This window comes from Sarcophilus harrisii, chromosome 5 (assembly GCF_902635505.1).
Source record: "Sarcophilus harrisii chromosome 5, mSarHar1.11, whole genome shotgun sequence".
NCBI lineage: Eukaryota > Metazoa > Chordata > Mammalia > Dasyuromorphia > Dasyuridae > Sarcophilus > Sarcophilus harrisii.
In genome coordinates this window covers 95,818,375-95,934,113 of record NC_045430.1, presented here as the reverse complement: position 1 = coordinate 95,934,113, position 115,739 = coordinate 95,818,375, and the positions used below count along the sequence as shown (strand labels likewise).

The following is a 115,739-nucleotide window of genomic DNA, read 5'->3' as shown; positions in this document are numbered from 1 at the left end:
GGCAGAGAGAAGAGAAGCAGAATTGAAGTAGCTCAAAAAAATGTAAGATACATGAAATTTAGAGACATGTCCACTCCAAATGTTCATATGGACTATTTTCCAAGCTTGTCACACTGTATCTTGACAGTGATGTCATTTTGGTCCTCTTCAAGAACAAAGGACAACCACCAACCAACCAGCTTCAACCCTATCAATGGAGTCCTTGTCCATGGATTTTTCACTCTCTACTACCCCTTGTTTAATGAGAGAATCAAGTAATTTGCCCAAGTAATGCCAATTGAAATGGGCTAAGTTCTAAAAGGATTTTAAAACCAGGAGAAAGAAGATAGAACAGAGCTTCATGTTACTTATTTACTAATTTTATGGCTTACAGGTAGCTTTGAGGAATGATCTATACATTGTTGTCTCAGGAATTTAGTTATCATTGCCTAGCAGATTATCTATCTGACAACAATATTTGTAGGACTATCCTTTTTTTTTTATTATTTAATAGCCTTTTATTTACAGGTTATATGCATGGGTAATTTTACAGCATTAACAATTGCCAAACCTCTTGTTCCAATTTTTCACCTCTTACCCCCATCCGCTCCCCCAGATGGCAGGATGACCAGTAGATGTTAAATATATTAAAATATAAATTAGATACACAATAAGTATACATGACCAAATCATTATTTTGCTGTACAAAAAGAATCAGACTCTGAAATATTGTACAATTGTTAGCTTGTGAAGGAAATCAAAAATGCAGGTGTGCATAAATATAGGGATTGGGAATTCAATGTAATGGTTCTTAGTCATCTCCCAGAGTTCTTTCTCTGGGCATAGCTGGTTCAGTTCATTACTGCTCCATTGGAAATGATTTGGTTGATCTCGTTGCTGAGGATGGCCAGGTCCATCAGAACTGGTCATCATATAATATTGTTGTTGAAGTATATAATGATCTCCTGGTCCTGCTCGTTTCACTTGGCATCAGTTCGTGTAAGTCTCTCCAGGCCTTTCTGAAATCATCCTGTTGGTCATTTCTTACAGAACAATAATATTCCATAATATTCATATACCACAATTTATTCAGCCATTCTCCAACTGATGGGCATCCACTCAGTTTCCAGGTTCTGGCCACTACAAAGAGGGCTGCCACAAACATTCGTGCACATACAGGTCCCTTTCCCTTCTTTATGATCTCTTTGGGATATAAGCCCAGTAGTAACATTGCTGGATCAAAGAGTATGCACAGTTTGATAACTTTTTGAGCATAGTTCCAAACTACTCTCCAGAATGGTTGGATTCGTTCACAACTCCACCAACAATGCATCAAGGTCCCAGTTTTCGCATCCCTCAACAATCATCATTTTTTTCCTGTCATCTTAGCCAATCGACAGGTGTGTAGTATATCTTAGAGTTGTCTTAATTTGCATTTCTCTGATTAATAATGACTTGGAGCATCTTTTCATATGACTAGAAATAGTTTCAATTTCTTCATCCAAAAATTGTGTTTATATCCTTTGACCATTTACCAACTGGAGAATGGCTTGATTTCTTATAAATTAGAGTCAATTCTTTATATATTTTGGAAATGAGGCCTTTATCAGAACCTTTGACTGTAAAAATATTTTCCTAGTTTATTGCTTCCCTTCTAATCTTGTCTGCATTAGTTTTGTTTGTACAAAAACTTTTCAGTTTGGTATAATTGAAATTTTCTATTTTGTGATGAGTAATGATCTCTAGTTCTTCTTTGGTCATAAAGTCCTTCCCCTTCCACAGGTCTGAGAGGTAAACTATCCTGTTTCTCTAATTTATTAACAATTTCATTCTTTATGCCTAGGTCATGAACCCATTTTGACCTTATCTTGGTGTACGGTGTTAAGTGTGAAGCAATGCCTAGTTTCTGCCATATTAGTTTCCAATTTTCCCAGCAATTTTTATCAAACAGTAAGTTCTTATCCCAAAAGCTGGGGTCTTTGGGTTTGTCAAAGACTAGGTTGCTATATTTGTTGACTATTTTATCCCTTGAACCTAACCTATTCCACTGATCAACTAATCTATTCCTTAGCCAATACCAAATGGTTTTGGTAACTGCTGCTCTATAATATAATTTTAGATGTGGCACAGCTAAGCCACCTTCATTTGATTTTTTTTTTTCATTAATTCACTTGAAATTCTTGACCTTTTGTTTTTCCATATGAATTTTGTTGTTATTTTTTCTAGGTCATTAAAATAGTTTTTTGGGAGTCTGATTGGTATAGCGCTAAATAAATAGATTAATTTAGGTAATATTGTCATCTTTATTATATTTGCTACCTATCCAAGAGCATTTAATATTTTTCAATTAGTTAGATCAGACTTAATTTGTGTGAAAAGTGGTCTGTAATTTTGCTCATAAAGTTTCTGATTTTCCCTTGGCAGATAGATTCCTAAATATTTTATATTATCAGTAGTTACTTTAAATGGAATTTCTCTTTGTAACTCTGATCTGTTGGATTTTGTTAGTGATATATAAGAATGCTGATATTATGTGGGTTTATTTTATAACCACAACTTTGCTAAAATTGTGGATTATTTCTAATAACTTTTTAGTAGAATCTCTGGGGTTCTCTAAGTATACCATCATATCATCGCAAAGAGGATAATTTGGTTTCCTCATTGCTATTCTTATTCCTTTAATCTCTTTCTCAGCTCTTATTGCCAAAGCTAGCGTTTCTAATACAATATTAAATAGTAACGGTGAGTGGGCAACCTTGTTTCACTCAGATCTTATTGGGAATGGTTGCAGTTTGTCTCCATTACATATGATGCTTACTGATGGTTTTAAATAGATGCTGCTGATTATTTTAAGGAAAAGTCCATTTATTCCTATACTCTCAAGTGTTTTTAATAGGAATGGATGTTGGATTTTGTCAAATGTTTTTTCTGCATCTATTGAGATGATCATATGGTTTTTGTTAATTTGGTTATTAACATGGCCAATTATATTGATAGTTTTCCTAATATTGAACCAGCCTCTAGGACTATCCTAAGGCGTGAAGACTGCACAATTGTGTTGGACAGAATCGACCATAAAAACAATCAGAGACTCTCAAGAGTAAGAAAAAGCAAAAAGGGGTTTATTACAATCTCCCATATGACAAAGTGTTTGTCAGTAAAAGGAGTGCAAGTAAAAACTGCAAAACAAAATTAAATAGCCTGAATGCAGAAGCCCCACAAACCCCCACCCCTTCAGCCTGGCCTTTTCTCCCATTGTTTGGGAGACTCAAGCTTACATTCTAATCATGGAAATCTAACCCAGAAATAGAGAATTTTAAAAAGAGGTATTTAAATGCTAATTAAAAGATGGTAGAAAACAGGAGGGAATAAACACCTGAAACTTTTTAAGCTATAGCTCTATTATTATAAAGTCTCAAATCATAATTAATGTATAGCTTAAAGCTATATTCCCATGACAGTGTGTGTCTTCACTCAGTTAATTCCACACAGAATCATTGATAGGCAGGTTATCAAACAATAGTGATGTGATCTATGTTGTGAGGTTTGTCACCAAATGATGGCAGGCATCAAAATTTGGGTTCAGTCATGTGAAGAATTCACAATGGCCATTCTCTTTGGCAAAAAGTAGATTTATTTAGGGGAATAAGTTACAGACAAAATGAAGGGATACAATAGATACCAGGAATGGTAAATATGAAATAGAGTAGAAGAGTGTATGAAAGACAAGTTCCTCATGCCCTTAGCTAGCAAGTTAAATCCTGAAAGGGACTTAGCACCCTTAAAAGAGTTAGCTAGCTGTAAGGAGAAGTGGGGTTGAGAAACATCATGGAGTTAGGGGAGATATTGCATGGCATGGGGGGAAAGGATAAGGAGAAAGACAACATGAGGCAGAGTACCTTGGTGGGCTGGCTCAAAGGAAGGTAGTAGCCATGGGATGATCTACAAGTAGGTTTTATAGGGAAAACTTACCCTCAGGGACATGACTGGAATTTCTACAGAGGGTGAATCTCAGGAGTTTGATTTCTGATTGGACCATCATCCCCAAAGGTGGGACCATGGAGCTAAACTGATCTCTATCAGAGCTCTCAGCCTGCTTGCCTCAAGGATCAATTTTTATCAATTCCTCTGCTAACCAACCACATTTAACATGCTACCACCTACAAGTCATGTCCCCCCTCCTTAGTCTGGACTCCACTAGGTAGGGACAGCTCTATGCCCCTTATCAACCTCAAGCAATTCCAGAAGATGTGAGCCTCATTCCTTTGTCCCAAATGAATTTAGAGTTTAAACTGCTTGAGAGCGGAATGAAGAGGGTACAGCTTCTAAGGGAAATATTAAGGTCCTCTGACCTTAGAGTACTATTGTTCTAACAATCTGTCTGTCAATGATTCTAAAGTCTTCTGGCCTTAGGATAGTCCTACAAACATTGCTAACAATCAGATAGATAATCTGCTGGTCAGTAATAACCAAGTTCCTAAGAAAATAGTGAATATACTACTCCTCAGTTCTACTTCTGGGCTATAAAATTAGCATATCGATGACATGAAGAATTGGCTCTTTGTCTTTTCATATAAATTTGTCTTCTTGCTCTTGGTTCTTTGCTAAATCCTTTTGGAACTTAGCCCATTTCAGTTGATGTTACAATAAACTTTGCTCCTTGGCTTGGAGATGGGTTCAAGCCTGCAAATTCTTTTGAGATATCTCATGACACCAGTCTGTGACCCCAACCTTTTGGGGTCTCCTTTCTGAAACTCCACACATATATGTATGCATACACACACTCACAAAGCAAACTATATACATGATAAATAGGAGACAAGAGAAGGGAAAAATGGGAATTAAGAAGAGTTGGAGAAGGCTTCCTATAGAAAATGGGATTTATGTTGTGACTTAAACCCAAAGTTTGGTTACTATTTGGAGTTAGGAAAGCATTTCAGGCATAATTAACAACCAGAGAGAATGCCCAGAATTAGGAGGAGTATCTTGATTATGGAATAGCCAGGAGGCCAGTGTCATTGGATTAAAAAGTATGTCAGACACTAATTTTTTTGTTTGTTTTTTGGCAGGGAGTAAGTGTATAAAAAGACTGGAAATGTAAGTGGCGGCTTTGAAAGATTTTGAATGGCAAAAAGATTTTGTATTTGATACTGAAGCAATGGGTAGTCACTGGAATTATTGAGTAAGAGAATGACATGGTCAGACCTGAGCTTTAGGAAAATCATTTTTGTGACAGAATGGAGGATAATCAATTCACAAGATGATGAGGGCCTGTACTAGAGAGGTGAAAATGTTAAAGGAGTGATGTGCACAGAAGATGTTGTAAAGGTAAAATCATCAAACCAAAAGGGCTGAAAGGGAGGTTGAGAAATAGTGAGGAATCCAGGATGAGAGCTGGGGAGGATAGTGTTGCCTTCTATAGTGATAAAGAAGGTAGGAGAGGGAGGAAGGTTTAGAGGAAAGGATAATAAATTCTGTTTTGGAGACTGGGTTTTAAGATTATCTGCTGGATATCCAGTTTGAGATGTCTGAAAAAGGCAGTTAGAGATTGGAGATTAGAGGTGAGTAAAGAGTTTGGAGCAGGGTTGGTGAATTTGTGAACCATAGCATAGAGATGGCAGTTAAATCCAAGGAAGCTGAAAGATCACCAAGTGAAATTGGATAAGGCTAGAAGATAAGAAGGCTCAGGATAGAACCCTATGGGAATTACCATTAAAGGGAATGATCTGAGAAAAGATCCAGCAAAGGAGATAGAAAAGGAGAAGCCAAATAGGTAAGAGTAGTAGGAGAGAGAGTAGTGTTCTTGAAAATCTAGAAGAAGATTATCAAGAGTGATCCAGCAGTGTCAAAGCCTGCATGCAGTAAGGTTAAGGAGGCTGAGACAAGCCATTAGATTTTGCATCTAAAATTCTCTATGCAATCAAATCTTGACATAATTTTCCATAAGTCTTGGCCAGATCTACAAATTATCGCATACAGTTCTCTGTTCAGCTCCAGGTATTACTCCTGGAGCTGTCAGGCAGGAAATACCATTTCAACTATTCCTCTGCCCCTTCTGAAGCCACACTGGCTCTCAGGGAGATGACCTTCCTCCAGGTGTTCAATCAGCCTATTAAGGAGGAATCTGGCCTCATTGTTATATACCTATGAAACCTGGACAATGTACCATTGTCATGCCCAGAAACTTAATCACTTCCATTTGAATTGTCTTAGGAAGATTCTGAAGATCATCTGGTAGGATAAGATACCAGATACTAAGGTCCTTTCTCAAACTAATATGCCAAGCATTTGATCTTTACTGCAAGTAGCACAATTCCATTGGCTGGCCACTTTGTTTGAATGCCAAATATATGCTAGCCAAAAAGGCTATTTATTTTATGAAGAACTCATTCAGGGCAAGTATTCACAAGATGGTCAGAAAACAGGAACACAAGGACACTTTCAAGGCTTTTTAAAAGAACTTTAGAATTTATTGTATGACATGGGGAACACTGGCACAGTATCGTCCAGCTTGGTGTGCCCTCATCAGAGAAGATGCTGTGCTCTATGAGCAAAGCAGATTTGAATTAGTTCAAAAGAAGCATGAGTTTCTTTTTCTTCTTGTACAACAAAGTTAGACAAACACCCCAAATGTTCATAGGGACTGTTTGTTTCCCACCTGTGGCAGAGCATTACAAGCTTGTGAATGCCCTTGTTAACTCAGCATTCACTACTGTCAGTCTCTCCTAATTCCCAGGCCCTTAGAGAAATCTCCAGTCACTGTCTTTTGCAGTGCTTAAAGCAATTTTGCCAATATTACCTCTGTTGGAGGTCTTCAGAAATCTCTGGCCACCATTTCATGGAATGGTGTTTTAAAAGAATGATAGAGCACTTGAGAGCATTAGGATGCAAGCTCAAGATCTTTTATTGCACATGTTCACATCCTGCCCCTCTGACCTTCTGCACACTCTTAGTTACTCCTAGCAGGGCTCCCGGTTTAAAAAAAAAGAGGCCTATTTCCTCAGCCCCACAGTTTAAATAGGGTCTATGAGGTCAAATGCACAGCCAATCAGAGAAGGAGATGCCTTCCGTTATGAGGCAGATCTCAATGCCACCAGAGCTCCCATCCACGAGGCGGTCCTTGCTGGTTTACAGAAAACTGTACATGACTCTTCCCTGACCTTTACAATTCCCCTCTCTTTTAAAACGGGACCGCTCATCACATCAGTTGATGCTAACTTTAGCATCAACAATAGCTCACTTGATCAATGAGATTACAGAGTGTATATAACAGAACAAAGGCAAACAAAAGGATGACAGTGAGAACCAGGCCCAATAGTGGCCATAACCAAGCATGGATAACATGGTGTTCAACCCATTCAATAAAGTCATGCTCAAGGAAGTAGGATGCCATGTCTGTAGTTCCAGTTATATACACCTTTTCCTAAAGAAGGGGACAGAGGAAGGTGTATACAAGAAAAATGCCTCAGTAACTGTGGCAGGCGGGCGTGTTGGTTTTTCACCCACTAATTTAGAGGCATTGTCTATACATGGAAAACAGAAAGAAGCCTCTTTCCAGTCTTCATATGACTATATGAATAGTGGGTAGCCGTGGGAGAAGCGCACAAGCCCATTGTCCAGTTATCAGTCTGTAGGTATTGCACATCTCCCAAGACAGTCCAATTCAGCTGCTACACTGGTACTGTGTCTGCTCCTCTTGTGTCACAGTCAGGAGGGACATGGCTGCCATCAGCGTCTGGAGGACTGCTGATGTCCGGCCGATCTTTCTGGGCTGTCATCTGGTCCTTTTTTTGGTTCCCCAGGTCACAGATGTTTCTGGTTGGGGTCCACTCCTCTGCTGTTGGGTCTGCATCTGGAATGACAAGAGCATATCTGGGACCCCAAACCTTGACCCAACCTGGGCTCTTTTAGATGCCATCTAAGCCCTTCCATATCACTGTGGAGAAAGAGTTCTTGTCCTTGCTGGCGTGTTAGTCACGCTTTCTGCATGTGCCAGAAGTGCATTGCTGGGGTGAGATCCAAGTAATGTGAAAATTATTAGTAATTATATGTATATATTACCACATCTAAGAGGGTCTGCGTGAGTCAGATGGAGGGTCTTGTAAACCCCAATACCCCTTTTTTCTTGCTTAGACAAGAGCATCTTGAGAGTACAATTAGCCTGTTCAACAATGGCTTGTCCTGTAGGATTATATGGGATACTAATGGAATGAGCAATGACAAATTCAGTGCAGAAGGACCTAAAGGCAGAAGATGTATAAGCTGGTTCATTATCTGTCTTAAGTGCACATGTGTAGACAGCTGAAACTCTGAATCAGACAAGAGAGCACTTATGGCTACCTATTTGATGTGAGACAATGGCTCTATTAGCATATATTTGGATGATGGCTCTTCTCACCATTGGTGCTTGCTGAATGTTTGGTAGTAAGATAATCATAGGCAAGGACTGGAGGGCAGAGAGAGAGAAGTGAGAGTCACTTGGTGGCAGGACAAGGAGAGAGGTTGGAGACTCTGGATTCCATAATCCAGGATATATCTTTGGCAAGACGCGTGGCAGCTTACCTGCCTCCTTCACTTCTCCTCCTAAAGACCAAGGACTTTGATTTATCCCAACTCTGGCTGACCCTGAGGCCCTCCAGGAGCTAGCCTGTACTTTATACACATGGAACTCCTGCAATGGAAAAACAATGCTAACGATGGCTGATCACATGCCTAACTGCTTCTCCTGATTGGAGTAAAGCCATGAGGAGAGGGTGTATCCATAGTTACACGGATGCACTGCCTTTTAACATGAGTAACATCCATTTGCCGTAGGGCATTAAGTGACTTACCACGAGAATTTGTTGCAGCATTTCATGAAGCAGGACAAAAAGGAGCACAAGTAGTACAGTGGCGAACAATAGCTACAGCTTCTGCTTTAGAGATGCCATATACAGCCTCCGCAATGAGCGGGCAGATAAATGAACCAAAGCATGTGCCTTATGGGTAGGGGAATCATAGTAGAGACCCTATAAAGGATAAAGGTGGGCATCAGCTACCCTATTACCCTCAAATATGGGACCACTATTTAGTATAAGACCTAACATGCATGCTGAAAAGAGGTGCAGCTCTGTTGTTCAATGCTTCTTGAGCCTGATGAAAATGATCAGTGATGGTGGAATGCCTGTCATCTATATATGCATGTGGTAGCTGTTGGACGGCTTGACAGGCATAAAGACTGTCCGTGATGATGTTAATAGCCTCTTTATATCATTGCATGACATGTATGATGGCATACAACTAATTTTTTCTGTGTGGAATCATAAGGGGTATCAAGGACGTATGTCTCTTGAGTGTCCTTCCTATATATTGCAGCTCTATGATCTTTGGTAGCATCAGTAAAAACATTAGAGCCTTGTACTGGCTCTGAAGAAAGAGATCCAGTGGCGATTCTTACTTTTAATCTTTTGTACAATTGCTTAAGTGGCTGAGAAGTATGGAAAGGCGCCAAGGGACAAAGCTGTAAGAGGATGGCACACATTAAGTTATCCTGAGCAATAGCAAGCACTTGCTGTGATGGTATACCAAGAGCCAATTGAGGAGGCCGTCCCGAGATAAATCCGGCCCCTTGGCAACATTGTCACAAAAAGGAACCAAGTATTTCAATATTATTGGTCAGAATGCGTGAAAGTCTAGTGAGGGACAGCCACCCTATGGGGTGCTCACCTTGGTGCAGAGTGGCGAAAAAGGGCTTGTCAACAAATGCTGACAGCATCAGGGGTATGAAGGATCAATTCTAGAGGTAGTGATAAGGTCTACATATGGGGTACCTAAATGAAATTAGGGTTTAATTGAGATCTAGTGGCAGGTTTGGGGTACCAGGAGTAAAATAGAGTTCCCCTGCAACCCCTTTGGATTCAGTGCAAGAATATGGAGTTAAATGAAGTCTAATGGAAGCGCAAAGAGTCCCCAAAAAAGGAATTTATTGGTCCGAAAAGCTAGATTGATAAAAGAGGCTTATTATGGGGTTTGGAAGTAAGGTTAAAGTATAGTTAAGGAAATAGATGAAGATAGAGATAAGAAGACACTGGAAACAGAATTCCAGTGACAGAGATCCCTGGCATGCCAGGTGTAAGACTGGCATGTTTGGAACCTCTGCCAAAAGAAGGTTCCAGCTTAACTCTTTTATAAGGAGAGATTTAGCTGGAGGGGTCTGTGGGTGGAGTCCCAAGTTGGCTCAGAAATGGGTAGGGCTGGGACAGGTCAGGATCTTCTATTGGAATTCAAAGGGACCAGGATTTGTGAATCAAAAGGTCCCAATTGATCAACTAGGAGGGGTTGGGAATGAGAACGAAAGGAATAATCAATTCTTAAAGGGACCACACCCGCATCAGTAGGACAAGCACACAGCAAAGAAATAGATTGTAATGCTTCATGAGCCTCTGCAGACCACAATTGTGGTGATGTCAGAGTAGAAGGGCCTTTTAAAATATCAAAAAAGTGGTGCATAACAGGAGGAATCGGATGAGTGGACCTCAACCATTGTAATATTCCCACAAACTGTTGAAAGTCATGAAGAGTTTGATATTTACCCTCATTTACCTTAGGGGATACCGTAGACACAGTAAGATCTTGAAGAATGTACCCAAGATAGAGAAATGGAGGCTTAGTCTGTAGCTTGTGTGCTGCCATTACAAGGTTCTGCTGAGCTAATATTTGAATAATGTGCTGTACAATGCTTTGCAACTGTGACTCTTCCTTAGTGGCCACCAGTATATCATCCATGTAATAGAGTATATAAATATTTGGGTATAAACTTCTGACTGAAGCAGAATCTTGTCTATGTATCATTGACAAAGAGTGGGACTGTTAGCCATCCCTTGTGGTAATACTTTCCATTGCCATCTAGTGGCAGGAGCTTGTAAATTAACAGCTGGAACAGAAAAGGCAAACTTCTCCCTGTCAATAGGATGTAAAGGAATAGAATAAAAGCAAAAAACCGCCGTATGATATCCTTTAGGAACCATCATTAGGAGATGAGAGGCCTGGTTGTAGGGCTCCCATGGATTGCATGGTGACATTCACAGCTCTCAAATCAATTAACATGTGCCATGCTTTGTTCTTTTTCCTAATTACAAAGACAGGTGAGTTTTAAAAACTAAAGGAAGTCTCAATATGACCCAATTTCTTTTGTTCAATAATGATGGATCTCAAGGCAATGAGTTTTTCATTTGGGAGGGACTACTGATCCACCCATATAGGATGATCATGTTTCCATCTTAAAGGTGGTACTGCCAGGACCTTCTCAGTGGTCCCCATTAGTTTCCCTCAATGTGTAATGTTGTCTGAAGGGCTTTCAAGTAAACCTCTTTCCCACAAGGAGGTTCTGAGCCCAGCGATGACAAGAAGCCTAATGACACTCTTCTGATTTTCAAATTCCCAATGAAGTTTCCTACTAGACTGGGAAGCATGTTGCATGCCGCTCACTCCATTAACTGTTACTGTTTGAGTTTGAAGCAGCCATTCAGTAGACTAATCAAAGTTTGTTATAATGGATATATCAGCCCCTGTATCAATCATTCCTTGAAATGGCCTATTTTCTATATAAATAGTACACATGGGGTTTTTCTTGCTCAATCATTTGAGTAAAATTCACCTCACCAAAGGAATTGTAATGGGAATGCTTTGGCAATTGGATGATCTCCCTTTAAGTTCACAGGATATGGGTGAGGATTGGTAACCAAGATAAATGGTTCTTTATGTTTTAATATCATAGTATGTACAATTACAGGTGCATAGTCTGAGAGTCCAATCAGTAATCTCCAGCCGTGGGTTGTACCTCAACATGTGCAGTGGTCCATGGATTATCAAAACCCTCAACTGAATTCACCAAGTATTGCTGAATGCTTGGTAGTAAGATAAGCTTTAATTCCTCATCAGGGCTTGATAATTCTCTTTGAACCTTGTAGCTCCGTTCTGGATAGGCTCCTGATTTATCTGGTATGCATTTGGCACCCCTTTTTCCGTTTCCTTGAACTGCAGATTTCTCATCCTAGTCCTACAAAATTTAGCAATGTAGCCTATCTTGCCACAAGCAAAGCAAAAAGATTTTCCACTCCCTATTGGCTGCTCATGGCATTGGGCTTGGAAATGTCCTTTTCTGCCAGTTATAATATTTCTTTTTCTATTCTTTCTTGTTCATTCCCAGTTTATTCCTTGGGCTATAGATGAAGCCATTGCACTTGCATTAACAGCCTTATAATCTGCTTCATAACATTTATCTATAATTTCAGAAATAGGAACTTCTTTAGAAAGTCCAGCCATTATATGGCTGTACATTTTATTTATTCCCTCTTTTAACAGTTGCCTGAAAAGGTCAGAAGCACCACCTTTCCCTATAACTCTGTCAACTGCTGTTCTTAATCGGGACACATAGTCTTGAATAGGTTCTCAAGGGCCCTGTTTTATTGAAGTGAGATGTTGCTGTACTAACTCCTCCTTATCTATTCTCTCCCAAGCCTGTATAGCACACTGTGCCACAGGTACAAATACAGTTACATCATATAAAATCTGAGCCTGGGTTGTGGAATAATAGCCAGTGCCAGTAATTACATGCACGGATTTTTCTATGTCCTGATGATCATTGCCCACAGCATGCTTTTGATTTAGTAAATTCTAATAGCCATACTACTGATTGTCCAGGAGTAAAACAAGCAGATGCCATACATTTCCAATCATTTAGGGTAAGGGCATACCTATTTTATATCAGCTGTAACATTTGGTATATGGAGCATTTGGGCCATAATTAACACAAGCTTGTTTCACTTCAACATTTTAAATGGGATTGGGACATGTGTCCAGCTTTTGACCTTGTTCTCCTATACTGGATAGGTCTGGAGGCCCCATTTGGAATCTCATGGCATTACATCCTCCCCCTCAGCAGCTACCCTTATTAAAGCTTCCTATAAAGCTATGTGGGAATGGCTCTTCCTGTGCTCAATAGGAAAAGCAACTTATCTTTAAAGTAATCTTTTGTCTCTTCTCCAGCTCAGTGTGTAGGCAGAGGTCTTGCTTTCCTTGTTCTCTCTGCCCTAAAATAATCCTTTGTCTGTTCTCTGCTTCAGCCTTTAGCAGGAGCTATTGCACTTCTTGTTCTAATTGTTGCAAGCTAATCTTTGGTCTGTCCTGATTCCGCTTGCAGGTGAATTTCCTGCACCTTTTGTTCTATATGCTTAATCTCTTCACCCATCCCTTCTTGCTGAGCTGTACTTAAGGGGTGTGGGAGGTAGTTTTCTTTGCTGTCTTGGTCATCTAAAGGCATGGAAATGTACTAATGAAGGGCATATATGCCTCAGGGTTGGGAGCAATCCTCCTGCTTTTCATTGGGCATGTTTTTGTTAAAGGATTGCCAATTTGATTTTCTAAGTCATAGGCTTGACCTGCATGTACAACTGTATCCTCTGGTTTGGTCATAGCTAGATCCATAATGCTTTTCTGCCGCCTTCCCTCCCAGGTGGGGAATTATCGTACCTTCCTTATTATGGGGTCTGGTAATTTACAGCACTGCCCCCATGATTGGGCTGCCACTTGTGAATGCTCTTGTTTACTCAGCATTCACTACTGTCAGTCTCTTCTAATTCCCTGGCCCTCAGAGAAATCTCTAGTCATTGTCTTTCGCAGTGCTTAAACCACTTTTACCAATCTTTCTGTCAGAGGTCTTCAGAGATCTCTGGCCACCATTTCATGGAACAGTGGTTTGATACGGTATGACAGAGCACTTGAGAGAAGTTGTATGCAAACTCAATATCTTTTATTCCTCATGTTCACATCCTGCCCCTCTGACCTCTTGCACACTTTTAGCTATTCCTAGGCAGGGTTCCTGATAAAAAAGGCCTACTTCCTTGTCTCCACAGCTTAAATAGGGTCTATGAAATCATACGCACTGCCAATCAGAAAAGGAGACATCTCCCTTTAATGATGCGTATCTCATTGCGACCAGAACTCCAACCTATGAAGCAGTCCTTGCTGGTTCACAGAAAACCACTTTTGGGGGTCTCAAGCTTCAAAACCTCTTTACTTCCTGTTATACTGTATGTGATTCTTCCCGACCCTCACACAAGCTTGTATTGGTCTAATCAGTCACAGCTGGCACACTGTAACTCAACTCTAACATAGGGATGTCATTTTGGTCATCTTCAAAAATGAAAGACAATAACCGCCTTCTCAGATCATATTCCTTCTTTACAACTCTGTTGCCTTCATTTATTAATTTCCTCTTTCCTTGATATCCATTTGGCTTTCATTTTTTTCTTTTCTAATGACATCATCTTAAGGACTTTCAACATTATTTTGACCAATAAATATACTGAACTGTCATCTGGATTCTGATCTTATTCATGTTAATCACTCAACATGTGCTCTACATCTAAAATATCTTAAGTCAGAGCTTCCCCTGATGATGACCATCTATTCTGTCATAATTCTCTAATCTGTTTGTCTCAGTCCTCAATGAGGGCGAGTTGGAATAGGAATTGGGAAAATTTAAAAAGATGCTTAAATACTCATCTCTATTTTATGTAGAAAAATAATGGAAATGAAAGAGATAGAAACAGAGAGAAAAGGAAGGAGATAGAAATTACTTGATTTTCTACCTAACTTTTCTTAAACACCCTCAACTCTTTTGACCTTCTACTATATTTGTTGTGCCAATTCCCAGCTCTTAAGCATCCTTGCCACTATTTTTCTATTCCTATCCCCAGATTAGTGACTATTGCTACTGAGTTATAAAAATGTACTTGAAATTGCATGTTTAACAAAGGGTAGGGGAAAAAAAATTGGAACACAAGGTTTTCTAAGGGTGAATGTTGAAAATTATCTATGCATATGTTTTGAAAATAAAAAGTGTTAATAAAAAAAAAAGCGTACTTGGCCTCAGACACTTAACACCACCTAGCTGTGTGACTCTGGGCAAGTCGCTTAATCCCAATTGCCTCAGTAAAGACTTTGGTGGCAAGAATTTTCTTTTCTTTTTTTTTTCCAAGTCTTTAGAATTAGATTTTGAGGAGGAAACAACTATATTATCTGCAGGGGCAGTTGCAAGGGCACATTTCTGCAAAGACAACACATGAACAGTGAAATTTGGGGTTAAAGGGCTGGTACTCTGAACAGTTTATTCTGGGGACTCAGATTCAGTTTTGGGGTTTCTTCACCAGCATCTTAGCAGAGGCCACCAGCTATTTCTTCCTCAGGGTGACAATTTCAATAAAAGAACTTAACTACAAATGTTTAAAGTCCCAATTATTTCCAAACCATATCAATAATGTGAATGTTTTGTGTGTTTAGTCAAAAACAAAGTGAACATGTTAAACTTTAAAAGAACACTAGCAGCTACTCAACTATCATGTAAAAAACTTTTAGAATCGTTTTGATTCAGATCATAAAGCTTTTAGTAGATTAACTTTTCTGAGTCTCAATTTCTTATCTAAGGAATAGTAATGATAATTATACAATCTACTTCACCCAAAAGATGATATAAATCACCTTGCAAATGTTAAAGCAATCTGCAAAGTCAGCCATTACCATTATTATTAGATAATTGTTAAATTTATTATTACCATGAGTATACTAACTTGTGAATATTTTAATTTTACTTACACCTTGTACAGAAAATATAGAAAAGGATTCATATTCCTGGTAGTTAGGTAAGCTGGGATCCCTTCCAAAATAGTATAAATTGTGGGGAAAAAAAATAAAAACACTACAATTAACATCGAAGTAAATTAAATTCTTATTATCAGTTATTAGAAAATGGGTATACATACAGTACATGTAAATATGAATGCAGGGCGATAAGATGTATGTATATAGCCACATTAGTCCTACAGTTTATTCTAGGGTCTAGAACCATATTGTCCTAAATTTAGGTATGTGACCATGGTAATTTTTCCCCCAGCCTATTTCCTCATCTGTACTGCATTTAAGTGTTTAGCAAACACTTCTACTACTAAATAAATACTATTTTCAATTGATTCCTGGACAACACTGTCCAGATATTCCACATCAAATATACCCCAAATGGAATTTACCATCTTTACTGTTGAGTTACCTTTGCATTCATGGCATTGCCCATCATTCTAGTTTGGGAAGTTATCTTCAAGTCAATCCTCTTTCTCATCTTCACATCCAATTTGCTGTCTAGGGATTCCACATTTATACTTTATTTTCTTTAAACAGTTTAAATTTTTTTCCCTATCATTAAACTTTTCTTTTTCTTTTCTTTCCTCAATGCAAATACAACATCACAATTCCTTATAAAAATATATAGACAGGGTAGCTACAAAGCACAGTGGACAGAGTATCAGCCCTGGAGTCAGGAGATCTGAGTTCAAATCTGACCTGAGATATTTAACAGCTACTGTGTGACCTTAGACAAGTCACTTAATTCCAATTATTGCTTCCACCCTTCAACAAATAAATTAAAAATATTCAGGCAAAAGAAACAAATTCTCACCCTGATAGTATCCAAAATATGTCTTCTTCTCAATCTTGACTCTATCATCTCTTTCAGAAGGTGACTAGCAAGCTTCTTCATTAATTAGTGACATTTAAATGAAATAATTTATGTAAAGCACTTAAAAACCCATGATAAGAAAATCAAATGTCATTATCAGCAAACATCGCCTTAGGATTCAACTCTAAACATTCCCTTTGATAATTATCCTTGGCCATATGTCAGGAGTTGGTTTTAAGTCTCTGTCTCATTATAGATCTTACAATTTATTATATTTATTCCTCAAACTATCTCCCATTCCAAGCACTTGAAACTCTTTATAGATCTGAATTGAAGTTCAGTCTTCAAAGACATAAATGAATGAGCTAAGTATTAGTTTTGATTTTTCCAACATTCTTGGGAATTCCACAGTATTCTATTTTTAATCTTTACTGAATGCCCAATGTACAGCAGAGAACACCCCTGCTCTATATATATGGCTTACAATCTAAGAATATTTACAGATTGTTTTTCTTGGTCATAAGACATTCAACTGGTAGAGTGGATGAGAAAAAGAGGGGGAAAATACAATGAAAACCATTATTTTGTCTATTTAAGGTCTTTTAAAATAAATTTACTGTAAAATAAACACTGTAAGGCAACTCAGTGATTCTTGATGGGCCTGAATCATATGCTACAAGACTCTGGACAAATTATATTTCAGTTCATTCCTTTATCGTGTTGCAAAAAATTAAAATTTTGATACAGAACTATTTTAAAGCTAGTATGTTAATGGAGAAAATACAAGGAAGTAAAAGAGAAACGCTGTAGGTGGAGAAGGTAGGCAATTTATTTCTATAACAAAACACTGATTTGCTTCAAGTATTTATATTTTATTTTCACAAAAAGATTTATAAATAATACATTTCTAAGTACATCACAGTAGTGCACACTATCCTATTCAATTGACCAGCATATCTAAAGAATGTTTTCTTTTATATAACTTCATAGCCTTCAGAAGCAGACCCATATAATACTTTGTCTTCAGTAGAAAAAAAGAAAATTTTACTCATGAAAACAAAAGGGCAATAATTTCATAAAAATAATCAACTACTGTATCTTTTCTTGAGTTCTTCAAGAGAATTATCCTTCAATCCCGAATTTTCCATGTGACTAAATAATGCACATGTAACTAGAAGAAAAAAAAAAAATTAAATGTTATTTAAAATTTTTACTTTAATTAATCCCTTTTAAAAATTTGATACTTTGGTGCATGATTGATTGGTATCCTTCCAATAATGCTTATTAACCTCATCTCACAATGCCTTCTCATTCTGTGCAATTTTCATCTTGGCCTTTCCAGAATTTCTAAAAGGAAATTTTTCTTTGTCTTCTCAGAGCATATATCTCAGACTTTCCTAATCTAAGAGTTGTCAAAAGAGGTGACATCTATCCACCTCTGGCAATTCACAAGGTACAAATGACACCACCAGAAAGAAACTAGGAAACCTTGCCAAAAATTACCAAGTCTTAGATGAGGAATTAAAGATCATAGTGGTAATAGTTGGTTTTTTTCCATCATGCCTACTGAAGATAAGAGATGCAGAAAAGAAATATTTGGGATGAATAACAAGGTAAAAAGTTACTAAGTATGGATTTCCAGACAGTTTAAAATATAGAAATGTCAGGGTCTTGGCCAATAATGGGATGTATTTTAATGAGAAATGGTAAATATCATTTCCTTAGAATTGCTGATATAATAAAAAAGGTTTTAAACTGAAAAGGAACAGGAAGAAAACTGCCAGTATATATTTGTCAAGCCAGATAGATGCCAGAAAGCAGTTATAATGTAAAAATAGCAGTTATGACACCAGAAATTCAAAGAGGAAAAACATCCGAGAGAGAAGGCAAGTAGCAGACTCATGGCTTCAAACACCTAAGGCAAATTTGGGTTCCTATTTGCAAAACAAAAACAAAAACAAAACTGCAAATTATAACCATATGAAATACTGCTGTAACTCATGATGAAAAGAAATGTAAATGAAAATTCTGAGATCCCAATACACATCTAGCAAACTGAGAAAGAAAAGCGACTGGCTACAGAAAGTCAAACACACTAATATATTATGAGTGGTGGTATGAATTGGTCCAATAATCCTATAAAATTTAGAGAGTAACTAAAAAGCTATTAATTAGTGACTCAAATCTCATTGAAAGCATATATATGTAGGAGGATTGATGTTCATGGTAAGCAGGATGATGATATTTAATAACAAAATGAAGAAAAGCTGTTCTATGAAGGAAAATAACCTTTGGAAAAATGGCAAAACAGTACTGCCACCAAAAATAAAACATATAGGGAAATTAACACCTAGCAGCCTTTTAAAGTTAAAATTATCAGGCCTAGAAGATTTGTGTACCCCTGTGTATCATGAAAAAAATGGCAGGTATGAGACACTGTTCATGGGATGCAGTGGATGTAGTTTTACCAAAGTACATTGCTCTCTAATGTTATTCTCATAAAAAAAGATGGAGGTGTGCTAGATGATATTCTGGATAGGTTTGAACCTGACTGAATGGCTAGTCAAAAAAAAATCACTAATTATTGCATTTAAACTTAGGAGTTGTATCAGAGATTTGTGTTTAGTTGGTCTTGCTTTTTTCCCTATCATTTCACAGTGATCTAGATAAGAGTATAGATGGAATGCTTATTAAATTTGTAGATGACACAAAACTTGGGTAGGATCATTAACACAGTAGATGAAAGAGAAAGAATCCCAAGGGTCTTGACACACTAAAATATAGTATTCAATCAAATAAGGATAAAAGTAAAACTTTACACCCAAGTTCACAAAACCAGTTTCATAAGCACAAGATGATCAGAGAGAATTTTTTGAAAAAAATTTGAAGGTTTTGATGGATTATAAACTCAAAGAACCAAGGGTACCACTTATAAAATGTGCACAATGTGCAGGAATGTGGTGGTCTTGCTGTATTGTCCCTGATAAAACCACATCTGGAATACGTTCAGTTTTGGTACATTTTAGGAAGGACATTCATAAGAGGAGAATACAGAGAACAGCAACTAGAATGATAGAAAGGTATTTAGTTTGAGGACCAGTTGGAGAAACATGAGATGATTAGTTTAGAAAAGGGAATATTCATTACTCATGGGTGACATGTTATCTTCCAGTATTGGAAGGGTTTTTATATGGAAGAGATATTTTATTTGCTTTATTGGTTCCTATAGGTCAGAAATAGGAGCAATAGGCAGAAATTACAAAGGGGTAATTTAAAACTTTCTGACAAGAAAACCTTCCCACTGTTAAAAGGTATGTAAAAATAGAATTGGCTGCCTTAAAAGGCAGTGGCATCTTCAAGTAAAGACTACGCGAACATTTGCTGAATATGTTGTGTAAGAGTTAAAAAGCCTTTGGGAGCAAGGAATGTGGCTCAAGGCATGTGGGAGGACCTGAAGGATGAGAGGTTCTGAGGCGCAGGCGAGTCCTATGTGGAGGTGGGGCTTAGCCCCAGGAGGCGGTAACTGACCCCAGGTGCCATGTCTCCCTCCTTAGTGCTCTCAAAGCCTAGCACGCCTCCCTCCTTCTTTTCAGGCCAATCCCATTTTGCCAGGTTCCTAGAGGACCTCCCCTTCCCCCAGATCTCAAGGGAGGGTATAAATATGTGCTATCTAAGAATAAAGTTCTCTTTCACTTCACCCCTACCTCCCTCCTGGTGGTCTGTCTCTATGGGATCCGGATTGGTGCCCGAAGGCGGGTAAGCGTGGCCTAGCCGTGCCGTTGACAAACGGGCATAGCTAGTTCAGTTCATTACTGCTCCATTAGAATGGAGCAGTAATGAACTGAACTAGCTATGCCCAGAAAAAGAACTCTGGGAGATGACTAAAAACCATTACATTGAATTCCCAATCCCTATATTTATGCCCACCTGCATTTTTTGATTTCCTTCACAAGCTAATTGTACAATATTTCAGAGTCTGATTCTTTTTGTACAGCAAAATAACGTTTTGGTCATGTATACTTATTGTGTATCTAATTTATATTTTAATATATTTAACATCTACTGGTCATCCTGCCATCTAGGGGAGGGGGGGGGGGGGGTAAGAGGTGAAAAATTGGAACAAGAGGTTTGGCAATTGTTAATGCTGTAAAGTTACCCATGTATATATCCTGTAAATAAAAGGCTATTAAAAAAAAAAAAAAAAAAAAAAAAGAATTTGGTCCATAATGAAGACATTACCTGACATTAGTAATAATAGCAATTTAGAAAAAAATTTTGATGGGCTTTTAGGACTAAATTAATTTTCTGCTTAATTGAAAATAAGGTACAATTTTTTTTTTTTGCTTAATTGTTCATTGTTGAAAATATTTTAAAACCATACAAATCTGTTTTCTTATTTAAATATATATATAGCATAAGGAACATGGTCTCTCTCTGATTATTCAAAATCCTATGGTAGTCAACCATGGTGGAACATTGACTCTCCCTGCTCCAGGGACCACTGTGATAGGCTGTCAAAGGAGGAACCTGATCAGGTTAAAGTTTCCATGATTTTTAATACTGAAAATGGGGTCATGAATGGCTCTTGCACTTTCAATCCAGGCAAAATAGGAAGACCCAGTCTCCAAGGAAAAACACTTCAGTGTCATCCGAAAAAATCAATGATCATTCATCATAATGTCAAGTAGATGAAAATGAGGAGAATGAATGCTGGAAGAGTCCTTAAAGTGCATTTAATTCGACTGCCTCATTTTAAAGATGAGGACCTTGTCCAAATAGCTTTACAAGTATTAAATATAAGGTTTATACTTAAAAAACATAGCAGAAATTTCCAAGAACGGAAAAATTTCCCTCCACATTACTTACCCTTTTTTTCTGATTCAGACATAAACATTACTGCCATATCAAATCTTTTTACTTCAGATAATCTTTGTAAAATTTCAAGGATAAGTGATGGTTTTTCTTTACTGAAATGATACAGATAAGAAAACAAATATAAATAAATTTTTTAACTTCTTTTTAAAAATCTGTAATTAACTTTAAGGACTAGATTTTTTTTTTCTTTCAGCTCTTCATTTTTCATATATTCTATTTTAAAGCAGAATTTTCATAACATTGTTCTAATTTCTCAGAGACTTAGGACTTTTTCCATCTGAAAAAATTAGATCTTTAATTTTTCAGAGGTCTAAGAATTGCAAAGAATGATAAAATATCCATTTCTGGATACCTGGAAATGATAAATTAGTTTACTTAGACTATCTTCTCTCTCCTCTCCATCCCTTCCCCAGAGGTTAGCAAATGCATTTTCTCCTTCCTTTTTGCCATTTTGCTTTCTAATTTCAATATTTAATATTTCTTTCAAGTTTTTCTAATCATAAAATACATAAATGTAAATGAAAAACATTTCAATTACATTTACTAAAATAAGTAAAAAGCAATGAATTTCCTATATTACACAGTAAAAGTAAAGTTTGGTAACATTAATATAATTAAGAAACTCAACTTACTCAATGTAAAAATCATGCAGAATTTTCAAAATTTGGTTGAATACATCTGGCTCTAAGGATTTTTGAAACAGCTTAGGATATAGTGAAGGCTCAATTTGCTTGGAGAAAAAAAGAATAATTATAAAAGTTACTGAGCTAAATATATAGGCTTATAAAAATCAATCACAAATCCCCTTTTTTCATCAGCCATTTTGAACACTTTGAGATGAGGAATTACTGCTATATGTACAATTAGCCATGTATTAAAATGGACTTGAGAATCTCCACTGAATTCAAAGATACAATACAATGTAGTATTAAAAAAAAAAAAAAAAAAAAAAAGGAAATTATAGCCTATTGAAAATACAAGGCAATTGGTAATCTTGGTAGCTTATTCAGACCCAGAAAAGCAGAGTCCAAAAAAAAAAAAAAAAAAAGCACAAGAGATTCACCTTATATACAAATGAGTTCTCATGAAAACAAAAATGACTTTTTTAGTTTCGCCCTTTGATTAAAAATTTAGATTCATTAAATTTGGAAAGGGGAAAATTTAATAAGTGGATAATTTTCTTCAACCAAATGAAAGCCTAACAGTCAGAAGACAATTCCCGGAATAAAGATTTTTTTTTACTATTTTGAAGAACTCAACTAGAAAAACAGATTAAAGTTTCAATATATGTAATTCTCATTAATATAATTTATATAATAAATAACAGGATACAATGTTAAAGAAAACAAACTTTTTCCACATATTCCAGTTTAGTCAGAACATGTCCAAACCAGAACATTTTTTGTATGTGTATGTGTGTGTATGTATGTGTGTGCATGCGTGTTTAAAATAATAACAAATATAAACAACACCTATAAAAGTTTCTTACCACTAAACGCCCCTACCCCCCTTACTAAATTTTATCCCTTCCATCAAACCCCAAAACCGGATGATAGGCCTTTAGTATGGTAATTGAATACCTCGGAGAAATAGGTTTTAAAATACATGTAAGTAACAACTAGGCCTAACTAAGACCAATATACCGCTACTTACTGTTAAACTTCTACTGCTATAGAACACTACAACAAATACCCCAATATTCTATTAATCAAACACACAACCGCTTTCCAACCCAAACTCAAAATTTTTATGGAAAAAAAAAACAAAAAAAAATTAAAATAAAATTTAATACTGACATAGTATACAAACAAAATTTTCAAAATTTTTGATAAATTTTGAAATTCATAATATACTGTTTGTGTAGCTTAACGCAAAGCAAAGCACTGAAAATGCTTAGATGGACTTTAATCAGTTCCACAAGCACAGAGGTTTGGTCCTGGCCTTACTGTTAATTTTTATTAGACCTACACATGCAAGTTTCCGCAACCCAGTGAGTATTGCCCTTTTAACTTCATTAGAGTATAAAGGAGCTGGTATCAGGCACACTTAAACAAGCAGCCCATGACACCTTGTTCAACCACACCCCCACGGGTTACAGCAGTGACTAACATTGAGCTATAAATGAAAGTTTGACTAAATCATAATAAACAAGGGTTGGTAAATCTCGTGCCAGCCACCACGGTCATACGATTAACCCAAATTAACAGAAAAACGGCGTAAAGGGTGTTTAAGCATATAACCAAACAAATAAAGTTAAAACTCAACTATGCTGTAATACACCCTAGTTGATAGGGCATATTCTCCAAATTCTTTCCTTTTCCAAATTTCCCTATTACTGTGAGGCCCTATACCAACTCGCCTTTTACTGTCCTCATTGCTTAGCCATAGTAAGCACTTATTAAATGATATTATGAGTCTGTGTTGAGATCAGGTGATGAATAAAGATTTAACTTTTCTTTTAAAAATTTAAGATATTATGGATACTTTTTGTTTTTTATATCACCATTTCTAGATATACAATTGAGCTTTTCCCGTGTGAAGAAAACAAATAAAAAACAACTAAGCAATACCAATCAATATAGCATCTATGTTTGACAATATATGCAACATTCTGCATCCAAAATCCACCATCTCTCTGAGAGAAAGAAATAAATAAATTTTCTCTTCTGTTCTTCAGGGCTCAGGGTTGATTATGATAATTAAAGGCAATCAGTTTTATTTTAAATAGAACTGCTAACACATTGCTTACCTTTAGGTACTGATATAACATATCTGGAGAATTTTTCAGCTTTCTGAAATCAGATTCAAGCTGAAATGAGTTTGCAGGTGTTGGTGGAAGAATCGTTGTAATAAATGGAGCAGCTATTTTTTTTACTTCAGTGCAATTTTTCCTGCTGAAAGACTGATGTGCAGTTGATGACGCCACTTTTATATTGGCATGAGGTCTGAAATATATAGAATACCTTATATAGTGCTATATATTATATGGTTTTATTTGACTCAAACAAGCTTTTAAGGGTGGTACTAGAGATATATTTATTTTATATGAACAAACTGAAGCTCAGGAAGGTTAGAGGGCTTTGCCCATGGTCACTTAAACCGAGATGTCAAGCAAGAATTGAATCATAAATAAAAAACTGAATTAGACCACATATTCTCTCTAGAGACCATTTAGTTCTATGTTGTAATTTTCCTCACCTTAGAACTAAAAAAAGACTCGGAGAAAAGAGGATAGATATAATTGAATACCTTGTACTTATCAAATATTGAAAAAAAATTTGGTTCCAGTCTTAATAAAAAGCAAAAGCTTTTAAAAAGTTGTGTCAGCAAAACTCTGAATAAAATTAAAAATAGAGGAAAAATGTTTCCCTTTAGTTTAACTTTTTTATGAAGTAATCGCTTTTATTAAAAGTTTATGAAATTTAAGCTGAAATAAAATTTTGCTTAATTTAGCTTATATACATGTGTTAATATTACCACATATTTTTCCACCACCAGGGGAAAACTTAATTATTTTTAAAAATGTAAAGTCAAATATGTGAAACATATAAAAATATTTTCAATGCTACAATTGAAGCTATTACCATCTTTTGAATATTTTTAAATTATCAAGTTTAAGCAAAGTTTATTGCCAAATTTTAAGAGATTAAAAACATATATATATATATATATATATATTCTCACAACAATATCATTAATAATCTATAACCAAACTATCATTAACATCAAATTCTCTAACATCATTCAGCTGAGTAATAAAGAAGCAAACTGGATTGATGATGATGACCTGAAGTAGTGACTATTTCAGTCATTATAATGTTCATTTTCATGTACATAAAAAGTAATCACTATTTGTAAAGACAATAACTAATGCTATGTTTCCACAATGTTGGACAGTGTGCCCCCAAAATTATTTTTTGGTAGTAAACAAAATTTCAGATATTATACTTTAAAAAAAAAAAAAAACCACTGGTGAAAATTTAATTATATGATTCTACTCAAGTCAAAACTGCACAGATGTTTTTGCTTTTGATAGTAGTAAAGGTCAGAATAATTAAAAGAAATAAATTTTTCCATGGAATCATGTCTCCAATAGAACGCTGGCAAAAGTACACATTTGTACTTACTGTAGGACTGAAGTGTCTGTGATTTCTTCTATTTTTGATACTTTTGCTTTTGGAGTATCACTTGTGGGCAAAAGATCACCTTGGTTTGCATTCTTTTTAGTTGTAAGAGTTGAAGCCTTCATAACATTTGTTGTATCAACACAATTGGTCTCTAACACGGAAATGGCATTTGTTGCAGGCAAATCAATATTTTGTACCAAGTCATGGATTTCTTCAATGATGATTGTCTTCAGTGGTTTCTAAATTGGATGGTGAAGTCAGTTCTTTTATATATATATACACACACACACACGGTTTAATATTACCCTCAATATCACAAACATTTGGATAAATTCAAGGGACACTATGCTTTTTTGGCCAACTTTCTTCAGACATATTCAAAGCTTGGTGGATCCCTTTAGAACCAGGTTATTTTCAAAACATAAAGACCACGCTCTGAAAGATCTAGAATTAATTCCAGTCACCAGTTCACCTATTGCTTTGACTTTCTGAGTTCTAAGTCCAAGGTTCTCTGCCAAACCTGCAGAAGCCCCTCACCATAATATTACAAAGAACCACAATCTCAACTACTGAAGTCCTCCACAAAGTTCCTATTGTAATAACTTTTCATCTGGCAAGAGTGAAGAGAAGACAAAAAACCAGCAAGTCTTGGGTTCCATCCCTAACTGCTCCAGCCCTGAATTTCCAGAAAGGTACACAAAAAATGTGTACCCTTCCAATGGACCTCATGTCAAGACAGCTTTGGCTCAGAAGTAACTCACAGGTACTGGTATCTCCCCAGCAGTGCTACAGTGCTTCTTCCCAGAGCTGGGAACCTGGGATAGAGATAGAGTAGAGGTTGCAGAGAATGTGGCCTACCTTAAGTTAACTATGAAGGTATGTCCCCACTAGGGGCTGACCCTTTCTCAGCCCTTATCTCACAGGACAAGTGAGGACATTGGGTACATAAAAGACTGAGGAATTGGTGGAGAAGATACTTAAGAGTAGTGGTGGAGATTAGGAACTGCTCATGCTTTCTGAGACCCTGGACATATTGTCCTAGCTTCCTTGGGTATGATGGAAGTAGTGCACAGTGTAGTGGCTTCTAAATGAAGCTCACTATTCACCCTTCACCTCCACTTTCTCTAGGAAAAAGATAACCCTCTGGAGCAAAAGAAAGAAAAGGAAACTGAAAAAGGGAAATGTTGGAAGGAGTAAAAAATAGAAACTAGAGGAAATGAATATAAGCAATAAAAGGGGAAAGAAGCAGCAAAGATTTACAGAAAGCTAAGTGGTTAAAGAATCAAGGTACTTGGGAGCAAGGAAAGGGAGGAATGGGGGGAAAGGGAGGTGACAATATTATGGGTGAGTTAGAAGAAAAAAGTGGAAAAATGTAGAGAAGAATCAGGGGAAAGAACCAAGCGAGGAGACTGAAGGTTGAAATATATGATGTTTAGGAAAACTCTAAGGGTATAGGGTAGAAAGACAGAGTGGAGAGTAGTGGTTAGCAGGGAAACAGGTAGAGGGTAGGATATCAAAAGGGGTAGTGGAAAGAGTAAAAAAGAAAGAGAGGAAGAGAGGACTGTTAAGCAGACTTTTTAGTCAGAAAAGAGTCCTTAATAAACCTTAACTTTACCCTACCTCCTGAGTAACTAAACCCTTCACAAAATCCATGTGTGATTCCCCATCACCTGTCACACCAGCTCTGGGTCCCAATATTTTCTTCTATTCCTTCTTCTTCATCTTAATCTCCCTTCAACCATATCTTTGTTCTTGGAATGCAGAAGTTGCTATCCCTAGACACCTGTACTCTATATCTCACAGATACACTATCTACATAAAGAAAATTGTCCAAGAAGAGAGGAAGGGTAGAGACAGGAGATGATATCACAGAGTATCTTCTTAACCAACCCTGAATCTTTCTCCCTCCCAACTTATATAAGGCAAGTCCCTGAGGGATAGAGTTAAAAAGAGAGGGGTCTGTAAGAAAACAAGGAGAAAATTACTCCTTTTCCCCTCAGGAATAAATTTAAACAACCTAAAATTGAAAACTTGCAGGAACTAGGAACTACAATCTAACACCTCAGCTCTATTTCATATTTCCCTCTATATATTTTATGTTCCAGCTGTGTTCTTTTTTTTATTCTCATCTTAATAAGGCTAACAGATATACTACCACAATTGCTCAAAGTAGAGCTTTCCATATTTGCCTTTCAAACATCTTTGATTTCTCAAATTTATAAATACAAATAAAATTTCAGTATTTATTGATATAATACTAATATTAAAGAGAAAAGAAAATTCCTGGAAAAAAGTTGTACTTACATCTGATCTAAGATGAAATGGTTTATCAATGGATTTTACCAAGTTTCGCCTTTCAGTTGATTTATCAAACACATCAGCCCACAGCCCTTTCAAAATCAGTTCCTTAAAAATGAATGTGAAATGATTATCTGATATTCTCAAGTGAAATATAAAACAAATTCAAAAAATTTATGCTTTAAAACTTTAAAGTTAACAAGAATACATACTTTTTTAATCCTGGAAAGTTCACTTATCGCTTGCTTATTCCCTGGTTCAAGACTTAAAACCATTGTGAAGTCTGAAAAGGGGGAGAAAAACACAATAGACAAAGTATTTAATGAGTTCAGGAAATTATATGTTCAGATATTAATTCTATGTCTTTCTATCAAGATCACAATTAAATGTATTAGAAAACAGAGCAAGTCATTCAGGGGGAAAACTGCATTTGGCAATAATTGAAATGAGGATCACGAGTAGGTTCTATTTTTCTGTATTTGCTATATTTTCTATATTTGAATAGGGTAAATCAGTCTTAGTTTTTTCCCTTGAATACATCAACATTTCAATTTAGATCAATATATATTTATAAAAAGTCTATTAGGTTCAAAGCACCATGCTAGGAACTGGGGAATATAAAGATGTTATAAAAGTCCCTTTACATTCTATTAGAGAGATATAATATGTACACAGATAAATTGAAAAAAGTAATTCAGGGAGGGAAAGAACATTAACAAGTTAACTCGAAGCAGGTTCCGGGTTAAAAAGATTTTGGGAAACAAGAGAAAGCTTGTACAAATGAAAAAAAGACAGATGAAATGCTGAATTCAGGAAACAGCTGGCAGTAAACATTTTGGCTAGAGGTAGAGAGAATGAAGGGAAATAATATGAAATAAGGAAAGATAAAGAATACCACTGAAAGCTTTTTAGGAGGCAAATGGCATGACCCAATTTGTGGAAGACAGATCTTAGACAAGAGATGACTAGGTTTTATATTCCAAGTCCTTGAATAAGACCTGTCAAATTTATATTTATACTCTATTGGAATAGACTTTGAGAATTCCAGATCACTTCTACACTATAAGAAATGACTCTTATTTGCTATTATTAAGAGAATGATGACTAAAATCTGAGCTGCTTTAATCAAATGAAAATAAAAAAAACTACAGAATAGTCCCAGCCTTGCAAAAAAGTTCTATCTTTTGAAAGTCAAGCTCCCTATTATTATTCTGGGGGCTAGTTCATAGTTTTGTACTCCTAAGTTCTCCTTACATAAGGACGTTTTTTGCAAGGCTGGGACTACAATCTAGATATTTGTATAGGTAAAGGAACCAGTGAAGACCTTTTTTCTACCAATGCTGACAAGTAGTAGAGTTATCTAGGGGCACTGAGAGGTTAAAGTGATTTTCTCAATGTCAGATAGTATATGCCAAAGAAAGGACTTAAATTCATGTCTCCATGGTGACTCTCTGCTATAACAAATTGTAGTGCAGAGGAAGAAAACAAAAAAGGAAAGTCCTATTTATTTATAAGTTTATTTAAAAAATAGAAAAATAAAACTTAAAAATGTAGCAACTAAGCACCTGCTTTTTGCAGGGTTTTGGGAGGGATACACGTATGAATAAGTCATGATCCAAACCTTCAGAAAACATAAATTTTTTAATAGGTTAAGACATGTATACAAATAACCTTAATACAAAGGGAAATGAAGTAAGGATAATTAAAAGTCACCCACAAAGAACTATGAAGACTGGGAGAAAGGAAATCACTACCAGGTTAGGGTGATCAATGAAGACTTCACTGAAAAGCCCTACTTTCCTTCCTTCCCCCATGATCTTCGAACACCTGGATCAAATAAGTGGGACAGAAAATAGGTGACATCTTTTTAAGAGTTTTCTAATATGTGTCTAATTGTTATTTGGTGCAACTTCCAATAGAAAATTATCTTTAAAAAAATCACTTGTTGATCAATGTTAATAGCTAAAAAAAAATCACTTGTTTATCTAATAACATTGATCAACTAAAAACAGGTTTCTTCATCTTTCCTCCCCTTCTCCCCCAATCCAGAATTATCCTTAAAAAAAAAAAAAAAAAAAAAAAGTCAAACACTTGAACTTCTGGCTGGTTTTGCAGAACTGTTTGTTTTCTTCCAAATCTTTGTTATTAAGGTTGTCTTACTGGGGAGGGTGAGAGATAAGCCTGGAAACAAAATTGATACAAAGCAAGAAATAAAAATAAAAATAAATGATAAGGAAGCTTGTCCATCAAGGAAAAGCAGTTTGGGATCATTAAATGTACTATACAATTTCTGAATTGCAATCCAGTGACTTCCTTTCACATATTCAATTCAGGAGCCAGCTCACTTGTAGTCTATCCAAAGTTTAATACTGAAGAAATGCTTCATTTAAAGCTATCTATATAACTACATCAGAATCTAGACAGTTCCTGGCATACAGCAGGTCCTTAATAAACTGTTAACTGCTTGTCCCCCAAGAAAGTAGACATTCTTCATTCATTTTTTTCCCCTTATTATTAAGCTCTGTTCTTTTGAGTGATCATCAACCAAAATAAGAGAGGGCCTATTGTAGCATTCTGATTTTAATGTAATCAGCTCTCTGACATCTTCAAAGGAATATTTAGAAGATCTCACTATCTATATGGAATTACTCTTTCATCTAAATTCAAACAATGTATTCTTCATATCATACTTGGTCTATTACCAAATGAATGCTAAATATTTCTCACCATACTCCTTCCTGCATAATTCAGATTCCACTATACTTTGAAATCATTCAGTATCTCAAATCATCTTTTACTATAAATAAGAGTAGACAAAAATCTTGTTTTCAAATGAGCTGGCCTTAACTGATCAAAAACAAATAAAAGACTTGACACTCAGTGGATCAAGTTATATAGTCTGGCTTTTGAGATAGGCCAAAATGGTAAGCTAGCATATAAAACTACAGTTAATAACCAAATAAGCCCAGAAAACGAGTTTCTTGCTAAGTGGATTCCCCACTTTAAAAAAGCATCAAATTCTACTGGGCATTTTTTGACTGCCTACTCTGGTCTAAATATAAAGTCATCTAATCCACGGAATCACAGAATTTCAAGCTGGGAGGGATTTCAGTCACTCTTAGTTCAAATGTAAACCTAAAAAATATAATTCTCTCAATTACATCTGGCTTGATGTAACTTGGCTTCAAGGATTTCAATGAAATTGAAACTCACAATTTCCTCAGGCAACACATTCTGTATGACTCTCTTTATACATGTAATGTATATGTGCCATTTAGCAACGATATAACTCTATATGTATATATATATATTTTATATAGTTGTATTCTTGACATGTTATGTTTATATAAATGTAAATATATATATGTAGTTATATCATTGCTGTATGACATTAAAAACGTACTCATCTTTCCTTGAAGATATAAAGATTATGGGGGAAAAAATGTTATCTTCACTGTCAGAGTAGATTGCTTGATCAACTGGGTTTCTGCTTAACTGTTTTTCTGTTACAAGGAGAGAAGGCTCAAAAGGTCAAGAGAAGAAAAAGTAGTGAAGAAAATATATTCAGAAACAATTTTAATATTTAAAATTGTTTCAACAAAATGTTTCTTTCTTAAAGAACACCATCCCAGTTGAGAAATTACTTACTAGCTAAAGGAAACAAGAGCCTTATTTACACTTAATATATTTAGTCTTTCTAGGATAATATGAGTTACCTCTGCTCTATCAGCGCCTATGAACAATTTCTAAGTTCAGAAAATTCAGCAATCTAACAAGAAAAAAGTTAAAAAGCATGCCATGAAGATGATTATTACATTACTATGTGTAAAGCACTGTCCTAAGGATACAAATTCTAATGGGGAAGACAACACATATGGAAGACTTCAGCTGCAAATTAAATGGAAAGGTCCCATCTTCCTTAGATTACAATAGTAAAGCAAATGGTAATGGCTCTTCTTCAATGTCACTTTTACTGATAAAAATCCTATCAATTTCTGATGCTAAATTATTTGATGGTGCCAATGACTTTGGTGACAAGAATTTTCTTTTCTGGGTCTTCAATTGATATGGATGTAGCTCCTGTAGAAGCAGGTGCTAGCCTACAACTTCCATAAGAACTGATTCCAAGCATGATGACTAAGGGCACTATGTTGAAAGCATTAAAGCTTCTTAAGACTCTTAGGTTCAGGATACTGGGCTGTCATCCAGTAGGATCTGAGCAGGGTAAAAATGTTAGTGGTGGCCTGACCTACCTAGTACATGGTACCTCCTGTGACTTCTCCAGGGAATTATATTGCTTCAGCTAAGCTGCCTGTGCAGTGTATGGCAGCTGGAGTCTGGATAGCCTCAACTGTATCCTAGAAACATGTGCACCTTAGAAGTGTACTCTAGCTCTGGACTTGAAATACTGGAAGTACCTTCTGCAGCCTCTCTCTCTGATTGGATGGTACATTTCAGATCCTCCCATGCCAACTATGCCTCTCTTTTCTCCCTCTAAGATGGCTTTTATACCCTTGGGATTTTTGCCTTCTTTCCTATTACTTTTTGACTTCTTTTTATATGCCTGTTTTGCATTCTGCGTATATTTGTATTCTTAGCACTTAGCATAATGCATAGCACATAGTAAATACTTAATAAAGACTTGCTGAATTGGGATGGTGATCTTCTCCACCAACGCCTCTCCAAATGGTGGCTGATCTGGAAGCTGGGGGAGGGGAAGGGCTGTCACTCCTATGCTTCTCTGTTGGTTGGTGACATAATCAATGGTTAATTGTTGGAGAATTAACAAGGATGAATTACTTTGGGAAGAATTTTTGAACAAGAAATATGCTGGGGAAAATGCAAAGCAATTTAAAAATTAGGTTTAGACCAATATCTTATACTATATCATAATAAATTCAAAATGGATAGAAGAAAAGGTCAAAAAGGAAAGGTCAAACAATTAAAAAATTAAAAAGAGGAGGAATAAACACCTTGAACATTTATGGTCCTCCTGATACAAAGATTGTAAAAGACAAAATATATTATAATATTAATTATGTGATACTGAAAAGCTTCTGCCTGCAAAAAAAAAATCCAATACAACTTAGATAAGAATGAACACTGTTGATTGGGAAAATAATCTTTCCATCAAGTAGTTCTGATAAAGGTTTGTCTAATAAGAATCTTATATCCAAATTTTAGAAAATTAATATAGATGCATACAATTAAGTCATTATTTTCCAATGAATAAGTGGTCAAAGAATATCAACAAACATTTCTCAAAAGACTTGCAAATCATTAACAACCATAATAAAAATTACTCCACATCACTAATCATGGGAAAAATGCAAAACCAAACCAAACCCTGGAGCAAACTGGCAAAAGACAGAACATAATCAGTGGTGAAGTACTTTTTGAGTTGGTCTAATAATTATGGGAAGATATTTGGAATTGTAAGAAAGTGTAGACTAAAATGTTCATATCAAAAGACCTTGAGATCCTTAGTAGAAACACTTTCCCGAAACTCACCCCTACCCCAGTGCTATGACTCTTAAAGTGGCCAAATGCAAAAAGAATAATCCATATCCCATACATGTAAATATTCAGAGCAACACCTTTTGTGGAAGCAAAAAACTGGAAATTAAGTAGATGTTCATCTGGGAAAACACCTAAACAAATTGTAGTGTATATAATGTTACTGTACCAAAGTAATATGAAAAATTCAGAGAAGCTTGGAAAGACATGAACTGATAAATAACAAAATAAGCAAAACAAAATACAATGGTACTACAATGTGTAGACACTTCAAAAATTAATAATTAATACTGTAAAAGTGTCCCTGGTTTCTCTTGATATTCTGACTGCAGCAGAATTTGGGAATATCCTTAATGTTTGGAGAAGTTAGAATCTCTCAACAAGATTTTCTAAGGGGATATTCAATATTGTCTATAGGGTAAATATTACAAAACTGAAATTGAAAACTTTTGACTTTTTTCATTACTATAGAATTTCTTCATATTTTGCTTTAAGATTAAACTATAATTTAAATTAGAAATTGCTTGAGTCAGCATCTGTTCTCTAACAAAGTCAACTATTGACCACTATTTTTCCTCCAAAGAAACTGTTTACAAAATAATAAAGGCATCTGAGACATTAGCTAAAATCTAGAGTAAAATTTGATTTTTCCACAAAATAAATGGAAAGAACAATAATTTTAAAAATAAATGAAACTGACAGTCTGCCCTGAAGTTGATAAAAAATATACTTCACTCCCTTTTTTGCTAAGGTGGGGGAGGAGTTTGGATGTAAAATAGTACACATACTTTAAGAGTCACTGACACATTGCTTAGCTTTGCTAACTCACATTTTTCTATATTTTTAAAATTCAATATAATTTTAAAATAAATCTATAACTTCATTTATAGATTTAGTAAATAAAATAATAGTAAATAAATAGTAAAAAAAAAAAAAAATCAGAGGCCTAAAGATTAAATTTTCAGTTTTGGTTAGATATCTTAGGCACCTGAAAAGGTGCTCCTATTTGCTTTCCTGCTTTTCTCCTCCCCCAAATGATAATTAAAATTAGTCAAATCTGCCACGGTGCCTAGATGGGGATATATCAATGTTCTCCATTCACTATTTCAGTAACTTTTAGGACCAATGTACTCCTTTATAGCTTTGCTCTTCTATATGACCAAAGTGCCCCTTTATGGCTTCGCTCTCCTATGTGAATTGTTTATATAGAATAGCTCCTTGAGAGGAAGGAATAGACTTTTTGTCTTTAATTATTTGTATCCACAGAGCTCTACACTGTGTAACAAATAAGCGTTTAATGAATGCTCTTTATTCATTCGTTTGTTCATTCATTCATTTACTCATTCATTTATGATGGATCCAAAGAGAGGCCTGAAGAGGGAGATCACAAATATAGAATACTAAATATAATGTTTTTTGTTTTGTTTTGTTTTTGCTGAGGCATTTGGGGTTAAGTGACTTCCTCAGAGTCACACAGCAAGGAAGTGTTAACTCAGATCCTCCTGACTTCAGGGCTGGTGACTCTGTACCACCTAGGTGCCCCATAATACAAAATATAATGTTCAACTGTGTTCATTAATATAGTAATTTGGCAGAATAGTTCCCTCACCACCATCTTTTTTTGCAGGCTTTAACAGAGAGATTAGAAAATGGATATTATGTAAAATCAAAACAGCAATAAATTTTTAAAAAATGATCATGACACTCTGGTGAATATCTAGTGACAGCTATTTAGAAAATACATAATTCCTAAGAATTTTTCATAACTCTGTTGTCCATTCAAGGGCACAAATTTAGATTTTTATCTCTAAATATAGAGATCTATACTTTCCCATCCATTCAGAAAAATCTAGGGTAATTTTTCAGTTTTCCCTGATTAAACTCAGCTAATCATTGTTAATGTTCCTTCTGTGGCAAGTACTTCTCAATGAATTGACAAATGGGAAACTTTAGTTCAAGCTTTATCACCATCACTTACCAGCTTGATAAATCTAAATAAATGTCAACTTATGTACCTCAGTTTCGTCATCACAGAAGCAAAGAATTTTTGAATCACCGAAGACCTTAGAGATTAGCTAGTAATGTTTCTGATCTCCATTACCTAAGATCAAAATGTTATTCAAGCATAGCAAGCACTGTTAGCTTAGCCTAAAACTATCTGACCTAACCTGGATGCTGCTCACAGACTTCTGGCTCCTCTCACCTAATCCATGTTGTCCAAGATTCTACATTTTACACCTAGTCAAGGGATCCTATCCATGGCTGGAATTGATCTTTGTGGTCAAATACTAATTGAATGCTATATCTTTGAATGTAACTTCAGAACTCTTCACTTCACTTTACTGAATTTTTCCTGGTAGTGTTTATTCCAATATTCTAGGCATTTGGAATTTTATTCCTTCCTTTTGCAAAATTCTACTTGTTCTTCAGAGTTTCTTCATGATGTCTTCATTAAAACTCCCAAATGAAATTAATTTCCTTTTTCTTTTTATTTCTATCATACTGTATACTGTCATATAGTAACTATCATAGTCTACCACATATTAAGAATTACAGTTCTAATAAGCTTATAAATTTATTGAGAGCAGTGGATGTGACATTTATCATTCACACACAGGGCCAATAGAAACAATAACAACTCCATCAAGACCCAATATAATGCTCATGTTGTGGATAGGGTACAAAAACAAATGGAAGAATAACAGTCAAGATGATGTATAGAGGGAAATATGAATGCTCCTAAATCATTATAGTAATAATGAAGGCCTGGCAGAAACACTGGGATACCAGTTAATTAGGCTCTAATTGGTGATAACAAAGAGTAAGTTAACAGGCAAGCCAGCAAGCCAACCTGCATCTACAACCCAACCACAATTTTGGGAGGTCATGTCTACTCAACATCCATGAAATAGATGGATGTACACATGATTACAGACTAGCTCTACTTGAAAGCATTATGATTAGCTTGAGACTGAGAACTGTGAGGTAAGTGGAGTTCCTTGAATGCTTGATCTAAGAAGGCAAGATACTTCAGAAGAAATTAGAAAATTGAATGTTTGAAATGCTTTAGTGCACTAATACAAACAAAACACAACTATACATGTAATAGACTAAAGAAATGAACACTTGCACTATATTGTAGCATTAATATAATAAAAACTAAAATTCAAATCTCCTCATCATTCCCTGTCCTTGGCATCCCACCCTCTCTATGGATGAAGAGGGTGCACAAAACTGTGACTAGATCTCATCAGTTACAGACAAGGGCTTCATATTACTTTTCTCAACAATATCAATAGCTTGGGGGTGGAGCCAAGATGGCAGAGAGAATACATGCATCTTTCTGAGCTCTTCTTTACAATCAAACTATTTTTATGAAACTCAGCCGCGAAATTAGTGCTTGACTATCAAAACCACAAATATTGGCAGTATGACACATTACCATAGAAGATAATCTCTGTTTTTGCTTGCACAGGGACAGAACAGGCAGAGCAGACTTAGGCAGATAGGCAGTGAGAGCACAGAAAACGGCTCATCCTGAGCAGATCAGAGGCCAGCAAGGTGTGGTCTTCACCAGTGGAAAATCTGCCATAGTATTGGCTAATCTGCCCTGGCAACAAACCAGTAGATCAGCAGAGAAGCTATAAACACAAAGGGTAAAGATTATAACCCCAAAATGCTAGAGTCTCTCAGGACCAGGCCCACATAGCACTGGGAAGGATTCAGTACAATCTCAACCGCTAATACTAGCACAGCCACTGCTGTTCCACTCTACTTCACTGCTACTTCCTATTGTCTGTAGAGGCAGCCTGGAAATACCCCACTTCCCCATAAACAGACTGTAGCAGTTTTTTTTGTTTTTTTTGGTTGTTGTTTTTCTTTTCTGTGAAAATGAGTAAAAAGGAAAAGCAGGCTCTAACTATAGATAGCTTCTATACTGAAAGAGAGCAGATTTCAAACCCCGAGGAGACTGAATGAAAACCCAAAGGTAGATGTGATCTGGTCCCCATCACATAAGGCTCTCATAGAAGAAATTAAAAAGACTCTTAAAAGAAAGCTAGAAGAAAAATGGGGAAAAGAAAGGGAAGCTTTGTAAGAGGGTCTGATAAGGCATCTAACTCATTAAAAGAGTGGAAAAAGAAAACAACTCCCTGAAAAACAGAATTAGTGAATTGGAAAAAGTAAATAACTCCTTAAAAAAACAAAACTGGTGAAATGCAAAAAAAATTCCATAGAACAAAACAACCCATTTAAAAATTCAATTGGACAATTAAAAAAAAAAAAAAAAAAAAAAAGTAAATGAAGAAAATAATTCATGAAAAATCAGAATTGAACAAATGGAAATGAATGACTCAAGGATACACCAAGAATCAGTCAAGCAAAACCAAAAAAAAGAAAAAATAGAAAAAAATGTTAAATACCTACTTGGGAAAACAATAGACCTGGGAAATAGATCTAGGAGAGATAATCTGAGGAGTACTGAACTCCCTGAAAATCATGATGAAAAAAAGAGCCTAGACACTATTTTTCAGGAAATCATCAAAGATAACTGTCCAGATGTTATAGAAACAGAAGGTAAAATAGACATTGAAAGAATTCATCAATCACCTACTAAAAGAGGTGATTAAAAAATTAAAATTAAAAATTAAAACTCCAAGAAATATTGTGGCTAAATTCCAGAACTATCAGACCAAGAAAAAAATACTATAAGCAACCAGAAAAAAAACCAATTCAAATACCGAGGAGCCACAATAAGGAATACCCAAGATCTAGGAGCATCCACATTAAAGGATCGAAGGGCCTAGAATGTGATATTCCAAAAGGCTAAGGAACCTGTTATGCAGCCAAGAATAACTTACCCAGACAAACTGAACATTTTCTTCCAGGGAAGAAGATGGATATTCAATGAAAAAAGCGAATTCCATTTATTTCTGATGAAAAAAACAGAGCTAAACAAAAAGTTTGACCTACAAATATACAACTCAAGAGAAGCTTTATATAAAAAGATAAAAAGAACTCTTAAGAACTGTATTTCTGTTATGTGTATACATAAAGAGTACATGTATAATTTGGTTTTACTGTTATAATATAAAAAGTTCTAGAAGTGGAAAGGAAATTGTACCAGAAAAAGGGGGGAAAAAAAAATCTAATGAAGAGGCAAAGAAAACCTATTATATCTGAGGAAAAGAAGGGAGGGAGATGAACTTAGTGTGAATCTTACCCTCATCAGAACTGGCTCAAAGAGAAAATATCAGACATATTTGGTTTACAGAGAAACTTCTCCCAGATCACTGAAAAGTGGGAGGGGAAAAGGAAAAAGAGAAGGAGTAAGCTAAATAGAAGGGAATACAGAAACTATAAAGGGAAGGTACTCTAAGGGGAGGGAAGGATCCTAAAGGAGAGCTGCATTATAGAAGTGGTGCTCATAAGTTTAATACTGGGGAAGAGGGGAAGGGAGAAATGGCAGGAAATACAGAATTAGTGATTTTAACCATAAATGTGAATGGGGTAAACCCCTATCAAGTGGAGGCAGATAGCAGAATGGATTAAAAGGCAGAATCCTACAATATGTTGTTTACAGGAAACATACGAAGCAGGGCGATAGAGAGTAAAGATAAAAGCCTGGAATAGAATCTATTATGCTTCAGATGAAGTCAAAAAAAGCAGGGGTAGCCATCCTGATCTCAGATCAACAAAACTAAAAATTGATATAATTAAAAGAGATAAGGAAGGGCACTATATCTTGCTAAAGGGTAGCATAGATAATGAAACAATATAAAAACTAAACATATGCATCAAGTGGTATAGCATCTAAATTCCTAAAGAAGAAGTTAAGAGAGCTGCAAGAAGAAATAGACAGCAAAACTATAATGGTGAGAGATTACAACCTTGCACTCTCAGAACTAGAGAAATCAAACCACAAAATAAATAAGAAAGAAGTTAACGAGGTAAATAGAACACTAGAAAAGTTAGGTATGATAGATCTTTGGAGAAAACTAAATGGAGACAGAAAGGAATACACTTTCTTCTTGGCAGTTCATGGAACCTATACAAAAACTGACCATATATTAGGACATAAAGACCTCAAATTCAAATGGAGAAAGGAAAAAATAGTAAATGCATTTTTTTCAGATCACAATGCAATAAAAATTACATTCAATAAAAATCCAGGGGAAAATATACCAAAAAGTACTTGGAAACTAAATAATCTCATCCTAAAGAATGAATGGGTGAAACAGCAAATCATAGATACAAATTAATCACCCAAAAGAATGACAATAGAATATGAGATGTCATACCAAAATGTGTGGGATACAGCCAAAGTGGTAATAAGGGGAAATTTTATTTGCAACTAAAAAAGCTAGAAAAAGAGCAAATTAAAAACCCCCAATTAAACACTAAGCTTGAAATTCTAAAAATAAAAGGAGAGATTAATAAATAAAACTAAGAGTTGGTTTTATGAAAAAAACAACAAAATAGATAAACCCTTGGTAAATTTGATTAGAAAAAGGAAAGAGGAAAATCAAATTGTTAGTCTTAAAAATGAAAAGGGAGAACTTGCCACTAATGAAGAGAAAATTAGAGCAATAATTAGGAGTTAATTTGCCCAAGTTTATGCCAATAAATTTGATAACTTAAATGAAATGGATGGATATCTTCGAAATATAGGTTGCCCAGATTAACAAAGGATGAAGTGATTAAATAGTCCCATTTTAGAAAAAGAAATAGAACAAGTTATTAATCAACTCCCTAAGAAAAAAACCACAGGACCAGATGAATTTACATGTGAATTCTAGCAAACATTTAAAGAACAATTAACTCCAATGCTGTATGAACTATTTGAAAAAATAGGGATTGAAGGAGTCCTACCAAATTCCTTTTATGACACAGACATGGTAATGATACCTAAGCCAGGTAGGATGAAAACAGAAAGAAAATTTCTCCCTAATGAACATTGATGTAAAAATCTTAAACAAAATATTAGCAAAAAGATTACAGAAAATCATCCCCAGGATAATACACTATGACCAAATAGAATTTATACCAGGAATGCAGGGCTGGTTCAATATTAGGAAAACTATTAGCATAATTGATATATCAATAACCAAAATAACAAAAATCATATGATCATCTCAATAGATGCAGAAAAAGCATTTGATAAAATCCAACATCCATTCCTATTAAAAACATTTGAGAGTACAGGAATAAATGGATTTTTCCTTAAAATAATCAGTAGCATCTATTTAAAACCATCAGTAAGCATCATATATAATGGGGATAAACTGGAACCATTCCCAATAAGATCAGGAGTGAAACAAGATTGCCCATTATCACCATTAGTATTCAATATTGTATTAGAAATGCTAGCTTTGGCAATAAGAGTTGAGAAAGCCAAACTATCACTCTTTGCAGATGATATGATAGTATACTTAGAGAACCTCAGAGATTCTACTAAAAAGCTATTAGAAATAATCCATAACTTTAGCAAAGTTGCAGGATACGAAATAAGCACACAAAAGTCATCAGCATTCTTATATGTCACTAACAAAATCCCACAGTTAGAGTTATAAAGAGAAATTCCATTTAAAGTAACTACCAATAGTATAAAATATTTAAGAATCTACCAAGGGAAAATCGAAACTATTTGAGCAAAACTACAAAACACTTTCCACACAAATAAAGTCAGATCTAAACAATTGGAAAAATATTAAGTGCTCTTGGATAGGTTGAGCAAATATAATAAAGATGACAATACTCCCTAAACTAATCTATTTATTTAGTGCTACACCAATCAGACTCCCAAAAAACTATTTTAACGAGCTGGAAAAAATAACAACAAAATTCATCTGGAAGAACAAAAGGGAACTAATTAAAAAAAAAAAAAAATAAAATGAAGGTGGTGAAGCTGTACCTGATCTAAAACTATGTTATAAAGCAGCAGTCACCAAAACCATTTGGTATTGGCTAAGAAATAGACTAGTTGATCAGTGTACTAGGTTAGATTGACAGGACAAAATAGTCAATAACTATAGCAATATAGTGTTTGACAAATCCAATGACCCCAACTTTTGGGATAAGAATGCACTATTTGATAAAAACTGCTGAGGAAATTGGAAATTAGCATGGCAGAAACTAGGAATTGACCCACACTTAACACTGTACACCAAGAAAAGACTAAATTTAGGCATAAAGAATGGGATTATAAATAAATTAAAAGAACATAGCATAGTTTACCTCTCAGCCCTATGGAGGAAGAAGGAATTTGTTACCAAAGAATAACTAGAGATCATCACTGATCACAAAATAGAAAATTTGGATTATATCAAGTTAAAAAGCTTTTGTACAAATAAAACTAATGCAGACAAGATTAGAAGGGAAACAATAAACTGGGAAAACATTTTTACAATTAAAAATTCTGATAAAGGCCTCATTTCCAAAATACATAGAGAACTGACTCACATTTATAAGAAATCAAGCCATTCTCCAATTGATAAAGGGTCAAAGGATATGAATTTTCGGGTGATGAAATCGAAATTATTTCTACTCATATGAAAAGATGTTCCAAATCATTACTGATCAGAGAAATGTACATTAAGACAACTTTGAGATTCCACTACACACCTGTCAGATTGGCTAAGATGTCAGGAAAAGATAATGACTAATTTGGAGGGGATGTGGGAAAACTGAGACACTGATGCATTGTTGGTGGTGTTGTGAACGGATCCGACCATTTTGGAGAGCAATTTGGAACTATACTCAAAAAGTTATCAAACTGTGCATACTCTTTGATCCAGCAGTGTTACTACTGGGCTTATATCCCAAAGAGATATTAAAAAAGGAAAGGGACCTATCTATATGTGCAAAAATGTTTGTGGCAGCCCTTTTTGTAGTGGCTAGAAACTGGAAATTGAATAGATGCCCATCGATTGGAGAATGGCTGAATAAACTGTGGTATATGAATGTTATGGAATATTATTGTTCTGAAAGAAATGACCAGCAGGATGAATACAGAGAGCCTTGGAGAGACTTTCATGAATTGATGCTAAGTGAAATGAGCAGAACCAGGAGATCATTTTGTACGGCAACAATACTATATGATCAATTCTGATAAACGTGGCTCTCTTCAACAAAGAGATGATTCAAACTAGTTCCAACTGTTCAGTAATGAAGAGAGCCATCTATACCCAGAGACAGGACTATGGGAACTGAGTGGGGACCACAACATAACATTTCCATTCATTCTGTTGTTTGCTTACATTTTTGTTTTTCTTCCCAGGTTATTTTTATCTTCTTTCTAACTCCGATTTTTCTTGGGCAACATGATAACTGTATAAATATGTATACATATTGCATTTAACATATACTTTAATATACTTAACATGTATGGGACTATCTGCCATCTAGGGGAGGGGGTGGAGGGAAGGGGGGAAAAGTTGGAACAGAAGTTTTTGCAAGGTTCAATGTTGAAAAATTACCCATGTATATGTTTTGTCAATAAAAAGCTATAATAATAATAAAAATAAAATAAAAAAAACAAAAAAACAAAAAAAAACCATTATCAATAGCTCCAAGTCAAAACACTAATGCAGGGGTCCTCAAACTATGGCCCACAGGCCAGATGCAGCAGCTGAGGATGATTATCCCCCTCACCCAGAGCTATGAAGTATCTTTATTTAAAGGCCCACAAAACAAAGTTTTTGTTTTTACTATAGTTCGGCCCTCCAACAGTCTGAGGGACAGTGAACTGGCCCCCTATTTAAAAAGTTTGAGGACCCTGAAATCAAAGAAGCTACTAATATCTGAAAAAGGCAAAAAATTAAACATCCTAAGCTTCACTATTTTTTATGGACTGGTCAAACCAACAAATCTCCATACTGTACAGGTACAGAGCTCAAAACTAGAATTAGATAATAATTACAGAATGAATTATTGTCCATAAATGTCTGAATGTAACACTGACCCATAAAGACTTGCCAATATTTTTTTTAATAGTGGCAACTATCCCAAATACAAATAGCTTTCAAAGTACAGTGACCTGGTTATAATCAAAGTCATATATAAATAGGATGAGGTGAGTTGTCCTCTCTGGCAACATGAATTATAACAAAAATAGTTTGAGTAAGCTTATAATGGACAGATTTATACCCTAATATTTTTATTTAACTATAAAAGCAGTTATTCTGTCTATCTGCACAATACCCTGTAGAACATTGACTATAAAAGAATAACAGATTAGCAAACTTGTCCCAGGGTTATTCTTTTTTTGAACTTCACTGGGAAAAAAAAAAGAAAAAAATGAGATAGCAATGATAACAATAATAGGATAGTCACTTGGCCCAGGTCTGTTTCTATCTTAATTTCTTCAATAATTTTAAGAGCAAGATTAATATTATTGATATAATTAATGAGAAATTCCCATACTACAAATACAAACCTCAAGATATTCTTGGCAATATTAACTGAATACAGATAAAATTAAAAACATTTTCAATACATCAACATTCAAATATTGAATATTCAAATTTTCCAACTGCAAAGATCTAGCAAAAGAAATCAAAATCTTGATGAAACAGTAGGAAGCACATAAATCATTCTCATTCTGTCTGCCAGTGGATTTACTCAAAAAATGCTTTCAGTTAGTTTAAAGAGAAGGTGCTATTCCAAGAGACAGTCGTTTTATCTAGCTATTCCAACAGTCTATAGAAAAACTTCATCAAAAAAGATGAGGAGCTAACAGTTCTAACTTATACTATGTTAAGCTTTGCAAAACACTTCACATACATGCTTAATCCTCATAACTCTTGCAAACTAAGTGCTACATGTATTAATCCCATTTAACAGGTAAGGAAACTTAAGCTTATAGAATAGATGACTTAACCCTAATCACAAGGCTATTCTATTGTCAAAGGAAGGTGTGTCTTAGACCTTAAGCACTTCTATTAGACAGTACTAGAAACGTTTTTACTCTGATTTCAAAATTTCAAATTTTCAAACTTTCTGACTTGGAAAGGAGCCACACATTGACTTATATAAATGTTTAGCAGTTATATTTCTCACTTTAAATTGTTTTTCTGGAATAAAGCAATGCTATGAGTCTGAATGATGTGAAGTCTGTTTTCCTAGAAGCTTTTTGTCTTCAGATGAGTCAAACATTAGGTTTTCATGTTCCTAGAGCTAATGAAATTTAAGAACAAAAAGTTAATCAAAACCTTAAAGTTTTTTCTATCATCAACCTTTACCAAATACCTTGCCAATAGCTATTTTCACAGCACAAATAGTTTACCCTTGGTTATATGGAAAAATCTGGTAACTAGACTATTTTATTTGTCAATAAATAACATTCTCAAATAGTTCAATGGCATGGTAGAAAAGGCTGAGCTTTTTCTTTATTTATTTTTATTTTCTGCCCACTACCTAGCAACCAAGTGCTTCTGGTTCTTAAAGATTTCTTCCAGTTCTTAAAAATTCCAATTCTGAAAAGAGCACAAAAAAGGATGATGGACTCTTACCTCATCCAGGAATTAGATTCCCATAGATTCCAACCTTCCGTCAAGTATTCTGTATATATTTACTTATCTGTATACATGGCATTTACCTCAATAAAATTTAAGCTTCTACAGGGCAAGACCGGTTTCACTTCTGTGTTTGTATCTCCAAAGTCTAGTCAGATAACTGCCTGTTATCTTAGAAAGGACTTAACAAATGAATTAAATTCAACAAAACAAACATTCATTTCCCAAAGCATAGGCCTGACTAAAGAATAGCTGTGGCACAATATACAAATGGATGCTTTAAAGACAAGATCTGGTTTCAAAACCATTCCCTGACACATAACTACAAATAAGGTAAAACCTTTTCCATGCCACCAATAACCTGGTTCAGACTCTATTTGTTTTTATTATGGTTTTTTATTTACAGAACATATGCATGGGTAATTTTTCAACACCGACCCTTGCAAAACCTTCTTTTCCAAATTTTCTCCTCTTCCCTCTCCCCTCGATGGATGGTAAATAGTCCAATGCATGTTAAATATGTTAAATCCAATGTAAGTATACATATTTATACAGTTATCTAGCTGCACAAGAAAAATCTGATCTAGAAAGGAAAAAAATCCGGGAAGAAAAACAAAAATGCAAGCAAACAATAACAGAATGAAAATAGTATGTTGTGGTCCCCACTCAGTTCCCATAGTCCTGTCTCTGGGGATAGATGGCTCTCTTCATTACTGAATAATTGGAACTGGTTTGAATCATCTCATTGTTGAAGAGAGCCACATCCATTAGAACTGATCATCATATAGTCTTGTAGCTGCCATGTAGAATGATCTCTTGGTTCTGCTCTTTTCACTTAGTATCAATTCATGAAAGTCTCTCCAAGGCTCTCTGTATTTATCCTTCTTACAGAACAATATTCTGTAACATTCATATACCACAATTTATCCAGCCATTCTCCAACTCATGGGCATCCATTCACTTTCCAGTTTCTAGCCATTACAAAAAGGGCTGACACAAACATTTTTGCACATACAGGTTCCTTTCCCTTCTTTAATTTCTCTTTGGGATATAAGCCTAGTAGTAACACTGCTGGATCAAAGAGTATGCACAGTTTGACAATTTTTTGAACATAGTTCCAAATTGTTCTCCAAAATGGATGGATCTGTTCACAACTGCACCAACAATGCATCAATGTCCCAGTTTCCCCACATCCCCTCCAATATTTGTCATTATCTTTTCCTGTCATCTTAGCCAATCTGACAGGTGTGTAGTGGTATCTGAGAGTTGTCTTATTTTACATTTATCTGATCAATAATGATTTGGAGCGCCTTTTCATTGGGGCAGAAATAGTTTCAATTTTATCATCTGAAAATTATCTTTCATATCCTTTGACTCTATCAATTGGAGAATGGCTTGATTTCTTACAAATGTGAGTCAATTCTCTATATATTTTGGAAATGAAGCCTTTATCAGAATCTTTAACTATAAAAAAGTTTTCCTGGTTTATTGCTTCCCTTCTAATCTTGTCTGCATTAGTTTTGTTTGTACAAAAGCTTTTTAAGTTGATATAATCAAAATTTTCTATTGTGTGATCAATGATGATCTCTAGTTCTTCTTTGGTCACAAATTCCTTCCTCCTCCACAGGGCTGAGAGGTAAACTATGCTATGTTCTTCTAATTTATTTATAATCTCATTCTTTATGCCTAAATTTAGTCTTTTCTTGGTGTAGTGTTAAGTGTGGGTCAATTCCTAGTTTCTGCCATACTAGTTTCCAATTTTCCCAGCAGTTTTTGTCAAATAGTGAATTCTTATCCCAAAAGTTGGGGTCTTTGGGTTTGTCAAATGCTAGATTGCTATAGTTATTGACTGTATTGTTCTGTAAACAACTATTCCACTGATCAACTAGTCTATTTCTTAGCCAGTACCAAATGGTTTTGATGACTGCTGCTTTATAACATAGTTTTAGATCAGATACAGCTAGGCCACCTTCATTTGCTTTTCTCTTCATTAATTCCCTTGAAATTCTTGACCTTTTGTTCTTCCAGAAGAATTTTGCTATTTTTTCTAGGTCAGTAAAATAGTTTTTTTGGAGTTTGACTGGTATAGCAACAAATAAATAGATTAGGTAGTATTGTCATCTTTATTATATTTGTTCGACCTATCCAAGAGCACTTGAAATTTTTCTAATTGTTTAGATCTGATTTTATTTGTGTGGAAAGTGTTTTGTAGTTTTGCTCATAAAGTTCCTGACTTTCCCTTGACAGACAAATTCGCAAATATTTTATACTATTGACAGTTATTTTAAATGGAATTTCTCTTTGTATCTCTTGCTGTTGGATTTTGTTAGTGATGTATAAAAATGCTAATAATTTATGTGGATTTATTTTGTATCCTGCAACTTTGCTAAAGTTGTGAATTATTTCTAATAGCTTGGGATTCTAAGTATACCATCAGATCATCTGCAAAGAAGGATAATTTGGTTCCCACATTACCAACTCTAATTCCTTTAATTTTTTCTTCTCTTATGGCCAAAGCTAGCATTTCTAATATAATACTGAATAATAACAGTGATAGTGGGCAACCTTGTTGTACTCCGATCTTATTGGGAATGGTTCCAGTTTATCCCCATTACATATTATGCTTATTGATGGTTTTAAATAGATACTATTTTAAGGAAAAGTCCATTTATTCCTATATTCTCTAGTTTTTAAATAGGAATGGATATTAGATTTTATAAAATATTTTTTCTGCATTTATTGAAATACTCATATGGTTTTTATTAATTTGGTTATTGATATAGTCAATTATGCTAATAATTTTCCTAATATTGAACCAACACTGCATTCCCAGTATAAACCCTACTTGGTCATGATGTATTATCCTGGGGATGATTTTCTGTAATCTCTTTGCTAATATTACTTCAGATTTTTGCATCAATATTCATTAGGGAGATTGGTCTATAAATTTCTTTCTCTGTTTTTCTCCCACCAGGTTTAGGTATTTTGTCTATGTCATAAAAGGAATTTGGTAGGAGTTCATTCCCTATTTTTTCAAATATTTTATATCATTTTGGAGTTAATTGTTCTTTAAATGTCTGGTGGAATCCACATGTAAATCTATCCTGGGGATTTTTATTTAGGGAGATGATTTAATACCTTGTTCTATTTCTTTTTTCTAAAATGAGAATACTTAAATAATTTATTTCCTCCCTTGTTAATCTGGACAATCTATTTTTGTAAGCATTCCTCCATTTCACTTAGGTTATCAAATTTATTGGCATAAAGTTGGTCAAAGTAACTAATTATTGCTCTAATTTCCTCTTCATTGGTGGAAAGTTCTCCCTTTTCATTTTTAAGACTAACAATTTGGTTTTCCTCTTTCCCTTTTCTAATCAAATTAACTAAAGGTTTTTTCATAAAACTTTTTTGTTCATAAAACCATTCTTTTGTTGGTTTTTTCATGAAACCAACTCAGTTTTATTTATTAATTCAATAGTTTTTTTTACTTTCAATTTTGTTGATCTTTCCTTTTATTTTTAGAATTTCAAATTTGGTATTTGGAGGGTTTTAATTTACTTTTTCTTGCTTTTTTAGTTGCAAGCCCAATTTGTGGTCTTCTCTTTCTGTATCTTATGCAAGTAAGCCTCAAGAGATAAAAAAAAAAAAAAAAAAAAATTTTTTCTCCTAATTACTGCTTTGGCTGCATCCCACACATTTTGGTATGTCATCTCATTACTGTCATTCTGGATGAAATTGTGTTTATGATTTGTTGTTTCACTCATTCATTCTTTAAGATGAGATTATTTAGTTTCCAATTATGTTTTGTTCTATTTTCCCCTGGCTTTTTATTGAATGTAATTTTTATTGCATAGTGATGTGAAAAAAATGCATTTACTATTTCTATCTTACTCCATTTGATTTTGAAGTCTTTATGTCCTAACATACGGTCAATTTTTGTATAGGTTCCATGAACTGCTGAGAAGAAAGTGTACTCCTTTCTATCTCCATTTAGTTTTCTCCTAAGATCTATCATACCTAATTTTTCCTGTATTTCATTTACCTAACTTCTTTCTCATTTCTTTTATGGTTTGATTTATCTAGTTCTGAGATTGAGATCTCAAGGTTGAGATCTACCACTATTATAGTTTTGCTGTCTGTTTCTTCTTGTAGCTCTCAACTTCTCCTTTAGAAATTTCCATGCTATACCATTTGGTGCATATATTTAGTATTTATATTGCTTCATTATCTATGGTACCCTTTAGCAAGATATAGTTTCCTTCCTTATCTCTTTTAATTAGATCAACTTTTGCTTTTGCTTTATCTGAGATCAGGATGGCTACCCCTGTTGTTGTTTTTTTTTTTACTTCACCTGAAGCATAATAGATTCTTCACCAGCCTTTTATCTTTACTCTGTATGTATCACTCTGCTTTAAAAGTGTTTCTTGTAAACAACATATTGTAGGATTCTGGCTTTTAATCCAGTCTGCTAGCCTCTTATGTTTTATTGGAGAGTTCACCCCACTCACATTTATAGTTAAAACTACCAATTCTGTATTTCCTGCCATTTTCTTATCCCCAGATTATACTTTTCTCTTTCCTTTTCCCCCTTCCCTCCTCCCCATATTTAACTTATGAGCACCACTTGCCTCAAGCAGCTTTCCCCCTTTAGAGTACCTCCCCCTCTCTTATAGGTTTCCCCTATTATTTCTTTTTCCTTCTATTTAGCCTATTCCTTCCCTTTTTGCCTTTCCCCTCCACTTTTCAATAAGAGAAGTTTTTCTGTACACCAAATATATCCAATATTTTTCTCTTTGAGTCAAATCTAATGAGTAAGATTCACACAATGTTCATCTTCCTCCCTCCATTCCCTCAAATATAATAGGTCTCCTTTGCCTCTTTGTGAGATGTAATTTTCCTCATTTTCCCCTTTTTTCTGGTACAATCCCCTTTCCACCCCTAGTTCCTTTTTTATATTATAACAGTACAATCAAATTATACATGTACTCTCTATGTATATCCATATCAGAAATACAGTTCTCAAGAGTTCTTTTTACCTTTTTATGCTTGAGTCCTAAATTTTGAGGTCAAATTTTTTGTTTCGCTCTGGCCTTTCATCAGAAATAAATGGAATTCACCTGTTTCACTGAATACCTATCTTCTTCCCTTAGTCTTGGTTGCATTCCAAGTTCCTTTGCTTTTCAGAATATCACATTTGAGGTCCATCAATCCTTTAAGGTAGAAGTTGCTAGATCCTGGGTAATTCTTATTATGGCTCCTCGGTATTTGAATAGGTTTTTTTTTTCCCCCCCTGGCTGCTTGTAATATTTTTTTTTTTAGTATGTAGTTCTGAAAATTAGCCACGACATTCCTTGGAGTTTTAATTTGAGGGTCTCTTACAGGAGGTGTTGAAGAATTCTGTCAATGGCTATTTTACCTTCTGATTCTATGACATCAGGGCAGTTCTCTTGGATGATTTCCTGAAAAAATAGTGTCTAGGCTCTTTTTTTCATCATAGTTTTCAGAGTCCAATAATCCTTACACTGTCTCTCCTAGATCTTTACAAAGCAACGACTATAGCTCATATTTCTAATATTCTCAAAAAGTATTTTCCTCACAATTCTAACAAAAAAGTTACATCATATCTATCTCTTTTCTGAATATAATTGTCTGCATTTTTCTTGTTATAACTACAATTTTTATGTATTTTATATTATATTTTATTTATTTTTATACATTAATATCATGGCCAAAATTAGTATCATGGATACAATGATGATACATATACTTTTCAATCAGAAAACACCAATCAACAGATTAGTACTAAGAACCCTAACCTGACATCATAATAAAATCATGGTGCTTTACAAATACAAAGTTCAATAGAACTGATTTCTTCAAACCCAAATTGGTTACTGGTGGTAATTAAAATAAAGGAAGGACTAAAGTACTTATGTACTAATTGAAGATTAATACTGATACAAGACAGCAGAGAAGATAAGAACTTTAAGTAACATTTTATATAATTGATATATAAATTACGTATTTTTATTGTCACTATAGCAATTCCACTGAAGATCTTTAATCAATGAGCATTAATTATTAAGTGCCTATTATATGCTACACACTGGAGATAGAAGAATAAAAATGAAAGAATGAGGACTTTCTTTAAGGAATACTTTGTTGATCCTAGTTGAACTATTTTATGTCCTAAAAACCCTTTCTTCCTATTATTCACATGGGGTATTTCATATCCTATCTCTAGGCCTTTGCACTAAATCATTTCATATGCCTGAAATGCACTCTTCTTCTCTACATCTACGCCCTGGAGTCTCAAGATAGACCCAAAGGGTCTCTTCCTGGAGGATGCATGATACAGCCTTACAGATCTCCTAAATGCTAATGTCTTCTTTCGCAAACTATATTTTATTACTGTTGTATATTAGAATTTATTAACTTCACATTTATGCTATAAATATTTTTATACGTACTTTTTCTAAGCTTTTTGTCAATAGGAATTTTTTTATTCTTTGTACTTGTACCCTTAGTATAGTGCCTGCCACATGGTAGATGCTTAATACCTGTTAAGATTTAAGTGTTATTCAGATATTACACATAGTAGCCACTCAATCATCGATATTTACTGAATAAATAAAGATAAGGACGACAGGGTTTTACCCTTGATCTGTGGAGAAGACTATATAAATTCTTACTTCTACAATCTTAGTCTCATCAGAATGAATAAATTCTAGCAAATACTATAAAAATCTTACCTTCTTTGGCTTCATTTAATTTTCCCAGAGCTGTTCTTGCAGTACCTCTTCTGGCAAAAGCCTTCAAATATGAACCATCTAAGAGTATAGCTTGTGTACAGTCTTTTTCGGCCTCTTCATATCTAATAAACATAGTTTTATAATTTCCAAATTCAGCTTTAAAAAAAATCTTTAAAAGATCACATGAATAATCCATTTAAAATGAAACACCAATCAAGAGAATTCATACTTGTTGAAACCTTAAGGTCAGTTGGAGATATTAACAGTGAAGTTAGAAGACATAAGTAAAATCTCAAATGAAAATGAAGATCAAAGATGTTTTCAGCTATATTACCCTTCCAGGACTGGAAAAGACCATAAAAGAGCATACAATACAATACAACCCCCTTATTCTAAAAATGAGGAAATCCAAGGCATAAAGAGGCCAAGTATCTTGTGTCACATGGCTATTTATTAACAGCATGAGCCTCCGTCTCCTTACTCCTTTTCTTTACCTAATCTCCTAAATCTGACAAATCTTTCCACTGCATTAATGTAAGTAAGGTCTTTAGAGAAAGGACTGTTTTGTGAATGAAAACATAATATTCTAAAAGAGTCTTATTCAGATTACCACCATTCTCTTTCTTTGCCATTTTTTCACTCTATGATTTCTTTTCTCCTGATCACAATCTCCATTTCTCACAAATAGGTACAAATTCAGGTAACATATATAGTTCTTGCATCCAGACTCTTCTTATAAGGTTCTGTAGCTTCTTTTTTTTTTTTTTCTTTTTGTAACATTTCCTACATAAAATTCATCTTCTTTCTGTTGTTTGTGTTCTAGCAATACAATGTAGCCTGGTTTGCACAGGTAAAACCTGTAACTTAAATTTGATGAGAGGAAGGATTTTAAAAGTATATAAATGTCATAGAAACAAAGAAATAGCCTAATACTTTCACCCTAGAGCTCCTCTAAGTTTCTGAAATGATTAGCATTAGTCATCTGATTATAATATTGTTTTTCGATCAATCAGTCAGTTAATTCTAAAGGAGCTCACGATATTTACACTCCAAACTTGAGAGTAGAAATTCCTTAAACCTTGCTAAGTGGTCTTTTGAGTTTAAATAATTATTATGAGAACTTTCTTTTTTATAAAATAACTTATTCAAATCAAGTTCTAATATTATAAATTTGGATGTTTCTTTCAACAATGCAGATCAGGATTCACTTACAACTGCTCATCCCATCCCACTTTTGTCCAGTTCTTCTCAAAAACTGCAGTGAGTCCACCAACATACTGAGGGACTTTCTCCAGATGTTGAAAGGTTACTAACACTTAAGCTATCTATCATCAGTTGGTTATATTTTGCTCTTTACCACATGAACAGCCCAATTTCTTTTTAGATCATATCTTTCTCTAATGACACCCTTTACTTTTTTGGTAGTTCTTTATTTGCTATAATTGCTATTTACCTCGACTTTGCCTTTTGAGGGCAATCTTCAACATCTAAAATATTATGTAACCCATATCATTATTAAAAAGACGGGCCACTGTTTTCAGGGAAAAGTATGGCATGATTAAAGGAAGGCTGCAATTTCCTGAAGTCGATACAGTCCATTCTCTTCTGGTTTAATTCTAGATGCAAATGTTTTTTATCCATTCACACTGCCTGTTTGTCATAATCTAGGCAACAGATCTTTTTCATCTATTTGGTTTTTCCAAAGTGTATTAATAAAACAAAACTCTTCTTGAGGAATTAACATCTTTAGGTTTTCTTCTTTATCTTGAAATTGATGTGTATGTAGTCTCTGAAAAATTTTGAAAATTTTAAAGTATAGATGGGAGAGGGGCAGCTAGATGGCACAGTGAATAGAACACCAGCCCTGAAGTCAGGAGGACTTAAGTTCAAAACTTGGCCTCAGACACTTAACACTTCCTTAACTGTATGACCCTGGGCAAGTCACTTACCCCCAATTGCCTCAGCCAAAAAAAAAAAAAAGAAAAAAGAAAAAAGAAAAAAAGTATAGATAGGAGATACTGCTTTTGTTCTCCATCAAATCAAATCTTTTCTGAAAAAATAATCGACAAACAAGAACGGGGGATTTTAAAATTCTCCAATCTTTTAATCAAATGTTTGATGATAAAGATATGATCTTTCAAGAACTATCAATCATTAAGCATTTATTAAGTACCAACTTTATGTCAAGCTCTAGATTAGATGCTGAGAATACAAAAGCAAAAAGGAAATAATTTTTGTGTCCAAGGAGCTTACATTCTCCCACTTGCCAAAGCTTACCTATTCCTTATTAGTACTCACATCATGGATGCTTGCAATGTATGTATAGCTTATTCTCATAAAAAATTAACATATATATGGGAAAGCAAACTATACATACAGATCAGCAGTTGATGTTTTCCGTCACTTTTTTCCAGTGCTAATTAATAAAATTTTAAGATATTTTCTATGACTTCAAATTTCTTGTGAATCAATCTCTTGACGTCTTAATAATCATGAAGCACCCTACACTGATCTGCTGTGTAGACCCTAGGTCATTAACACAGTTATTTTTCCTATCTTTGTTCTCTTTAACACATCTGAGGTTATGGTATTAAAACTTCATGGTACAAAAACAACTCCTTTCCCAAATTTTGCAGATCTTTTCCATTTTTTGTTGCTATGCTATCAATCTTAAATAGCCCTGAGCAACTATGCTTTTTTCTAAAATTGATTATATTCTTTATTACTTGTTCCTGCTCATAATCTTGAATTATCCCTCTCCATAAAATTTTTTAAATGACTTCGTATTATAAATTGGTATTACATAAAATTTTCCTGTCTTTCTAGTTTCTACAACATGTTGGCGCTTAAGCTGCAATTATTTTCATGATGGCTCTTTTGCAATTACTCACATGGATAGTTCCACATGGAATGTTCCACAAAACAATGCTTCCTTGTTTTGTGAGTGCATAATAAAATCAATTGAACCTTTATTTGCCTTTCCAAGGAGAACGACAATATTCATTTCCTTTCTCTCTTCAAACACAGATAAAACAATAACACAAAAGTACTTTCTGAGACTTTTAAAGGTAAGGCAAAAGTCTGATCAACAATTTCAGATAGACAGAGGCAACTAGATGGTGCTGTGGCTAGAGAATTAGGCCTACAATCAGGAAGACCTTCAAATCTCTGGCCTGAGACACTTACTAACTTTGTGACTTTTCATTAATTTGCATTAATTTTTTCATTATAATCTCAGTTTCTTCAACTATAAAATGAGCTGAAAAAGGAAATGGCAACCCATTCCATTATCTTTGCCAAGAAAAGGAGTCAACAGTCAGACACAACAAAAACAACTGTACATCAACAACAAATACCAATGTTAACACATATTCTATCTAGTCAAAATTTAGTGCACTATTTTTAGTTTTACATATATATGTATAAATATAGAGTTATTATTAGTTTAAATAAACGATTCAATATAATAGTGAGAGTATACTATTAGTCTCAATATTTTCTATATAAAGTACACAAATATTTTGTACCAAGACAGTTCAATATAGGTAATAAGGGTTGGCCTTTAAGAATCAAAGACCTAAGTTCAAGTCTTGCATCTGACATATATCTATGTGACCATGGACAAGTCACTTAACCTCTCAGTGGTGCTAGCAACTCCACAAATTACTGAAAATCTGCTGATCTATATTAGAAGTTTCCATACTGAAGTTCCCACAATGATGAAATGATGAGTGGGGATTCCTCCTTCTGTCTACCCCAAAAATACTGTGCTAGTTCTAGCTATCAAATACTTTATGTTAAAACCTGCAAACTAAGTTAAAGGAAGGTTTTGTAAAAGAGAACTAGATTTAGAATAAGGAAGAAGAGGAAAAGCCACAGTGGCTACTTTCCCCTTTCCCAACCACTGCTATTCCTAATGATTTTTGAGCCTTTGTATTTGTGCTAATTTGGAGCAGGTAGAATATTTAATGTTTTTTAAACTGCATGTAAATATAGTAACATACATTAATAGCTCTGAGTAATGATCTTTCTATACAATATTTCATCTGAATTGCACAATACAGCTATTTACAAACTACTGAATACAAATAGTGCTCAAAGTAATAAACTGAACTTTAGGCAATCATTTTGATAGGTTGACAAAAGAAAAAAAAATCAATTTTCATTTCAACACAGCAGAAATTGCACAAAACTTACTTCTGAATCTTTAGATATGCCATAGCCCTGTTGGCTGGAAGAAGAGCATTGGTGCCATCTGCTGCTATACCTCTAGTATAACATTCAATTGCTAGTTCATACTTCCCCTCTTTGAAAAATCCATTTCCCTAAACATAGGAAAGAAAACAGTAAGAGTTGATGTACAGAAGTGTGTGTTTGTGTGTGCATGCGTAAAGAAATTTATTAAAATTCATGTCATCAACAAAAAAAAATTAAATGACATTAAGGTACCTTTTACTGTTTAGGAAACATTAAAATTTGTTTTTACAAAATGCTATTTTAATAGAGGAAGACCTGAAAAATATTGACCTCAGTTTACTGCATTAAATGATGGTATTTTCTTGTATCAAATATTTCCCCCCCATTAATCGCCATCTTTAGAACTAGTTTTCCTTAAATGCTTAACTTAAATCAACTCAATTTCAGCCTTGTGGAAGTTCACTTTTGTGGTGTCTTGTTTGCCAACTTCTGTTTCAGTTTTTGAAAGGCATTCTTTTTTTATCTTTTTCCTTACTTAAGGAAACTATATTAACAATTTCAAATGAAATACTATTGCTTATTAATGTCATAGAATTAAAAGGATGATGATTTCTGTAACAAGTGTTCTACACACATCCACACACCCACACCATAGCAGTTCCAAGATTAATTTCAACTTCTTTCTGTAATTTAGCTATAATATTTTGCTTTATACACATGATATGATATTGTAGTATGTTTGGGAGCTTTTGAATCACCATTTTCATTTATCCAACCCAGGGACCAAAGACCATCCTAACCTCCTTGTATGCTCCATAAGAGTATACATATATTAATAAAAATATTCCATATATACAAAAGTAACAAACACACACATTAAGAACAGATTTTCCATTAAAACTGTATTCAAGTTGACAATAAGCAATTCCATTAGAGATGCACTTTGGTAGTCATTTGTTTTTATGATATGTAAACTACAGATTATAATTTCTTACATTTTCTTCCTTGACAACTTTATAAATTTGTTTTTCCATGAGCTAAAATTCTGTGCTTTTCTATTGCCAAAAAGCAATTCCTTCTATAGCAAGTCTAATGTATTCATGTCCAAATTTTTGCTGTTTTCTAGAAAATGTACAAAATAGCAATAAATTTTCACTAAAAAACTTAATGTGTGCTACCTTACAATGTTAATTTTCAGCCAAAATTTCATTAACATTTTAAAATATTCAAACTTTTAACTTTTAAGATAAATATTAATATTTTCATGCATATAGTCTCAAAAGTGTTAACATTTTCAGTTGTATTCCATAAAAGAAATAGTTCAGTGTTTTATTATGCTATAAAGGTGACCCTAGGTCCTCAAAGCAAAACAAAATCTTTAGCAGAGGCTACCATGACGACAAGGCTTTGAATATCATTTTGGCCATAGATTGTCTCTTTTCCAAACTAAGTAACAGGAAACACAACACCCATAGCCAGGCTATTAAGTGATGAATTCTTTGGCTATAGTAACCCATGAAATAAGAAATGATGTACTGTCCTTTGTGCTCCATGTCTACTTTGGTAGAAATGTTACTTTAATTTAGAATCAAATATTTTTTAGAGCATTACAGCCATAAAATAAGGTATTGCAAATATAGGTATTGGTCACTATCATTTAGAAGATCCAGTACAGAATGTCCAAATGGAAGAATGACTGTATATAGGTGGTCAAATTGCATAAGGCATCAAGCCCCACAAGCTTCCTATATATGGTTTATAATCATTACTTTGTCCTAACTATCCATAGAGAATGAAGAATGCTTACTGTCCAGACTATTTTATGCAGTCAGATAAACAAGTAAGAGTTAGATCCATCATTACTTCTATCTTAGACAACAAAAGGAAATCACACTTTAATCAATGTCAGATTTCTCCTTGGGGAAAAAAAATCCAACTTTTCAACACTAATATTCTATTTATGCTATATTGCTAAGAATCAGAATACTATATAGATTAAAAATTGAAGGTAACCCAAAGAGCAGGAAAGACATTGTTGGTGGGTATAAACAGGCTATATAAAGTAATGCACTACCAAAATGCATGTACAAAGTGGTATATAAGAGAAGAGATTTGTAACAAGAAAAGAAAATGAAAGCAAGAGGTAACAGAGGAGCAATTTATATGCTGTATTTTTATTTATATAATGTTGAAAAACTTAAGAGGAAGGTCCTCATACTGTTGAGTAGATCCACTGTACAAGACTTATTATTAACTTAACCAATAATCATTTACTAAGTAATCTTCAATGTCTGGGCCCTGAGCTACACACCTCAACACAAAAATTCAACAAAATCATGTTTCCCAAAAAAACACAACAAAAAAGCGTTATTAATAAAAGCTTAGGGGAAAAAACCAAAAATTCAAGCATTAGTTTTATTTCCCCATTCTAGTATTATAGGGGCATTTTGATGGCAGAATAAAAATTCACTGAACTCATACTGAGGCCAGTTTAATTTATTAGAATACGAATTCAGCATTGTTTTAAAATACAGTATATAGGACAACTAAGTGGCATAGTGGATAAAAGCCCCAGCCCTGAAGTCAGGAGAACCTGACTTCAAATCTGGTCTCTGACAACTTAACACTTCATAGCTGTGTGATCCTGGCAAGTCACTTAACCCAAATGCTCCTGCAAATAAATAAATAAATAATAAAAAAGATAAGATACAGTATATACATCATCATGAACTAGTTTCAGCAAAATATTGTCAGAATATACCAATTAAGTAGAAAACTAATTTCAATGCATAATTAAGAATCATCTCATTTTCCTAAAACTGCCTTACAACTTTATACTATTTACATTATTTAATTATTGCTTCAACTAACAAAAATCCTGAATTAATCAGGTTTTAATATAGCTTATTTCAAACAAATACTTTTGGTGTCAATTTTGCTATCAGAGAGGTTAGTTTTCACATGAACATTAAGATGTATTTTTGTAAAATATTTTTAATCATAAGTAGCTATGTGGTAAAAAAAATTGAGGTATAAAAAATTAAATTTACATAAAATGGCACACTTTCTGGGACTGGGATATCACTCCCAAATATATAAAACGCTTTTAGTCCACCTACTTTAATATTTGTCACCATATTAGGATGACTTGATTACATGCAAAAATCTACTATCCTAGTGATTTCCAAAGTAAAGTTCCACAGTAATTTAAATGAAAGGCAATAAGGTATGTAATACTTTGGATTGAGAAAGACCAATTCAATTCAATTCAAATTCCATTTCAGACACTAGTCTGACTCTATATAAGTCACACAAGTTATTCTCTGTAAACCACCTTTTTCTGACTAAATAGGAATAATTCAAGTACCTATTTCACAGATTGGTTTGAGTATCAAACTAAATAATACCAAGTACTTTGTAAATTTTGAAGTTTGATAAAAATATTAACTGTGATGATGATTTTAATTAAGGCAAAACATAGATAGCAAACAAGGAAAGATGACACGTTACAGTTTTCTCAGAATATTCTGTTCAAACTAAGCAACTTTAATTAAGGGCAATTTTGTGAAATTCATTTTTTTGGGTAATATATATATTTTTACCAAATCTTTCTCTCGGATGGCTTGCTGCCTACATTGCTGTTCTTTAAGTTGCTTATTTTCTTCTTCTTCTACTTCAATTACTGCATCATTTCTTTTTAGGTGAGAATCTTCTTTGTACATCAGAGCCTAGGAAATATAAATTTTTAAAATTAGAAAAACATTAAATAGAAATAAACATCTGATGCACATTTTGTGTGAAATACCCAGGAAGAATTTGTGAACTATTTCAAAACAAATCCTAAAATACCAAATTTTCAAGTTTAATTCAAAGCTTACACTCAACCAAGTAAAAAACAAAAGAGGAAATATTTGATATTGTACTCAAAACAACATTTCAAACAGAAACTTCTGCCAGAAGTAGAGCTCTGTCTTGGAGTGTTATGTACATGCAATGTTATATTTCTGAAATCTCACAAACTTAATGTGATAAAAAATAAAGCAAATTCTCAATTCCATAATACAGGGATATTGTTTTAATAGTTAACCCTATTTCATAAAGCAGATATATTTTCCTATGTTCTCAAAAATAGAACAAATAGAAAAGCAGGGAAAATCCTGGCTAACTTTAAAACACTATATAATTGTGATTTATTATTAATAAAAATAGTGACATATAATGATAAAATTGTTAACCAGATCAAAAATCAAATTGAAAAAATTTTGAACTGATTTCAGTATTACTTGCTAGCTAATTTAAATGGTAATATTTAAGTCTTCAATGTTAAAATGTTATTTTGCACTTTATCTAAAATATATATATTAAGAAAATTCCATTACTACATGAAATTTTAAAATTTGCTTTTCATAAAACTAGGCAGAAAGGAGTGACCATATTTTTTAAAAAAATAACTATGTTTGAATAAGTAATGTTTAATATGAGCAACTTAATTTTTTTTACCTGATTGATTTTCTTGAGTTCATTTTTTGCTTCAAAGTTATTTGGTTCCAGTTCTAATGCCTTTTCATAATCTGAAGGAGACATAGGAGCACAAAACTTAAAAGAAAAATATATGAAAAAAAGGTTTCACTGTTAGTCAAGTTTTTCTTTAAGAAGGCAAACTGACATGACAATGTCAGTTCTAATTCTAAATACATACTTGAAAGAAAATCCTAACACAAATCATAATCCTTCACTAGACCCAAGACCCAAACTTATAATTATGTACTATGCACTATAAATTCTAAGTTATTAAATCCTATTATATATCTCTACTTCAGGCAGACACTTTGTGATATAAATTGTCTATACTGTCAACAAGATTAGAAATTTAAATAAAAACTATAAAATCCTTTTACCAGACATTAAGAATCTTTAATACCTTATGTAAATGGCTCATTTTTATCAATACTATTGAACAACTTTTGTAATGAGAATGAAATTAAATACACAAAATTAAAAAAAAAAACTCATTAAAGGACACAATCATTCTTTGTATGATAATATGAAAAATCAATACAATCTGATAATGTCTTAAGATTTCATTACCTTCTTTGGCATCTTCTAATTTTTGGAGTGCAAAACGAGCAGCACCTCTTCTAACATAAGCCTTTGTATAATTCCTATTCAATGCAATTGCCAAATTACAATCAGACTCAGCAACAGCAAATCTGAAATATATGAAATTGTCTTTATAAAGATGAAATATTAACAAGGTTTCTTAAATGTAGTCCTCTTTTGATGCCTCACTACAGCAAGAAGATAACCCTAGACTACTGAAGGTTCTGGCATCACAGGGAAAGCTCTAAAGGTTTTTACATGTTTACGAAGTTATATTATAAGGTCCTGTCCATAAATGAATGAGTTAAAAGGGACATATTGTGGCTTAGCACTACACTAAGACCTAGGTATACAAATAAGAAAGCAAAAGCAATTCTTGCCCTCAAAGCAGCAAGACTACACTGTTCGTAAGACCATAGTTTGAATCCCACATCATTTACCATATTTATTTGACCCTGGCAAGTTACTTCACCTTTCAGCCTGTTTCCTCATACATAAAATGAGAATAATAATAGAACATCTCAATTTTACAGGGTGGTTGTGAGCACCAGATGGGGTAACATGTCAAGTGCGACATATCTGTCTATCAATGTGCATTACCTATTATTATGATTATTATTCTAATAGAGAAACAATATACTGAGGCAAGGGTTGACTAGAGAGGGACATTCTGGTCAGTCAAGTTAAAAGGGATAAGTGAAATCATAGAATAGTGACATTCCATCTAAGAGTAATGAACCTCCATTTAAGAGGGTGCCTAGGCCAATCAGTCACATCTATCTTATTAGTCTCCAAGCTACATTTCTAGACTTTCCCGACCATATTCCTTAGTACCTTTATTTTCATTGCTCCTCCTTCCTCCCACTTTTTCAACTTTGTTTTATGTTCTGTCTTTCCCCAATAAAATGTAAGTTCTTTAAGGAAAGGATTGTTTTTTCACTTACATCTGTATTCCCAGCACTGAGCACACTGCCTGGCACACAATAAACACACAATAAATGCTTGTTGATTGATAATGGCAGAATTGATGTGAACACAATTCATGACTGCAGAACTAGAAGTTTGTGGCAGGGGATGAAAGGATAAATGTCAAATGGGAAGTAAGTTTTGGAGATTGGAAAGGAAGAAATCAAGTATGGCTAAGACTTTTCTGAATATGGAATAGAAGAGGCAGCAAATAGGACAGAGTTAGTTTTTCAGCATGCAGTTTGTGAGGAAGTTGTGAAAGAAGGTGGCAGAGTATGACCAACTCATAAAACAAACTAAAATAAAAACTGATTTTTTTTTCTTTTTGTTGAGAAAATTGGGGTTAAGTGACTTGTCCAGGATCACACAGCTAGGAAATGTTAAGTATCTGACTCAGGTCCTTCTGACTTCAAGGCTGGTGCTCTATCCCCTGTACCACCTAGCTGCCTCAGTAAAGTAAAACATGGCTCATAGTCTTGTGTAATTGCAGAAGGATGAAAGAGAACTACTCAAAAAGTGAGATCCTTGTCCAGTGAATGAAGGAAAATGTTGCTGGAGGACTTGAATCTTCTTAGCTGTCTTATTACATAAATAAAATCAGAAGATGGGAGCTGCAGCTAAATAGAAGAATAGCTTCCAGTATTCCTTAGAGCAATAAAAAAAAAAAAAGGCAATTAAGCAGTAGATTTTATTGTATGTCTAAAGACATCACATCATGGAATATTTGGTGATCATGTGTTATGATATATGAAAAGTATTTGCAAAAAAACCATTATGAAAATAATTGCAGATATACCAAATAACTATTTAAAAAAATAAAAAAGAACCAAATTAACTTTTTCAGAAAAAGACGTGATATAGGTGGCACTTCTAAGTAGTTGTCAGGCACAAAGGTCTGATTTCTGGAAAGACAGGCAAAATACATTTAAATAAAAGACACAGAGAATAAATAAGCTCATTATGTTTAATGTTTCTTGATTATGAAAAAGTATTTAATTTAGTAAGGTCATCTTATACCTCATTTACGGTATGATGTCTTCCATCCATACATCAAAATTATTTAAAATTCCTTGAAAGATATAAAAGAAATGACACCATTCAATGATCTTCTGATGATAAATATAAGGTGAGGCATAAAAAAGGGAGTCAGATGTCCTCTGTAAGTATTCACCACCATGATAGAGAAGGTGAGAACCTACTAATGTTCTTGTCTACAGATGACATTATAATGATTGCATAAAGCCTGAGAATACTGTAGACTTCTAAGAGATCTATAATCACACAAGTAATTTTGAAGAATGTCTACTGTCCACATTTTAACAGGTATTTGGATAGACTTTCTATAGAGTTTGTCCCCACACAATGTCAGATAGACAGTACAATTAGACTACTAGTCCAGAGTTAAACATTTGAGAAATTGCAATGCTCCTTTACCGAACTCAAACTTCCCATGAAAGCAAGACTCCTCTTTTTATTAGCATTCTATTAGCATTGCTATATGGCAGAGAGACAAAGAAGTTAGACAAAGTAGCTATAATTACTTCTGAAAAACGAAAAATTGTTATCACAGAGGGAATGTTAAGATGCATAGTGAGGACTGCTATTACTTACACAGACACCATTCATCCACCCACACCCACACATCCAATGACTGACTCAGAAGAACATCAGTAAAAGAAGTCATCAAACAATTACATGAGCTGGTTATGTGGCAAGAAAAAGAATACTAATACTCTCACAACATCAGAAGAAAGTGAAAAAAGCCTTTAGCCATAGTAAGTAGACCATCTATAGGAAGAAGAGAATGAGACATACCACAATGGTAAACTTATGAGAGAACATGAACAAGAGTCATATAGGATGGTTAGTCATGGATAGGTAATTGCTTGCATTGCTTAAGAGAATTAAGTATTGGAGTATTCAAACCCATGAATTCCTTGAAATCCCACTATTGTGGGGTCAAAAAGTTTTTTTCTTCCTTTGTTCTTTTCATGGAATCCCAAGAGTTTAATCTCAACTGCTTTTTCTTGAGCTAACAGAGATAATCTAATAGAATAAGACTGGAACACAAGATGCTATCTGATAAGATAGCATTTTTACATAACCAAAAAGTATCATCTCTTTTTTTCTCCTTAAAAATTATCTCTCGTTAAACTATTAACAAGTTCTTCAAGTGGATAACCAATGACTAAAATTCACTCCTACTGCCAAAAAATAATTATCCCTAATTATAATGCCATTTATACTGTTTGTTTTTCCATTATAACTAGTAAATAATGGAGCATATTATTGTTATAGATACCAGGCTTATATGTTTACAATCACAGACTTAGAGCTGGAGGGTACCTTGAAGCTTACCTAGTTCAACTCTTCTCATTTTAAAAATGAGTAAAGTGAGACCAGCCCCAAAGAGGTTAAATGGTTACATAATATACACACAAAACAGAGCCAGAGCTGGGAGCTGAATCCAGGCCCTAAATGCAAATCCAACACTCCAAACTGACTCCTATTTTGCTTCAACATTAAATTAACCTTTAAAAATATTTACGTGGATTTTGTTTTTAAAAGACCTTACAGGAAGTATAATTTTCTATTTAAACTAAATAAGAGAAAATCATTCCTTTCTTATGTAGCCAACTACATATAATATACAAAATGTTTTAAATGATGAAAGTGTGTCAACTTGAAGCTGTTATGAGTAAAATTCAATACATTCAAAAATCTTTCAGAAACTTACCCAATAAATGGTAAAATAGACTTTTATGTATTCAATTATTAAATAACCATTGATAAACACAGGGAGAGATAATAAAGAAATAGTCCCTGCACAAATATGCAATACTGCAAAATAAATGTAGTATGAGATAAAATAATATATGTATAAGCATACAAATCTATCTTACTTTTTCATTCTAAAAAATGCTGATGCTCTATTTGTTGGTAAAACTGGATTATATGGATCTGCAGCCATTCCTTTTGTGTAACAGTCAATTGCTTCATCGTATTTTCCTTGTTGAAAGTATTTATTTCCCTGAAAAAGCATAATATTGATCAGTTTTCATGACAATGGAACAATTTCACAGCAATTTTTTTGTCAGTACATCTACAAACATCTTCCTTGCATTAATTTCACCACTGAGCCTAGGAAAAAAAGAAACAAAAAATAGCTAGTCTGCAAGCTCAAGTCTTACTACAACTCTTTTCCTGTCACAAGCCATACTATTCCCAGGGCGGGACTTGTTGGAAAATAGACCTACTCTCCTTCTACTTGACAACAGGAACTCTGAGAGACATGAGGGATGACAACTAGACAAGGAAAAGAAAGGTATCAAAATAAAACTTTGAACTGGACAAAGTAACTTTCCCTTTGCTTCATCCAATATTTTCTTTGATCCCTACAGGCTATTAGTGGGTCTGCCAGATTCATCTGCAAGGCTCCTACCTAGAATCACAATCATGAGGATATGTGGCCCTTCATCCTAGCTTAAACCTTTTTTGTGTCACTGATTCCCTATAGCCATCTGGCAAAACCAATAGATCCTTTCTGAGAATGTTCGTCAATGTGTACAACACAGAGGATCACAAAGCAAAACAATTTTATTAAAATATAGCTATCAAAATATTTTTAAAAAATTTTACAGGCTCCAGGTTCAGAAACCTTATGCTGCTGGGGGCACCAATGCATAAGTTCTTGGTAGCAGAAAGGAAGGACAAAACAATGCCATGTTGCAGTGATTCCTAAAGGATACAATATTACACCTTCGTGGAGGGGCAAAGGGGTTAAAGGGGAGATATTCAAAGTGAATGTACACTGAATTACAAAGTGACAGTAAACTAAAAAGAATGCTGGATTGAGACCAAAATTAGTAGATACATATTGCAGCTCTATCACTTACTATCTATGTAATTCCTTATCTGGAAAATGAGGGAGTAGGATGGCATCTAAGATCTCTTCCAGATCTAAACCTTCGCTCCTATTGACACAGTAAAGTGTACTACTTTGTGGTACCTTTTCTTTCTCAGCAAGAGCCTTTTGTGAATCTATGTGAATCCCTTCTTCTTCTGAATCTGATTCTGCAGATACTGAATCATGAGTACTGTCTTCTTTATCAAGCTCTTCAAGTATTGTGTCCTGAAATCACAAAGGGTATATATTAATTTTCACAATATAAGTATTACTTAAAGGAAAAATAATTACATTATTACTTAGTACATCAGAATGATGAAACATGACACAGCAGGTTATATTAGCAAAATTCACTGGGATCACTATTCAAGAATAGCTTTATATCAATAACTATGCTCTCAGAAGACTCATGCAAATGACATGTCATAAATTAGGGATGCTATAAAAATGCTACCTTAACTAAAATGTACAACAAGCATCAACAAAAGGCTAAAATAATTGAGGAGGCAGGATTTGGAGACAGAAGAGAAATGAGTCATATCCTGCTTCCAACATTTACTAGTCTGGTCACTATTATGAGTAAAATGAAACTAATCTAAAATTGACTATACTAGTCAAGATAAGTATGTACTACATAGATATTGTACATACCTATATTAGAAAAAGGAAGGGGAATATTCCTAGCTGTTTAGCTAGGAAACTTAAAAAATAGTGTGCTGTATCTTGTTCTATAAGTATTGAGAAATCTTAAGACAACATTTTGCATTCTGTTCTATAATATCAAAGTAATACCTTGGAGAGACTCTGATTTTTATGTTATTTGATTTTGCCTATCTTATAAAGTTCTTGATACCAAGATTGAAACTTGCCCTGCAAACTGCCCTGTAAACAAACATAATTCTGAAAAAAATGTATATTCATATGAGCCATGATTTGTAAAGAAATACAAGACTTCAAACTGTCAACATGGGAATAATAGTCCCTGTCTATGAGGGTAGTTTTAAAAACCAAATGAGATGCTATAATATACAATCTTTTGAAAACTTTATATAAATGTCAACTACTATAATTATTACCAACTTTTAACTAAAAAGTCTTTTACACAGCAAAAAAAGAAACAATCATAACTATGAATACATTCTATACAATATGCTAGCAGATAAAAATCAGAAAAAATACGAAAGTCTTTGAGAGACTAGCTCACAGTGTCAAACAAATGCATGAAATCACAGCAAACCACAGATCTAGCTAGTCATTAGGCATTAGTCATGTTCAAACAACGAAATGAATGCCGGTCTTAGATTTCCTAAAGATAAAAGAATCTGATTTGTTTAAAAATAATACTACTTACTATTATATGGCATGTCTATTAAGAGGAAAAATCAGAATTGCAAAATTAGCAGAAAGATGGTTCATCTAAACCCAGTATTGTTGCCATAAAGAGAATAAGGTACTTTTAGTAGCCATTTGCCTCATTCATAAATTTTTCTCAACCCATTTTTTTTTAAACTACATTTTGCTCTTCTAACTAGGGTTATTTTTTGCTATTCATTGAATGAAGTTGTAACTTTTTAATTTGTCCTTAAGATTTTCCCATAGAATAATTTAGAACTATGCCTAAAGGACAAATTGTGCATACCCTTTAATTAAGCAATACCACTAAAAGGTCTGGATCCTAAAGGGAAAAAGACTTAAATGAAAAGAAAATATTTACAGCAACTCCTCTTGTGGTGGCTAAGAGTTGGAAACTGAAGGAATGACCATCAATTGGGGAATGGTTGAACAAGATGTGGTATATGAATGTAATAGAATACTATTGTGCCACATAAAAAATGATAAACACCAAACTATCTGCCTCCAAAGACATACTATTCAGCTCCAGAAAAATAATTAATATTGATTGAATATGGATAGAAGCATGTTATTTTTTAAACTTTCTCTTTCATTTTTTTCCCTTTATATTTGATTCTTCTTGTATAAAATGACTAATATAAAAATGTTTTATATAATCGCATATGTATAACCACTATCTAATTGCTTATCATCTCAGGAAGGGGGAAAGAGAGTGAGGAAAGAATTTATAACTCAAAACTTAAATAAAAAATGTTTAAAAAAAATTAACAAAAAAAATGATGAGCAGCCAGATTTCAGAAAAACCTGTGAAGACATGAACTGATAGTGAGTGAAGACAGCAGAACTAAGAGAACATAGTACACAGTAAAAGCAGGACTATGCATGTTCAATTGTAAATGACTTCATTCTTCTCAGCAATATGATCCAAGACAATTCCAGAGAAAAAACTAATCTGAATGCATACTATTCTCATATTTTAAGGGGGAGGGGGTTTCTTTTGGGTTTTTTACCCCTTTTGTTCTGTTTCTTCTTTCATAAAATGACTTACATGGAAAAAGTTTTAACATGACTGCATATGTATAATCTATATCAGATTGCTTGCCAAATTGGGAAAGAGAGCTCAAAATCTTATAAAAAGTGAATGCTGAAAATTACCTTTATATGTAATTAGAAAAAATTAAATACTATTTACAATACAAAAAAAAAAAAAGACTTCTTCAGTCAAAAGGTATACCATCATTCTGTAATTTCCAGATTTGGTACAAATATATATTCCTTCATTTTTACTTTCAACCTTTGCCTTTCTACACTGAATAGTTCAAGTATTTTTCTAATCTGCCCTGAAGAGTTAACATGCTACATCTTATGATTTATAGAATCTTAGAACCTCAGAGTTGAAAATGGCCTGAAGACTCGCTGGTCTAATTTATTTCATTTACAAATGAGCAAACAGGTCCTAGGAGATGAAGTAACATTTCAACATTGCAGAGCTGGGACTAGAATAAAGAGTTCCTGATTCTTTTCTACCTCTTAAAATCATTACTTTCACTGACATCTCAATTTTGGCACATCCTAGTCCCTTTTGATCTTTCCTGATGTCATTATATCGATATTTCCTAAGAGGCAATAATAAAGCTGTACTGTATCCTGGGTGTGGACATCTATATCTTAATAGGTGTGTCTATATCTTTTGAAAAAAGGTAATATATTTTCTAGTTTGTCTTAGAATCCATCAAAACTAAAGTAAAAATTACTATATTTCTGTTTTTCCTGATTCACTTACAGGCCTAATGATATAGCAAAAAAGAAAGCAACTGCTAGATTTGAAATTCAAGTCATAAATGCCTGCTTTCTGGGTCTCAAAACTGTATATATAAAATATTTTTCCCTTTGGAACAAATATGTGCAAAGATGCATCTTTCTAGAAATGAAACTCTTTAACCAATGCAGATCAGTAATTGCTCTGCACATTATAGCCTAAGAATTGCCTCAGTTATTACTAAGTTAAGTGACTCATTCAAAGAAATACATCCAGCATGTCAGAGGTGGGGCTTGAATTCTGAGGCTAGTTCTCTAATTGCCATTTTATACTGCCCTTTACAAATATGAATAAAGAGTTTAAAATCTCGAATTGAAAAAGACTAAAATAACTTCTCCAAAAAATAGGCTAAAATAATAACTTATAGTTAAGTGATACAACAAATATAGGAATGGGAGTCCTAAGATCTAATTTCTAGTTTTGCTTCTAAATGGTTTGTGTAACTTTGAACAGGCTATTTAACTTAACCTCAAATGGCCTCAGTTTCCTTACATGATTTTTCCCTCTGACACTATTTACTCAGCAACTTCCTCTCCTTTGAAAATTAGACTATCTCTACACGACAGTCTGGATAGATGCATATTGCTCTCATGAATCATGTCCATCCTTCTCATGGCAACTTCAATAAGAAATCCAATTTCCCACTGCTCTACCAGTTCATCAACCTCTTCAAATCTCATGTACTTTACTTCACTCTACCTAGCAGCCCTTGGTTTGGGTCTAAGTTCACACCTTGGAATTCAACATCACCTGAAACAGTTTCATTTCCAAAATCCTGAACCAAAAATTTCCCCCACCTTAAAAAGAAAAAGAAAATCAAAGAAGATAACATATCATTAAACAAACCAGAAAGCTTCTTTCCAAACTTCAATGCTGAGCTCAAGTATTAGAGAGGAAAAAGGGCCCATGGCGACACAACATTCCCCTTATCTGGTTCTGTGAAATGCTATAGAGCCCATTATTCAGTGATGTTCCCCAAAGCTTCTGCTTGAGGCATAAATTCTAGTCATCTCTTTTGAAAGGTGATAAAAGGGATCACAGGAATAATCTTCTCAATTCTCCCTTCTGGCCTAGTCTTTCCCTAAACCTGGGAGCAACTCTGCTGTTTCCAGTATGTAAAAATCCATGTAGGTGCTAATCCTTCTGAATTCCTAGCAGCCAGCCTACCCCAGGAGTACCAATAGCATCTCTGTTTGCACAAGAGTCTTGGAAGTTTCTTTCTTGTTATCAGCAAAAAGCAGATATTTTAAGCCTTAAAATCTCTTCTACTACAATCCTCCAAAACCTATTTATTCTCACAGTGACCTGGAGTTCATTATCCCCTGATTCTAGCCTCCCTTTTCCTCCTTCACATTATTGATCCTAAAATTTAGCTGATTCAATAATAGTGTTCCATTTTAAAATTCTTTATCCCAGTAGTGGACATCAAAACCATTTGGTACTGGCTAAGAAACAGACTAGTTGATCAGTGGAATAGGTTAGATTCACAGGACAAAATAGTCAATGACTATAGTAATCTAGTGTTTGACAAACCCAAAGACCCCAGCTTTTGGGATAAGAATTCACTATTTGACAAAAACTGCTGGAAAAATTGGAAACTAGTATAGCAGAAACTAGACATTGACCCACAACTAACACCATACACCAAGAAAAGGTCGAAATGAGTTCATGATCTAGATATAAAGAATGCTATTATAGGATAGTTTACCTCACTTCTGTGAAGGAAGGAATTTGTGACCAAAGAAGATCTAGAGCAGTGGTTCTCAAACCTTTGTTTTCAGTATCTTCATGTTGTTAAAAAACTATTGAGGATCTATCTGTTCAAAGAGTTTTTGTTCACATGGGTTATATTTATAGCTACTTACTATATTAGAAATAAAAAAATAATTTTGAATTTGTAGACCCTCTGAAAGGGTTTCAGAGAACCCAACAATTCTTTGGACTACACTTTGAGGACCACTGATCTAGAGATCATTACTGATCACAAAATAGATAATTTTGATTATATTAAGTTTAAAAGTTCTTGTACAAACAAAACTAATGCAGACAAGATTAGAAGGGAAGCGAAAAACTGGAAAAACATTTTTACATTCAAAGGTTCTGATAAAGGCCTCATTTCCAAAATATATAATTAACTCAAATTTATAAGAATTCAAGCCATTCTCCAACTGGTCAAAAGATATGAATAGACAATTTTCAGATGATGAAACTGAAACTATTTCTAGTCATATGAAAAGATGCTTTAAGTCACTGTTGATCAAAGAAATGCAAATTAAGACAACAGAGATACCACTATACACCTGTCAGGTTGGCTAAAATGACAGGAAAAGAAAAGGAATGTTGGAGGGGATTTGGGAAAACTGGGACACTGATACGTGGAATGTGGAACTGTGAATGGATCCAACCATTTTGGAGAACAATTTGGAACTATGCTCAAAAAGTTATCAAACTGGGCATACCCTTTGATTCAGCAGTGTTTCTACTGGACTTGGATGTCCCAAAGAATTCTTAAAGGAGGGAAAGGGACCCAAATGTGCAAAAACTGTTTGTGGCAGCCCTTTTTGTAGTAGCTAGAAACTGGAAACTGAAGGGATACCCATCAATTGGAGAATAGCTGAATAAATTATGGTATATGAATGTTATGGAATATTATTGTTCTGTAAGAAATGACTAACGGGATGATTTCAGAGAGGCCTGGAGAGACTTACATGAACTGATGCTAAGTGAAATGAGCAGAACCAGGAGATCATTATACATGGCAACAATAAGACAATACGATGATCAATTCTGATGGACGTGGCTCTCTTTAACAATGAGATGATTCAAACCAGTTCCAATTGTCCAGTGATGAAGAGAGCCATATACACCCAGAGAGAGGACTATGGAAACTGAGTGTGGACCACAACATAGCATTTTCACGCTTTCTGTTGAGATTTGCTTGCTTGTTTTCTTTTCTCAGTTTTTTTTTCTTTCTTGATCCGATTTTTCTTGTGCAGCAAGATAATTGTATGAATATATAAACATATTTCAACATATTTAGCATGTATTGGACTACCTGCCATTTAGGGAAGGGACTGGAGGGAAAAATTTGGAACAGAAAGTTTTGCAAGGGTCAGTGTTGAAAAATTACCCATGCATATGTTTTGTAAATAAAAAGCTTTAATAAAAAAAGAAACCCCCCCCCCCAAAAAAAAGGCAGCAGCAGCAAAGATATCATTAAAAACAACAAAAACAAAAAACCTCTTTATCCCTTTTTTCTGATCTAGTTTCAATTTCTAGTAATTCTCCATCCTGATTTACCGGTATTGGCCTTTTTGGCTCTACTATTAAATTGTCAAATGTTTCACAGGGATAATTTCAAAATAGTACAGAATGAGTCCACTTCAAATTAATGAGTCCCACTAATGGGCACCTTGTTGCTACATACAAACAACACAACACATGCTGTGCCAATTGTTGGATGTATGAATACAAACTTCAGAACTGTCCCTGCTCTCTAGGAGTTTGCATTCTATTTGGGGAACACAACATGTTATAGATAAATATAGAACATATAAAATACACACACACAAAATAGTGATGGGGGACAAGACAGAAGATGAGACTAACAACTGGGGAAGACAGGCAAGACTCCTTTAAGATGGTAGCATTTGAACTTAGCCATGAAGGGAGCTAAGGATTCCAAGCAATAAAGCTAGAGAAGGCATCTCAAAGTTGGGTAGCAGGTGGAAAAGCAGAGATGGAAGATAGAACACTACATATGGAGAACATATTGAATGAACTGATTGTATGACATGGGAAATTCTGGCACAGGACCACCTAACATGGTGCGCCCTTATCAAAGAAGGTGCTATATGAGTAAAACAAAACTGAATTAACCCAAAAGAAATATAAGATATGCAAAATTAGAGAAGCTGTCCCAAATGTTCATGGGGTCTCTGTATATTCAACCCGTGGCAGAGCATTCTGAGCTCGTATTGGTCTGATCCATTACAGTTGGCCACACCATAACTTGACTCTTACACAGGGATGTAATTTTGGTCCTCTTCAAGTACAAAGGACAACAACCAACCAAGATGGAGAACAGCAAGGAGAACAGTTTAGCTGTAGCATGTAGTATAAAAGGAGTAATGAGTAAGTAGTCTGTAAAGATATAGGTAAACCAGATAGTTCAGGACTTTAAATAGCAAACAGAGAAATTTAAATTTTACCCTAAGGCAAGATGTGTCTGGAGTAGGAGTGACAAGATCAGACTTTTCTTTCAGGAAGGTCAATTTAGAAGCTATATAGAAGATGGATTGGAAAGAAGTACTAGATGAAGGGAGGAACCAAGTAAGAGGTGATAAGGGCCTAGACTAAGGTGACCGTGATGTGAATAAGACAAATAAGGCTAGTAGATAGAAAAGATATTGTGGAGAATCAACAACTTTGGCAACTGATTGTATAAAAGGGAAAGTGAAAATAGAGTGAGAATTAAAAATCAAGAGTAACTCTTGGGTTATAAATCTGAGTAACTATAATAGAGCAGCTAAGTGGCACTATAGTACATATAGTATACACACACACACACACACACACACATACATATAGTACACTGGTCCCAGAGTCATTTAAGTTCACCTTACTGAGTTTAAATCTGGTCTGATGCTTATTAACTGTGTGACCCTTGGCATCTCACTTAACCCTGTTAATGTCATATTTCTCATCTGAAAAATTAGCTAGAGAAGAAAATGGCAAACCATACCAGTATCTTTACCAAGCAAATCTTAAATGGGCTCACAAAGCGTCTGACAGAACTGAAAACGACTTAACTTGGAAGAATGGCAGTGTCCTCAATAGAAACAGAAGAATTAGGAAGAGGGATAACTTTAGGGAGAAAAATGATTTTGCCTTAACCAACCAGTTTTTAAGGCTAAGATATTAAAAATGTAGATAAAGCAGTATATTTTTGATATTGCATCCATCAAAATTGCTTAAAGAATTTATTATTTTAAAATAAATCTGCTATAATAAGTTACTCAAAAAGGTAACATGAAGTTACCTTATGTATTTTTTGGGTCACTTTTAACAATTCTATAAATAAATAAAAACCTTAGGGGAAAAATCCTAACAAAAATTATATACTAGTCTTAGAAATGCATTATCATAGCTAATCTGGCAATTAATTTATAAAAAGAAAAATATAGGAATATATAATAGCAGAACCTCAAATAGTAAACTCTGGAAATAGGTTTCTAAATAATTTTGAATTAAAGAAGAACTAGAACATCTTTTTATTTCAATATAGTTGAAATCTCTCTAAAGTGAAAGCCTCAGTTTTTCAAGCCTCCTTGTATAGTCCTCTATAGGTAAAACACATAAGAAATTGGGGAAATGGATACTGATATCAGAATACATACTGATTTCACTTTTTTTTTTTTTTAAATTAAAGCTTTTTATTTATAAAACATATGCATGGGTAATTTTTCCAACATTGACCCTTGCAAAACCTTTTGTTCCAAATTTTTCCCTCTTTCTTCAATACATGTTAAATCCAATATATGTATATATGTATACAGTTATCTTGCTGCACAAGAAATTATTTGACTTTTAAATAGATCCCTAATATTGGCTTAATTTACTCGATTTGCCTTTTTCTTAGAAGTGATTCATAAGGAGAAAAAAAAGAGCTCATTAACCACAGCAAGTTGAGGTTTTATTTTACCATGAAATAATCTATAATAAAGATTATATAGAAACTCTTAAAGCTCTTCTACCTGATCAAAGATTGTTGGTAGTCACCAGCAAAATAGTATTTGTATATCAAGGAGCATGTGACTAAAGTAACTTACCACATCAAGTTTTCCCCACGCTTCATAGTCATAGGATTTTATCCTAGTTTTTTTGTTTTCTTCTGTGGTTTTTTTAGAAGGCATTTTTGGTTTACTTTTCTTCTTTTTCTTAAAATTTTTATTTCGAACAGGAAATAAGTTCTAGGTAGAAAAACATTTTTTTAAAATTGCTGTATCATTTTACTTTTAACTCTCAACATCTGAAAGATATTATCATTGACACTGACATTTTCAAGGAAAAAATACTTATTAATCATCAACTGAATGTACCTATTATTTGTAATGATTATCTATGCCCAAGTTAACTTGTTTAAATACTTCAAATATTCATGGTTTCATCAGTGCACACAACTCACCTCAATATCTGAATTGCTTTGGCAGAGAAATTAATCACACTGTGGTCAAATTTGTTGATAAACGCCTTCAAATTTAACTAGGTTGGTCCTCAGACAGCCCATATTGGGTTACTACCTGAAGCCTTTCCAGTATGGTAAGAAATGCCAGAGATTGTATTTTCTCTGTGTACTCTTCTAGAACCAAGAGTCATGGAGAAACTTTTATAAAAAACTAAAGCAAGTTTGGTTTTGACTGAGCAGTTATCCTCAGCAAGTGTCAACCTCAGAAGAACCATTTTTAATCACGAAAATGTATTACCTGAGAGTGGTAATTATAAATCAATTTGAAATCATAGATTAAAATATCAAACACTGCACTGTTATTATGTGGGTTCAGCAGGAATACAAAGGCCTCCAAATAATAGTGCAATCTGTCTTTAAGTTTTATTTTCTCCCTCATATGAAAATTCTTTCCTCAAACACAAAAATATTTAAATTTATTTCCTTAATTAAGGTAGATAAATGTTATTTTAAAAGATTTAAAATTCTGATCATTTCAATGACTTATCAAGATTCCAGAGGATCAATAAGGAAGCATGCTATTTCCTGTCAGAGAAGTGATGGACTCAAAATGAAAAATATTTTTGGATACAGGAAATGTGGGAATTTGTTTTGTTTTAATTATGCATGTCTACTGAAAAGGATTTTGTTTTTCTTTTCAATTGGTCAGAGGGAGGTAGGAGGGGAAAAAAGGGACTTTCATATAAGAAAGCCTCCAAAAAAGGAAGGAAAAAAGAGAGCTATTGAAGCAATTTTAAAAATGCAATGAAAAGAATGAAAGCCAGAAAGAATAATAGGTAAGTAGGACAGCCCTGAGAGTTACATGTTGAATTTCTTCTATTTTTACAGAGGAAAGCAACTTGTATATGAGATAGTTTCACATCTTAGTGTGTCTAGGGAAATGTCCTTTTAATTTGATAGTTCAGAAAAAATTTTCTAAGAAAGGCAAAAATTTAATAGCAAAGCAATTCATTTCAATTTTGCAGCTCTAAAAATACATTTTAACAGATTGTTTGGGTTTTGCTGGATATTAAATTAAAAACTCTCAATTTACCTCTCCTGAAACACCATTTTGATTTCTCAGTTCCAAATCCATTTGTTTAATTTCTTTTTCCCAGCTTTCTAAATCCCTCACGAAGTCTTGTAGTTCCTCAGCATTATGCTTCATCTGTAATTGTAACTCAACTGCTTTGCTTGCTGAAGTCATTTTGGTCTGCAAAATTTTAGAAATATTCAATCTCTAAGAAGAATCTTTAAAAAATGTATTGTTTATTTTCCTGAAATTAGAAGTATTCTTATGGGAACAGAAAATTAAGGATTCTTTCAACCATTTTGGACATGGTCAAGGTATAAAGATAGGAGAAATAAAAGAAAACTCATTAAACAGCACACATACAAAGGGTTTCACAAATCAGAGTACCAAATAAAATATTTTAATAGGGAAAGTCAGGTTGTGTAATCCAGTTCATTTTTGAGTCAAAAAAGAATGCATAAGAAAAACTCTTTACATAAACAAGCAGCACCATCTCTATATTTCATATCATTTCCTTAGTTGCCTGATATTCCTAGATCCTACCAATTGATTTAAAATTCTTGCTAGAAAGATTTCTACTTATTTTTTAAAAATATTTTAAAATTTATGGATGCACCTTTGTATAGAGTGGAGTTTTTATTATTTTCCAAAAATCTCTAGCACATTTACAAAAATACAAACACTTACTTAAAGAGAAATTATTTCTTCAGCACATATTTTTTGTATTCAGATCACAACTCCTTTTTGCCTTAAAAGGCACTCTTCATTAATTGAGTGGCCAAGAAACTTCATCACCTGGGTAACTACCTTCTAGAGGCCAGATTGGTGCTATTGTAGCAGATATGCTCTATTTAAAGCCTTTCCAACTAGACAGGACCTGTCAGAGCTTACCCTCAGGGAGAATATATTTTGAAAACCCAGTGTCACTTCCATGCCAGACTGAGGGCTCAAAGGAGGATTTTAGCACTCTAAAAGCAAAGATGAATTCCAAAAAAATCTAAACCATCTACTTAGCAAATGCCACAAAGGAAAAGCGAAGATGAAAGGTGGAAAAATAACTGTTAAAATACAATGGAAAGAGAGCTGGCTTTAGAGTAGAATAACCTGACAAGTCATTTTCTCTCCCAGGGCTTCAATTTTTTCATCTGTAAAATAAGGGAGCTGACTGCTAAGGTTCCTTCCAAATAGAGATCTAAACTACTATGACCCTGAATAAAGTGAAACAGTAATTTTTCTGCTTTTCTAGTATTATTCATCTTATCAAAAGTCACAAAATTAAAGACAATGGAAACATAAGAGAAAACTGTGGAATGGGACATCAACAGAATGTGAAAAATATTTCCAACAATATTTTTTTCACTAGAGTACATCCTTTATTAAAACCTAATTAAGTTTAGCTGTGAAACTAAACTCACAAAACAGATAAATTGGGGCACTCATTTAAAAAATTCTCCACTATTACAAAATTTCTATTGATAAGGAAGCCTCTTTGTATGACTGCATCTCTTTACAGATAACTACTTATCTGACCCAGAAGAAAGAAAATTAAAACTAAGGTGTTAGAACTGCTAGGAATACAAATAAAAAAATAAAGAGAAATCATCTCTAAAATTAATTCAATTTCCAGGCAACTTTTCAGGAACGGATATTAGATAAGATCCAAGTGTCCTGCATAAATCCATTCATTAACTATACATTTTGGATAGCTTTAAATCTTCTTTTAGAAGACAACATTGTTATTTTAATATGAATTATGGTATTATAGACATACACTCGACAAACTCTTGATTGTTCAGAGTAATAGAGACATTTTAAAATTACTCTTAACTCCAAAAATAAAAACCTCCAAAGTATGCAAGGAACTAATTTGCTGCATATATTTAAACAATTTATGCAGGAGGAGGGAAAGGAAAAATCTATAGAGAAAAAATATGATCCAGCTTTAATGTAAATCAGGAAGTCTAAATTTCATGCCTATTTTTTTTTTAAAACAAAACACAAAGTTTATTAAAGCTGTATTTATAATTTTTAAAAAATCACTAGCTACATTCTAGGATCAAACAATACTACACAGGTAATGAACTTGGTACATTAAATACTAGTTTGGTGATCTTGCTTTACACCTTTTTTCCTCAATAAACACAAGAAAACAGGTAAAATATTGCTCTGGCTTTAAGCCATCTTTAGTAAAACTTGTTACAGTCCCTGCCTAAAGGAAGATACAGTCTTACCTTAACAATTTGTAAGGGATGACGGTCATAATACTACAAGCCATTATTAAGAATCTACTGTGTTCCAAGCACTGTGTTAAAAGATGGAATTGTCAGTAAATTAGAAATGTACAAGAAGTTTGGGGATTTTAGAGATCTAGTCCAATCTCTCATCTAAGAGATAGAAAAATGATTATTCAATGAGGTTCTGAGTTGTCCAATAATTAGTATTAATATGTGGCTTTAATGATTGTAATGCACTTTACATATAATTTCATTTTACCTCCATAGCCCTAAGAAAGAGGAGCTATCATGTAAAATACGGCTGAGTTTAGTGATTTGCTCCCAGAGCTAAGTCACTCAGCATTTATTAAGTGCCTACGTGCAGGTGATAAAGAAAGGAAAAACAGCCCCTGCTCACAATTTAATGGGGACACATGTCAATAACCAAAATATAGATAAGGTAAACTGGAAATAATCAACAGAGGGGATGCAGAAAGCATTAAGGGAAATTAGGAAGGGCTTGGGCGGGGGGGAGGGAACGGTTAGCTACGATGAGAAGGAAGCCAGGAGGTGCAGATGAGGAGAAAAAACATTCCAGGAACTGGGCACAGCCGGTGAAAATACCCGGAGATTCTCGGTCAGGAAGCGGCTGGGGCAGCATTCGAACCCAGGTCTTCAGATGTCTAGGTCCAGCGTTAGCCACTTCGGTCTCCTCGCTGCTTAATAAGCAGGCACGGAGTCGCAGGGGCGGGGATCCCTAAGCACTAGGGCTCTCCGACTCTATGGGTACCCCACAACGCGAAGGGTTATTCTAAGGAACACGGGGACGGGAGAATGAAGGTAACAGTTCTAGAAAATTCTGGTGCTCTTCGGCACCGCCCCCTCCCCCCCCATTTCGTCCGCTCGCGCGGTGATTTCACGCCTGGGACAAGGTTCGGGACGCCCCGCCCCTGGCGGAAGACTCCGCTACCCGGGAGACCCCATGGCCGCGGCCGCCGCGCCACCGCCGTAAAACAAATGCGCGCCTCCCCTCTCTCCCTCTCGATTGCCCTCACCCGGGGCTGCCGCCGCTCCTGGTTTCGGTGCCAACGTGCCCCGCGTCGTCAGCAGCCTCCAGCTACCCGCGGTCCAGAAGATGCGGATCCACACCACAACAACCGCTCAAGCTCCCCATCCCACAATTCCTGGCGCACCCCACCTCCTCTCGCGCCCGGGGTATGATGGGAGAGAAGCTTCAGGCCCCGCCCCCCGCCTCCTCCGGCCCCGCCCCGCCGGTTCCTCCGACCCCGCCCCCCAGCTCCTCCGGCCACGCCCCCCGGTTCCTCCGGCCCCTCCTGCTCCGGCGCTGGGGCTTTGGAGGCTGGAGCCAGTGGGGGTATCTCAGAAGGGAGACCTCTAGTGGTGCGGAAACTGCTCTCCTTTCGCGCCGTATTTAACCTATTATAGCGCTTCAAGTTGTGACGCATCGGAAAGCGTTGCATTGGCAATGAAAAAGACCTAGTTGGAATCCTACTCAAATACTTTATTAGATGTGTGACCTATGCAAGTAATTTTCTTCCAACTGTTCGCACAAGTCAGCAGCATCAATGTAAAATGTAGGGACGCCCCCTCCTCCCCGATGTTAACGGATAGAACGCATAAAATCAGACATCCCCAGGAGGAAACCTTGTCGCGTCTCCCTTTACAGATAGAGAAATCGGCCCCCGACCTGCTCAGAGCCGCTGGCGGCAAGCAGCGTAGCTGAGATTCCAGCCCAGACCCTCTGGCCTTTCAGAGGATGCTCGCACTGCTTCAAGTCTCAGCTAAAGTCCTGCCTTTTACGAGAACCCTTTCCCAGTCTTCCTTAGCGTCAATGCCTTTCCTTTGCGGTTATCTCCTGTTTGTTTTGTACATAGTTGGTATGATGTAGGAATGGGACGGAATACTATTGTGCAATAAGAAATGATGAACAGGCGGGTTTCAGAAAAACCTGGAAAGACATAAAATTGATGCAAAAAGAAATGAGTAGAATAAGGAAAACATTGTGCATAGATCAGCAATATTCTGAGATGACTAATTATAATGGACTCAGCTCTTCTCAGCAACACTGATCCAAGAACAAAGAACTCGGGAAAATGTTACCTAAAATCAGACAAAGAACTGATGGACTCTGCATGCAGATGGAAATACATTCTTTTCACTTTTATTATTCCTACACATTTTTCTTCTGATGTTTGTTCTTTAACAACCGTGACTAAAATGAAAGTGTTTTACATGATAGCATATGTATATGTTATGTCAAATTGCTTATCTATGTTAGGAAGAGGGGGAGTCCCTGGAGGGAGAGAAAGGAGAAAAATTTTGAACTCAATAAGGAGAGAATTCTATATCAATGATACAGAATTGATATATTCTATATCAATGAACTTTGGGAGAAGTGATTTGTAGCATTTATCAATTTCCAATAATGTTGGAAATTTAGAAACTGGCTCTTGTGAGCTTACGGAAGTTATCCTCAGCATCCCCTTGCACTGAATACATTGCATAGGAGTCCAGATCCAAAAAGGCCTCAACATATTAGAAAACTAGGTCAACAATTCTGATGGACCTGGCCATCCTCAGCAATGTGATCAACCAAATCATTTCCAATGGAGCAGTAATGAACTGAACCAACTACACCCATCAAAAGAACTCTGGGAGATGACTAAGAACCATTACATTGAATTCCCAATCCCTATATTTATGCCCACCTGCATTTTTGATTTCCTTCACAGGCTAATTGTACAAAATTTCAGAGTCTGATTCTTTTTGTACAGCAAAATAACAGTTTGGTCATGTATACTTATTGTGTATCTGATTTATAATTTAATATATTTAACATCTACTGGTCATCTTGCCATCTGGGGGAGGGGGTGGGGGGTAAGAGGTGAAAAATTGGAACAAGAGGTTTGGCAATTGTCAATGCTGTAAAGTTACTCATACATATAACCTGTAAATAAAAGGCTATTAAATTAAAAAAAGAAAAGAAAACTAGGTCAAAAAATATCAAAGTTAGTAGACATACATATAATAGGGAAATATGAGTGGTAAACAATTCCTGTGAAAAATATCTAGGGGTTTTAGTCATTACTGGGTCATGGTAGTTAAGAAAAGCTAATGCTGTTTTATCCTACACCAAGGAAATCATAGAAGTTTCATGGCAAACCAGACGGAAATCTGTCTTGAGAAATGGGAAGACTAAGGTTCAATACCTGCCTCTGACACATACTAGCTGTTTGACCCATGGAAAGTCATTTAACTTTCAATACCCCTGCAGCTTTTGAAGAGAATAGCAGTGAATCTGCGTTGCATTAGTAGAAGGAATTTTCCTGGAAGTTCTCTATACCATTCATAAAAATAAAGAATAAAAGAGTAGTTAGGTTATATTCTGCTTTGATTAGATCATGTGTGGAGGGCTATGTTTTAGGAACCATTTTTAAGAAAACATATGGTTGAGATGGAGTAATCCCAGAAAAGAACCAGATTGGCTAGATTCTTGGAGTCCATTGAGACTTGAAGCAAGCAAGCATCCTCTGAAAAATGAGAGGATGGGGGTTGGAATCTCAGCTACGTTGCTTGCAACCTGTGGCTCTGAGCGTGTCCCTTAGTCTATCAGGGACCAGTGTTGAAAAAGAGCCTGTTAAATGAACTAGATAAATTTTAGACTAGAGAAATTAAAAACATAGAGTAAGACTAGACTATAAAAAGTACAGCAGTTTGGTTGCTAAGGAAAACTAGGACAAAGGTGCATCTCCTGTTTCACCAGCTCCACTGTTCATTTGTCTCCCAAGGTAATTTAAATGGACTGCAGCCAGCAGGTAGGAGCATGGGGCTGAGAATGGGGAGGGCAGGGAGAAGAGTGAAAGGAGAAACCTCCTTCCCAGAAACCTCTTTGCAGTCTGTAGGTACATAGGCTAATCTAAAGGAGTGTAAGGTAAATGACCATAATTCAGAGAAACATTTCAGTCAGAAGGGTTCTGTTTAAATAGAGACTTAAATGCCTATGGATTTCCCCAGCCAGTAGTTAGCTGGAATCTTCCTCTTCAGTGCAGAGGTCTGGAATCACCAAGTTGAAATAGTCCTGGAACTCTAAAATAAAAAAGCTAAAATCTCAGCTGATACAAAAGCTATTCTGAAGAGATGGAAGAAGAGATCAACTTAACAGGAAGAATAGAGCAATGGCTCTCAAACTTTGTTCTGAGTATTCCTTTAGAGTATTAAAAATTACTGAGGATCTGTACAAAGAGGTTTTGTTTACATGAGTTATATTTATAGAGATTTACCATATTAGGATAAAAATATTAGAAATAAAAACTAATTTTGAATTAGTAGACTCTCAGGATTCTCTGGACCATACTTTGAGAACCACTAGTAGAGCAGCAGAAGACACTTCTTTCACCCACTAACTCAAGTAAAACTCTTGCATCCCGAAGATAGGACCAGAGGACTCCAGCTGCTCTGCAGGAAAGAAAATAGCAATATCTTTTGAATCACTCTTTGCTAATATTTCTTGGGTGTTTTCAATAACTGTCCCTTATGTCCAGAATGCTCACTCTGTTTATTATATCATATTTAGTCTAGAAATAGCTTTGCATGTAATTGTATGTTGTTCTCTTATTAGATTGTATGTAGTTTGCATGTTATTTCTCTTAATAGATTAAGTTCCTCAAAGGGAAAGTTTTTTTTTTGTTTTTTTTTGCCTTTTTTTGGGGGGTATTCCTAGCACTTAGCGTGCCTGGCACATAGTAGGTACTTAATAAATACTAATTAACTGTTATACCATGCCTGTTAATTGGGTATCCCCTAAGAGTCTTTCCTGGATAAAAATGATATAATCAACAGGGTGATGCCCTACAATGAAGAGTGCTAGAAAAGGCTTCCTACAGAAAGTGTATTTTAGCTGGGACTTGAAGGAGGCAGAATGAAAACGGTGAGCACTTAAGCACATAGGTGCTGATAAAATGGCTAAAACAACATGGTTTACTAAAATAGCAGCTTTAAAAGCAACCATGTTTTTCCTACTACAAGTGGGAGGAGAGGTATTAAAAGCTGGTGAACTCCCATCTATTTAATTCTCCTTTAGGAAAAAGGTAAAGCAAGGTGACACCAAGGAAACATAAGGAATTAATCAAAACCCTGTTCTTGAATCTTTGATGGTTTCTGACCAGTTTGAGATTTTTGTCCTTGGCCCTTACCTCTGATGTCTAAAAGTATTGAGTTCAATCTATATTCATTGATCATTCATCAATAAACACTTTTATTAAGAGCCTACCTTGTAGTAGGGATTATGCTAAACACTTAAGTTATAAAAAGAAGCAAAATAAAATCTCTGTCCTCAAGGAGGTTACAATCTAATGATAATAAAATCTCTGTCCTCAAGGAGGTTACAATCTAATGATAAGATAATTCAATATAGAGTTTCATTATGGGGGAAAGGGATTCTGGGAAGATGGTAGAGTAGGTCAGAAAATTCCAAGCTCTCCAGATTTCCTCCACAAACAAGACAGACCATCATTTCAGGGTGAACATAGAGCAGCAAAAAGAAACAAGAATTGGGGTGGAGTAGAGTGTTCTTTTGTTTGGTTTTCTTGGGGATCTCTGGGGCAGCCTTTGTTTCAATTCAGAGATCACCAGGAGCTTAAAGTCCAAATCCTTTATTATCTCTTTGCCTGATGCTGGGCAGCTTTCTGGAGAATCTTTCAGTCTGGCCTTGGTCTTAATGGGGGAAGTGCAGGAGGCCATGCCAGCCACCAGAAAGAGCAAAGATCGAATCGAATTTCTCCCCTTGGTTCTGAGAGCTTAAGCTCTTGCTTCCAGTCCTTTGTCTTTGCCTCTGCCTCCAGCTCTGACTCTCTGTAGCTGAGGCTCTTAGCTTATAAACCAATCATTATATCACTAGGAAACCATTATTTGTTGTAGGATTAAATCAATCATACTGAACCATGCTAAACTAGATAACCATTGTCTCCTCAATTCCACTTAGTACCTTGTTAGCATCCTTGTTTCAAATTCAGAGTTCTGGCCCATAACAGTGGAGCAGTGGTTCTTCTAGGGTAACTGAAGAAGATCTCAGGAAAGACATCAGAAATGGAGATTTGGCTCAAACATCTCCAGACCATCTCAGCTTAGGAGGTACCTTCAGCCTTGGTCATAGGAACTTTTATCACATAGATAGCACTGGAATTAGATAACTGAGTAGGGGAGGATCCAACGACCCTCTGCTGTCCAGGGATATCAGGCCCAGGCGTGCTGACCAGACACATCCTGGGCTGCCACTGATGGTGGAATGCAGTAACAGTGGGGCAGGAATATTGCTGTCTGTAGGTACTTAGAGGAAAGCTGAGGCACTGGTTTCCATTGCAGGCCAGAGGGAGAAGCTGAAAATGCAGCTACTGAGGAGGGAGGGGATCCCTAGGAAGTGTTTGCTGCACAGTATAACTGGGAGCCCTGGCAGTAGTTTAGGAATGAATAGAAATCCTGAAGTTCTCTTCTCCCAATCCCCCACCCAAGTTTGTTTTTTCCCCCCAGGCTTTGACTTTTTTAAATTATTTTTTTCTGGTTATACATGTATATTAACTTTTAAAATACACATTTCCGTATGAATCATGCTGGAAGAGAAAAATCAGAGCAAAAGGGAAAAACCATGGAAGAGAAAAAAAAAAAAAACAGAAAAAAGAAGTGAACATAGCATGTGTTGATTGGCATTCAATCTCCATAGTTCTTTTTCTGGATGCAGATGGTGTTTTCTAGTCAACGTTTATTGAGATTACTTTGGATCACTGAGAGAAGAATCAAGTTTTTCATAATTGATCATTGCACAATCTTGCCGTTATTATGTACAATGTATTCCTGGTTCTGACTCTTTTACTGAGCATCAGTTCATGTAAATCTTTCCAGGTTTTTCTAAAATCAGCTTGTTCATCATTTTTATAGAACAATAATATTCCATTACCTTCATATACCACAGCTTATTTAGCCATAGCCCAACTGATGGGCATCTACTCATTTTCCAAATTTTTACTACCACAGAGAGTGGTTACAAACGTTTTTGCACATGTGGTCCTTTTCCCTCCTTTATGATTTCCTTGGGATACAGACCTGGTAGTGGCACTGCTAGGTTAAAGGGTATGCACAGTTTTATGGTCCTTTGTTCAATCCCAGAGTTCAGAAAATAATAGTAAGAAGAACCTGAGGCCTGGACTACCATTCCCCACACACCAGGTCTAGAGCTGATTATAACAAACTACTAAAGATAAAATAAAACAAAATTAAGATTAAATTAAGTAAAGGACAAAGAACCCAACTATGGACCACTAGGGAAGGCCTGGGCTCATATTCAAAAGAAGATACTGAAGTTAAAAAAGCTACACTTATCCCAAAGAGCAAAGTCAAATGGTCATGTGCCTAAAAAGTGTTCTTGGAAGAACTTAAAAAGGGCTTTAAAAATCAAACAGGAGAAACTGAGGAAAAATTAGGGGGAAAAATAAGAACAATTCAAGAAAACCAAAAAAATTATGAAAGAAAGTCAACTAACTTGGAAAAAGAGATTCGTAATCCTAAGGGAAAAAATAATTCCTTGAAAACTAGAATTGGGCAAGGGCAAACCAATGAAGTTATGATGCAAATAAATAATAAAATAAAATCAAAAGAGTAAAAATAGAAAAGAATATACCATTACTCATTAAAAAACAACTAATCTGGAGAACAGAGAACAGACAATATAAGAATCATTGGAATACTTGAAAGTCATACTTTAAAAAAAGAATCAATGCAATATTTCAGAAATTTGCCTTGAAGTTCTAGAATAATAGATAAAGTAGAAATAGAAAAATTCCACCAATCACCACCTGAAAGAGATTTCAGAATGAAAACCTACAGAATTATCATATCCAAGTTTCAAATCTCCCAGGTTAAGAAGAAAATATTATGAGTAACAAGAAAAAAAAAACAATTCAAATACCAAAACAGCATATACATATAAAAGAACATAAATGTCTTCTAAATTTATAAAGAAATAAAGGGGCAAGGGAACAGGATAAGGGGATGCTTTTAGAAGAGTATGTAGAGTAAGATTTAAAAGGATGAGAGAAGAGGAAAAGGGAGGAACTCATAGGGCTAGAATAAGGAATAGGAGGATAATGGTAGAGGATAAAGAAGAAATTCTTCTAAAAGCTGTGGATTAGAAAAGTGGTTAGAAGTAAACTAGAAGGATAAAGTAAAAAGAGAGACTGAGAAGCACAAAAGTGAGGAAAATAGAATGGAGGGAAATTATAACTTTGAATATGAATGAGATTAATTCACCCATAAAATGGAAGTGAAAAGTAAAATTAATTAAAAACTAGAATCCAATAATATGTTGATTACAAGTAACATGTGTAAAAATGAGAGAGACACACAGAATTAAAAAAAAGGATTGTAGGGGCAGCTAGTTAGTGCAGTGGATAGAGTACCAGCTCTGAAGTTAGGAGGACCTGAGTCCAAATGTGGTCTCAGACACTTAACACTATCTAGCTGCATGAACCTGGGCAAGTCACTTAACCCCAATTGCGTCAGCAAAATAAATAAAGGACTATAGTGGAAATTTATGCTTCAGACGAAAAAGGAGTTGTAGCAATTGTGATTTCAAAGTTAAAGCTAAAATAAATTTGGTTAAAAGAGATAAACAAGGAAACTACATTATGGTAAAACTAGCAATACTAAATTGATATGCACCAAATATTATAGCATCTAAATTTTTAAAAGAAAAGTTAAATATATTATAGACAGAAATAGATAGAAACACTTCTAGAAACAAAACATCTTCTCCCCTCAGAACCAGATAAATCTAACAAAAAATAAGTAAAGAAAGAAGTCAAGGAAGTGAATAGAATTATAGATAACTAAGACAAGATAAATATCTGGAGAGAACTGAATGAGGACAGAAAGTAATATACTTTTTTCTCATCAAAAGATGGCACTTTTACAAAGATTGACTATATATAAGGGCATAAAAATTTTATAGCTAAAAGTAGAAATATTAAATACTTTTTTCAGACAACAATGCAATAAAAATTAAGTTTAGTAAAGTATTAAGCAAATTAATTGGAGACCAAGCAACCTAATCTTGAAGGTGACTGATTTAAAGAACAAATTATAGAAACTATAATTTCATTAAAAAAAAATGAGATTAGGGGTAGCGAGGTGGCACAGTGGATAGAGCACTAGCCCTGAAGTCAGGAGGACCTGAGTTCAAATCTGACCTCAGACACTTAATTCTTCCTAGCTATGTGACCCTGGGCAAGTCACTTAACCCCAATTACCTCAGCCAAAAAAAGGAATGAGAATAATATGGCAACATATGGGATATAGAAATCAGAGGAAAATGTATCTCTCTCAATGCTAACATCAATAAAATAGAGAAAGAACAAATGAATTTTGTATGCAATTTAAAAACTAAAAGTCCCCCAAATACTAAACTGGAACTCCTAAAATCCAAAGGTGAAATTAATAAAATTCAATTAAGAAAACTATTGAATTAATAAATAAAAATTAGAGTTGGCATTATTTTTAAAACCAATAAAATAAACCACTGATTAATATGATTTTAAAAACCAAAGCATTATTAAAAATGAAAAAAAGGTGACTATACCACTAATGAAGTTAAAATCAAAGCAATGGAAAGGAGTTATTTTGTCCTATTATATGCCAACAAATTTAACAATTTAAGTGAAATGGAAGGATATTTACAAAAATTCAAGTTGCCAAGATTAGCAGAAAAAAAAATAGAATATCTAAATATCCCTATTTTTTTTAAAGATGTTAAACAGTCCACAAATGATTTTCCTAAGAAAAAAAACATCTATGGATTATAAATAAATTAGAAGAACATAGGATAGTTTACTTCTCAGACCTGTGGAAGAGAAAGGAATTTGTGACCAAAGAAGAACTAGAGGTCATTATTGATCACAAAATAGAAAATTTTGATTATATTAAGTTAAAAAGTGTTTGTACAAACAAAACTAATGCATACAAGATTAAAAGGGAAGCAATACACTGGGAAAACATCTTTACAGTTAAAGGTTCTGATAAAGGCTTCATTTCCAAAATATATAGAGAACTGACTCACATTTATAAGAAATCAAGCCTTTCTCCAATTGATAAGATCAAAGGATATGAACAAACAATTTTCAGATGATGAAATTGAAACTATTTCTACCCAAATGAAAAGGTGTTCCAAATCATTATTGATCAGAGAAATGCAAATTAAGACAACTCTGAGATACCACTACATACTTGTCAGATTGGCTAAGATGACAGGAAAAGATAGTGACAAATATTGAAGGGGATGTGGAGAAACTGGGACACTAATGCATTGTTGGTGCAGTTGTGAACAGATCCATCCATTCTGGAGAACAATTTGGAATTATGTTCAAAAAGTTATCAAACTGGGCATATCCTTTGATCCAGTAGTGTTACTTCTGGGCTTATATCCCAAAGAGATATTAAAGAAGGGAAAGGAACCTGTATGTGCAAAAAATGTTTGTGGCAGCCCTGTTTGTAGTGGCCAGAAACAGGAAACTGAATGGATGTCCATCAATTGGAGAATGGCTGAATAAGATGTGGTATATGAATGTTATGGAATATTATTGTTCTGTAAGAAATGACCAGCAGGATGAATACAAAGAGGCTTGGAAAGACTTACATGAATTGATGCTAAGTGAAATGGGCAGAATCAGGAACTCATTATACACTTCAACAACAATATTATATGAGAATCAATCCTGATGGAAGTGTCTATCTTCAACAATGAGAGGATCCAAATCAGCTCCAATTGATCAGTAATGAACACAACCAACTACACCCAGCAAAAGAACACTGGGACCACAACGTAACATTTACATTCTTTCTATTATTGTTTGCTTGCATTTTTGTTTTTCTTCCTAGGTTATTTTTATCTTCTTTCTAAATTCGATTTTTCTTGTATAGCAAGATAATTGTATAAATATGTATACATATATTGTATTTAACATGTATGCCATCTAGGGGAGGGGGTGGAGCGAAAGAGGGGAAAAGTTGGAACAGAAGTTTTTGCAAGGGTTAATGTGGAAAAATTACTCATGCATATGTTTTATCAATAAAAAGCTACAATTAAAAAAAAAAGAAAAAACATCATGACTAAACGATTTATAAGAGCATTCTATGAAATGTTTAAAGATCAACTAATTCCAATATTAAATAAATTATCTAAAATAATAGGCAATGAAGGAATTCTATCAAACCCCTTTTATGAAATAAATATGCTGATAGCTAAACCAAGAAAAGTAAAAACAGAAAGAAAATTATGGACCAATTTTGTTAATGAATATGCAAAAATCCTAAATAAAGGACTAGTTAAAAGATTACAATAATATATCACACAAATTATGGGATTTATACCAGAAATTCAGGGATGATTTAATAAAAGGAAAATTATTAGTATAATTAATCATATCAATAACAAAAGTAACAAAAAATATATGGTTATAGCAATAGATGGAGGAAAAGCACAACACTCATTTTTAATTAAAAACACTTGAAAATTTAGGTGTAAATGGACTTTTCCTTAAATTGATAAGAAGCATTTACCTAAAATCATCAGCAAGCATTCCCAATAAGATCAGGTATGAAACATGGATGGCTAATATTATCAATTTTATTCAATATTGCATTGGAAATCCTAGCAATAACAATAAGAAGGAAAAGAAATAGAAGCAATCAGAATGTACAATGAGGTAATAATATTGGCTTTTTTTGCAAATGATATGATGATATATTTAGAAAATCCTAAAGACAACTAAAAAGTTAATTGAAACTATTAATAATTTTAGCAAGGTAGTGGGATATAAAGCAAATTCAATAAATGATCATTATCCTTATATATCACAAACAAAATTTTGCAAGAGATAGTAAAAGATACTCCATTTAAAATAATTCTAGACAGTATAAAGTACCTAGGAGTACACCTGTCAAAACAAATCTAGGAACTATATGAAGAAAATCACAAAAACTTTTTATACAAATAAAATCAGATATAAACAAATGGAGAAATAAGAATTGTTTATGGACAGACAGGGACAATATAATAAAAATGACAATTTTATGCAAATTAAAATATATATTCAATGCCATCCCAATTAATTAACAAACACTTATTGAACTGAGCTAGAAAAAGTTATAACAAAATTCATTTGGAAGAACAAAAGATCAAGAACATCAAAGAAACTACTAGGAAAAGATGTAAAGGAAAGAAAGCTGTTCTAAATCTTAAATTATTTTATAAGACAGTAATTATCAAAATTATCTGGTAATGACTAAGAAATAGAAATGTAGATCAATGGAATGCTCTATAATTTAGAGCAGTTAATGAATATGGTAACAGTGTTTAACAAGTGTAAAGACTTTATTATTTGGCAAAAATTGTTGAGAAAGCATCAGAAACTGGACATTGACAAAAATCTTACACTATTTACCAAGATAAGGTTAAAAGGGATATATGATCTTTATAAAGGGAGGTATTACAAGAAAATTTGAAAAAGATGGAACATATTACCTATCAGATTTATGGATAGGTGAACAATTTATGAATAAACGAGAGATAGAGAGTATTGTAAGATACAACATGGATAGTTTTATTATATTAAATCAAAAATCACAATTACAAATAAAATCAATGTAGCCAAGATCAGAAGAAAAACAGAAAATAGGAGGAAAATTTTTATAGACAGTTCCTCAAATAAAGGTCTGATATCTCAAATCATAAAGAGTTTGTTAAATTTAAAAGAATATGAGCCATTCTCCAATTAATATTCAGTTTTCTGATAAATCAAAACAATTTATAGTTATAAAAGAGCTCTAAATCACTGATTAGAGAAATGCAACTTTAAAAAGAGCCTTGAGATATCATTTTACACCTATCAAATTGTCTAAAATTATAGAAGAAGAAAGTAACAAATGTGGAGATGTGGAAAAATTGAGATCTTAATTCAAGGTTGGTGAATTTGTGAATTGATTCAACCATTTTGCAGGGCAATCTGAAATTATGCCTAAAGAGTTATTAAACTAGATTCACTCCAGCAAAAGCACTATTAAGTCTTAAATTTCTTAAAATGGATTTTTAAAATCTTTCTTTCTTAAAATGTTTGGGGAAAAAGGAAAATAACCTGTATGTTGTAAAAAATAGTTATAGGAACTCTCTTTGTAGTGGCAAAGAACTGGAAATTGCAAGGATGCCCATCATTTGGGGAATGACTGAACAAGTTGTGGTATATGTTTGTGTTGGGATACTACTTCTCCTATATGAAATAGGAGCTTGATGATTTTAGAAAAACATGAAATAACAAAGAGTGAAAAAAAAACACAAAACCACGAGAACATTATATACAGAAACAAGAAGACTGTTTTAAAAACAGCTTTGAGTGACCAAGTCATTTTGACTGTAAAAAATATCTGAATTAACTACAAAAGTCCTATGAAGAAAGATGCTATTTGCATCCAAAGAAAAAATACACACATACACATACATACATATCTCTGTCTGTGTATGTATGTGTAAATATACATACATATTTGCGTCTAAGGATAGCCATCTCGATGCATAAAGTGAGGGAGGGAATACATGTACATTTAAAAGGAATAGCAAGTTATACACAATAGAGCTGCAGTTTCATCTGCAATCTTTTTTTTTTTCTATTTCATTGTGTAATAGAAATGCGTATTTTATTTCTTAAGTTTAGAATGAGAGAGATAGACAGAGACATAGAGAGACAGACACACAGAGAGACACAGAGAGACGGAGACAGAGAGATAGACAGAGACAGAGATAACAAAGATTCAATATGGAATGCTGCTCTGGTTCCAACTTCTACTATTCTTCACCTGACTTCCTGGTCATTGACTTTTTCCTTTCTCTTAGCTTCTTCATCCCTCATCTACTTAGTTTTGGTTTTGGTTTTGATTTTAATATTCCACCCCCTTCAAAATTAGAATTAAATAAAAAGCACTGGGTTGTCTGGTAAAGACTGAAACTTCCTGAAGCACAAAGAAAAATGGACTGGTCCATTTGCAGGCAGCTCTGTCCAATCTTCTCTTGATCTATGTCCAAACCATTTTTGAGTAACTCCAAAAAGGTCTTTTACATGTGTAATTGCCCTCTTTAAAAGAAGAGAAAAGTTGACAGTATAAGGTAATAGGAATGCTAGTTTGGAAACGGGAAAGTTGATAGTATTAAGCTATTATAATTAATTTTAGGTCTCTAGTACTAAGCAAATCAATTTACCCTCCTGTATACAAAAAAAACAAAAAAACAAAAAAAACAAAAAAAACTTCCAGAGATGAATGTAGAATCACAGCTTGATGCATAATAAGGAATTTAGAATGAAAGAAATGTCAAAGAGTTGTAGATGAGGAAATTATTTCATTTTCCAAAGGGAACTGGGGAGTGCCTTTTAAGAAGCTAATCACTAATTGTAGAGGGCCTGAACTTTGGAGAAGTATATTTGAAACAAGAATACTTACAATAAGGTATTAACTCAGGGGAATTGATGAAATGATGGTTCTTTAGTACACATATATACTTAGTACTTAATATGGTGATGTAATGATTTTCTAGTTCACACATAATCAGTATGATGTAATGATGTGATTGTAATAGGATTATTTAAGGGCTGAAAAGGACTGGAAATGAGACATTCCATTTTTGACCATCTTTCTGATGACTTGCCTGCCTCCTGCACTCCTTCACTAATTTTAAGACTGGACTAGAATAAAGACTCTAGACTCTATTCCTGACCCTTCTTGTGGTGTCTATCCTGCTGAGACCAAGGCCTCTCCGAAGGACCTCCAGAAAGCTAGCCCAAACATTACAACTAATGACTTTATACCTCCCCCCTCCCACCCCCAGCATGCAAACTAACTGCTACCCCATACTAAGGGATGAGAAAGGAACTTGGTATAATCTTGGCTTAAATGATCAATAATATGGAACATTCTCCTCATTGGTGGAGTCAATAACACATATTTACAGGGCAGAGTTTGTGGGAACAGGAGACAGGAGACATTTTTTTTCAGTCCCAATGGGTTTTTCAATCTCTTTAGCGCCTCTGGCTTCCAGAGTCATGAAAAAGAAGATGTATGAGATTCTAATGTCTCTTCAGAGCCATGGGGGAAAAAAAAGAACTTTGAGAAGAAGTCAACAAGTGATCACATCCTTATTTTCAGCTTGCTACAATTATTCATTTGCCTTTCTAGATTCTCTGGAAAGAATATATTGTGGATTCTAGATAAACCAAAGAGATGCATTATTGTATTTTGCAAAATGGAGAGCAAAGTATAGAGCTATCTGAGCACCACTAGTTACAATACAAATAATGGAGTACTGAGATTGTGCCCTAGGCACTTTGAGGTAAATATGTAGCTCATTACTGAAGAAATTTAGAGCTTTTATATGATATAGCAAACTCTTAATAACCCATGGTCCAATCCCACTCAAAGTCCATATTTGCAGGAAGGTAGTTTGTTGTGTTGCTTAAAAAAGAAAGTCACTCTCAGAGTTACAAGAAATCTAATGAAGTGAAAATATTTATCGGATCAAACAAGAAATCTGTGCATTGCCAGTATAATGAATGATAGAAGAATTACATCAAAAGAAGAGACAGAAACCAGCTTTACTTCAAATCTAGAAAGCAATAGGGTCAGATACACTACATAATCATTGGCTCAAACACTTCACAATGGTACATGGATTAGCACCAAAACACATTCTCAGCTTCCTCTCAGGGATAAACCTGATCTCATCTTTCTTAACAGAGGGCATGACATTTCTACTAGCAAAAGATGAGAACAACATGCAAAATATAGGCCATGTCCTTTAAACAAAGCATTCACAACTTGTCTAACAAGAAAAATAATCTATAAACATCTATAAAGAAGGAAACAATATATTATCTGAGAACCAAAAAGGATATGCTAAGAGATCTCAGGAATATAAAGAGTAATCTCTTTATTCATTTGGTAATTATTGAACATGTCACAAAAAACACTGTGACACAGTCTTTATTGATGATAAGTCCTTTGATTTAATTGTACATATGTGACTTGTTCATGTGTTGTGTATTTATAAAAAGACTCAAATATTGTATGAATGATATAAAGTATTTGATGTTTACATACATGGAAAACTGGCACTCCATTCCAATGATATAATACTGAGACTAGATTAATCTAAATGATGATAATTTTTAAGAAGATTGTTTAAGTCCATTATAGACTTGTTCAGTCTTGAATCCACTGGGATCTATCCTACATAGAAGTAAAAATCTTATTATTCACTTGATGTCAGTGAGTGACATCAAGCTATATGACTCCACCAAAAGAACCTGTTTAGGTCTTTCAGTATATGTAGTCCTTCTCCAATGACACATCCACATGACAGTTGGATGGCCTCAAAAAGTTTAAAATTATTTTTATTTTTGTCATCTCATTTTCATCTTTTCAATGAAGATCACATAGAAAGTTCTGGGACAAATTGATATCTTGCAATTTTTTTTTTTTTTGTAATTACTGCTCTACAGATTATTTCAAGATGCACAAAAAACTGCAGTTGAATAAAAGTATTAGGAGGTAGGATCATCCTTTATAAGATCTCTGAAAGTATCCTTGGTACAGCTCTTATAGTAGACAGAATAACAAAGATCATATTCATCTTATCCTGTTCCTGAATAATTTTAATCTCTTCTGCTAGGTTTTCCTATTGTGAAAACTTTTTGTTCAATGGAGATTATGAAAATTGAGTACAGCTAAAGCTATCACAATATCATTTTTACGTGTTTGTGAATCAATGTTATGCTTAGACAATTGTGGGTGATAGTTTTGTTTATGATAATTACATAGTTTTAATATGGTTTATTAGTTGAGTTCAGTGGTATATTTGAGATTTGTATTGGTGGAATGGTTTAGTATATATGCACACATATTTTTAACTATCATTATTACTGCTCTATAACATGTCAGTGTAAAACAAAAAAACAGTTATCTTGATATTCCTCTCATGGATTTTATCCCTAGTCTGCACTGCAGAAATACTAGACGACATTAGTCTGAATATTCCTCTGTTGCTGTGGTAGCTTTTCGGCCCCTGAATTCAATTTTCCTCTTTTTTTCCTTTTGGGCTTTTCCAGGTTTGCTCACATTATCCTTTTTGCTGATGAATATTTCAGTTTAAATGGGTCAGTGTATAATACTTCCCAACTCCAGTCCAGGTCAGACAGCACCACTGTTCAGGAGGACCTCCAATATCCTTCATATTTTTCCTTGTTCAAAACTCTAATGTATATTAAGACACCACATAGGCTGTAGCAATGTATTTCTTGCCATTTCCATATGCAGTCTTGTCCCAGGTAAAGGTCTTGATGGTCAGGGAATACCCACCCAGACTCAAATGGCACCTATAAAAGAAAAACACACAATCACAGATGCCTTCCATTCTCTCAATTTCTCTGACTCTAGGTTACAGTTTAGCAAACCCAATAGAAGCAGGAATCTTTTTCTGTTTTTAAATATCTAAGTAGACAACATAATACTTTTCTTTAGTTATAGTTTCTGGGGCCTGAAATCTTGATGGCTAGGAAAACATTCTGTAAACCTTAAAACACTAGAGATATAGATTATTATTATCTACTTTCATTTTCTTCTACAGTTTCAACTCATGAACCTTTATTCTGTCTCTAGGGGGGGAAGCGATTATAGACAGAGAATTTTAAAATTTTAGAGCTGAAGGTCTAAAAATTAAATAATTTGCCCAGGACCACATAGTTTCTTAGAGTTATAAAATTTCAAAGCCAGGATTTATCTTAAAGGCCATCTAAATCAATTTCCTTATTATATAGAAAAGGAAAGTGAAACCCAGAGAAATAAAATCTTAGTGAAATATACTCAAGAAATTGGGCAGCTAGGTTGTGAGCATCAGGTCTTGTGTGAGGAAGATGAGTTAAAATCTGAAGTTAGATACATGTGACCTTGGGCAAATCACAGTTTGTCTCAGTTTCCTCCACTATAAAATAAGCAGGAAAAGGAAATGGGAAACAACTTTAGTGTCTTTGCCAAGAAAACTCCAAATGAGGTCACAGAAAGTCAGACTAAGTGAAACAACTAAACAATAACAGTATTCAAGAGGTCTAATATGCCTCCTTTTGTTAATACTTAGTTCGTTCTATTTATTATATATATCATATATGTGTTTTACAGCTTCCTTGGGGAGGTTAAAGAAGCTTTTCTTAAATGAAGTGTTTTTGAACTTTTGAGGGGGTTAACTTAATGAATTCTAGAAGTTGGGACCATTTGAGTCTTTCAGTTGGAGCTGTCAGAAGGAATTTCTATTGGGCTAAAATCTAAATATTTACCAATCAGTACTGTGTGTGTGGAGGGAATTGTAGGTTTTATTTGAATTATTAATATTTTCTATATTACTTTCTTAAGTCTAGGTAAAGAGCAAAACAATAAATCTAGCTCGGATTTGAAGTTTGATGATTTCTGAGGTATCAATGCTCACACTGAAAATTTAACAATTGGCTGTTTTGAGGTGGTTCCAATACACCACTGCTAGAGGCCAGGTGATAAATTATTTTAAGTATGTGAAAGACTATCATTTGGAAGGGAGATGTGTTAAGACCATTTCTCAGATACATAGTAAAGGGGATTCTTGTTCAGGTAGAGGTTAGATCAGATGGCACTGGAAGTTCCTCTCACTTCTAAACTTCATTGATCCTGTGAAGTGACTTAATTCAAGGCAACACAAGTTTGAGCTAGCAGAAGTAGAATTCAATTGCAGGTACTCTGAGATTCAAAGAAAGTTATGTACACAACTAGTCCTAGAGTCAGTTTGTGGAGTAGAACCCTGGTCTCCTATCTCCCCTTTTGGTGGTTGTGAAGTATTCCTAATTCCTAGTTCCTAATTCCTAATTCCTAATATTCCTAGTTAACTTTCACTTACATTCTGCCGGGCCTGCTGATGAAGCACAAGGAATAGAGAGCAAACTCGAACTCAGGACTACTGCCAATGAAAGCTGATCCCACTTCTTTGTAGTAGCCATCCCAGTTGAATTGCATTCCTAACACATCAGGATAAGAGTCCCACTACAGAAAGAAGAGGAAGAAGGGGATGAGCCTTAGGGAAAGGGAAAGTTAGCCAATCTGAACTTTATGAAGTAAGAGAAGGGGGTGACAAGGATGTAAATTTTGAAGGAAATACCTCAAGTCAAGTCAGTTAAGATTTAATGAGCACTCATTACAAGGTCCATAGATACTATCTATGGTTCATAAGGAAACATTAGTATTCCTGAAATTTGTTTATTACCCTGGGAAGGTCAGTTTCCATCCTTTTAAACAATCTTGTTAAGTAAGAGCCAAAATAAAGTTACTACAGCCTGGGCTCTTGTGAAACAATTCCAATATAAAGGAGAAGGGGCATCTGGCATCTCACTTTGAAGTCCACACTTGGAAAATGAGGACAATTTACTGGCACAATTTCCAAAAATATTCTGGCACAATTTTTTTTAACTGTCATTTGACAAGGCATGAAGTTATCAGTCAATTTAAGCAAGCTGAAGCTGATGGGGAAAGTCAGTGACCAGAGTGAACAAAGTAGATTAACTATGACTCATTTGTTTTCCTGACTGAGCTAGAAAATGTTTCCCTAAGTGGCTGAAAAAAATATATGAATACAATGGAATATTATTGTGCTGATAAATATGATGGATTCAGAGAAACTTTAGAAGAACTATATAAACTGATTTAGAATTAAAAGAACAGAACCAGAGAAACAGTTTGCACAGTAAACACAATTATATAAAAGAAAACAATATTGAAAGATTTTAGAGCCCTGATGTAATCTCCAATCATGACTTCAGAAGACTGATGATAAACATGGTTCCCACAGGGAAGTGATAGAATAGAGATGTAGAATGAAAACTGTATTTTCATACATAGCAGCTATGACCCATACTTCTTATAAGAGAAAGCTTTTTTTAAGGGGTAATGGGTGATTTAGATAGTGATAGAGATTTTTAAAAAGGAAAAGAAAAAATCATCAACATTAAAAAAACAGAAGACAAAAAATTCAGAAAGGTACACAAGCAAAAAAGACATTTAAAATATTATCTTATTAAATTTAATATAGATTTTAAAAACCCAACTATATGAAGTAAAAATTCATAATTTCACATACAGTCTTCTTTGTATATTGAAATGTTTTCTTCTCTGTAGCTTTAATTTTGCTTAAACTGGTCTCTTCTATGTCCCCAGAACATTCTCTAATCTCCCTCTTTGTACCTTTGCTTGTACTGTTTCCTGTGTCTGGAATGTTCTCCCTCTTAATTTCACTTGCTGAATTCCTGTATAACCTTTAAAAAAGGTAGTTTACTCAGAAACTACTTTCTCTTAGCATTGTACCCATGGAAGGTACTAAATAAATGTTAATGGATTGATCATTATCAGTGTACTAGTGTGTAAGTTCAGGAATAGTCTCATTTAACTGATGTAGCTACCTGTGGTTCCTACATAGGATTCAGCAAATATTAGGTGCTTAATAACTGTAACCATTTGTTGAATAAAAAATTTCCAGTTATTTTGAAGTGAAAGAAAGAGAACAATGTGACTCCCTTCCTTCTTCTCAATACAGAGTATCATCAAACCAAGCTCACTTTCTGGTAGGGAGCCAGGCTTACCATCCCCAATATTGAACTGCTGATAGAAAAGCAATGACAGCTTTGTCATCTCTAGATTGAGGATGTTAAAAAGAGGGAGTGGGAACATCCAAAAAAGATTTTTTCCAGATAAAAGAATAGTCTTCAAGACTTACCGGCCCATCGTAATTATGGCTATAATAGTCCACCAAACCCTCCTTTTCCTGCAGGTAGAAGCGGATCCAGTTATGAAATCCTGTCACCTTTCCCTTTTTCACTTCACCTAAAACAACAAAAAATTTCAAGGTTGATCATTCACCCTCTGAGACTCCTTTGAGATTCCAAGAATGTTTTACTTCATGGGGATCGTAATGCCTAGATTTCTGCACCTAAGGTAAATTTTCTACCATTCTAGACAGAAAGGAATCTCTTCATAGGTTTGTTGAACTTTCTTTCCCAGAATTTTCCATTCTTTACACTCAGGAAATTTCTTCCTTTGTGTTTATACTAGCTTCAAGTTTTTCAGATTAGACTATCTGGCATAAGTGTCCTGCAGTTCTCCAAAGATAAGGAGCTCTGGTTGTGTCATAAAGGCTCAGACTGTGGAAATCAGGTGGTCTATAGATGATCTGGAGGAAATAAGGGGAGGAGATAATCATAGGCCCTTGTTCCAGCTTTAAAAACTGGAAAACAAAGATACAAAAATGAATGCTACCTAGAAACAAATCTTCTCTATGGAGTCTCCCATTTAAAACACTGTTTAGAAATCCCACTGTTCAAAGTTCTCACCAACTTGAATTCTTCCAGGGGAGAGACTGCCTCCAAAAGCACCCTTGTCTCCTCTAGCATGGACTGGTAGACTGATTGGGGAAGAAAACAAAAAGAAGAAGGAAAAAATTCCTTCCTACTTATTGGCATGATATCTAGTCCTCTAGTCTGAGTTGGGTCTCCCAGATCCTTGACTTAGAAAAATAAGTAGTGTCCCATTCATCTTCCTCTCAACCATCAAACAGAAAGGTCTTACCTGAGAAAACATGTTCAAAACCACTGGAATCACCCTCATCATTGCCACGGGAATACAACCCAAACCACATGTTCTTTAGTTCACTGACAAATTCTTGTTTTGAACTGTATCTGTCTGGGAAAATGTATACAGACAACTCAGAATCTAACAATTGATATGGACTAAATTTTAGTTATCAGAGGAGAGGATATTAATGAGATTCAATCAAGCAACAAAAATTAATTGAGATTATACTATATAAGCAATGCAGTTTTAGGTATATAGAAAATGGGAAAGACATATCAAAAAAGATTCCTTAACTCATAAGAGTTAGGAAACAATATATTATTTTAAACAATTATATTTTTGTAGGAGATGTGGAAAAATAGGCACACTAATGCACTGTTGGTGGAATTATGAACTAATTAAATCATTCTGGAAAATCATTTGGTATTATGACCCAAAGGCTATAAAATTGTGCATACCTTTGATCTAAGTCTGTATTCCAAAGAAATTAACAAATAAAAGGAAAGGAAAGGAAAAGAATCTGTATGTACAAAAATATTTATAGCAGCTATTTTTTTTTTTTTGTGGTAGCAAAGAATTAGAAATTGAAGGGATGCCTATCAATTGGAGAATAGCTGAACAAGTTGTGGTATATGATTGTGATAAAATGCTATTGTGTTATAAAAAATGATGAGCATGATAATTTCAGAAAAACCTAGAAAACATTGTACACAGTTATAGCAATACTGTAAGATGATCAACTATAAATGATTTATCAGTTCTCAGTAGTACAATGATCTAAGTCAATTTCAAAGGACTTAGGAAAAAAATTAGCTATCCACCTCCAGAGAAAGAACTGACTGAATATGGATGCAGATTGAAGCACACTTTTTAAAAATACTTTCCTTCTTTTTGGGGGGCGGGGGATTGTCTTTGTTTTCTTTCACAACATGACTAATAAAGAAATATGTTTTGCATGACTGCACATGTATAACCTATTTAGAATTGCTTGCCTTTTCAAAGTAGGGGGAGAGGAGGAAGGAAGGGAGAGAATTTGGAACTCAAAAGTTAAAAATATATAAATTTTTTTGAAAAATTAAAATTTAAATAAATAATAAATATCTGGGCTGGAATAGTAGTAAAGTTTCAGAAAGGAGGTGGGACTTTGGGATAGGCTTTGAAGAATGTAGTAGGATCTTGCCTGGAGCAGAGTGAGAGATTTAGGAAATATTCTGAGGAAGAGAAAAACCCAAACAATGTCAGGAAAAAAGCATGTTAAAGAGTTATGTATAGAACTACCCCCTTCCCTCAGTGGAAATCTGATTTCACTGTGTTCCAATTCAAAAGTCAAGAGGCCCACAGAAAACATTCCACCTGAGTAGGGACCCAACCAGAAAGGTTTCTCCCACAGGAAGTGATTGGATTTCTTAACCTCAGAGTGATTGTCTTGGATGCAATTCAAGACATTCATATGAAAACAAATTGAGAATCCCAGGCTGTGCTTGGGCAGAAATTTGATAGAAAAAGCAAAATTAAGGGAAGTACAGGATTCTAGAGTAGCAAAGAAACTCAATATTCAGCAAGAATGTGGAATAATAAGCATAGGATCACAGATTTAGAGCTGGAAGAGAACGTTAGAGGATAATGAATCTAATAACCTCATTTTACAGAAGAAGAAACTGAGGCACAAAGAATGGAAGTAATTTGCTTACATTTTTTAACTAATAAAAGTCTGAGGTGAAATTTGTTTTCTTTTTCTTTCTTTCTTTTTTTTTTTTGGCTAGGCAATGGGGTTAAGTGACTTCCCCAGGATCATACAATTAGTAAGTGTTAAGTGATTGAGGCTGAATTTGAACTCAGTTCTTTCTGACTCAGGGTGGGGGCTCTTCACTGTGCCATCTAGCACCTGAGGTAAAGTTTTAAGATCCTTTAAGGTCTGACACTATCTACAAATCCATACTGCCTCATCATACTGATTATAACAGGCAGTGTCCTATTGTGAATTGAAAGAGGACCAGAAGACCTAAGTTCAAGAATTGCCTCGGACATATAGTAGCTATGTGATACTGGGCACAGCTTTAAGACTGTATAGAAAAATTGCCAATATGAATCAGTAAAAAGAGAGTTGCTCTTTCAAGAATTTCCTATACAGTTGAAATTACAAGTCTGGATACAAAAATAATAATAATAACTGACATTTAAACAGCATTTAAAGATTTATAAAGTGTATTATTTACAACAATCCCATAAGTAGCACAAAAATTGTTATTTTCAATTTTACAGAAGAGCAAACAGATTCAGAAAAATAAAATAAATGTCCCAAGGCCCCAAGGGATCTCCAAGAGAAGTGAATAGAGTGCTGCACATGGAACCAGGAAAACCTTAATTTGAATCAGGCCTTAGTTGAATCAGACATTTACTAACTATATAACTTTAGTCAAGTCACTTATCCTGCCCTGTATTTGCCTCTGTTTCCTCAACTATAAAATGGGGATAATTACAGCATCTACCTCACAGAATGGTTGTGAGAATCAAATGTAATAATGTTTATAAAGTACTTAATATAGGACCTGGCACAGAGTAGGTGCAATAGAAATGCTTCTTCCTATTCTTTCTTTCCCCCCCATTATACAGTCAATATGTCACTGAACTAAGACTCAAATGTAGGTCTCCTGACTCCAAATTTGATATTATGTCATTATGCTATGTTGGAAGAAGAAATTATTATGTGACAAACCTAAAAAATGGACTTCTTTCAAGTAGAAGAAATAAGAGGATGCCCATTGTCCCTGATGGCAATCACTCAGGACCCTGGGCCTGGGTACTACCTTACCATAATGGTTGAGAAGACAACTCACAGAGGTAGGAGTTTTGGGAGAAGTAATGGCCAATGGAGTTTTGGGAGAAATAATGGCTAATAAGCTTGTTATTTTGAGGCAGAGAGAAAGGAAAGAACAGGGAAATGGAAATGAATCCCTGATTTAGTGTAAGAAGATAGTTTACCAAGCCAAGAAGTTGTGCCAACCAAAAATACCTTTGGCTTAGACTTCATTTGCATCAAGAGCCTGTAAAGTATAGAGGTTTCCTTCCTGTGTCTTTGTTGCTTTTTGAGATTGTTCCCACCCTCTTAGTTTCTCAGTAAAAGCGTTTGCAAATTAGAACATATCTTGTGCAAGTATTCCCTGGTTGGTTAGTAAGGGAGAGTGAAGTCAAGGACAGGCTAGCTTTGTGAGATGCTAGCAGCCAACTTTCCAAGTCATCTAAAGGATTCCCCTCTCTCCCTCACAAAGGGAAGGGAGTTACCTAGAGGGAACTTGGGAGGAAAACTACATCTGTCTCTTCATTGGATTTGGGGGGGGAGGGATTTAGTTAAACACTCCTCTTCCATGCCAAGCTCTGCCAGTAATTTTGACCTTTCAAGTTCTCTTCTCATTTGATAAAATTTATAGAAATTCATTTGCATAATTGGAGGGGAAGATTCAGGATATATATATACACACACACACACACACACACTATTTTAAGCATTTGCTCTACTCCTGGTATTGTTCTAGGTCCTAGGAATACATATACAAGAACACACAAAAAAGGCAATCTCTACCCTCAAGTAGCTTACACTCTAATAGACATGGAATATACTGATTATTGAAGGTTTTGAAAACCAGATATGATCTCCATAGAGTTTAGTCATCTTTCCATTCCCCATGTTCTGTTTTGCCCTCTTCTCTAGATCTTGGCTAGAATCCACATGCTCTGAAGATCCCTTTCATAAACCTTCTCCATTGCCTTTCCATTGCTTCTCCATTGCCACTCTCTCTTCTTTCAAAAAGCTGGAGCTCACTCACTTTTTTGATGGAGGAAGCCATAGAGTTCCTTCATGACTGCTGTCTTCATTATCTCTTGAAGGAAGATGTCCTGTTCCTGAAGCTGCTGAGAAGTGAAATGTTCCCCTTGACCTGTCACCCGCTGGTAGTTATTGAGTAGGTTGATGAAAGCAGCATAAGTTGGTTTGGAGAAGAGTTCTTCATTTACATAGCTGTAGAGCCTAAGTGACATCATGAGAAATTGGGATCAGGTCTCATAGCAGAACAAAAACTATTGTCCCATAACAGAGCAGGAAAAGGTTTGATGTTATGAACTATCTCTTACAAACATGCAATGCAATTCCTATGCTTTAGGTCATACTTTGTCTCTTGCCCTCCACTCTCCTTCTCAGACTGACATCCTTAAATAACCTAAAAAAACCTCAAAAATTGCTGACTTCAGAATGATGGTATGAGATTAAATCTGATTACTGATTTTCTATGCATATGTACCCAGGCATAGAATATGCATATATTCTATGCAGAGTATGTTTATATATATATACATATATAGCATATTACATATACATATATATTATTTACATATATATACATATAACCATAACCCCATTTATATGAGGAGGATATTATAGTCTTAAACCAGAGTCCTACAACTGTGACTTCCCCTCAGTTCAGTGACTCAACAGCCAGGGCACACTACCTTTGAATTTCCTCTAGCTTTCATCATCATCATCATCATCATCATCACCATCATCATCACCATCATCATTCCCTCTTTCTCCCATATCACTCACTCTCATGTAAGAGTTAATTCACTTATTCATCTCATTGTTTTCTTTCTCCCTGAACCGGCTAATAAACTTGTAAGCACTCAACACAAACACTATGTTTTGGTCTATGTTCTTTCCCTCATCACATCCAGGCTAGTTTCCATTTACTTAGAAACCAACACTACCCTTGAGGCAACTTCCTGAAACTTTTAAATAGACCTGGGGAAGAACCCTATGAAATCACTGAACACTGCCTACTCTCACAGACCTAACAAATAGAAGTTCTGCCTTTATCATTCTGCCCCATAGTATCTTTAATTTCTGACAAGTGTAAGACTACCACAGCTCCCACTATAATATGTTACACACCAGAATATAATATACAGTATTCTGAGCTGAAAAGGAATCGGTATAAACTGTTATTCACTGGAAGCCTATTGCACACCAGTGTGGTATGTCTGACTGAGAAACTCTGCTAACTACCAGATTTCACTACGAACTCAATTCCTCCTTCCACCTTGTTTTTGGGATGCAGTAGTATGACGAATTAGAGCTTGACCTGATATAGTCAAAGTTTACAATTTTTTCTCACCCACATCCTTGCTTTCATTGATTCAAAAATAGAGATTAACACTCCAGAACTTCATGGACAACTAGGACTAAGCAAGTGCAATGACTTTGTCTAGAGTCCCTGCTTTGGTGCAAAACACTATCTTCAGTCCATGAAGGGGGAAGGGAAGCTGGCAAGAAGGTCAAGGACTGGCTCAGAAGTTACCTAGGAAGGGGAGAGGAAATGGAGGAAAACCTAAGTGTACTAATTCTTACATTACATGCTTTTTGTCACTAGATTCCTTGGCTAGTTCTTGCCTCAGGTGTTTTTTCACCTTTCCAGTAGAAAGATTCTACAGTCATTCCAGACAATCCTAAATCTCTCTAGTGGTTTCTTCCATGATCTTTTATTACGCTTCAGCACCTAAGTCAATAAGAAGAGCTCTCTAATTACAATTTAATTACACTCTAATTTCAATCTCTCCAGTTATGATAATCTTTCTTTCTTAAATCTTCTCTCCATATTCCATACAATCTCCCTTAGGTCATAGTTTTGTACATTAAATGTCTTCCCTTTCTAATTTACTGTTACCCTTCTGTTTCTCAGCTAAAAGATTTAGAAATTTTAGGCTCAAAAGAAATAGGAATGGGAAATAAAACAGGAAAGAAAATTTTGGAAAAAAAGGAAGACTCACGGCTCTGGGCATCGATCCACTCTGTCATTTGTCTCCGAGGGGAAGATACGGTTCTGACTATTGAGAATGATATCTTCCTTCTGAGCTTTGTTGTTGTCTACCTTGTAGATTTTCTCTGAGATAATCAGGAGTTCTTCATTGGTGATACCATCATTGCTTTGAGAGAAACCATCTAGGAGGAATGACCATTTGAGGAATGAGGAAACCATCTAGAGCAGAATGTGGAAGAGCTGAAGAGAGGGATTCAGAACAGGCAAACCTCTCTGCTCACTCTCTCTAGGTACCAAAAAGAGAAAAAGAAGCATGCAGGAAAGTCATCTGCATATGGGATGATTCCCCCATTAGTTTCCCTGGAGGTGGGGGGTATGCAAGAAATTGTGTGGGATCAATCGCACTTTCCTCCTCTGGCATTCCTCTTTTTTTGGATAGAGTATGATTAGAAGTCATTACAGAAGAGCTCACCATGGGCACACACACTCTCATAATCTTCACAGCAGTTCCCAAACTCCTGGCATTTTGAGTTGCAGTGGCATGGATGGTGTTTGTCAAAGGTTTCGCCACAACGGCCTTGGCAAGAATTAGGTGCCAGATACAGATCTAAAATGATGAAGAGTCAAGGGTTAATTGTATATAAGTCTTCCCAACAAAAACAAGCTGATCTATGAGGTCAACTCTCCCATAAACCTGGATAAAGGTCATTTTGTTGTTTCTTTACAACTTCAGACAGACAGAAAGAAGGTAAGGGGAATTGTTTCTTTTTAAAGATCTCCAGGAAAAACATCAGTCTAATTTTGCTCATACCCCTCAGTCAGGAAATCAATGTCTAATGTTACTTTTTCTGATTCTCTTTTCCTTTGTTCCCATCCTTTCAATGCATCATTGACTCTACATGAAACTTCCTGGAATCTGAATTTAGAATTTTTTTTTTCCCTGAGGCAATTGGGATTAAGTGACTTGCCCAGGGTCACACAACCAGGAAGTGTTAAGTGTCTGAGATCACATTTGAACTCACATCCTCTTGACTTCAGGGATGGTGCTCTATCCACTGTATCACCTAGTTACTCCAGAACCTAGAATCTTTATGCTAGATCCGTCCCAGTCAAATAAGGCTTATTCTTTTTCAAATTTCTGGAAACCAGGACCTCTTAATACTGACCAGAGGGTCAGTAGCATATCTTTGGAGGCCCAACCTTGTATATTCTGGCTTCATCCAAATTTGACATCATTATTGCTAATAATACAACTTCTCTCCTTACCTCCCTCATCATTTTCTCTCTTGACCTTTGTCTTCTCTCCCTTCTTTTCTGTAGGTGTCAATATTTTTAGGACCAAGGTTCAGAGATTTGGGATTTCTAAGCTTTAGGGGAAGTTAAGAAACCTACTACTGGCTGATGCTGGTTCTTCCCATTCTGTTTCCTTTTCTTGAAGTTCTTCTTTATCTAAAGGACATAAAAAGAAAATGACAAAGCATTCCCTTGAATGTTGGCCTCCCCAGCTTCACCAAAAATGTATAGTTTAGTTACAATTACAGGATTATAGTATGATTACTAAATATCAGAAAATAAAAAGGTAGAAGTATGACAAAGAGGCCCGAATGGGAAACATGTGAGAATAAACTATTGAAAAAAGCCAGAAAGTGTCATATCCAAGAAAGAAAACAAACAATCTCACTTTATATAAAACTTGAAATATATTTTTATTTTTATATTATATATACATATTTATATATTTACATTATATAAAAATATTTTTATATTTAAAACTTGAGATAAAATATTGAACACAAATGACATCTTACAGAATAGTTATTCCTTCTACAAATGGATCATTTTAATTACAAAAGGAATCACACCATAAAAGACCTTCATAAATTCATAAATTTTAAATTACAAAAATTCAATTTACATGCAGCTCTTTAGGCTAGTACGTAAAACAACACAGACTGGCAGAAATATTTACTTGTGAATCTGAGGAGAATCAAATACAACTTCCTTCACGTGAAATGCTTTTCAACAAAAAATAACCAAAATAAATTAAAAACCAAACAATACCTAATGATCTAATTATCAAATTACATAATCTGACTTTCATATGTCTTATATATTGCAAAGGAAGAGGTATGCTAATAAACATTTAACAGCTAGCTTTCCAGAGAAAAATGTATGCATAGCATACTTTTAAATTTGATCTGTATTACAATATTTTATTAATTATTTTCCTAAGTATAAACAAAAAACAAACCAATAAATGAAGCCCTGATTTGTAGTATTTGTGAATTTCTAAGTTATAAATGCTCATATTGAAAATTTAACTATTAGCCCTCACCAGTCAGTTAGAACTGACAAATTGAGCACATCACTGACAAATTTATCAGGAGAACCTTTGCTCAATCCAAACCCTAATCAACTTGTTGGCAAGTTAAGACCAGAATTTTTGTCAGAAAAGAGACCCTCCCAGGAAACTGGACATGATCTAGGGCCTTGAAGGGAAGACACAGGAAATTGCTGATTAGCTAGCTACATTTTGGGTTAAAAGGACTTTTGTGGGCTGACCTAATAACCTACCCCATTACATGTAACCTTATGTCTAGGAGAAAATATGTCCCAACTTCTTAACAACTGACCCACTACTCAAATTTTTGGAATAACAAGCAAAGGTACTGCATGTACTTTAAAATACCAGTCTGATGGAGGATGGGAGGGGCCAAAGAGAACACATCCTCATTTCATTTTATGTTTGGAAAATCAAAGATGGAGTACTTGTCATAAAGAGGGAGAACCTGAGCTCTTGGCTCTGGGCCAGAACAGAAGACCGTGAATCTTATTTTTATGTATCTGGGTTAGACTGAGAGCCTCCTCCCAAGAATCTCATGTAGTCAGTACTCTATCAATGTTCTGACTTAGTGCGCCTCCACCCAGAAGACTGTGCTGAGCCACTAGCAGCCTAAGTCAATATGAATTTTAGTCAGGGAGAGGATATGCGACTCCATGGACCTGGTGTTCTGCAGAGTGACTCACTTGTACACAGTTTCTCATAATCTTCACAGCAGTCTTTGTGTTGGTCACACTGACGGTTACACTGGCAATCAGCTGCCTTGTTAAATCTCTCTCCACAGCGGTGTACACATGATTCCATTGAGCCTATTGGCAGTAAGAGATGTAAAGTCAGGCTTGTGGTGTTGCCCTTCTCACTGGACCAGGACTCCACAATAGCTAGAAACTCCAGGAAAGATTCAGAGACAAGGAGAGTGGCCCCAAGAGAAAGGAAAGTTCAGCTATTCCCTGCTCAGAGGACACTTTCTTTTCTTCTTGACAATATGATCCTCTTAGTTGTTTTAGGACTTTATATCATTCCAACTCAACCACTTCTCTTCTATCCCTTTTGTCCTATGTTATTCCATACTGTAATATTCCCCCTTTTGTCCTTGTTCCTTTCTCTTTTGCCCCTTCTATTACTTTCATAATCTCCATCCCATCTCTTCCGGAAAGGAAATATAAATCCCATTCCATTTATCCTTTCTATATTGCTTGTCCTGCTAGTGTCTGAAGCTGAAATTTAACTCAGGTCCTCTTGACTATCAGCACTCTATCCACTGTGCCATCTAGCTGTCCCTGTAATACTAATTAATCTAGAATTAAAGTTATAAATTCCACATTCATTTCAAGATCTGGATCCACAGACCACCTCCCTAAATCTAAGCAGCTATTGTGCAGAATATGTGTGATCCTCCTTCTCTCTCTCCCTTGTTCTCCTTGCCTTCCTCTACTTCCTTCACTCCTCTTTCTGCTTCTGTCTCTGTCTCTCCCTTTCTGATTCTGTTTCTCTTTCTCTCTCTGTCTCTCCTCTCTATAATTGTCTCTGTCTCTGTCTCTCTTTGTCTCCCTGTCTCTCTCTGTTTCTCTCTCTCTCTCTCTCACACACACACACACACACATACAAAATAGATGTTCTACAAGAAATAAAGTATGACCTCACAAGGCACACCTAGAAAAGTAACTCATCACAGTCCTTCTAATGAAGGTGGATCACCATTTTCATCTTCAAATAAAAGAACAAGCACTTAGCAAAGGGTCAGGACTATAGTTAAGCTTGTGATTCAATTTTGACTCACTCTATGCTTAGAGAAAATATGAATTTCAGAGTGAAGTTCAGATTATCAATACAGTTAGGATTTTTAGACTCTTGGCTTCTTATTGTTAGAATTACGACTGTAGATTAAAGTTGATATCAGAATTGCTGTTGGTATGTGTTATGGGCCAGAACTCTGTACTTGAAACAAGGATTCTTACAAGATACTAAGTGGAATTGATAAGACAATGGTTATCTAGTTTAACATGGTGATTTAATAGTTCTCTAGTTCAGTATGATTGATTTAATCTTACAACAAATAATGGTTCCCTAGGGATATAATGATTGGCTTATAAATCAGTATGATGAATGGATTTAACTATAATAGAGCATATAAGCTGGGACAAACTCAGCAGATTCATTCCATCTTCATCAGCTTTGTGGTGGCTGACCTGTCCTCCTGCTCACCCCACTGAGACCAAGTCCGTCTGAAGGGCCTCAAGAAAGCTAGCCAGGCCCCAGGCAAGGAGGCAATAAAGAATTTGGACTTTAACACCTGGCTATTCTTGTGGTGATTACTGAAATGAAGGTTGCTCCAAGACCTCCAGAAAACCAACCAGAAAACTACAAGTATGGAGATGAATTATAGTTATAGTGATTATATGTGAATTTTGATCATGATTTGGGTTAGAATTGGATTTGATAAAAAGGCAATTATCAAATTGGGATTTGAGTTAATTTTTAAAATATGGTAAAGACTGAGAAAGTTTAGGATCAAATATAGAATCAGTAGTGAGAAGAGAGTAGAATATATTATAACAGGATTAGACCAATACTTCACAATTAGGGAACACAGTGTTAAAATGAGTTTTGAATTATGTTTCGGGTTATGGTATGAGATGAATCAGATATTAGAGCTAGGTTTTGGGTTAAGGTTCACTGTGAGCTGCCACTTCTTAGAGGAGCTTCAGGATTGTTGCAGGGGGTCCATGAATGTGTTCTTAGTCTCTATTTAGCTTCAGCAAAACATGTAGCATTAATCCAACTACTGTTGGGCTTGTAAAATTGTTTAATGTCAATGCTTAAAAAGGTTGAGAACCACTAGCCTTAGATTAGGTGCAGAGCTAGAAGTTACTAATATGGCTATAAATTGAAAAAAAAATTGTTTTGTGTTTGGATTAAAAGTTATTTAATATTAAGTTTTAATGGCAAGTTTTGCCTTAGGGGTCAGATCTCATTTCTAGTTTACATATGGTTTAGGGATTATAATTAAAATTCAAGCTAAGTTAAAACATGTCTAATATTTTAGTACCCAAGCAGCACCAAGTCTGAGGTATAAAACAACCAAATTGGCTGGAGGATGTGAATTCATTAATTGGGAACCTCATTTAATATCTTAAATCTGGTGGCCTCCCTCTGTATTCTTTAGTCCCATCTCTTGAACATGCTTTACCTACCTGAAAGCAAAAACAAAAGAAAAAAAACAACACACAACCTTTAGTTTTATATCCAGTGGTATCCTGGAGCCTTCTTATCCCGTTCATCAGCTCTGAGCTGCTTAAAATTTCAATCATTCATTTACGGATTAGACATCAGCAACCACTACAAAATCAGAACTATTTATTATTTTGCTAAGTGTCTATACTTAAGAAGGGAATGGAAGAAATGTTATTCATTCAGAGTAAACTCTTTTGAGTCATGAGTACATTTCTCCCTCCTCCCCAAAGAACTGGTTCTCAAACATTTACCAGCATAATACCATCTATAGAATTGTTGGGCCCAGAATCCTGAGAATCTCTCTTACATTTTATAAAGAAATGTCAGGATATCAGCGAAGACAAAATTGATGAAAGATCTGTAAGAGCAACCCTTTGTGATTCAAGTGACTCTTTTTCAGAAGATGAGTTCAGTCCAATATGCACAGATCTCTGTGGCCCAAATCCAGAAATATAAAGGGGAAAATGTCTAAGAATTGGTAGTAGCTAGCCAGTTTAGAATCAGGCCTATGAAGGAGGATAGCCAGAACCCAAAGAAAAGAGAAAGAAGAAAAATTAGGAATCCAGAATAAACAAATTTAGTGGAAAAATTGAACCATTCAATTCCAGTTATTAGAGCCTGTTTAAGGAATAATGTAAAATTGAAGTTAGCTAGGTGACTCAGGAAATAGAGAAAGTCACAAGGAGTCAAGAAGAGCTGAGTTTGAAATCCTGCCTCAGACACTTTCTAGTTGTATGAGTCTGGACCAGCCACTTAATCTGTATCTTTCTCAGTTTTCTCATCTTAAAATGGCTACCTCACAACATTGTTGAGAGAATGAGATTATGCAAGTAAAACACTTTGTAAACGTTCAAGTACAACATAAATACTATCTATACTATTGGTATGTTTTAGGGGAACCTCAATGTTTCTTTAGAGAGGAGAAGGAGAAGTTAGAAATATACTTGGATTTGGTCCCCAGGAGGATCCTCTGTGGTAACTGGTTCTTCACATTTTTATCAGTGACCTTGGGTTCTAAAATGATCCAGACTTTGGCACTGGGAGGAAAGAATGGAGTTAAAGGACCTTCCCCCTGCCATTCTGGGATATGCAAAGATGTTACTGGATTACAGGCACTAGTCACTCTGACTAATTCACTCTAATTCTTCCACTCAGCATCCACCTCATTCTATTTCTGTTTATTCAGACTTACATGAAGCCACACGAATCATGGCCCCACCTTCCTCTCTCCTCTTTCTATCATCTTCTTTCTTGGGTGTAATATGTGTCTGACTTTCTGTCTTTCTCTTAGTCTCAATTCTTCTTCTTCCACTCTCTGATGAAACATTTAATCTCCCTGTTTAACTCTCTTATCTTCCTGATTTCCTTAGGCTAGCCCTACAATAAATCCATCTTCTTCCAAACCTCTTTCCTAAAGTACTATCAACAATACCCACCAAAGAGAATTTAGCTCTAAAGGCCTAAGCCTGAATCAGTAGTAATAGTAATCTTTACATCTCTAGCCTTCAGCTCCTGGATCAGAATACAGATGTTATATGTTTGTGTTCCACTGGAAGTCCTAGTTAACTATTTTCAGAGGGACAATCTCTTTTAGGATTAATTTCCAAGGCCTTAGCTTTCCCTCCAAATTCCCTCAAAAATGGTTCCTCAAAACCCACAATGTAGACATTCCTGGGATAATACACTTTCCGTCCATTGTTTTGACATTTTGGTCTAGCAAACAATATACACAAAAACAGAGTCTCTTTTTTTCACTGACAGATGGGAAATACTTGGGGCATACATATATATCTTACAACAGGAGCACATAAATTCACTCAATTCCATAGAAGAAGCATCTCAGGCTTTACCTCTAGAGCTCATTTTTTTTATTCCTTCTATAAGTAGCTGAACAAGATTCAGAGGCTGAATGAAGGGAGGAAAACTTGCTTTCCTCTTCCTATTCAGGAAAGCCCAAATCATCTTCCAACCTCCTCTCCTTATACTTCATAGTATAAGGAAAATCCTCTTAGCCAAGGATTCTCAATACACTTTCCATTATTCTGCGCCTAACAGAATATGGAGGCAGGGGCTAGGGATGAAAATTTCTGTATCTTAGAGCTGTGTTCAGGATGGATAACTACTTGGTTCCCAATAGCAGTAGAGGGAAGGAAAGCCAAGAATCCCATCCTGTGTAGGATGATCAGGGTCTTGCCTTGCCCTCTTCTAAGTCTTCCTCATCCACATCCTGGTTGGACATAGCCTTCCTTCTTAAAGAGAAAATTGTTTCCCTCCATGTAAATTGGGGAAGACTTGAAAGAGGTGGGTAATAGTTGTTCTGTCTACAGGAGAGAAGAGCACCTCAAGGTTGGAAGAGGGAGATTCTCCTTAGAATTATGCCTGTATGTAATAGAGAAAGAGAAGGTGAAGAACTTACAGGAATTCTTTTTCTGTATTTTATTTTCATTATTTCTGTTTCCCCTATGACCTATATAATATGTGCAGGCTCATATTTACTTGAGCCTTGGCCAGCTAGAAACATATTTACTTAACCTGAGCTGATGTCATTTATTGGAATTTGACATTTATCGATATTTAGTCTATTAGCTGGACCACTGTCTGCTTGATTAAGCCTAAAGGCCTGATTTTCTGTTTCCTAGAAATCAGGAGATTTCAGGGAAACAGAAATCTTCCATTCCAATCTCTCCAAATAGCAACAACCAATTAGATGCCTCCCCTTTCCCTTCTCAGTGCTCTCTTACTTGTGATGTAATTTCTTGTATAAAAGCTATGTATCTTTACCACTTCTTTAGCCCTTCTACTGTGAGCTTTCTCTTTCTTATCTCGTGATGGGATGGCTCATCCTCCCGAGGTTTTCAATAAACAACTTTTCTGCCTTCTACTGAGTGATCTCTGAGCCGTCATTTTGGGTAAGGGTCTTCTAAATCCCTCACATGCCTGTGATCCCTTTATTAACATATATTGCTATCCACCAAGACTTGTGTAGTCTGGGAATTTCAGAAAGTGAGTTATTAAAATTATTTCTTAGGTACCCATTCCCCTTGAGGCAGATTCTTCTGTCATTTGCAGATTCATTTGTGCAGTCCCAGTCACAGATAGAATTTTCCCCGCCCTTTATTAGAAAGATACTCCCTAAGTTACCTCAGAGATTGCATGTCTTCTTGAGACTAACTGGAGAGGATTTTCAGGCTCCCTCTTCCATCATCCACGTAAAAGTCAATGTGGTGTAATTACCAGGACTCTTTTAGGATAATATTATAGACATTGAAACTCGGGTTCCCTTATCAAACATCTCAAAAGATGATCAAGCACCTCAAATATAAAGAGTCTACAATGGCAGCATCACACTGCCCATCAGCTCATAATAACATGCCAATTTGGATCCAGTGGGACCAAGGGATTTATTTATTTATTTTTTTGTTATAGATAATTCTCCTGCATGATAATCCCATCCACACAAGTGCCCAAGTACCTTTAGACCAACATGGGGTCCTAAGAAGACAATCAGAGGGAGAATCTTGGCTTTAGGGAAGAACTATCTCCTCCCCTGCCTTCATTATTTTCTCAAGCTCTCCAGTGCTTTTCTTCTTCTACCACCTACATCCATTATATTTCTTTTCCCAAGTACTCACCAGCCCAGGCTAGCTTGCAGATCAGGGCTAAGAACAGGAGGTCCCTGGTTCCCATGATGAAAAGGCAGAAGAAGCTGATTGCTAGTCTTTCATGTATTACTGGAGGGATCGAACAAATTCTAAATGAGCCTATCTTCTGGACTGAGCCTTTTAAAGACCCAAGTCTTGTGGAGCTGGTGCTTCCAGATTTTTTCAGGAAGAAAAAAAAAGTGGGGAGGAAACTCTAGTGGGCAGGAGGCAGAGATGAAGGTGGGGCCCTGAAGCTGTTTGAAGCCAGAAAGAAGGAGCCTCAGCAGGCAGGTAATTCCAGCTATTTGTGACTTCCCTCTGGTTAGAAAATAGGTCATCCACAAACAGGACTGGGGTTTACTCCCAGAGAAGAGAGGTAACTGAACTCAAGGTTAGGGAAAGGAATATAGTTCCATGACTAATTAGGACATGAGAGAAATGGACAACCCTGAGTTTCTACTTACTATCATCAAATATCCTTTGCTTTGTGCTTTGATTTCAGATTGAGTTGAGAATTTAACCACTATTTTCCAAGTTTGGGCAGACTAAGCTGGAGTTAGGGCTGTTGTGGGGAAAAGAGAGCAGCTAGTGTCAACTAGTCAACAAGCATT

General features: G+C 34.9%; 2 protein-coding genes across 4 annotated transcripts; both read right to left on the bottom strand.

The window, feature by feature from the left end:
* Nucleotides 1-17,279: 17,279 nt before the first annotated feature.
* RPAP3 (RNA polymerase II associated protein 3) lies at nt 17,280-79,599 on the bottom strand. 3 transcript variants are annotated; one of them, XM_031938055.1, is made up of 17 exons: nt 79,420-79,599; nt 76,173-76,331; nt 74,724-74,864; nt 65,823-65,945; nt 64,717-64,844; nt 60,836-60,957; nt 60,248-60,318; nt 59,350-59,475; nt 55,748-55,875; nt 51,551-51,672; nt 27,981-28,051; nt 27,775-27,876; nt 25,471-25,709; nt 24,093-24,288; nt 21,976-22,073; nt 21,335-21,435; nt 17,280-17,639 (listed from the first exon to the last, which is right to left on the bottom strand). In XM_031938055.1, exons 2-17 carry the CDS (start codon nt 76,323-76,325, stop codon nt 17,554-17,556), a joined length of 2,007 nt encoding a protein of 668 aa, XP_031793915.1. In that variant the 5' UTR covers nt 76,326-76,331; nt 79,420-79,599; the 3' UTR covers nt 17,280-17,553. The 3 variants fall into 3 exon arrangements, with proteins under 3 accessions (XP_031793915.1, XP_031793916.1, XP_031793917.1); XM_031938056.1 differs by lacking the exon at nt 79,420-79,599 and adding an exon at nt 78,989-79,339; XM_031938057.1 differs by lacking the exons at nt 74,724-74,864; nt 76,173-76,331 and having other exon boundaries at nt 79,420-79,579.
* A 14,359-nt stretch (nt 79,600-93,958) lies between these two features.
* ENDOU (endonuclease, poly(U) specific) lies at nt 93,959-115,448 on the bottom strand. The gene is made up of 10 exons (XM_031938054.1): nt 115,120-115,448; nt 108,940-109,062; nt 107,305-107,361; nt 106,385-106,519; nt 105,923-106,094; nt 103,930-104,129; nt 100,100-100,213; nt 99,252-99,358; nt 97,386-97,528; nt 93,959-95,841 (listed from the first exon to the last, which is right to left on the bottom strand). Exons 1-10 carry the CDS (start codon nt 115,172-115,174, stop codon nt 95,730-95,732), a joined length of 1,218 nt encoding a protein of 405 aa, XP_031793914.1. The 5' UTR covers nt 115,175-115,448; the 3' UTR covers nt 93,959-95,729.
* Nucleotides 115,449-115,739: the final 291 nt, after the last annotated feature.

Excerpts from the sequence above, each read along its gene's own strand:
- RPAP3 (XM_031938055.1), bottom strand. The coding sequence starts at position 76,325 with ATGACTTCAGCAAGCAAAGCAGTTGAGTTACAATTACAGATGAAGCAT. Across the intron at positions 22,074-24,092 it reads TGTTATATCAGTACCTAAAG|CAAATTGAGCCTTCACTATA; the intron begins GTAAGCAATGTG and ends TTTTTCTCCAAG. Across the intron at positions 17,640-21,334 it reads GTCTGAATCAGAAAAAAAGG|TTACATGTGCATTATTTAGT; the intron begins GTAAGTAATGTG and ends TTTTTCTTCTAG.
- ENDOU (XM_031938054.1), bottom strand. The coding sequence starts at position 115,174 with ATGGGAACCAGGGACCTCCTGTTCTTAGCCCTGATCTGCAAGCTAGCC. Across the intron at positions 106,520-107,304 it reads AGAACCAGCATCAGCCAGTA|ATCTGTATCTGGCACCTAAT; the intron begins GTAGGTTTCTTA and ends TCATCATTTTAG. Across the intron at positions 97,529-99,251 it reads GCCATAATTACGATGGGCCG|TGGGACTCTTATCCTGATGT; the intron begins GTAAGTCTTGAA and ends TTCTTTCTGTAG.